Below are 125,073 nucleotides of genomic sequence, written 5' to 3'. Positions count from 1 at the left end.
ATACACACAGAGAGGGGGGGATACACAGAGAGAGAGAGGGGGGATACACAGAGAGAGAGGGGGGGGATACACAGAGAGAGGGGGGGATACACAGAGAGAGGGGGGGATACACAGAGAGAGAGGGGGGATACACACAGAGAGGGGGGATACACAGAGAGAGAGGGGGGATACACAGAGAGAGAGGGGGGGATACACACAGAGAGGGGGGATACACAGAGAGAGAGAGGGGGGATACACAGAGAGAGGGGGGGATACACAGAGAGAGAGAGAGGGGGATACACACAGAGAGAGGGGGGGATACAGAGAGAGAGGGGGGGATACACACAGGGGGGGGGATACACAGAGAGAGAGAGGGGGGGATACACAGAGAGAGAGGGGGGATACAGAGAGAGAGAGGGGGGATACAGAGAGAGAGAGAGGGGGGGATACACACAGAGAGGGGGGGATACACAGAGAGAGAGAGGGGGGATACACAGAGAGAGGGGGGGATACACACAGAGAGGGGGGATACACAGAGAGAGAGAGGGGGGATACACAGAGAGAGAGGGGGGGGATACACAGAGAGAGGGGGGGATACACAGAGAGAGGGGGGATACACAGAGAGAGAGGGGGGATACACACAGAGAGGGGGGATACACAGAGAGAGAGGGGGGATACACAGAGAGAGAGAGGGGGGATACACAGAGAGAGGGGGGGGGATACACACAGAGGGGGGGATACACAGAGAGAGAGGGGGGGATACACACAGAGAGGGGGGATACACAGAGAGAGAGAGGGGGGATACACAGAGAGAGGGGGGGGATACACACAGAGGGGGGGGATACACACAGAGGGGGGGGATACACACAGAGGGGGGGGGGATACACAGAGAGAGAGAGGGGGGGATACACAGAGAGAGAGGGGGGATACACAGAGAGAGAGGATACACAGAGAGAGGGGGGATACACAGAGAGAGGGGGGGATACACAGAGAGAGAGAGGGGGGATACACAGAGAGAGGGGGGGGATACACACAGAGGGGGGGGGGGATACACACAGAGGGGGGGATACACACAGAGAGAGGGGGGATACACAGAGAGAGAGGGGGGGATACACACAGAGAGGGGGGGATACACAGAGAGAGAGAGAGGGGGGATACACAGAGAGAGGGGGGGGATACACACAGAGGGGGGGATACACACAGAGGGGGGGGATACACACAGAGGGGGGGATACACAGAGAGAGAGGGGGGGATACACAGAGAGAGAGAAGGGGATACACAGAGAGAGGGGGGGGGATACACACAGAGAGGGGGGGATACACAGAGAGAGAGAGGGGGGGATACACAGAGAGAGAGGGGGGATACACAGAGAGAGAGGATACACAGAGAGAGGGGGGATACACAGAGAGAGGGGGGGATACACAGAGAGAGGGGGGGATACACAGAGAGAGAGGGGGGGATACACAGAGAGAGAGAGGGGGGGATACACAGAGAGAGAGAGGGGGGATACACAGAGAGAGAGGGGGGGATACACACAGAGAGGGGGGGATACACAGAGAGAGAGAGGGGGGATACACAGAGAGAGAGGGGGGGATACACACAGAGAGGGGGGGATACACACAGAGAGGGGGGGATACGCAGAGAGAGAGAGGGGGGATACACAGAGAGAGAGAGGGGGGGATACACAGAGAGAGAGGGGGGGATACACACAGAGAGGGGGGGGATACACAGAGAGAGAGAGAGGGGATACACAGAGAGAGGGGGGGGATACACAGAGAGAGGGGGGGATACACAGAGAGAGGGGGGATACACAGAGAGAGGGGGGATACACAGAAAGGGGGGGATACACAGAGAGAGGGGGGATACACAGAGAGAGAGAGGGGGGATACACAGAGAGCGGGGGATACACAGAGAGAGAGAGAGGGGGGATACAGAGAGAGAGGGGGGATACACAGAGAGAGAGAGGGGGATACACAGAGAGCGGGGGATACACAGAGAGAGAGAGGGGGGGGATACACAGAGAGAGGGGGGATACACAGAGAGAGAGAGGGGGGATACACAGAGAGCGGGGGATACACAGAGAGGGGGGGGATACACAGAGCGAGGGGGGATACACAGAGAGAGAGAGGGGGGATACACAGAGAGCGGGGGATACACAGAGAGAGAGAGAGGGGGGATACACAGAGAGAGAGAGAGGGGGATACACAGAGAGAGAGAGGGGGGGATACACAGAGAGAGAGGGGGGATACACAGAGAGAGAGAGAGGGGGGGATACACAGAGCGAGGGGGGATACACAGAGAGAGAGAGGGGGGGATACACAGAGAGCGGGGGATACACAGAGAGAGAGAGAGGGGGGATACACAGAGAGAGAGAGAGGGGGATACACAGAGAGAGAGAGGGGGGGATACACAGAGAGAGAGGGGGGATACACAGAGAGAGAGAGAGGGCGGGATACACAGAGAGGGGGGGGATACACAGAGAGAGAGAGAGAGAGAGGGGGGATACACAGAGAGAGAGAGGGGGGATCCACACACAGAGAGAGAGGGGGATACACACAGAGAGAGAGAGAGGGGGGATACACAGAGAGAGAGAGAGGGGGGATACACAGAGAGAGGGGGGGATACACAGAGAGAGAGGGGGGATACACAGAGAGAGAGAGGGGGGATACACAGAGAGAGGGGGGGATACACACAGAGGGGGGGATACACACAGAGGGGGGGGATACACACAGAGGGGGGGGATACACAGAGAGAGAGAGAGAGAGGGGGGATACACAGAGAGAGAGAGGGGGGGGATCCACACACAGAGAGAGAGGGGGATACACACAGAGAGAGAGAGAGGGGGGATACACAGAGAGAGAGAGAGGGGGGATACACAGAGAGAGAGGGGGGGATACACACAGAGAGGGGGGATACACAGAGAGAGAGAGGGGGGATACACAGAGAGAGGGGGGGGATACACACAGAGGGGGGGGATACACACAGAGGGGGGGATACACAGAGAGAGAGAGGGGGGGATACACAGAGAGAGGGGGGGATACACAGAGAGAGAGGGGGGGATACACAGAGAGAGAGAGGGGGGGATACACAGAGAGAGGGGGGATACACAGAGAGAGGGGGGGATACACAGAGAGAGAGGGGGGATACACAGAGAGAGAGGATACACAGAGAGAGGGGGAGGATACACAGAGAGAGGGGGGGATACACAGAGAGAGAGGGGGGGATACACAGAGAGAGAGAGGGGGGATACACAGAGAGAGAGAGGGGGGATACACAGAGAGAGAGGGGGGGATACACACAGAGAGGGGGGGATACACACAGAGAGGGGGGGATACACAGAGAGAGAGAGGGGGGATACACAGAGAGAGAGAGGGGGGGATACACACAGAGAGAGGGGGGGATACACACAGAGAGGGGGGGGATACACAGAGAGAGAGAGAGGGGATACACAGAGAGAGGGGGGGATACACAGAGAGAGGGGGGGATACACAGAGAGCGGGGGATACACAGAAAGGGGGGGATACACAGAGAGAGGGGGGATACACAGAGAGAGAGAGGGGGGATACACAGAGAGCGGGGGATACACAGAGAGAGAGAGAGGGGGGATACAGAGAGAGAGAGAGGGGGGATACACAGAGAGAGGGGGGATACACAGAGAGAGGGGGGATACACAGAGAGAGAGAGGGGGATACACAGAGAGCGGGGGATACACAGAGAGAGGGGGGATACACAGAGAGAGGGGGGATACACAGAGAGAGAGAGGGGGATACACAGAGAGCGGGGGATACACAGAGAGAGAGAGAGGGGGGATACACAGAGAGAGGGGGGATACACAGAGAGAGAGAGGGGGGATACACAGAGCGAGGGGGGATACACAGAGAGAGAGAGGGGGGATACACAGAGAGCGGGGGATACACAGAGAGAGAGAGGGGGGATACACAGAGAGAGAGAGAGGGGGATACACAGAGAGAGAGAGGGGGGGATACACAGAGAGAGAGGGGGGATACACAGAGAGAGAGAGGGGGGGATACACAGAGCGAGGGGGGATACACAGAGAGAGAGAGGGGGGATACACAGAGAGCGGGGGATACACAGAGAGAGAGAGAGGGGGGATACACAGAGAGAGAGAGAGGGGGATACACAGAGAGAGAGAGGGGGGGATACACAGAGAGAGAGGGGGGATACACAGAGAGAGAGAGAGGGCGGGATACACAGAGAGGGGGGGGATACACAGAGAGAGAGAGAGAGAGAGAGAGGGGGGATACACAGAGAGAGAGAGGGGGGATCCACACAGAGAGAGAGAGGGGGATACACAGAGAGAGAGAGAGGGGGGATACACAGAGAGAGAGAGAGAGAGAGGGGGGATACACAGAGAGAGGGGGGGATACACAGAGAGAGGGGGGATACACAGAGAGAGGGGGATACACAGAGAGAGAGGGGGATACACAGAGAGAGAGGGGGGATACACAGAGAGAGAGAGAGGGGGGATCCACACACAGAGAGAGAGAGAGAGGGGGGATACACAGAGAGAGAGAGGGGGGATCCACACACAGAGAGAGAGAGGGGGGGATACACAGAGAGAGAGAGAGGGGGGATACACAGAGAGAGAGAGGGGGATACACAGAGAGCGGGGGATACACAGAGAGAGAGAGAGGGGGGATACACAGAGAGAGAGAGGGGGGATACACAGAGAGCGGGGGATACACAGAGAGAGAGGGGGGGATACACAGAGCGAGGGGGGATACACAGAGAGAGAGAGGGGGGATACACAGAGAGCGGGGGATACACAGAGAGAGAGAGGGGGGATACACAGAGAGAGAGAGAGGGGGATACACAGAGAGAGAGAGGGGGGGATACACAGAGAGAGAGGGGGGATACACAGAGCGAGGGGGGATACACAGAGAGAGAGAGGGGGGATACACAGAGAGCGGGGGATACACAGAGAGAGAGAGAGGGGGGATACACAGAGAGAGAGAGAGGGGGATACACAGAGAGAGAGAGGGGGGATACACAGAGAGAGAGGGGGGATACACAGAGAGGGGGGGGGGATACACAGAGAGAGAGAGAGAGAGAGAGGGGGGATACACAGAGAGAGAGAGGGGGGATACACACACAGAGAGAGAGGGGGATACACAGAGAGAGAGAGAGGGGGGATACACAGAGAGAGAGAGAGGGGGGATACACAGAGAGAGGGGGGGATACACAGAGAGAGGGGGGATACACAGAGAGAGAGGGGGGATACACAGAGAGAGAGAGAGGGGGGATACACAGAGAGAGAGAGGGGGGATCCACACACAGAGAGAGAGAGGGGGGGATACACAGAGAGAGAGAGAGGGGGGATACACAGAGAGAGAGGGGGGATACACACAGAGAGAGAGAGGGGGGATACACACACACAGAGAGAGAGGGGGGATACACAGAGAGAGAGAGGGGGGATACACAGAGAGAGAGAGGGGGGATACACAGAGAGAGAGAGAGGGGGGATACACAGAGAGAGAGAGAGGGGGGATCCACACACACAGAGAGAGAGGGGGGGGATACACAGAGAGAGAGGGGGGATACACAGAGAGAGAGAGAGGGGGGATCCAAACCTCCCCTGTTTACGCACTTCCTGTTTCCTGAGTTGTTCGCGCCGAGTCCTTTTTCCCGCGAGTGCCGGCGTTAATTACTAATCCTTTTTTAACTTTTTTTCTATAAATAAATTTCCAGTATCGTCTTCATTTTTATTATACTGTCGCTTTCATTTTTGTACTTTTCACTTTCGCTTTCCTTTTTCCGTTTTTTTTTTTTTTTCCGTTTTTTTCTCTTTCTTTTTTCGGAAGAACGCCGAGACCGGAAGCTTTCTTTTTTTCTCCTCCTGTGTAAAGTCCACAAGCGGAGGCCATCTGATCTGCTTTAATATCAACAGATCTTCATTTAAGGTACGTGAATCTTTTCATCATGGCACACCTTCAGCCTGTTCAGTGTGCTGAGTGCAGGATGTTTAGTCATTCTTCCTCCGTCACTAGCGATAGCTCTATTAGCTTTACTTGTGATAAGTGCAGATTAGTTAGCTCTCTGACGGAGAAGATTTCAGTGCTAGAAGCGCGTGTCCAGGCTTTAGAGCAGGTTAGTGAGCGTGAGAACAGTGTAGTTTCTGTTAGGGAAAGTCTGGACGCCCTAGGTGGAGTTAGCAATCCCCCAACTCCGGCATTAGAGCCCTTGCAGCGGGGCGAATGGGTGACGGCTCGGCGGCATAAGCGTAGAGCCAAAGCTACCGCTGAGGCTCGCCCACGGGAGCACCACTCCTCTCCGCGTCACGTGTCGAACAGGTTTGCTCTCCTTAGTGATGCTTCCACTGAGAAACCTGAAAGAGCTCTGGTTATAGGGGACTCTATCATACGGCACGTGAAATTAGCTCAGCCTTTAGGGGCACCAGCAGCTTTAGTCAGGTGTATACCGGGAGCCAGGGCGCCGGACATAGCAGGTAATCTTAGGGTCCTAGGCAAGCACAGGTTCTCAAAGATAGTTATCCATGCAGGAGCTAATGATATACGCCTTCGTCAGTCTGAGGTTACTAAGAGTAACTTTGTAGAGGTGTTTAAATTAGCGAAGGCGAGGTCCGATGCTGTAGTATGCTCTGGCCCCATCCCAATGCGGCGTGGCGATGTAGCTTACAGCAGGTTATGGTCGTTGAACTGCTGGCTGTCCAGGTGGTGCTCTGAAAACAGTGTGGGCTTTATAGATAATTGGGCTAATTTTGAGGGCACTGCTGGCCTGTTAGGGCGGGACGGTATCCATCCCACTCGGGAAGGTGCTGCTCTCATTTCCTGCAGCATAGGTCATAGTCTCAGAACAGGCCTAGTTAATTTCTGACAATCCAGAGCCAAGGCCAGGGAGCAGACGAACAGGCTAAACCGACTGTCTGCTAGCTGCACAGAGTCGTCACTCAGGGCCCACTACATCGAGACTGTGTCTGTTCCCCGAGCTCAACAAAAAGGTAGAAATTTTCAGAGAGTTTGTTCCAGTAACCTAATCAATATAAAATTAGATCAGACTGACTGTACTGCTGCTGCCAGCACCTTTGATCTAAAGGTGGGGCTATTAAATATTAGATCTCTTACATCTAAAGCGCTAATGGTTAATGAACTCATTACTGATCAGGAGTTTAATGTACTGTGTTTAACAGAAACATGGATTAAGCCAAATGAATATATAGCATTAAATGAAGCGAGTCCTCCTGGATACAGTTATATACACCAGCCTCGTCTAACTGGCAGAGGAGGAGGCGTCGCGGTTATTTATAACGATTATCTAGGTGTAACACACAAACCTGGTTATAAATTTAATACATTTGAAGTTCTTCATACTCATATAATGTATGTAGCCTCGAAAAATAAGTCTACCCAGTTAATTCCATTGCTTATTATTTACAGGCCCCCGGGGCCATATTCTGAGTTTCTTTCTGAATTTGCAGATTTTATCTCAGATTTGGTTATTTCCTTAGACAAAGCTTTAGTTGTCGGAGATTTTAATATTCACTTCGATAACCCAGAAGACCCTTTAAAAACAGCGTTTGTGTCCTTAGATTCAGTCGGGATTAAGCAGAATGTCATAGGACCGACCCATAATGGTGGTCACACCCTTGATCTAATACTAACATTCAGATTAAACGTAGACAATATAGTCATACTTCCACAGTCTGAAGTTATCTCAGATCATTGTCTCATCTCATTCAAAATATGTCTGAGTAATAATATATGCACCTCACCACGCTACTGTATTAAACGTACTTTCACGTCAACTACTGCACAGAGCTTTATAAATGATCTCCCAGAGTTGTCAACTTTGATTGGGTCACTGTCAGCCCCTGCAGAACTCGATCAGGCAACTGAATGCTTAGAGTCAACATTCCGCCATACTTTAGATAATGTAGCTCCTCTAAAAAGGAAAATGGTCAGAGACAAAAAATTAGCACCCTGGTATAATGATGACACTCGCACATTAAAACAGACCACTCGAAAATTGGAACGTAAATGGCGTCAAACAAAATTGGTAGTGTTCAAATTGGCGTGGAAGGAGAGCTTCCTGAAGTACAGAAAAGCTCTTAGTGCTGCGAGATCAACATATCTCTCCTCCCTAATAGAAGATAACAAAAATAATCCTAGATTCCTATTTAATACTGTAGCAAAATTAACCAGGAATAAGTCCACTATCAACACATGCACACCTGCAGTATGTAGTAGCAACGACTTCATGAATTTTTTTAATGACAAAATTGAGAATATCCGACAAAAAATTCAAACTACTAATTTAAGGTTAGACAATGAAAGTGACCTTGTAGTTAACAATATAACTGTATCAGATCATCAGTTAGAATGTTTTACTCCCCTAAAAGAAACTGAATTACTTTCATTAATCTCTACATCAAAAGCCTCAACTTGCGTACTAGATCCCTTACCGACACATCTATTCAAACAGATAATGCCTGGAGTAATTGAACCGCTTCTAAAAATAATAAATTCTTCTCTTATGATTGGCTATGTACCCAAATCCTTTAAACTAGCAGTTATCAAACCCCTGATTAAAAAACCTGACCTTGATCCCTGTCAGCTGTCCAATTATCGGCCAATATCAAACCTCCCCTTTATCTCCAAGATCCTTGAAAAAGCTGTGGCACAAAAGTTATGCTCATATTTACATAGGAATAACATCCATGAAATGTATCAATCAGGATTTAGACCTCATCATAGCACAGAGACAGCACTGGTTAAAGTAGTAAACGACCTACTGTTGGCGTCTGATCAGGGCTGTGTCTCGCTACTTGTGTTGCTTGACCTTAGTGCAGCATTTGATACCATTGATCATTCCATTCTTCTGGATAGACTAGAAAATGTTGTGGGAGTTAAGGGAATGGCCCTCTCCTGGCTCAGGTCTTATCTAACTGATCGTTATCAGTATGTTGATATAAATGGTGATATTTCTAGACGTACCGAGGTAAAGTTTGGTGTTCCACAAGGTTCTGTCTTGGGTCCACTGCTTTTTTCTCTATATATGTTACCTCTGGGCGATATTATTCGTAAACATTGTATTAGTTTCCACTGTTATGCTGATGACACACAGTTGTATGTCTCTGCAAAACCTGATGAGACACACCAGCTTAATAAAATTGAGGAATGTGTTAAGGACATTAGACACTGGATGCTTATTAACTTCCTTCTGCTGAACTCTGACAAGACTGAAGTACTTGTGCTAGGACCACATACAGCTAGAAGTAAGTTTTCTGATTCCACAGTAACTCTGGATGGCCTTTCTGTTTCTTCATGTGCAGCAGTAAAAGACCTCGGAGTGATTATTGACCCCAGTCTTTCATTCGAAACTCACATTGATAACATCACCCGGATAGCTTTCTTTCATCTCAGAAATATTGCAAAGATAAGAAATTTAATGTCATTGCATGATGCAGAAAAACTAGTCCATGCTTTCGTTCCCTCCAGGTTGGATTATTGTAATGCCTTACTGTCTGGATGTTCCAATAAGTGCATAAACAAGCTCCAGTTAGTTCAAAATGCCGCAGCAAGAGTCCTTACTAGAACTAGAAAATATGACCACATCACGCCTGTCTTATCCACACTGCATTGGCTCCCAATCAAATTTCGTATTGATTATAAAATACTACTATTGACCTTTAAAGCACTAAATGGTCTCGCACCACAGTACCTGAGTGAACTTCTGCTCCTCTATGACCCGCCACGCCTACTTAGATCAAAAGGTGCAGGCTATCTGCTGGTACCTCGTATAGTGAAGGCTACATCAGGGGGCAGAGCCTTTTCTTACAAAGCCCCACTGTTATGGAACAGCCTTCCAAGTAATGTTCGGGAATCAGACACAGTCTCAGCATTTAAGTCTAGGCTGAAAACATATCTGTTTAGTCAAGCCTTTTGTTAATGGTGTTTATGAGGTAAAGGAGTAGATCTGGAGGGTCCTCAGACATAGAGTGTTTTGGTAAACTGGGATGTATGGATGCTGTCAGTCCCCACTCACTTGCTCACTCGAGTTTGTTGACGGTGCAGTGGCTGGCTGCTTTATGTCCCGGGGCCCCTCATGCCTGTGTTACCTTCTGGCTCTCTCCTTTTAGTTATGCTGTCATAGTTAGTTGCCGGAGTCCCTGCTTGTACTCGGTGCAATATGTATACTGTTCCTACTTATTCAGGTGACATTGGGCATACCTAACCACCTGTGTTTTCTTTCTCTCCCCCCCCCCACTCCAAATCTGTCCCTCTGAGTTACATGGAGTCAACAGGAAATCTTTTGGTGGAGACGGTGGGGACCTCGACTGGCTATCGTAGCCTGCAGGGAATCGGCCGTCAGACATTCTGTCGCATGTCCCAGACCCGGTGAAATGTAACTGAATTGTCTTGGCCAGGCCTAAGGGTCCCATCTGCATCTCATCATTGCTGAGGAGTGTGCTCCCATCACCCAATCAAGCATCCAGCCAGAGCAGGTCATGATATATTCTTTTACCATATTAACATGCCATTGTGTGTCATGCCTGATGTAAAGACTCTTGTCTCTGCGAGCCTACCACACAGATTTAATACTTGTCATTTTTAGGGCATACCTAACAACATGTTTTCTTTCTCTCTCTCTCTCCCCCCCCCCCCCCCAATCTGTCCCTCTGAGTTACATGTTGATCCTGGGATTGAGATGCTGGCCTCTTCTGCCCCTCGGACCTGCTTGATCCATCCTGGTGCCCTGTGTCTGGTCGGAGTTTTATCGCCCCACTCCAGTGAAGGACGGCCCCATGAGGACAGTTGAGGGTTATACCTGTTAAAACTGTTAATATTATAGTCAGGCTGTCTGTTGTTGCCCAAATGAGGATGGGTGCCCTTTTGAGTCTGGTTCCTCTCGAGGTTTCTTCCTCATGTCGTCTGAGGGAGTTTTTCCTTGCCACCGTCGCCACAGGCTTGCTCATTGGGGATAGATTAGGGATAAAATTAGCTCATGTTTTAAGTCGTTCAAATTCTGTAAAGCTGCTTTGCGACAATGTTTATTGTTAAAAGCGCTGTACAAATAAACTTGATTGATTGATTGATACACAGAGAGAGAGAGAGGGGGGATCCACACACACAGAGAGAGAGGGGGGGATACACAGAGAGAGAGGGGGGGGATCCACACACAGAGAGAGAGGGGGATACACACAGAGAGAGAGAGAGAGGGGGGATACACAGAGAGAGGGGGGGATACACACACAGAGAGAGAGAGAGGGGGGATACACACAGAGAGAGAGAGAGGGGGGATACACAGAGAGAGGGGGGGATACACACAGAGAGAGAGAGAGAGGGGGGATACACAGAGAGAGGGGGGGATACACACAGAGAGAGAGAGAGGGGGGATACACAGAGAGAGGGGGGGATACACACAGAGAGAGAGAGAGGGGGGATACACAGAGAGAGGGGGGGGATACACACAGAGAGAGAGAGAGGGGGGATACACAGAGAGAGGGGGGGATACACACAGAGAGAGAGAGAGGGGGGATACACAGAGAGAGGGGGGGATACACACAGAGAGGGGGGGATACACAGAGAGAGAGGGGGGATACACAGAGAGAGAGAGAGAGAGAGAGAGAGAGAGAGAGAGAGAGAGAGAGAGAGAGAGAGCCCTTAGCAAAAAGAAGTTTAATCAAGTGTGCTACAAGTATACTTATTTTATACTAAAATCGAGGAAGTGTACTTGAAGTTTACTTCTTATAAACTAATTCTTGATACACTTACAACATAGTACAGGGAAGTATACTTGGTTTATACTGAACCAAGTATAAAAAAGTATAAGTAGACCTATATCAATACTAAGACTTACACTTATACATTAATACTAAAACTTATACTTGGACCTAAGTATACTTTGTAAATCTTTTTGCCACAAAATAGGAATGCTTAGCATATATCTTGCTTCAAGAGCACAATAAGGTCAACTCATTAATTGACTCAACGTTTAATTTATATATTTATACTATATGTATATATTATATTTATAATTTATATTACATTATATTTTATATATATATTATATTTATAATTTATATTACATTAGCTGAGCTATACAGCTGGTAAGTGATTAGGGAATCCAACCTGATCAGAGGGCCCCTCGCACCCCCTCCATCACTCCTTCCAACTGCTCCCATCAGGCTGGCGCTACAATGTACCACTATAAACAAAAAGTCCTTCATCCCCTCTGCAGCAGCCTTACTCAACAGCACATGATGAACATTACCAGCCAACCCAACCGTCAACATGCATGTCTTGTTTAATGTCTTATTATAATTCTGGAGATTAACACTTAGTCATTATGTGTACTGAATTGCATTATCTTCATGTACCTTACACTTCCTCATACACAAAAACAGGAAAACAAAAAAAAGTTTGGCTTGACTTTATTTATTTAACTAGTCCCTTTCAAAAGGGTTTGGCAATGGTGTTATGTACAGTGTGTCAGCTGTTTCAACAAGGACACATTTTGTTTTGATCATGTCAGGCGAGACAGCATGAACAGTTTCAGTTTTTTGAACATCATGTACAAAATGACTTTGTACATTTATTTGCGAATCTTTACATACAGGCCTGCCTGATTTACTAAGTACGTCAACTAAAACACAACATAGTTTGCGACATGGACAAAAAGCAGAGATTTCATGTGAACAAATTTGTTTAAAAACAACCAATTCTATAATACAACAAAATGTACCATCTTTCAAGTATGCAGCACTGTTGAATCTCTTCTTTAGTCTGTCATAGGTTTTACTGTGGTACGTAACTCCATCAACCAAAAAACGGTTGTAAGACCAAAAGCAGTTACTTAGTTTCCCACACAACTTTTCAATGGCAAGCCTATATGACATTTTTATACTGGTTTCCCTTAGCAAAAAGTAGTATACTTAAAGTTCATTTTGTAAAGTATTCTGAAGTGTAAGTATAAGTATATCAAGTGTACTACAGGCCATGTACTTCAAGTGTACTAGAAAGCATACTAATTTAATACTTCTTCGGACTAAATTGGAACATTTTAAGTTTATAAAAGTATACTTTCAAGTCCGTTTTAAGTTTACAAAAGTACACTTTCAAGTATACTCATTTATATACTATCAATGCACTTGGTATATCCCTATTGTGTACTTGAAGTATATCATAAGTACACTTATTTATGTACTGCCATTGTACTAGTTATATACTGTAAGTATATTCATTTATATACTATCAATGTACTTGGTATATCCTTATTGTGTACTTGAAGTATATCATAAGTACACTTATTTATGTACTGCCATTGTACTAGTTATATACTGTAAGTATACAAGAGGGATATACCAAGTACATTTACAGTATAGATATAGTATAGATGAGAGTACTTAAAGAGTACTTTTGCTAACTTCAAAGTAACTTTGAAGTATACTTTTATAAACTTAAAATGTTCCAATTTAGTCCGAAGAAGTATTAAATTAGTATGCTTTCTAGTACACTTGAAGTACATGGCCTGTAGTACACTTGATATACTTATACTTACACTTCAGAATACTTTACAAAATGAACTTTAAGTATACTACTTTTTGCTAAGGGAAACCAGTATAAAAATGTCATATAGGCTTGCCATTGAAAAGTTGTGTGGGAAACTAAGTAACTGCTTTTGGTCTTACAACCGTTTTTTGGTTGCTGGAGTTACGTATCACAGTAAAACCTATGACAGACTAAAGAAGAGATTCAACAGTGCTGCATACTTGAAAGATGGTACATTTTGTTGTATTATAGAATTGGTTGTTTTTAAACAAATTTGTTCACATGAAATCTCTGCTTTTTGTCCATGTCGCAAACTATGTTGTGTTTTAGTTGACGTACTTAGTAAATCAGGCAGGCCTGTATGTAAAGATTCGCAAATAAATGTACAAAGTCATTTTGTACATGATGTTCAAAAAACTGAAACTGTTCATGCTGTCTCGCCTGACATGATCAAAACAAAATGTGTCCTTGTTGAAACAGCTGACACACTGTACATAACACCATTGCCAAACCCTTTTGAAAGGGACTAGTTAAATAAATAAAGTCAAGCCAAACTTTTTTTTGTTTTCCTGTTTTTGTGTATGAGGAAGTGTAAGGTACATGAAGATAATGCAATTCAGTACACATAATGACTAAGTGTTAATCTCCAGAATTATAATAAGACATTAAACAAGACATGCATGTTGCCGGTTGGGTTGGCTGGTAATGTTCATCATGTGCTGTTGAGTAAGGCTGCTGCAGAGGGGATGAAGGACTTTTTGTTTATAGTGGTACATTGTAGCGCCAGCCTGATGGGAGCAGTTGGAAGGAGTGATGGAGGGGGTGCGAGGGGCCCTCTGATCAGGTTGGATTCCCTAATCACTTACCAGCTGTATAGCTCAGCTAATGTAATATAAATTATAAATATAATATATATATAAAATATAATGTAATATAAATTATAAATATAATATATACATATAGTATAAATATATAAATTAAACGTTGAGTCAATTAATGAGTTGACCTTATTGTGCTCTTGAAGCAAGATATATGCTAAGCATTCCTATTTTGTGGCAAAAAGATTTACAAAGTATACTTAGGTCCAAGTATAAGTTTTAGTATTAATGTATAAATGTAAGTCTTAGTATTGATATAGGTCTACTTATACTTTTTTATACTTGGTTCAGTATAAACCAAGTATACTTCCCTGTACTATGTTGTAAGTGTATCAAGAATTAGTTTATAAGAAGTAAACTTCAAGTACACTTCCTCGATTTTAGTATAAAATAAGTATACTTGTAGCACACTTGATTAAACTTCTTTTTGCTAAGGGAATACATCATCTCCAGGTTGATTCTCGATTTTGTTTTTTCTACTGACATAAATAGACATTTTTGTTTCACCCAGAATAAAATTCAACAGTTTGCACTCATTTTGTCTTCTTTTCTTATATCTAAATCCAAGGATGAAAGTCTCTGAGGAAAACTCCTCATTAAAACAATTAAACAAGCATCTCAAAATTGTAAACAAAGGCAAGAGCCTTGTACAGTGCAAAAAAGCATGAAAAACAGTGTTCCCTCTGAACACAGAAAGGACAATCTTGACTAACAGCTGGATTTAAGACAGTGACAAAGGTATTAACAGTAACCACCCCATGAAGGAGCCTCCACTGTAGATCTCCCACTCTTTTAGGCAATGGTGGTTTGTAAAGTGCTCTCCATTCTGGTTTTACGCTTACACTTAACTTTAAAACAGTACACCAAGGCATTTCAGCCCTGCTCAGTAAACATTTCTTATTAAATACTTTTACACAAGCATGATAAAACTGGTGGCGGCACGGTGGTGTAGTGGTTAGCGCTGTCGCCTCACAGCAAGAAGGTCCGGGTTCGAGCCCCGTGGCCGGCGAGGGCCTTTCTGTGCGGAGTTTGCATGTTCTCCCCGTGTCCGCGTGGGTTTCCTCCGGGTGCTCCGGTTTCCCCCACAGTCCAAAGATATGCAGGTTAGGTTAACTGGTGACTCTAAATTGACCGTAGGCGTGAATGTGAGTGTGAATGGTTGTCTGTGTCTATGTGTCAGCCCTGTGATGACCTGGCGACTTGTCCAGGGTGAACCCCGCCTTTCACCCGTAGTCAGCTGGGATAGGCTCCAGCTTGCCTGCGACCCTGTAGAACAGGATAAAGCGGCTAGAGATAATGAGAGATGAGATGATAAAACTGTTTCCCAGTAGAAACACTCAACCCAACTGTGGTTATGCCTGATATAAGTAGGTTGGCACCCTCATCCAAGATGGGTGAGAGCTCCAGTCCAGGGAAGTCATCATACATATCTGGATGCACCACTCCTGAACAATAGCGCCCAAGCAGCGCGGATTCATCTACAGTGCAGGTGGTGCGCCACTTATCCAGCAGCTGTTTGGCCACACGAAGAGACTTTAGCCCCATGGAGACAGCAAACTTATTTGCGTTTTGAAAGTCTGACCCTGCCAGGTCTACTACATCCTTCAGTGTGATAATCCTTGACTCAAGACACCTCCTCTGGAGCAAAGGGAAATCGGGTGAGGAAATGTCCATTCTTGCACCACCAATAACAGGTTCTTGTAGGAGCCAGTGTAAGGAAGTATGTGCCCCCTGCCTTTGCACATTAAACATGCTCCAAACTTTTAGAAGAGAATGATAAAAAGGAGGTAACCTTTAGCCATCGATCCTATGCGGTGCTGTCAAAAAAAGTGACTTATCAATCCCCAAACTCCCACAAGTTCTTAAAATCGTGCAGCTCAGAAGCTTCCAGGCCACAACTGTGGGCCCAGTAAGAAGTCTTTTCACAAACTGCAACCTAAAGGCAGAAGTTCTGCTTTGGAAATGTATAAGGCCATGCCCCCCCTCATCTTTAGGCAAGAACAAAACAGACTGTGGTACCCAATGTAATTTATCCCAAAAAAAGTTCCCAACAACAGATTGCAGTTTATTCAAAAGGTCTGGTGGGGGATCCACACAAGCCAGGCGATGCCAAAAAGATGAGGCCACCAAATTATTTATAATAAGCACACACCCCCTGTAAGACATTTTCGGTAGCAGCGACTTCCACCTTTCAAGCCGCCCATGAACACTTTCCACTGCACCCTCCCAATTTTTCTTCAGGACTGTGTCATTCCCCAGAAAAACACCCAAATACTTGAAACTATCTTTTTTCCACCCCAGACCATCAGGGAGCCTTGGCACCCCTTCTTCCCACTGGCCAAGCAATAGAGCCTCACTTTTAGACCAGTTAACCCTGGCTGATGAAACTGACCCAAAATCACCAAGTATATTAACAATTACCTCTATATCCCTTTTCCCTCTAACTAGCAGGACTATGTCATCAGCGTAGGCTGATAGACGAACAGGAAGGAAAAAGCCAGGTAATGACACAACTCAAGGCCCCTCTTAACCTATGTAGGAGAGGCTCTATTGCTAGAGAATACAGCATTCCAGACTTATGGCCCTTTTCCACTACCCTTTTTCAGCTCACTTCAGCTCGCTTCAGCTCACTTCAGCCCGACACGGCTCGCGTTTCAACTATCTCAAAACAGCACGACTCAGCTCGCTTCAGCCCTGCTTAGCACCCAAAACTCGCACGGTTTTGGAGTGGGGCTGAAGCGAGCCAAACCGAGCTGAGTGAGGCTGGGGGCTTGAGCAGACACTCCCCTGTGCACTGATTGGTGAGGAGGAGTGTCCTCACATGCCCACACACGCCCTGCGAGCACGCTGGGATCTGTAAACACCGTAAACCCGGAAGAAGAAGAATTACGAATTACGAGAATTTCTGGAGCCTTATGTGCCTCGCCTCATCTATACGCTCTTGCCAGTATCTGTTGGCGTTGTCGATGACAACAAGCCACAGCACCAAGACCAGCAACACTAACGACTCCATGTCCTCCATGTTTATTGTTTACTATCCGGGTTGTGAGACTACCGCTTAAAAGGTCACTGATGTCACTGTTTGCGCCGCTTAACGACATCACGTGACGTCCACCCACTTTCGCTAACTCCACCCAATGTGTCCACCCACTTCCAGCCAGCACGGTTCAGCACGGTGGTAGTCGAAATGCAACTCCAATAGCCCCGCTCAGCTCGACTCAGCCCAACTCAGCACGGCACGGCTCAGCCCGACTCAGCCGCGTTTGTAGTGGAAAAGCGGCAAAAGAGCAACCCTGTCTTACACCCCTCCCAACTTTGAAGGGAGCACTTAAACCACCATTGACTTTGAGGATGCTCTCCACATCACTGTACAAAACCCTGATCTTTCTTACAAAGCCTTCACTAAAACCGAAGGCAAGTAGAACGTCCCATAGATACCTATGCTCCACCCTGTCAAAAGCTTTTTCTTGATCTAGTGAAACCAGCCCCACATCAATTCCAAGAAGTTTGGAAACATGAATAACATCACGAATCAAAGATACATTATCGAAAATGGATCTACTGGGAACACAATATGTTTGGTCCGGATGGATGACCTGGTCCATTACCTTGGACAGCCTATTGGCCAAGACCTTAGACAGTACCTTATAGTCACTACACAGGAGCGACACAGGTCTCCAATGCCTAATATCAGTAAGATCGCCTTTTTTAGGGAGAAGGGTGAGGACTGCCCTGCGACAGCTCACCGGCAGGCGTCCTCCAGCAAGACTATCGTTGAGCACGGCAAGCAAGTCGTCACCTATCTCCGACCAGAAACACTTATAAAAATCCACAGGAATGCCATCTAGGCCTGGAGCTTTGCCACATTCCATACTCTGAAGGGCTCTCTCCAGTTCCTCCAGCGTCAGTGCAGCATCAAGCTCGGCATAAGATTCAATTGAAATTTGAGGCAGATCACTCAGAAAAGATTTATCAGACCCTCCCTCCTTGAGTTCGCTCCTGTATAGATCCTGATAAAAATGAGTAGCTCTGTTCCGAATCTCCCAATCATCAGTCAATAAAGTTCCAGACTCAGATTTTAAAGAATGAATCAATCTTTTCTGGCCATTTTTCTTCTCTAGACGAAAAAAGAACTTTGAAGGAACATCCATCTGCTCCACGCTACGAAAACATGAATGGACCAAAGCACCCTTAGCATTAATCCCTAGCAACTCAGCTAATGCATTCCTTTTTACTTCCATATTTTCAATTTCAATATGACTCCCAGTAGAGTAAGCCAAATTTTGAATTTCTTTTAGCTCCTCTTCCAAAATTTCAATAGTTCTGTCTCTTGTGATGTTTTGAGTATATTACTTACACAACTGCTGAATTTGTATTTTAACAAAATCCCACCATTGTTGCAATGAAGCAAAAGATGCTTTGCTTCCCCTGAAACCAGCCCAGAAAGTCTTAAAAACATCACTAAAGTATTTGTCCTGAGTAAGAGCTACATTGAAGTGCCAGTAAGCACTTTTTGGCTTCACAGAGCTCAAAACGACCCCACAGATAACCAGCCCATGATCAGAGAAAGCCACAGGGGAAATTTCACAATTTCTAAAAATATTTAAATGGTGTTTGAAAGTATAAAACCTATCAAGCCTGGCCAAGGAGATCATGTTATCATAAACATGAGTCCAAGTATACTGCCTGTGCTCCTTATGAAAAGTCCTCCACACATCACTCAGATCATGCATGTGTATACACTGACTAAGTTTTCTACGTGAAAGCATGTGTGGCTCTATATGGTTCCTGTCTAGGTCATGTTCTGTGCAATTAAAGTCTCCACCCACAAACAAATACTCATCATTGTTACACCCAGCTATGGTAGTAGATAAAGTATCCAGGAAAGACACTCTATCCGCTGTTTTTGTGGGGGCATATATACAAATGAAAATGAAAACATGATTTTCAAAAAGTGCCCTGACTTTAAATAGTCTGCCTTGCACAACCTCCTCAACCTCATGGGAAATCAGAATAAAATTATTTGCAAATAAAATTGCAAAACCACCACTGACAGAAGTGTTGTGACTTAAAAGAGAGAGCCCACTCCACTCTAAAGCCCAGTCTGCTGCATTCGCAGTATTGTTATGTGTCTCCTGCAAGAGAACGACATCTAAGCGCTTTACACTGAACAGTTCATAAAGCTCCGCCCTCTTCAAGGGGTCTCTTGCTCATGTTCAGGGAAGCAATTCGAACCATACTCATAAATAAAAGCAAAAAGCAAAAAAGAACACCAGGTATATGTGGCAGCGGGGGCGTGGTCAAGCGCCGGTCTGTGACAGGAGGGCGGAGTCAGGGAAGGTGAGTGGCAGAATCACTACACCTGACGGCAATTAACCTGTGTTTGTGTGTCTTCCCAGTAACCGCGCCCTATTTAAGGAGGCAGAGGGAGAGCAGAGGGAGAGCTTCCCCGGACAAGACTACAGTGTGTGTGTTTGTCTCTGTCTCCTGTTTGAAATTGTCTACTGAAAAGTGTGGCAATAAAGCCTGAGTTGAATCCTGATCTCTGTCCTGCCGTCCTCTGTGCTCCACCCACCCATAGGGAACTTACTACAGTGGTGCCGGAACCCGGGACAGTGGAGCACCAACCCAGCAGCCCCATGGATTCCTCCCCGTTTGCCGACCTGGTCCACGCCCTCGCCATGGCTCAGCAAAGCCAGCACCAGGCGCTTGTCACACTCCGAAAGGAACAAGAGTGGCACTTCGAAGCCCTGGTGCTGGCCCAGCAGGAAGATCGCGAGGCGTTCCGGCATCTCCTCGCGTCGGCGGGGTCCACCAGCGCTCCGGACGTGGGCCCGTCTCCCCTCACTGTCACCAAGATGGGCCCGCAGGACGACCCCGAGGTGTTCCTCACATTGTTCGAACAGGTCGCCGAAGCCTCGGGGTGGCCGATGGAGCAGCGCGCGGCGCGTCTCCTCCCCCTGCTAACGGGAGAGGCACAGCTGGCCGCGCTACAGCTCCCCGCCGACCGCCGGCTGGCCTACGTGGACCTCCGCCGGGCCGTCCTCCAGCGCGTGGGGCGCACACCGGAACAACAGCACCAGCGCTTCCGCGCGCTGTGATTGGAGGAAGTCAGCCGGCCGTTCGCGTTCGGCCAGCAGCTCTGGGACACCTGCTGGCGGTGGTTGAGGGAAAACGATCGCGACGCCGAGGGAATCGTCGACCAGGTGGTACTGGAACAGTTCATTGCCCGCTTACCAGCCGGAACCGCGGAGTGGGTCCAGTGCCACCGCCCGGCGTCGCTGGATCAGGCAGTCAAGCTGGCGGAGGATCATCTGGCGGCTGTCCCGGCGGCAGGACAGCAGATGGCATCTTCTCTTCTCTTCTCTTCTCTTCTCTTCTCTTCTCTTCTCTTCTCTCTTTCTCTCTCCCCCTCCTCCTGTGTCCCGTCCTCGCCCCATTCCCCCACCGCGGAGGCGGGGACCGGCACCACCCCAGCCAGCCCGCCGCACCCGCGGTGCCCTCCCGTTTCTCCCTTCTGTGTCTGTCTCTCCCCCACCTCAGGTGAGTGAGCCCCAGATCACCAGTGCAGAGGGAAAGCCCGGGCTGGTTTGCTGGCGCTGCAGGGAGCCGGGCCACCTTCAACAGCAGTGCACAGCAATGGAAGTGGGCGCAGTGGTTCGGATCCCCGACGCGCCAGAGGCCGCCCTCGATCGGGCCGGAGCGTATCGCATACCGGTGAGTATCCAAGGGGCTACATATCAGGCGTTGGTGGATTCTGGTTGTAATCAGACCTCAATTCGCCAAAGCCTGGTTCAAAACGAGGCATTGGGGGGAGCACAAGGGGTGAAGGTGTTGTGTGTGCACAGGGATGTTCACCGCTACCCTTTGGTGTCGGTCCACATTATTTTCAGAGGGGAAAAATTTATAGTGAAGGCGGCGGTTAATCCTCGCCTTACCCACTCTTTAATTTTGGGGACTGATTGGCCGGGATTTCGGGGTTTAATGACGCGCCTAGTAGAGAGTGGGTCCTGCCATTTGACAGGGGGACGTCCCGGTGTCGCTTTGGCGGGAGCAGCTGTCGCAGAGCCGTCTACGTCATCTCTGCGTCAGAGTGAGGAGCCGCCGGCTCCTCCTCTCTCTATTGGGGAATCCCTCGCGGATTTCGCATTAGAGCAGTCGCGAGATGAGACTCTGCGGCATGCGTTTGACCAAGTGAGAGTAATCGATGGTCAAATGCTCCAGCCGAACGCCACCCTGTCCTTCCCCTACTTCGCGATTATGAAGGATAGATTATACCGAGTGACGCAGGACACTCAAACTAAAGAGCGAGTCACGCAGCTTTTAATTCCGAAGAACCGCCGGGAATTGGTATTCCAGGCGGCTCACTTCAATCCCATGGCTGGACACTTGGGGCAGGATAAAACACTAGCCCGAATAATGGCCCGATTCTATTGGCCGGGGATTCGCAGCGATGTCCGTAGGTGGTGTACGGCATGCCGCGAATGCCAGTTAGTAAATCCAGCGGCCATTCCAAAAGCGCCTTTGCGCCCTCTACCGTTAATCGAGACCCTGTTTTAGAGAATTGGGATGGCTCTCGTCGGGCCATTAGATCGGTCAGCACGAGGGTACTGCTTTATATTAGTTCTGGTGGACTTTGCAACGCGATACCCGGAAGCAGTGCCTCTGCACAATATCTCAGCACGCAGTATTGCAGAGGCACTCTTCCGCGTCATCTCCCGAGTTGGAATCCCGAAAGAGATTCTGACTGATCAAGGCACCTCGTTTATGTCACGTACACTGAACGAACTGTATGGGTTGTTGGGGATTAAGCCGATCCGCACCAGTGTGTATCACCCATAAACGGACGGTTTAGTAGAAAGGTTCAACCGCACCCTCAAAAATATTATAAAAAAATTTGTGAGTGAGGACGCACGTAATTGGGATAAGTGGCTCGAACCCTTGCTGTTCTCAGTGCGAGAGGTCCCCCAAGCCTCCACGGGGTTCTCCCCATTCGAATTATTATATGGGCGTAAGCCGCGCGGCATCCTAGATGTGCTGCGGGAAAATTGGGAGGAGGGACCTTCACAAAGTAAAAACGAAATTCAGTACGTTATGGACCTGCGCGCAAAACTCCACACGCTCACCCATCTAACTCAGGAGAATTTGTGGCAGGCCCAGGAACGGCAAGCCCGCCTGTACAACAAGGGTACGCACCTTAGAGAGTTCACTCCAGGAGATAAGGTACTCGTACTGTTGCCCACGTCGAGCTCCAAATTGATCGCCAAGTGGCAAGGACCCTTTGAGGTCACACGGCGAGTCGGGGACGTCGACTATGAGGTGAGGCGAACGGACAGGGGTGGAGCGCTACAGATTTACCACCTCAATCTGCTTAAGCTCTGGAACAAGGAGGTCCCCGTGGCGTTGGTGTCGGTAGTTCTGGAGAAGGCAGAGCTGGGGCCGGAGGTTCAAAAAGGGACATTGACATCACGTACCTCTCCGGTCCCCTGTGGAAACCACCTCTCCCCGACCCAACTCATGGAGGTCGCCCAGTTGCAGACCGAGTTTTCGGATGTGTTCTCGCCCCTGCCCGGTCGCACTAACCTCATAGAGCACCACATAGAGACGCCCCCGGGGGTGGTAGTGCGTAGCCGCCCTTACAGACTACCCGAACACAAAAAAAAGGTGGTTCGGGAAGAACTTCAGACCATGCTCGAAATGGGCATCGTCGAGGAGTCCCACAGTGACTGGAGCAGCCCGGTGGTCTTGGTACCCAAGGCCAACGGGTTGGTCCAGTTCTGTGTGGACTATAGAAAAGTCAACGCGGTGTCTAAATTCGACGCGTACCCAATGCTTCGTATTGATGAGCTGCTCGATCGCTTTTATTCGACACTGGATTTGACGAAGGGATATTGGCAGATCCCCTTGACTCCATTATCCCGGGAAAAAACGGCCTTTTCCACACCGTTCGGCTTGCACCAATTCGTCACACTTCCTTTTGGGCTGTTTGGGGCGCCTGCTACGTTTCAGCGGCTGATGGACAGGGTCCTCCGCCCCCAAGCTACCTATGCGGCCGCATACCTGGATGATATAATCATTTATAGTAACGACTGGCAGCGGCACTTACAACACCTGAGGGCCGTCCTTAGGTCGCTGAGGCGAGCAGGTCTCACTGCCAACCCAAAGAAGTGTGCGATTGGGCGGGTGGAAGTATGGTATCTGGGCTTCCACTTGGGCAATGGGCAGGTGCGTCCCCAAATTGACAAGACAGCAGCAATTGCGGCCTGCCCGAGGCCCAAGACCAAAAAGGGGGTGAGACAGTTCCTGGGGCTGGCTGGCTACTATCGTAGGTTTATACCTAATTATTCGGACGTCACCAGCCCACTGACTGATCTCACTAAAAAGGGGGCACCAGATCCGGTCCAGTGGACGGAGCAGTGCCAGCGGGCTTTCTCTGAGGTAAAGGCTGCACTGTGTGGGGGGCCACTATTACACTCCCCTGACTTTTCTCTCCCTTTTGTGTTGCAGACCGACGCGTCGGACAGAGGGCTGGGGGCGGTGTTGTCCCAGGAGGTGGAGGGGGAGGACCGCCCCATCCTGTACATCAGCAGGAAGCTGTCGGTGCGTGAGGGGTGACAGACAGAGAGGGGGGATACAGACAGAGAGAGAGGGAGATGCAGACAGAGAGAGAGGGGGATACAGACAGAGAGAGGGGGGATACAGACAGAGGGGGGGATACAGACAGAGAGAGGGGGATACAGACAGAGAGGGGGATACAGACAGAGAGGAGGGATACAGACAGAGAGAGGGGGGATACAGACAGAGAGAGGGGGGATACAGACAGAGAGAGGGGGATACAGACAGAGAGAGGGGGGATACAGACAGAGAGAGGGGGGATACAGACAGAGAGAGAGATGGGGAGAGGGATACAGAGACAGAGAGAGAGATGGGGAGAGGGATACAGAGAGAGAGATACAGACAGAGAGAGAGATGGGGAGAGGGATACAGAAACAGAGAGAGATAGGGGAGAGGGATACAAAGAGAGAGAGAGATACAGACAGAGAGAGAGATGGGGAGAGGGATACAGAGAGAGAGAGAGAGATACAGACAGAGAGAGATATGGGGAGAGGGATACAGAGAGAGAGAGAGAGAGATACAGACAGAGAGAGATATGGGGAGAGGGATACAGAGAGAGAGAGAGAGAGATACAGACAGAGAGAGACAGACAGAGAGAGATGGGGAGAGGGATACAGAGACAGAGAGAGATAGGGGAGAGGGATACAGAGAGAGAGAGATACAGACAGAGAGAGAAATGGGGAGAGAGATACAGACAGAGAGAGAGATGGGGAGAGGGATACAGAGACAGAGAGAGATGGGGAGAGGGATACAGACAGAGAGAGAGATGGGGAGAGAGATACAGACAGAGAGAGAGATGGGGAGAGGGATACAGAGACAGAGAGAGATGGGGAGAGGGATACAGACAGAGAGAGAGATGGGGAGAGAGATACAGACAGAGAGAGATATGGGGAGAGGGATACAGAGAGAGATACAGACAGAGAGAGAGATGGGGAAAGGGATACAGAGACAGAGAGAGATGGGGAGAGGGATACAGAGAGAGAGAGAGAGAGAGAGAGATACAGACAGAGAGAGAGATGGGGAGAGGGATACAGAGAGAGAGAGAGAGAGAGAGATACAGACAGAGAGAGATATGGGGAGAGGGATACAGAGAGAGAGAGATACAGACAGAGAGAGATATGGGGAGAGGGATACAGAGAGAGAGAGAGAGAGAGAGAGAGAGATGGGGAGAGGGATACAGAGAGAGATGGGGAGAGGGATACAGAGACAGATACAGACAGAGAGAGAGATGGGGAGAGGGATACAGAGAGAAAGAAAGAGATACAGACAGAGAGAGATATGGGGAGAGGGATACAGAGAGAGAGAGAGAGACAGAGAGAGAGATGGGGAGAGGGATACAGAGAGAGATGGGGAGAGGGATACAGAGACAGATACAGACAGAGAGAGAGATGGGGAGAGGGATACAGAGAGAAAGAAAGAGATACAGACAGAGAGAGAGAGATGGGGAGAGGGCTACAAAAACAGAGAGATGGGGAGAGGGATACAGAGAGAGAGAGAGAGAGAGAGAGATACAGACAGAGAGAGCATACATGTCAACCTATACGGAATGTCCGTATTTTATACGGATTTGATTCAATAAACGTAGTATACGGGCGTATAAATAAAGTTATACTGATTCTTTAAAAAAAAAGTTCAATATTTATTTAGAGCGTTAATCAATTCCCACGATGATAAAAGAACGCATAACATTTACAAACGTACTGTACACCACAGACAGCCAGTAAAGAGTCTTATGAAATCGCGCGTTATCTTGTGGTAGCGAGACTTCGTTCCACTTTTGATCATGCGCACACCGCATTGCGAGAATCCCGCCAACCGTGAAGTCATAGACATATAAACATATACGCCGCCTTCTGCGTAGAATCATACGTCATCCTCGCCGCCATATTGGATGTGGCAAAGTGGAGATTCTTCAACCGTCTCTGGTATAGCGTCTAGACAGTAGCCGAGAATAAAGATGCCTCATTCATGTGCTGCGTTTAACTGTACCAACAGGTTTACCGTCCAAACGAGATCACATGGGATTACCTTTCACAGGTGAGACTGGAAAAATACTTTTCATTGTATTTGGTCATTATAACGTAATTTTACGAACAGATTTTCCTGACTTTGTGGCTAATATGAAGTCTCGTGCATAATAGCCGCTCGGTGAAACCTGTCTCCAAACAACGAAGTATTTCCTTCGTAACAACACTTTGTGTTTTTGTCAAACATTGGAGCTTTGTATTCATTCTGAAGGTTTATTGTTATTAATATTGAATAAAAAGTAACTGGGATATATCATTGTTAATTATCATTCAAATTTTAGGTAAATTATTTTAATTTGCATCTCATACGGATTTTATAAGGGAAATACGGATTTTGGAGGTTGGTTATACAGGTTTGATTGACCAAAGGTTGACATGTATGAGAGAGAGATGGGGAGAGGGATACAGAGAGAGAGAGAGAGATACAGACAGAGAGAGATGGGGGAGAGGGATACAGTGAGAGAGAGATGGGCAGAGAGAGACAGACAGAGAGATAGAGAGACGGGGAGAGGGATACAGAGACAGAGAGAGAGATGGGGAGAGGGATTCAGAGAGAGACAGAGAGAGATACAGACAGAGAGAGAGAGATACAGACAGAGAGAGAGATGGGGAGAGGGATACAGAGAGAGAGAGAGAGATACAGACAGAGAGAGAGAGATGGGGGAGAGGGATACAGAGAGAGAGAGAGATACAGACAGAGAGAGAGATGGGGAGAGGGATACAGAGAGAGAGAGATACAGACAGAGAGAGAGAGATACAGACAGAGAGAGAGAGATACAGACAGAGAGAGAGATGGGAAGAGGGACACAGAGAGAGAGAGAGATACAGACAGAGAGAGAGAGATGGGGGAGAGGGATACAGAGAGAGAGAGAGATACAGACAGAGAGAGAGATGGGGAGAGGGATACAGAGAGAGAGAGATACAGACAGAGAGAGAGATGGGAAGAGGGACAGAGAGAGAGATACAGACAGAGAGAGAGAGATGGGGGAGAGGGATACAGAGAGAGAGAAAGAGATTCAGAGAGAGAGATGGGGAGAGGGATACAGAGACAGAGAGAGATGGGGAGAGAGATACAGAGAGAGAGAGATACAGACAGAGAAAGAGATGGGGAGAGGGATACAGAGAGAGATACTGACAGAGAGAGAGAGATGGGGAGAGAGATACAGACAGAGAGAGAGAGATACAGACAGAGAGAGAGATGGGGAGAGGGATACAGAGAGAGAGATACAGACAGAGAGAGAGATGGGGAGAGGGATACAGAGAGAGAGAGATACAGACAGAGAGAGAGATGGGAAGAGGGACACAGAGAGAGAGAGAGAGAGAGAGAGAGAGATACAGACAGAGAGAGAGAGATGGGGGAGAGGGATACAGAGAGAGAGAAAGAGATTCAGAGAGAGAGATGGGGAGAGGGATACAGAGACAGAGAGAGATGGGGAGAGAGATACACAGAGAGAGAGAGATACAGACAGAGAAAGAGATGGGGAGAGGGATACAGAGAGAGATACTGACAGAGACAGAGAGATGGGGAGAGAGATACAGACAGAGAGATGTGGGGAGAGGGATAGACAGAGAGAGAGATATGGGGAGAGGGATACAGCGAGAGAGAGAGAGAGATACAGACAGAGAGAGAGAGAGAGAGATGGGGAGAGGGATACAGAGAATTTGAGAATTTAACAGCGCTTTATTTTAAAACATTAGACAGGTAACACTGATCCATTGAACCAAAAATAAACAAATAAATAGATGAGTAAATAAATAAAAAGTACAATCAGTTGTTCTTTTGAGACATTAGACAGGTAACACTGATCCATTAAACCAAAAATAAATAAATAAATAGATGAGTAAATAAATAAAAAGTATAATCAGTTGTTCAAGAGAGGTGTAAACAAAATATTATCATCATCCGTTACAGAGCAAAAAGAACCCTCACAGCACCATTTGTCCTTGAAGTAGTCGATCGCCCTTGTCAGCTTTGCAAAACAAAAATCAGTCATAACTCTGGACTTAATCAAATTCTTTAACAATGCAACAACATCGTCCCCAGCCTTCCCCCCCATCTTGTTCTTCCGGCTCAAGTAGACTGCTAACTTGGCCTCCCCAACAACAAAACTAATCAGCTCGCACTTTACACTGTTCTGTTTGTTGTAGAAAAAACCCAGTATGAAACCCTTTGGAGAAAAGGTCACACCAAATGATAGGAGCAGGAAGCTCAAAAAACAAAATAAAGGAACAAGTCTGCCACACTCCAAGAAGCAATGGTATATCGTCTCCCTACTGGTACAAAATGGACAGGTATTGGACAGCTCAGGGTTAATCACAGACCTCAAGGCATTCACGCCAATGGCCCCATGCAGCACCCGCCACTGAAGATCACCTGTTCTCTTCGCAGAGGGGGCCTTGTATAGCACCCTCCATACAGGTTTCACCTCATCAGTAGTCCCCAACTTCTCTCTCCACACATTATCTGGTCTGCCCTTCAGGCTCCCTCTATGCAGTATCTTCACTACATTTCTGTACAGCATCTTCCCACTTGCTGAGTACAAGTATATGCCATCACGATCATTAAAGTGCAACAGAGGACTGGCATAACTACATTCCTTTAAGTCTGGCAAAAGGTGTATTTCAGGAAACATATCGCTGCTGTCACAGTGAAGCGTCCCACCACCATAATCCTGAAGTAGGCGAGCCTCCTGAGAGCTCAAGGCTCCCCTGAGTTTCCCAAGAAACCTCCCCACATATCTCATGGACCTTAGACCCAAAAAGGAGGCCATTGCCTGAACATTCTGCAAGTCACATCCCGCCTTATCAACAACATCACGTAGGCGCAGAATATGTTTATCACACAACATGGATACAAGACCAGGCAATTCATCACATGACACATCAAAACGTGACCCCAGTACAACAGGCTCCTCAAGCAGCCAGTGAATTGATGAGAGCCCCCCCACCCACTGATGCCTGAACAGGCCCCAAACACTGAATAAGCTCTTATAAAATAAAGGAAGTCCATCAAGACAAAGCCGTTTAGGGTCCATTTGAAACAATGCAGCATCCAGGCCCAGACCACCGGCCCCACGCAAGACGCTACGGGCCAATAGTCCCCAGGCCTGTGTGTCAGAAGCTGTAAGCAGCCTTTGAACAAACTGCAGTCTGTAAGTGTCTTTTCTGCTCGTGAGGTTTATAAGTCCTTGTCCTCCATCATCCTTTGGTAAGAAGAGCACTGCTTGAGGCACCCAGTGCAATCTGTCCCAGAAAAAGTCGACCATGTCCTTTTGGATGCTGCTTAGCAGCGCTTTCGGGGGCTCAACACAGGCGAGCTTGTGCCACAGTGCAGAGGCCGCCAGATTGTTCACAATAAGTACCCGCCCCCTATAGGACAGTTGAGGGAGCAGCCACCTCCACTTGTCCAGACGGCTTTTCACCCTCTCACGCACTCCATCCCAGTTCTTTTGGACATAAGCATCATTCCCCAAATAAACACCAAGATATTTTAGGCCCTCTTTCCCCCATAACAGCCCACCAGGTAGGCCAGGGCACCTCATTTCCCACTCCCCCATCCAAACAGCATTACTCTTACCCCAGTTTACAGTTGCAGATGAAACCATATGAAAATCAATAACAATTTTTTTTAAAATGTTGACATCATCTTCCCCATTGACAAAAACAGTTATATCATCAGCATAGGCAGACAAATAAAAACATTCATTAAAAAAAGGTACAGAAACACCCCTCAACTCAGTTCACAACCTGTGTAACAGAGGTTCGATTGCAATAGAATACAACATTCCAGACATGAGACACCCCTGCCTGACCCCCCGTCTGACGCTGAATGGAGCACTCAGGCCCCCATTAATTTTCAAGACACCTTCAATGTTGCAGTACAAAACCTTCACCATATTAATAAACTGTGAGCTAAACCCAAAACATTCCATGGTTGACCATACAGGTGTTCCACGCGATCGAAAGCTTTCTGCTGGTCGAGGGCGATCAGTCCCAAATTAAGACCCAGTTTTTCAGACACAGTCCATAGGTCTCTCACAACAGCTATGTTGTCAAATATGGACCGGCCTGGAACACAATATGACTGATCAGGGTGCACCACCTGAGCTATCACCTTCTTCAGCCTGGATGCCAGAGCTTTAGCCAGTATCTTTGTATCTGAACACAGCAGAGAAAGAGGTCGCCAATTGCCTAAGTTCTGTAAATCGCCCTTCTTTGGCAGGAGTGTCACAACTGCTCTGCGACAGCTTAGGGGAAGGCAGCCCTCCTCCAAGCATTCGCGAAGCACTGCTAAGAGGTCCTCCCCCACACAATCCCAGAACACTTTGTAAAACTCCACAGGCAAGCCATCTATTCCAGGAGACTTGCCATTCTCCATACTCATGAGTGCATTTTCAATCTCAAGAAGAGTTAGAGGACCATCAGTGTCAGAATAGCTCTCCTCAGGCACCCTGGGTAAGCCAGTGAAAAAAACACTGGACTCCAGACTGCCTGGTAGAAGTTCACTATCAAACAGGTTGGAATAAAACATTCTCGCATAACTGCGCATCTGTACCGAATCGGAGAGCTCCTGACCAGACTCAGTCTTTAGAGTGTGCATCAACCTGCTCTGGCCATTTTTCCTTTCCAAGTTGAAAAAGAACTTTGAGGGGGCATCCATTAAGGTGACACTCTGGAACCTGGAGCGCACCAGTGCTCCCTGAGCCCTAACTCCCAAGAGCTCAGCAAGAGCACTTTTCCTCCCCTCCAGAAAGTCCCCACACCCCACACCCACTGATAAGGACCTTTGAAGCTCCATAATATCCCTCTCAAGCATTCTAAGTGAGGAAATAATGTTTTTAGTGACATGGGAGGTAAACTGTTGACACAGCATCTTAATTTGAGTCTTCCCATACTCCCACCAGTCTCGTAGAGAAGAAAACAAACCCTTTTGCCCCCTAAAAATACCCCAAAAGTACACAAAAGTGTCCCTAAAATGCTCATCTTCTAAAAGCGATGTGTTGAGGCACCAGTAGGCACTTCTAGGTTTGAAAGCCTTGATAGACACACTACAAAATACAGCACAATGATCAGAAAAGCCAGTAGGCACGATAGTACAAGACCTAACTATATTTAGTTGAAGCCTTGGAATATATATCCTATCCAAGCGTGCAAATGAAATGTAGTTGCCCCTGCTATGAGACCAAGTGTATTGTCTGACCCCATGAAACCTCGCCCTCCAAGCGTCGAGTAGGTCATGAGTCTGGACCAGCTGAACTACAGCCCTCTGCGATGGAATGTGGGGCTCTATGTGATTCCTGTCCACCTTATCGTCCTCGGTGCAATTGAAATCCCCCCCAATAAAGAGAAGAGGCTCTGAGCCAAGACTTTTCAGCACCTCGTCGACCTTACCAAGGAAGGCCACCCTTTCAGCACCATTAGTTGGAGCATACACATTAAGGAAAACAATCACATTACTATCAAAATGTGCTGTCACCATGAGAAGTCTCCCCCTCACTAACTCCTGTGCTTGACAGGAGTGTGGGAGAGCATCCCCGGAAAACATTATTGCCACACCCCCTATTGCAGATGAACTATGAATAAAAAAAATCTTTCCATTCCATTCTTTTCTCCACTCTACTTCAATGGCATCATCGCTATGCGTTTCCTGAACCATAGCAACGTTTATGCGCTTTAAAGTAATAAAATCAATTAACATAAGTCTCTTCCTTTTGTCCCTTGCACCATTCAAGTTCAGAGTTGCAATACTGAGTGAATTTATCATAGTAGCTATAGTAAAGGGGGGAGTGATGTTTCTTCACACACCTTTTTTCTGAGTTTAACCAATAATTTGCGGAGACATGCTGTCTCCATAGAGGTAAACGCTTGTTCTTTTATCAAACAGGCGGCGTCATTGATAAATTGGCATCGATCTGGGAAATATTTTTCCACTTTGACACCACGCTGCCCCTTTGTTTCATTCAGGAAGCGGCTTATCTCTTCCACTTTATAATGAACCACTATTTCTCCACTGGACCCAATAAGATCGGCCAGTGAAGTATCTGATGCTGTAGAACACACCGAGTCATCATCGCTATCACAATGGATGCTTGTGGTACCGACTCTCTTAGGTCTAGTGGGATTGCAATCAGGATCGGCCGTCTCAACCTTCCTTTTAGGCGCCTTAAACCCATCTGCGTCCATATCAACACCACTGTCTGGCACCGCATTAAGACCTGACTCACCGCTAATGCTTGAGGCAAAACCAGTTGCAGCCTCGCTCAAGGCAGCAAGCTCCTTCGAAGTCATATTATTGACGGCAGCGTCATTCAGAACAGGCTCCGCAGAGGGCAACTTAACGCTACTGTCAGTGCCCATAGTGCCACTGCCCGCAGAGAGGCTAACCAGCTCAGCCTCGGAGCAGACAGCATCTACTGGTACCTTTTTCCTATCGTCAGGCGTAGACGCACTGACACTTGATGGCTGTAGATCACTTGGGGCCACTGAGGCCACTGAGGCCAAGGACTCGGACGGGGGGGCCTAGGAAGACCCACCTAGCAGGGCTGATGAAGCACTGTCAGTAGAGGTGCCTGCAGTAGGTGGCTCACTTCCCTTCTGCTCCGCTACGCTGGAGGACGGCCCTGCCCTGCCTTGCCCCGCCTCGCCCTGCCTTTTGCGCACACAGTCACGGACTACATGACCCATCATATTACAAAAAAAGCACACTAGAGAAGTGTTAGATGTTGCATAGATCGTATATTCGAACCCACTAACTTTCAGTTTTATGGCCAAGTCAAGAGAACCGTCATCCTTATCCAAAACCATGTACACCTGCCTTCTGAAAGACACAACATGTTGTAGCAGGGGCGATTTGCACCCTAGGGGAATCTTCCTCATTGGGGAGACAATCTTGCCATACTGCCTAAGGTGGCTCGCTATCAACTCATCACCGACAAAAGGGGGGACATTGGAAATGATAATTTTCGTCGCGGGGGTACTGAGAGGTAGAACAGGCGTAAGAGTACCATTAATGACAATGCCCGAGGCAATTACCTCCCGAGCCTTATCTACCGAACCAAGAAAGACCACGACAGCATTGTTCTTGCGTGAGGCCGACTTAATGTGAGCATGGCCGACAGCATCGCCAATGGCCAAGCTACACTCTTCAACACTAAGAGAACATTGAACTTTGACGCCGTGGCGTCTTGTAAGCTCCTCAAAATCCATTCTCCCTGCGGTGGCCACGCTGCGGACTCCGCGGGACAAACAATCCAAACTGCTAACGCGAACTAGAAACTATCCGCAGCGTCTGCAGAGAATCTATAAGCTAAACAAAGCAACAAAAACACTCAAAAGACACACAAAAAGGTAGAAAGTTTGAAAAAGCCAAAGAGGCTTCACTCACGTTCAGAGTCTGCACTCACTCCGCACATGCGCAACGAGAGAGAGAGAGAGAGATACAGCGAGAGAGAGAGAGAGATACAGACAGAGAGAGAGAGATGGGGAGAGGGATACAGAGAGAGAGAGAGAGAGAGATGGGGAGAGGGATACAGCGAGAGAGAGAGAGAGATGGGGAGAGGGATACAGACAGAGAGAGAGAGATGGGGAGAGGGATACAGCGAGAGAGAGAGACCGAGAGAGAGAAAGAGAGAGAGGGGGATACAGACAGACAGAGAGAGAAGGAGAGAGATTGATTTTAATGTTATTCAGTTCAGATTTGTACACAGTCACACAATCAACAGCAAGAAATGTCGATGGAAAATGTAAAGTGTGTAATGCACAAGTTTATTTCTCACACAAAAAATGAGAGTTTCATCTGAGAAAAATGATGAAGTGTAAAAGTCATCATGAAGCGAATGAGTCTCCTTACATTCAAAATTCTTAACTTACATTTCAAATATATACATGTAACTCCCTTTATATAAATGTTTCCACTAAAGACTTGTGTTTTTATAAAATGGATATTCCACAGGCGGCATGGTGGTGTAGTGGTTAGCCCTGTGACCTCACAGCAAGAAGGTCCGGGTTCGAGCCCCGTGTCCGGCGAGGGCCTTTCTGTGTGGAGTTTGCATGTTCTCCCCGTGTCCGCGTGGGTTTCCTCCGGGTGCTCCGGTTTCCCCCACAGTCCAAAGACATGCAGGTTAGGTTAACTGGTGACTCTAAATTGAGCGTAGGTGTGAATGTGAGTGTGAATGGTTGTCTGTGTCTATCAGAGGTGGGACAAAGTCACTAATGTGCAAGTCACAAGTAAGTCTCAAGTCCTACCACTCAAGTCCGAGTCAAGTCACAAGTCAAGGCACTTTTGACCAAGTCAAGTCCAAGTCCAAGTCCTACCCAAGCCAAGTCGAGTCCAAGTCCAAGTCTCATTTTTTTCCAAGTCCCTAACAAGTCACCATTTATTCTACAGGCAATCAACACATTTTTGATCACAAATGTATTACCTCTCCACACTGCAGTGTATGTCCTCCTTTGCCAGTCACCTTGGATAAAAATGTCTGCTAAATGTAATGTAATGTCAATGATTCATAGAGGCAGCACAAGTAACTACAGTACACCCATTCTTTTCCATTTTAAAATGTTTTAGAGCTTGTGCCCCAAGACAATCAAAGAATCTCAGAGGAGACAATGATTAGTTAGTTAACGTTAGTAAAGCATCCTAAATTTTCAGTGAGTTTAGTTTGAGTGAGTCAGTGTACATCTGAGGCTAAGGGTGTGAGAATGAGTGAAAGTATGACCATTTCCTTAAATTTTTTATTGGAAAATTAGTGAGAAATTAAAACAAAATTCTAAACAAAACTAGTACTGGTACTGTGTAACAAAAATCATTTTCTTTTCATTTCATTCATGTCATTTTTCACATAAAAATGCTTTTCATGTGCATTTTAAGACATGAAACTCAAAGTCCAAGCTAACAGATGATCTGTGTACTTTTAGAATCAAAGAATGGTTTTCCTTCTGAAGTTAGGCACTGTCCCAACATACAACATGACATGCCTTTAACACAATACAACGTGACTTGAGTACGTTTGTGTGTGTGAGAGACCAACTAACTGACAAATTCCGGAAATATCTGTTCTCCACTACTGAGAGAGGGATGTTGCATCCAATGACCAAATTTGTTAGTATTGAATTTGTGATGGCTTTTTGTTGTGGGTGGGTAGCATTGTACTGTGTATCTTTTGCAGTAAGGAATCCAGAAATGGACGGCTGCTCTGTCTCACTTGGGATGATCTTGTTCTTCAGATATTCTGCAAATCTAAACAAGGAAAAAAAATGTAAAATTAGTAGGCCTACTTGTTTTCTGTTTTTAATCATGTAGACATTAACATGTTTTTATCATTTTCAATATCAAAGTCTGAGTTCATTTAATCCAAACATATTTGTTTATACACAGTATAATGTTTAATACAACCCAGCCAGGATGTTCCCTTAAGCAGTTTAGCTAGACCACAATGCATTCACTAAACACTCGCTAAAATACCGGTAGCCTCAGTAAACACAGAACGTTGTGACGATGTAGCCAGAATCAGAGTCCTCTAGGGCTCTGGCCAGAATGTGAGAATGAAGCCCTGGCAACATTCTAGAGAGCCGTATAATAAAGTAGAATAAACAGTTGTTGTGAATTTCAGAATGTTCAGCGGAATCCTCCAGATCCAAGTTGCGTGCTTTTGGCGAATTTGGTTTCTCGCCAGAGACTAATAAATGCACTGGTAAAGCCACGCTATGTAGAGGCATTGTGTGCCCTGTCATTTGGGTAAGACTGTGGGATAATGCTTCGCGTCGGAGTAGGCTACACTCCAATCTGTCGGGATGTACTGCGCTATAAAACGTCAGCTGAGCTTACATTTTACATACTGTAGCCCAAATGGCCCATTATTCACATTGCCTACATGACACCAGAGAGAGGAAGAGAATAGAATTGAATGTCTCTGATGACGTGTAATCCCAGCACTAATAACACACATCGCACAGCGTCCACGACTTGGTGCAGTACGTAGCAAACAGTTAAATGCCTGGTTTAACTTGCATTGCTAGTCATCTCGTCTCAGTGGTTTAAATGCCTTTCATGACGAGCACTGACTTTCCCATTGCAAAGAGCGAACTTCTGTTTTACATACTTAGTTTGCAGCCTGGGTAACTGTTTATTTGATTTAAGTTTTATCCTTTGCTGTCCGGTTCTTATCATAAGTCTGTGTCGTTCTGACCAGAGCCTTTATAACAATCTTGTAAACGTTCTCTGCTCTGACCAAATCACCACCTTCTGGCTATGCCTTCCCAATGTGTGTTAACTGGTAGTCTAGCCCACATAATCTAACACTAGACTGAACACAAAAGCAATCCAATAAAAAAAAAAAATCTACTTCACTATTTTATATTCAGCAAAGCAAAACAAATCCTTGACAGCGTTAATACATTAACACATTCCACTTCTAGCCACCAACTAGCCTGTACAGATTCTTGCTACCTGGCTTTGTTACTTACTTGTCCTTATGCAGCCTCAGGTGACGAGCGAAGTTTGATGTGGTTGACTGGCTGTCCGAAATTGTGGCTCCACATGTTCTGCACGTAGCAATGCGTTTGCCATCTGTATTGGAGTGTTCTTTAAATCCAAAGGAAATTACGCGGGGAATCATGTTTTTATCCGTCCGTGATTCAGCGTCCTCGTTGCCCATCACCGTTTGGTTTTTCATTTGAACCAGTTGAAGTGCTTGAGCAGGGCCGGAGTGGGCCCTGTTTTCACTCCGGGAGTTTAATTCACATTCAGGCCACTTTGAAATGGAGGAAGAATTTGAGTACATTAAAAAAGATAAAACAAATAACTGTTCTTTCACAATGCTTTTTATTTGGTTTAAATTCAGGTAGTGACAATGTATGTTGTTCGTCGTTCTCTGCATTACTTTAGGGTTAATAAAACTTCCATTACGCGGTAGTTTAATGACCACAAACGTAATGCAGAGACCGACGAACGATTTCATCTACACTCTAAAAAATAATGGGGCCAGTACTGGTTCTTCAGGGCGATGCCATAGAAGAACCTTTTTCAGGGCTTCAAAGAACCGTTCATGCAACAGTTCTTTAAAGAACCATTTAAACCATTTGTTTGAGCAGTGAAGACAGATTTGTGTAAACATAGCCTATGTGCATTGACCAGCAAATGGTAAGAGAATGCCAGGCTCTGAAGAACCATTTCCAATGTGAAGAACCTTTCGTATAATGTAATGGTTCATCACAGAGTTTTGACTCTCCATGGAACCATCCAGAGATTTGAAGAACCACTGAAGCACCTTTATTTTTTAGAGTGTAGTATGAGACGGGGCTCCACTTAAAATTGAATGGTGTGTGGCCGCGTGTCTAATCCGCATATACATTTATCTGTGTCACCAACATGTCCCAAAGTTCCTTAGTGAAAATATTTGAAAACACATCCAAAGGACATGCATCTTCAGAAATCGGCATCTTCGGCCCGGGTGTGGGAATGAACTTTTCTGTCGGGGGCGAAATCCAGCTGACTGCCACTCCAAATAGCAAAGCAGCGAGTATGGCTGATTGTTTCGCGTTATTTAAGACGAATTACACAACACATTTTTAGTCACATAGTCTTAAAATAACGAAAGCACCCATCTCGCGTGCATTTGAACCAATGCTTGTGCATTACATGCTGCATACGCCTCAAAAATAATGGCAAATCAGCAATGCTGGGTACTCAGCAACCGGCAGATAAAGCGTGAGGGCGCATTAGGCAACTCAAAAATGCTTAAATGAAATGTAGGCTAAAGCAAGTGTTCGATTCTGCTTAGAATATTGGCATACGCATACACCTCTTCTAAGTTATATATTTAACAACAATTATTTAACATCAAATATGACTTCTAGGCCTATGTGTTCCTAACCACAATGTGCGCACGCTGTGGAAATGCACGGTGTGACAGCGAGATGAAATAGGCTGGATGAGGAAATAACGCGCAACAGCACATTTGGGACCTGTTCATCTAAAATTGTTAATAACTGGGATGTAAAGCAATGTCCGGTTCTTCTTAGAATTAAGACATACACCACATCTATACCGTGTAAATTGCGAGATTTCACATGACATCAAAAAGCTGAATTGACATCGCAAACTATCGACACATTATAGGCCTAGCATAGACTGATAAAATCGACAAACAGGGTTATCATACTCCATATCTTTCGTAACCTACCAGCTGGTCTTGAGAACATATCTGTCAATTTGGCACATTTTGCTGCCACCTTTTTTAAGCTCCGCCCTTTCGGTTCCACCTGGCCTCTTTCTGCCCTCCATCACTGACGCGCGCTGTTTCGCGCCAATGTTGTTCCCCGCAATACAGAGGAGGAGTCTTGGACCAAACCAACTGCAATAGAGGGGAGGGGAGAATTTCCTTATTTGGTAGCGCCTATTTAATCTGCTGCGATGCTGTCGGCGTCTGGGCTGCCATGTGAAAATGCAGAGCGCAGTTGAATTGATGATTAATGCAAGAATAAGATCAGTGACCAAAATTAGTGAAAATTAATTTTCCCCATGCTCCAAGCAGGCCACCATTGATGGTTTGGGCCGGGGATGGTCCCGGCTAAATATAGGGCCACCCCGGCATTGTGCTTGAGTGACACCTAGTGCTAGTGGATTGAGCTGCTGTAGCCTAGGACAAGGAGCTACACCGCATTCAAATAATAACGAGTGTACTTGGATTCAAAATCGGGGGGGGGGGGGGGGGGGGAAGAATATTTATACCTGATACGCCAAGTCATTGCAAGCTAAAACTGTCAAGTCCAAGTCAAGTCTCGAGTCAACAGCGTGCAAGTCCGAGTCGAGTTGCAAGTCATTCCTCATCTAGGGATTTCAAGTCTCAAGTCATCAAAATGGTGACTCGAGTCTGACTCGAGTCCAAGTCACATGACTCGAGTCCACATGTCTGGTGTCTATGTGCAGCCCTGTGATGACCTGGCGACTTGTCCAGGGTGAACCCCGCCTTTCGCCCGTAGTCAGCTGGAATAGGCTCCAGCTCGCCTGCGACCCTGTAGAACATCATGTTGTCTTCGCAACCCGGAAGTAACCTTAGCTTGTGTGAGGGTAGCGTATTAGCGGGACGAAATGTGAACAAAGGTATATTTAGTTAACGAGAATTATATTTATATAGATTTACTTTAAGTCTAGGATAGATTATAAAATATTCTCTGAACGCCCGAGTCATCTAACGGACACAGGAAGTTCAGGGCAGGAAGTTAAAGCTGCAGTTAATTTGTCAGCATAGCAATGTTTAGCTAAAGCTCAGAGCTCATGCTGTGATCATGGGATTTTATGAAGTGTATTCTCACCCGGTTTTAATCCGGTATAAAGCCAGAGTGTGTTCCCGGGCTAGTGTGTTTGTGCTGGTGGTGTATCTGCTCACTTACATCCCTCCTCTACTCATCACCTACAGGAGCCAAGGTAAAGAACTCATACCCCCTCTGAGTTTAACAACAGCAGTGTACAGGAGATTAAAGCAGGAAAGAAATATACAGAGGGTCAACTAGTAGTTTCTGTGTGTGTGTGTTACAGGGTTCTGGCTGAAACAGAGCTCCTATGAAGAGCAGCCTGTGGTACAGTTCCAGTATGAGATGCTGATGATGGGTGTGACGAGTGTTAGTGGAGAATACGTCGCATGGAGCACCTTCTCCAACTTCAACACCCTGCTGGAGGACAAACTGCGCATTCCCACTGTGTCTGTGAGTCTGTCTGTGTATCTGTCTGTTATTTTATATCCCCTGTCTGTCCTTTTGTCTATCTGTCTATCTGTGTGCCGGGTTGCAGGTGCAAGAGAGCGACAGGAATGGCGATGGGAAAGCAGACCGTCTGTCTCTGCAGATGTCTGTCCCTCTGACCAGTGAAGAGCAGATCTACAGCATCCAACTCCTGCTCACCTTCTCCTACCAACTCCGCGTACAGCTTTATACTCCATAACATTCATCATAACGGACAGTGAACAGAACTCGGATACTACAGACATTTCTTCTACAGATTCTGTATAACGAATCTCTCTGTCTCACGCTCTGTCCCCTCCTGTCTCTCTGTAGCGGATGTCGGTGGTGGTGATGCAGTCGATGGTGTTGGTCCAGGCCTCGTCCCCTGTCCCTGTGTCTCAGCTCTTCATCAGTGGCGATCTGAAGCTGCAGCAGAAGGAGCCTCTCTCTCACCGCGGTGTACACACTCACTATAACGTGAGTGGAAACTGTTCAGCTCTGAGTGGGGACACACACACACACACACACACACACACACACATACTGCTGCTCAGTTCAATGACCTCCCCTCAACCTCAACTAGGACCCTGTAGAACAGGATAAAGCAGCTAGAGATAATGAGATGAGATGAGGGATATTCCACAGTTGCGCGAAGATATGAAGTTTATCTCCGAGTGGTGAATGTATAGATCACAAATGAGTGAAAATATTTTCAACACGAGAAGATAAACGTCATATCTTCTCCCCACAGTGTAATGTTCTTTATATTATATGGACACACCCACACACAAAAAAAGCAAATTAATCAAAAGCATTTTAATTTTGAACCGGTTCACCATTTTGACAACGTGCGTCTAGTCAGTGGGAAAACACTGGGAGTGACGTCATCGGAGTGAAATATCAGGAATTATTATCCGTACAGGAGACTTTTTCAATGGAATAAAAACGTGTTCTATTCCCTTCTAGCAGGTTTCATTCATTTGGTTTGATAGCATGCAATATTGTTCGCATATCGCTTATCCTACATGCATTACGTCACTCTACCCAATGGAGAATGAGTGTTGAGTATGGTTTATGATATCGCATGGTTGTCAAGACAACATGATGTCACACGTCGGAGATGTAAAACTTATGCACTAGTGAGCGACTGTGACAATTTGTAAACAAACATGGCTGCCAGGTTTGCTTCATTAAATGTGGAAGATTTGAGAGAATTTTGAAAAAGACGTGTTGAATACCCGAAAGGAATGTATAATAATAATAATAATAATAATAATAATAATATCGGCTGGCTTTTTTCGTGGTCTATCAGATATATTCCATTCAGCTACTCATCCTCGACTCGTTCAGTATCATGCTCACTGAATGGAATATATCTGATAGACCACGAAAAAAAGCCAGACAATATTATTTAAATATGTCACTCAGATCTGCGATGGATTTCGTATGAAAAATGTGAGTTTTTCAACACGAGAAGATAAACTTCATATCTTCAAGCCAGTGTGTGATTTTCTTTTTATTATATCGACACATTCACAAACAAAAAGTCCCCAAATTTATCGAAACAATTCATCGATTTCCTCACGAGGGACAGATAGAGATTTATGTCCTGGTTTTGGTTCTCCATGTCCCGGATGGAGCTCAGATGAAAAATACCAGTGGTGTATTTCACAATAAAACACTCGTGTCTGTGTAATATAACCAGTTATAATATATTTTTGTAGCACGTTTCTGGTTTTAGCTTAGCGACTAACTGTTTCAAGTCTGTGGTGAAAATTTGTCTGCAAAAACACACTTGTTTATTGAAATTCTATTCCAGAACTCATTTGTGTATCATGTTAAAATGGAAATAGAATCAAAGATCTAAAAATAAAGTAGCAATAGAGTATCATTACATTGGAAGTCATCTTTGTCATGACTGATCTCGGTTCCCTGAATGTATTATCATACTGTCATATTTGTTGTATTTTCTTATTGTTTTATTTGTTATACTGTTGTCATGTTGTCGTATTGCCCTATTCTCGTTGTTGATGCACTCAGGTGTCAAATGTTCCTTTCTCGTCACTGCCTATTCCAGAGTTCACAGAGTTACACTCCAGTATTTCAGGTTCATCCATCCATTATTTGTCTCATTTACCCTTCACGGATGTGGGTGAAGATGGATTCAATCCTAGTTGACTTCAGGTGAAAGGCGGGGTTCAGCCTGAGCAGGTCACCAATCAATCACAGGGTCACACAGAGATGCACAACTCTCACACTCACACTCACGTCTGGGGGATTTAGAGGACCAAACCCACAAGTCTTTGGACTGTGGGAGGAAACCGGAGGACATGGAGGAAACACATACAGGCACAAGGAGAACATGCAAACTCCACACAGGAAGACCCCAATCAGCCATGGGGTTCAAACCCAGAACCTTCTTGCTGTGAGGTGACAGTGATAATAAGGGCAGCACGATGCTATTTCAGATTCGTGTAAATATAAATGTAGACACCTGAAAACAAGAAAAGCCACACCTCCCTCAAATTCTTAACTTGTTTAACTTGTGTAGAGGGTGTAGTAAAATCTTCCCCTGCCACCATTAACCAGCTCACTGGATTACGTTGTTGTTACTGAGCTACAACACAATGCCAGTGACCCCGAATAATTTTGTTTTACTAATATAAGTAATGACTTTATAACTACCAGAACCTGGACTTTTCATAACAATGTCGTGTCATGGTAATGTGAATCTGTAACGAGCCATATTGTGGCAAATCATGAAAGCAATAAAACACTCAGCATCATACTGTTATAAGATTACAACAAAAATAATCATGCTGCAGTGGATTATTTTCCTCTAACAGCACGTCCCCATGTGTTTTACTTCTCTTATACCACAGCAATTGACCAACGTTTACAATTTTTTGTAATTACCGAATGAAATTAGTACCCTGTTCTCACTTATATGACAATATCAATTATTTTATAATGAAGTGATGTACAGCTATAAGCTAGATAATTATGTAAATTGATGAGATGTTCGAAGTGTAAATTAATCTTAAATTAATGTTATGTTAAATTATGTACATTTTTGTTTTTAATGTTCACGTTTATATTTTTAATAAAGTATTATTATTATTTACTTTGTGTAATAGTGCATATTTTATTTAATATTAATTATTCTATCTGATATTCATGATATAAAAAGTATTTAAATGCAGCTATAAAGTGCTGCATTTTTAAAGGAGTTGTTGTGGGCGGGGTTTTGGGTTGTCACGGTGGTGACGTGGTCATGGTAACGCCACGACGCTTCGCAACCCGGAAGTAACCTTAGCTTGTGTGAGGGTAGCGTATTAGCGGGACGAAATGTGAACAAAGGTATATTTAGTTAACGAGAATTATATTTATATAGATTTACTTTAAGTCTAGGATAGATTATAAAATATTCTCTGAACGCGCGAGTCATCTAACGGACACAGGAAGTTCAGGGCAGGAAGTTAAAGCTGCAGTTAATTTGTCAGCATAGCAATGTTTAGCTAAAGCTCAGAGCTCATGCTGTGATCATGGGATTTTATGAAGTGTATTCTCACCCGGTTTTAATCCGGTATAAAGCCAGAGTGTGTTCCCGGGCTAGTGTGTTTGTGCTGGTGGTGTATCTGCTCACTTACATCCCTCCTCTACTCATCACCTACAGGAGCCAAGGTAAAGAACTCATACCCCCTCTGAGTTTAACAACAGCAGTGTACAGGAGATTAAAGCAGGAAAGAAATATACAGAGGGTCAACTAGTAGTTTCTGTGTGTGTGTGTGTTACAGGGTTCTGGCTGAAACAGAGCTCCTATGAAGAGCAGCCTGTGGTACAGTTCCAGTATGAGATGCTGATGATGGGTGTGACGAGTGTTAGTGGAGAATACGTCGCATGGAGCACCTTCTCCAACTTCAACGCCCTGCTGGGGGACAAACTGCGCATTCCCACTGTGTCTGTGAGTCTGTCTGTGTATCTGTCTGTTATTTTATATCCCCTGTCTGTCCTTTTGTCTATCTGTCTATCTGTGTGCCGGGTTGCAGGTGCAAGAGAGCGACAGGAATGGCGATGGGAAAGCAGACCGTCTGTCTCTGCAGATGTCTGTCCCTCTGACCAGTGAAGAGCAGATCTACAGCATCCAACTCCTGCTCACCTTCTCCTACCAACTCCGCGTACAGCTTTATACTCCATAACATTCATCATAACGGACAGTGAACAGAACTCGGATACTACAGACATTTCTTCTACAGATTCTGTATAACGAATCTCTCTGTCTCACGCTCTGTCCCCTCCTGTCTCTCTGTAGCGGATGTCGGTGGTGGTGATGCAGTCGATGGTGTTGGTCCAGGCCTCGTCCCCTGTCCCTGTGTCTCAGCTCTTCATCAGTGGCGATCTGAAGCTGCAGCAGAAGGAGCCTCTCTCTCACCGCGGTGTACACACTCACTATAACGTGAGTGGAAACTGTTCAGCTCTGAGTGGGGACACACACACATACTGCTGCTCAGTTGAATGACCTCCCCTCAACCTCAACTAGGAAGTGAAATCAGTTTAATAAATTCAGGATAAACTGTCAGTGACGCCCATGTTCTTGTAATACAATAAGTTTAACTTTTAGAAAATCATTAAACTCTGTGTGTGTGCATGTGTGTGTGTGTGTGTGTGTGTGTGTACTGATTTCTCCTTTTTTTGCTGTTGACATTTTTTGCTGAGCTCCTCCTGTGTTTGTTCTTCAGGTGTCTGTGATCAACTTGGCGAGTCCTTTCGCAAGCTCCTACGACCTCAGCACCATCATCAGGAACTATCAGGAGAGAAACTGTGTGTGTGTGTGTGTGTGTGTGTGTGTGTGTGTGTGTGTACACAGCACTGAAGTATTGCAAAAGCATTTTATAGTCACGGTCTCTTTCTTTCTTTCTTTCTTTCTTTCTTTCTTTCTTTCTTTCTTTCTTTCTTTGTGTGTGTGTCTGTCTCTCTCTCTCTCTCTCTCTCTCTCTCTGTTTCTCTCTCTCTCTCTCTCTCTCTCTCTCTCTCTCTCTCACAGTAACCACGTATCTGTCGTGTCCTGTCCCAGTGTGGACCGTCGGTCGAGCAGCGAATGCTCCATTTGAGATTAAAGCAGAAATCCGTTACCCAGTGGAGACAGTGACATATCCTTTACACACGGTGTGTGTGTTTTATTTTTAAAACTCTACACTCATATCATCTTTTTTCATTTTAATCCATTTACGAATTTCTTGTGAGGAAACCTGAGTGACTGCAGATGTGAGTTAGCTCTTCATGTCTGACTTTTCCTACTTCAATACGTTTACAAGTCGAGCTGGACGTCTCGTATAAAAAGAGGAAACGTGATTTATTCTTGAATTAGTGTGTGGTGTGACAAACCCAGTGCCAAGCAGCCTGAAGTGAAGGGTGTTTTCTCACTTGGGCTGTTTCAGTGCTCATCCGGAACGTTATGTAGCGCTCTTGCTTCTTAATTTAATAATAAGAACAATATGAACAACCACATCAGCTAGGTTCGAAGAGCTGGTAATGAGTTATTATAAATCATACAAATGAATTGGAGAGTTTGGTACAATTGAACAGGTGACAATTTTATTGTCCTCAAAACAGAGCACTATAAAGTGCAAGCAGTAATATAAAATTAAACCACCCAAAGAGCTCTTCCCCAAATTGAAATAAATTAAATGTGTGTATGTAGAAAAGTTCTTGAGTGTGTGAATGTCTTTTCCAATGTTCACAATATTACTACGTTGCTACCCGGGTAGGCTTTAAAGATCTTATCTGGAATCTGGTTGAGATTTGATTGGTCAGTCGGTCAGTCAGTCAACTCAATCTGTAGGCAAATCCTTGCTCGCCGGCTGGCCACACCGGTGGGTAGGAGTCTGTCCACAGTCCTCAGATCTCAGATGGCTCGCCACTGAACCGCACTCACGGTTCAGAATCAGTTCTGTCTGGAATCATAAAAACCAATCGGAGTTTCGTGGTGAAAAATACAACAGACTGGAACGCTGTTCACGTTGGCTTTCACTTCTTGGATAGATCTTTTCCTTTCGGACGTTAGGCTCGGTGTACTCTTAGTGTCAAGGTGGAACGACGAACTAATGTGGTTGGCATAACAACCGCTGAATATGGTGCCCGTGTGCCACCCTGAGGTCAAACTGTGCTATAACATTTTACTGTTAATAATAGCTAAATGGTAACCATTTCCTATGGGTTACACCCTCCCGCCTTGAATCAGCCTGAGTCTCTTCAGGAGCTAGTCTGAAGCTCAAATAGGATAACTATCATAGTTATAGATCTGCTATTTTTTCAATTGCCTGGTCAAAGCTTTCCAAGAAACTCTGGGCAAACGAGATAAAGGGCTTTCCCCACTGGGAGTATCGGAAGCGTTCAGGAGGTTGTCGAGCTCTTTCAGATCTGCAAGTGGAATTGTTACTTTCCTTTTCCTCGTCGGGAGTGCAAGAGATGGGTACCTCAATGGACTCCGCATCCTGGCGAACTGTCACAGGTCCTCCATCTCCAGAGTCCATTTCTCCATTTGCAGTCTCCTCCAATCCTTCATCTGTAGTGTTTCCAGTAAAGGGCTGCTCAGCCACAATCTCAGTCTGAGGTTCAGGACATGCAGAGCTGACATCATGCTCAAACTGGGGCTGAGAAGTTGAGGGGTTCACAGACGAGGATGGTAAGCAGTCGCCTTGAGCTGGAGGTGCACTCTGTTGTTTTCTCACTGGGGTGTCACACACTTTCCTGCTTCTCTCCTCAGGTAAGACAGATGACGGGGTTGTACAGGTAGGTAGGTCATCGCCATCCTGGGGCTGAGAAGTTAAGGGATTCACCAATGAGGATGGTAAGTACTCATCTTGAGCTGGAGGTGCACTCTGTTGTCTTTTCCTTGGAATGTCACACACTTTCACAATTCTTCCCTCAGGTAAGACAGATGACAGGATCGGACAGGTAAGTAGGTCATCATCAGACTCTGTAAGTATGTCATTCTCAGACTCTGAGGGGTCATGTGAGAGTTGGGGGTGACTTTCCCGGGTTCTTGGGCGATGAACTTTGGGTTTGGTGGGTCTTTCTTCCCCTTCTTCAGTTAGGTCACCGCAGGGAAGTAAGAGATCTCTATGCAGGGTTCGGACAGGACCATCTCCACTGACAGGCTGGACTTTGTAGACAGGAAGGTCTCCCATCCTTTCTAGAACTTTGTACATGGTGGACTCCCACTTGTCAGCGAGTTTATGCTTATTCCGCAGTCGCATGTTCCTCACCAACACTTGATCCCCTTCCTCCAGTGTTGATTCTCTAACAGCTTTATCGAAATGACGCTTGTTCCGAGCAGCAACCTTTTGTGAGTTTTCCTTGGCGATCTGATAACTCTCTTGAAGCCTCGCTTTCAGTTTCTTGACATATTTGGAATAGGACTTTGGAGAACCATGCTTTGCAGGTAGACGGAAGGCAATATCTACTGGTAGACGGGGTTGCCACCCGAACAATAGCTCATATGGGCTGAAACCAGTGACATCATTCTTTGTACAGTAATAGGCATGGGTAAGTGGTTTGACATAGTCACGCCAGTGACTTCTCTGTTTATCTTTCAAGGTTCCCAACATGCCTAAAAGAGTTCTATTGAACCTTTCCACTGGGTTTCCTCTTGGGTGATATGGGCTTGTGCGCACTTTAGTGATGCCTGTGAGAGCACACAGTTCTTTTATGAGCTGGTACTCAAAATCCCGGCCCTGATCACTCAGCAGTCGCTCTGGAAACCCGTAATAGACCAAGAACTGTTCCCGCAGAGCCTTTGCAACAGTAATGGCCTTTTGATCCTTTGTGGGTATGGCCACGGCATACTTGGGAAAATGGTCTGTTATGACCAAGATGTCTTTGGTATTGTGATTGTCAGGCTCCAAGGACAGGTAATCCATGCATACCAGCTCCATAGGACGCGTTGTTTGGATGCTTACAAGAGGTGCTGACTTTTCAGGTGGCGTCTTCCTTCTGACACAACATCCACATGATTTGATTTTCAGCTCCACGTCTGCAGCCAATCTAGGCCAATAGAATCTTGACCTGACCAAGTCGAGAGTCTGTTCCAAACCCATATGCCCCATATCGTCGTGCAGGCATGTGAGAATGGTGGGTCTCAAAGACTTGGGAGCCACAAACTGGTAAGTTGTGTCGCTTTCTAATTGACGAGTTCGGTAGAGAAGACCATCTCTCAACTCCAACTTCTTCCATTCCTTTAGCAGTAGCTTGAATTCCGGAGAGTCAGGAACAAGATCGAGGTTGGCCTCACCTCCAGCCTCCAGGGCCGTGATGACCTGCCCAATCACAGGGTCGGACCTCTGATACTGTTGGAGTTCCACCTGGCTATACGAAGGTATGCTGTAATAGCCCAGGGATTCTTCTTCTCCAAAGACATCTGGCACTGCATCAGGGTAAAGAGCCAGGGATTCTACTAGGGTGATGGAAGGTAAGTTGTCGTCGCTTTCAGATAGGAGATGGCGTTGACATAAGACAGCAACTGTGTTAGCTGGAAGGCTTTGTTGGTTGGGAGATGAAGAAAGATGGTGTGAAGTGAACTGTTTGATCCGTTCTCTGTCCTCCAGAGATGCGTCGTCATCAGCCAGAGGATCATGAGGCTGCCTGGAAAGACCATCCGCATCCTGGTTGCTCCTTCCAGCCCGGTACTTTATGTTGAAGTCAAAAGTGGAAAGCCAACGGTAGCTGGCAGCATCCAGTTTAGCAGACTTCAGGACGTACATCAGCGGGTTGTTATCAGTTACAACCGTGAATGGATTCCCATAGAGGTAGTCCTGGAACTTTTCCACAATGGACCACTTCAGAGCCAGAAATTCTAATTTATGGGCTGGATATCTCTTTTCACTTGATGAAAGTCCCCTACTTGCATAAGCACTGACTCTCATTTCACCTTCTTGTTCTTGATAAAGGGCAGCCCCCAGGCCTGAAGTGCTTGCGTCTGTGTGGAGCACATATGGGCATTTTGGATCAGCGAAACCGAGGACAGGCGCAGAGGTAAGTTTCTCTATGATTGTCTCGAACGCTGTTTGACAAGGAGTTGTCCAACGCTCATTAAATGGCTCTTTGGGGTTGTAGTATCTTCCCTGACCAGAGGTTCTCTGGACCTTCTTGTGAGGTGGGTAGCCCCCGGTGAGGTCATTTAGGGATCTGACTATTTTTGAATAGTCTCTGATGAAGCGGCGGTAATACCCTGCAAACCCGAGGAAGGACTTGAGCTCACTGAGGGTCTGGGGTCTTGGCCAGGTGTGGAGGGCACTGACTTTGTCAGGGTCAGTCTCGACTCCTCTACTTGAAACAATGTGGCCTAAATAGCGCACTGAGCTTTGGAAGAAATGGCATTTCTTGGGAGATAGTTTTAGGCCGTTGTCTCTCAGTTGTTGAAGGACATGCTTCAGCTTGGTCTCATGTTCTTCCAGTGTGCTTGAAAACATGATGATGTCATCGAGGAACACCAACACTTCCTTCAGATTGATGCTGCCCATCACTTTCTCCATGAGACGCTGGAAAGTGCTAGGTGCATTAGTTATGCCTTGGGGCATGCGGTTGAACTCATAGAACCCCAAGGGGCAGACAAAGGCGGTCTTGGGCTTATCACATTCCTCCATCTCGATCTGGTAATATCCGGATTTTAGATCCATCACGGAAAACCATTTTGATCCAGCAAGGGCTGAGAAGGCTTCCTCGAGGTTGGGAAGTGCATAAGCGTCTTTGATGGTAAGCATGTTGAGCTTGCGGTAGTCAACACAAAGACGGACCTCTCCACTTTTCTTCTTCACAACGACGATGGGTGAAGCATATGGCGACTCTGATTCACGGATCACTCCTGCATCAAGGAGGGTTTGAAGATGCTTTCTCACAGCCTCATAGTCGTTTGGGTGGATTGGTCGGGATCTTTGCTTGAATGGTGTGTCATCTTTCAGGTTGATATGGTGTCTCACTTTGGACGCATGTCCAAAATCCAGGTCGCTTTGAGCGAAGACATCACTGTAATCACTGAGACTCTTTATCCTGTCTTTCCATTTCTCCGGAAGAGGTGAATCATGGAAGTCAAAGATGAGTTCAATTTTGGCAGGTTCCTTTCCTGTGTCTGGAGAGATTGCACAACATGCCGCGGTCCCTTTGTTGGAGTCTGGTGGGCTGACGTGAATCGCTTCAGGAGTGTGCAGCTCAGCGATGACGCAATTGGAAGGAAGGGTCACAGCATGCTCATTCTCATTCCTGACCCACACAGATAGTTTGCAGGGTCGGTGCCTGGGCAGAGTGACAAGACAACTCTCTACAAAGATGCCTCCCGGCAAGGTGGATGATTCTGGTTGTTCAATTACAGCATACTGACTAGTGGTGTTTGTTCTCATAGATCCTTCAAGGCAGACCCTCTCTCGAACAGGGATAACTTGCTGCCCTTTGTTTTTGAGCATTGTTAAGCCTATCAACCCTGAAGAGTTCTCTCCGTTTCTGAGCTTAAGTACACGGATAATCTGTCTATAACCATAGACAGAGGATAGTTTGTTTGGATTTCTATCATTACAGTGTTCTTCATACAAAATGTCAAGTGCATTTGTCCCAATAAGTATGGGTGAGTCGAGATTACTACGGATGTCTGGAACAATTAATGCTAAAGCAGAGATTTCAGGTTCCGTTTCAACAAATTCTTTTGGGAATTTAAGACTAATGGGAACATAGCCTAAGTACGGGACATTCTGACCATTTGCACCCTCAACATCTAGGGTTGTGAGGGGTTGGATGGGAAGTTCTGAGAGATGTTTGTTGTAGAAGGAGATAGATATTGTGGTAACTTGAGACCCTGAGTCGAGAAGGCAATTACAATCAATCCCTGACACAACAACATTAGCTACACATTTCTGTCCTACAAGTCTCTGAGGTAGTCTAGTTTGGGTGTCTGCTTTGTGGGAGTGGATGGAGACTCTAGATTTTGGTTTGGGACATTTTTCATTTACAGCTCCTGATAGTCCCTCAACAGGAACTGACTCTAGTTTAAATTTTCCCAAGCTGCCTGCTTTTGTTTCAGCTCTTTATTTTTCTGCTCAACCAATTCACGGTTTGGCTCACTAGTGCAAGATGGCTTGATATGGCCGTTCTCGCCACAATTGAAGCAATACCATGGTCAAGATTTCCTTTTGTGGTTAGATTCTGCAGAACTTGGGGGGTTGTCCTCAGTGGATGGTTTGGTTTGGGACTTCGGTTTCTTCTTGGACTGGCCTTGCTTTGCGGTCAAAGATGCTTTCAGAGAGGCTATCTGCGCTTGCAGCGCTTCCATCTGCTTTTCAAGCTTTTGAGTGTGACTGGGGAATGCCTCATTTGAAGATGCTACTGCACTGATGTCGGGGACATATTCATTTGAGGTGAGAGAGTTCAACTGGGCTTTAGCTTTGTTGAGGCCCAAATGCTGTCTCATTCGGTTGGATTTAGCAGCTTGGCGGTCCTCCTTGGTACGTAGCAGGAGAAGCAGCTCAGAGAAGGAAGGCGGTTTTGTTTTCTTTTGCTCTAGCTGCAGACTGGTTATCAGAGCATTGTCCCAGCAGCCCCGGCAGAACTGTTTGAGCAGCTGGCTATCTGTTTCACTAGCAGCTAGGCCACCCTTCTTGACGACTTTGTTCAATGTGGCCTGCAAGCATTGCACATAGATAGATGGCTTCTCTCCAGAGTCCTGGTTGGTGGTCAAGAACTTGGCAAAAAGTTCATCTCCGTCCTTGACAATGCCATATGCAGAGTCGAGCAGGGCAAGATACTCATGTGGGGTGGAACTAGGACCTAGATGCTTGACAAAGTTGGCAGCAGGCAGAAGAAGGCTCTCAATGATTTTCCTGGTGGTGTGTTTGTCAGATACAGTGGGGTCTCCAAGTTGGAACTCTACATTGCTGTGCCATGTCTCATAGTCAGACTCTGCAGTTGGGCATGGTGTCTTCCCAGAGAAGGGTCTGATTCTGGTGTTTCTATAATACTGAGGTGATACATCAGCATTCCTAATGACATGCTCAACCACTACTTTTTGCACTTCAGGGGGGGTCAAGCAATCAGGGGGTATGTATAGGGGTTTGTTCTGAGGCAAAGGGAATGCATGTGTGCCTGATTCAGGTGAGGGTGTGTCATGTTTGCAGGAGCAGGCTCTAACGCTAACATTAAGAGCTGGATCATAGTCATTAGTGGGCAGGACCTCTTCATTTAATTTTGACGTGTCTGGTTCAGTTAACTGCATCTGGGTAGATTTTTGAATCCTGGCTAACTCGTCCAATAAAACTTTTTCAAAATTTGTCCCACTAAGTTTGGCAACATTCTGTAGTTCGGCTAGATAGGTCTGGGTTAAGGAAAACCCTTGCTCGGCAGTATACAGATCAGACAGAAGCTGAATGTGATATGTATCCTCAGGCTTACTAGTGGGCCTGTTACATGGTAAGATATCCTTCAAAAGCTCTATAGATTCACCCGAACTAAATTCTACTATGGATGAGTCTCAGAACTTAGCTGCAGTGCTATGTACCTCAATAATTCTTTCAATCTTACCATACTGTTCTAAATACTGGAAGGCTTCATCAGTGGGTTCACCAGCTAGACCACTAACTAGAACTGCATTGGGAACTTTTATGTTTTCATTCCTAACCACATCCATGCTTGCAGTGTTACCAAGGACTGTCTGTAAATAAATTATCTTAAAATTTAAAAAATGAAAAATAAAAATGTCAAGCTGTTCAATTTTTATATAAACCAACTCCTGGCTGGCTCGCCAAGTGTTATGTAGCGCTCTTGCTTCTTAATTTAATAATAAGAACAATATGAACAACCACATCAGCTAGGTTCGAAGAGCTGGTAATGAGTTATTATAAATCATACAAATGAATTGGAGAGTTGGGTACAATTGAACAGGTGACAATTTTATTGTCCTCAAAACAGAGCACTATAAAGTGCAAGCAGTAATATAAAATTAAACCACCCAAAGAGCTCTTCCCCAAATTGAAATAAATTAAATGTGTGTATGTAGAAAAGTTCTTGAGTGTGTGAATGTCTTTTCCAATGTTCACAATATTACTATGTTGCTACCCGGGTAGGCTTTAAAGATCTTATCTGGAATCTGGTTGAGATTTGATTGGTCAGTCGGTCAGTCAACTCAATCTGTAGGCAAATCCTCGCTCGTCGGCTGGCCACACCGGTGGGTAGCCATTTCCTATGTGTTACATTTGCATATAATCTTTGTGCAAATGCAAATACAACTAACGAACTCGGACCTCTCTAAAGCGACCCACGAGTGAACCATACGTACCTCTGAAGGTAGTCTGATTACAGCTCAGTCATTTGTGGATCGTTTCCTGGGCCGCTTGATTTGTTCAGTGTGAAAATGAAGATAGCGTCGCTCCGGGAATCGGTCACCAAACAGAAAAACAACTCGTCTGGCTTAATAGAAAAAAAACCCCAAGAATTTCATGCACAAAGTTTTAATTTATTTTCTGAAATCAACACAGGGTCAAAAATTATAACCCCCCATCCACTGAGATTAATTCAGTGGAGCTGAAAATTCAGAAAGGTCTTTTAACTTGTCAAGGCCAAAACCTCTTAACTTCCTGTTAATAATTGACACTCATTAGATTGGCCAACACATAGTACAGTGGGAAAGTCCCAGGAGCTCAGGGCAGATGTAAGAACGAGGATCAGAGATTTACACTCAGGAACGTCTCTTGGATTCATCTCTAAACAACTGCAGATTCCAACATCATCAGTATAACTTATTGGGAGATGAAGCCACTTTGCTGGAAGAAGAAACTGATTCCGCTGGTCAGGAACAACCCAGGAACCACCAAGGCACAGACTTGCCATGAACTGGAAGCTTCTGGAACACTGACTACAGTCCAGAGAGTTTTACATCACCATGGACTGAGAGGCTGCTGTTCAAGAAAGAAGCTCCTGCTCCAAAAGCCACACCTTCAAACTCCAATAAAGTTTACAACTGATCACATGGAGAAAGAAAAACATTCTAGAGGAAAGTAGATCACACAGTATGACAGTCAGTATCTCTATGACATAAAACATGAGTTGATTTTGATGGTTAAAGCATATCCGCAGAGCCATGGCCTCACTTTCGTTTATAAATGCCTTGAGACTTCAAGAATGGCACAGGAATGGTTTTAAGCGTTAACAATAAGTCTAATATAGTAATTTTTACGATTAAAGTGATTTATATAGATAGCGGTCTGAGTGAACGACCTTGATGTCCGTGACGTCACAGCAGGAAGTCTATCGGTCTCATCGCCATTTCCGCTATACTAAAACACAGCTGACTGCAACTCCGATCCTCCATTTTGAGCTAATTTATCGCCATGCCATGTAGATGTGTTGTTGGCGGGTGCAGCAACACGACAGAAGGTGGATTTACGTTGCGTTCACGGCCCAAGAATGTTCAAATTGCAAAGATCTGGGCGTGTTTTACGAGAAGTTCACGGGCACATTGGGTGCCTACGAAGTGGTCTCTCCTCTGCTCTGCACATTTTACTGAAGACTCGTACGAGACCTCTGATCTGTTGAGGAGCGTTGGCTATAAGCCTAGATTGATACCAACAATTAAAGGAAAAGAAAATTACAAGAAAAGGAAAGTCATCTCATCTCATTTAGGGTGTTCACACGGCACATATTTGCATCGATGCTGCACCGATGTATTTTGTTGCGATATATCTTACACCGGTGTAAATTTTGTGCAGCGTTCACACGTCACAACCCTGCTTACTAGAGAGAAGCGTGTTAGCACCGGTGCAGCCCCACTTGCGGTCACACGGCAGTTTCTGCGACCGTGCAATAGTAGCAAAAACTTTATTACTATCATTTCCTTTGATAGTAATAAAGTTTTGATATCATTTCCTTTTATTACTATCATTTCCTATCATTATTACTATCATTTCCGATAGTAATAATGCGGAAATGAAATATGCGCATGCGTGAAAATGTACTTCCTTTTCCCGGTTGTCATGGCGTCACCAAGCGCCGGGAAAACAACGTGGATGAAGACACCCGTGTTGCCAGATATTGCTGACGTTTTCCATTCCAAAATATGTTCAAATCCGCTAAAATGCACTTAAAATCCCAATCTGGCAACACTGGAAGACCCGCAGTTCTATTGTTGATATTCGCCATTTTGGAAGCGCAAAATAGACTACCAGGATGTAAATTATGCAATGCCCGTATGTAATCAACTCTCCTCACGCGTAGCGAGTCTACCCCTGTAGCGTTCAGACGGCCCATTTTATATCGGTGCTGCCCCGCAAACTAGCATTTACTCTGGAGTAAATTTCTTAAACCACCTCCCGAGCAGGGTTAGATTTGCACCGGTTTAAGCAGCTTTCAGGGGCGACACCGGTATAACTTGTACCGTGTGAACGCTCTACCGGGGCAGCCCCGGTGCTACACCGGAGTAAAAGTTGCCGTGTGAACACCCCTTTTATCTCTAGCCGCTTTGTCCTTCTACAGGGTCGCAGGCAAGCTGGAGCCTATCCCAGCTGACTACGGGCGAAAGGCGGGGTACACCCTGGACAAGTCGCCAGGTCATCACAGGGCTGACACATAGACACAGACAACCATTCACACTCACGGTCAATTTAGAGTCACCAGTTAACCTAGCCTGCATGTCTTTGGACTGTGGGGGAAACTGGAGCACCCGGAGGAAACCCACGCGGACACGGGGAGAACATGCAAACTCCACACAGAAAGGCCCTCGCCGGCCCCGGGGCTCGAACCCAGGACCTTCTTGCTGTGAGGCGACAGCGCTAACCACTGCACCACCGTGCCGCCCAGAAAAGGAAAGTATTTATTTATTTAAAAAGGAAAGTGAGTTCAGTTGCACCAGTTCTCCCGGAGTGAGCCGAGGGTTGTTGCTAAAACCCGGGATGGAACGGGACAGGACATATCGCTCGGGCAGTGACCTCCCTGCAGTTGTTGCTAAAACCGGTGATGTCTCGTTCCGTCCCGGGTTTTAGTAATTGCCTGAGCCGAGCAGTAATGGCGGAATGCACAGTGTGGAGAAAAGTGAATGAGTGGAGCAGCCGTCTGATTTCTAAACTGAATATCACTGCCATCTCGCCCTGATGTGGAAGAAGCGAATGAATAGGGAGGGAAAGTAATCTCATCGCTCTCTACTGGATGCGTTCCAACCTCTATGACAAAATGAATGGGAATATCTTTTCAAAAAATTACATTTCGGGTTACACTTCAAAGTTAAGACAATGGCTTCCATATGTTGTGCATGTCAGGCAGCTCTATCGATCCTGGTGATCATACTTTATTTTTTCCACCGATTTGAATTGTTTTGAATGTTTTTTTAATAAGCTGATCAAAGACTACATGGACCCGACGTCGCATATGTGACGTCACCGCAAGTCTAGCACCTTTCCAAATCTGTAGCAGGTAGCGGCGGCGAGTAGCCTACATCAACATGCCGATTTGTATAGCGTGGTTGGCGGAGTATTTCTGTACCAATAAGAAATGCATCCCTCGTGGGGATAACCATTACACATCAGGGCATGTAGTCAACTGCCGCTATTCACAGGGAGAGCTGTCAGCACTCGTAAGGGCTAATATGAAGAACAAAACTTATCAAGCCTACTGCTGACGTAACATGAGCGACTCTGACTAGACAGTTTGGTTGTAGTCCGTTTCTGACAGGTTAGGCGCAATTTCGATCTTTTAAAAGACAGCGAAATTTCACCTGATACTTTCACAGTTAGTAGATAATCCCAACATATACAACATATTTTTTGGGGGTGTACAAGTTCCACGTCCTAACCTCGTGGGATTTTTTTTTTTTTAAATCGGGTCTATGGGATTTTCAATAGTATGGCTCTCGTCTTAGGAACGCTACCACTAGGAGCGCTGTGTTTCACTTTCCCTCCCTATGGAGAACTGAACGAACAACTGAAAGTCAGATTGTTTCAAAAACAATCGGCCACAAGATCGGCCTTCAAGAAGCGAGAGCACAGACGGGTAAGCGCCGACTCTCATTTGGATAAAAAAAACACCACGTTGTTTCCCTGCATTTAGATTAATCCATGTAATTTGTATTGTGTGTTTAAGTTAGCGGTATGAGATTATTTAATTTGCTTCAGAATGTGATTGTCTCAGTTCATCTGATTATTTAATGAGCCTTTTACGTTTTATCAGTGAAAATGCATGCATGTACATGTGTGTTGCATAAGTTATAGCACCCATCCTGTTTTAATGAGAGTCAACCCACAATCAGTGAAGTCAAATCGGTCTTAGTTGAGCGAGTCGGTAACGGGATTTCTTACTTTCACCATAAATGTTTATTTATATGACTCTGGTCTATAGCTGTAAAAGGCCTCGGCCTTAAAACCGGTGACCACTGTGACGTCACGCTCTCAGGACTGGCTGGCTCAGCGGGGCAGCGCCAATCACAACTTTGCCGTTGATTTTAACTCTCAAAAATATTAGGGATGAGCGAGTACAGCATTATCTGTATCTGTTAACCATATGAATTATCCGTATCCGTGCTCGGAGTGGGCGGGGCCTAACCCGGAAGTGGGTCTGGTTGTCTTGAAATGGGCGGGGCTTTAACCAGTATGTTATTTTAAGCATGCAGTTGATATGGGTTGATCAGAAATTGTTATATTTATTGCTGATTAGAAAACTATTTACAGGACAGCATCAGCATTGAGCTTCAGATCACTGGTTTTGATCACGATAGCAAACGAACTATTTACAGAACAAGTTTTGCAACAATGAATACAACACATGCGGTTGCAATTATGAAATGAAATGTAATGAACAAGAGTTTTCATACTCAACATAACTTTCTTTTTTTAACTTTGAATTTTTTTATGATCAGTGTGATTTTTTTTTTTTTTGGTTCTTTTTTTATTTTTTTTATTTCTACACCAGGTGTGTGTGTGTGTGTATATCTTCTCGTCTCGTCTTCTTCCGCTTATCCAGGACCGGGTCGCGGAGGCAGCAGTCTAAGCATGGAAGCCCAAACTTCCCTTTCCCCAGACACCTCGGCCAGCTCCTCGGGAAGAACACCGAGGCGTTCCCAGGCCAGCCGAGAGACATAGTCCCTCCAGCGTGTCCTGGGTCTTCCCCGGGGCCTCCTCCCGGGGGGACATGCCTGGAACACCTCCCCAGGGAGGCGTCCAGGAGGCATCCGAAAAAGATGCCCGAGCCACCTCAGCTGGTTCCTCTCGATGTGGAGGAGCAGCGGCTCTACTCCGAGCTCCTCCCGAGTGACTGTGCTTCTCACCCTATCTCTAAGGGAGCGCCCAGCCACCCTGCGAAGGAAACTCATTTCAGCCGCTTGTATCCGCGATCTTGTTCTTTCTGTCATTACCCAAAGCTCATGACCATAGGTGAGAGTCGGAACGTAGATCGACCGGTAAATTGAGAGCTTCGCCTTTTGGCTCAGCTCCTTCTTCACCACGACGGACCGGTAAAGCGACCGCATCACTGCGGAGGCTGCACCGATCCGCCTGTCGATCTCACGCTCCATCCTTCCCTCACTCGTGAACAAGATCCCGAGATACTTAAACTCCTCCACTTGAGGCAGGACTTCTCCACCAACCTGGAGAGGGCAAGCCACCCTTTTCCGGTCGAGAACCATGGCCTCGGACTTGGAGGTGCTGATTCTCATCCCAGCCGCTTCACACTCGACTGCAAACCGCCCCAGTGCATGCTGAAGGTCCTGGTTTGAAGAAGCCAACAGGACAACATCATCTGCAAAAAGCAGAGATGAAATCCTGTGGTTCCCAAACAGGATTCCTTCCGGCCCCTGGCTGCACCTAGAAATTCTGTCCATAAAAATTATGAACAGAACCGGTGACAAAGGGCAGCCCTGACGGAGTCCAACATGCACTGGGAACAGGTCTGACTTACTGCCGGCAATGCGAACCAGACTCCTGCTCCGTTCGTACAGGGACCGGACAGCCCTTAGCAAAGAGCCCCGAACCCCATACTCCCGAAGCACCCCCCACAGAATACCACGGGGGACACGGTCGAATGCCTTCTCCAGATCCACAAAGCACATGTGGACTGGTTGGGCAAACTCCCATGAACCCTCGAGCACCCTATGAAGGGTATAGAGCTGGTCCAGTGTTCCGCGACCAGGACTAAAAACCGCATTGTTCCTCCTGGATCCGAGGTTCGACTATTGGTCGAATTCTCCTCTCCAGTACCCTGGAGTAAACTTTCCCTGGGAGGCTGAGAAGTGTGATTCCCCTATAATTGGAGCACACTCTCCGGTCCCCTTTCTTAAAAAGAGGGACCACCACCCCAGTCTGTCACTCCAGAGGCACTGTCCCCGACCGCCACGCGATGTTGCAGAGGCGTGTCAACCAAGACAGCCCCACAACATCCAGAGAATTGAGATACTCAGGGCGGATCTCATCTACCCCCGGTGCCTTGCCACCGAGGAGCTTGCAAACCACCTCAGTGACTTCGGCTTGGGTAATGGACGAGTCCACCTCTGAGTCATCAGCCTCAGTCTCCTCAGTGGAAGACATGACGGTGGGATTGAGGAGATCCTCAAAGTATTCCTTCCACCGCCCGACAATGTCCCCAGTCGAGGTCAACAGCTCCCCACCCGCACTGTAAACAGTGTTGGCAGAGTACTGCTTCCCCCTCCTGAGGCGCCGGACGGTTTGCCAGAATTTCTTCGAGGCCGACCGATAGTCCTTCTCCATGGCCTCCCCGAACTCCTCCCAGTTCCGAGTTTTTGCCTCCGCAACTGCCCGAGCTGCCGCACGCCTGGCCTGCCGATACCCGTTGGCTGCCTCAGGAGTCCCGGAGGTCAACATGGCCCGATAGGACTCCTTCTTCAGCTTGACGGCATCCCTTACTTCCGGTGTCCACCACCGGGTTCGGGGATTGCCGCCACGACAGGCACCGGAGACCTTGCGGCCACAGCTCCGAACAGCTGCATCCACAATGGAGGTAGAGAACATGGTCCACTCAGACTCAATGTCCCCCGCCTCCCTCGGAAGCTGGGAAAAGCTCTCCCGGAGGTGGGAGTTAAAGACCTCCCCAACAGAGTGCTCGGCCAGACGTTCCCAGCAGACCCTCACCATACGTTTGGGCCTGCCAGGTCTGTCCAGCTTCCTCCTCCGCCAGCGGATCCAACTCACCACCAGGTGGTGATCAGTTGACAACTCAGCCCCTCTCTTCACCCGAGTGTCCAAGACATAGGGTCGGAGATCAGATGACACGACTACAAAGTCGATCATCGACCTCCGACCTAAGGTGTCCTGGTGCCACGTGCACTTATGGACACCCCTATGCTCGAACATGGTGTTCGTTATGGACAAACTGTGACTAGCACAGAAGTCCAATAACAAAACACCACTTGGGTTCAGATCGGGGAGGCCGTTCCTCCCAACCACGCCCCTCCAGGTGTCACTGTCATCGCCCACGTGAGCATTGAAGTCCCCCAGTAGCACAATGGAGTCCCCAGTCTGAGCACCCCTCAGTACCTCTCCCAGGGACTCCAAGAAGGCTGGATACTCTATACTGCTATTTGGCCCGTAGGCACAAACAACAGCAAGAGCCCTCTTCCCAATCCGAAGGCGCAGAGAGGCGACCCTCTCGTTCACTGGGGTAAACTCCAACACATGGCGGCTGAGCTGGGGAGCTATAAGGAAGCCCACACCAGCCCGCCGCCGCTCACCACAGGCGACTCCAGAGAAGTGGAAAGTCCAGCCCCTCTCGAGGAGCTGGGTTCCAGAGCCCAAGCTGTGCGTGGAGGTGAGCCCGACTATCTCTAGCCGGTACCTCTCAACCTCCCGCACAAGCTCAGGCTCCTTCCCCCCCAGTGAAGTGACATTCCATGTCCCAACAGCCAGCCGCTGTGTCCGGGGATCAGGTCGTCGAGGCCCCTGCCTTCGACTGCCACCCAATCCACACTGCACCAAACCCCTACTGCTACCTCTGTGGGTGGTGAACCCACAGGAGGTCGGGCCCACGTCACCTCTTCGGGCTGAGCCCGGCCGGGCCCCATGGGCAAAGGCCCGGCCACCAAGCGCTCGCATACGAGCCCCAACCCCGGGCCTGGCTCCAGGGTGGGGCCCCGGCTGCGTCCTACCGGGCGACGTCACGGTCCTGGATTTTTTCTCCATAGGGGTTTTTTGGTGAACTGCTCTTGGTCTGGCCTGTCACCTAGGACCTGTCTGCCTTGGGAAACCCTAACAGGGGCATAATGCCCCCGACAACATAGCTCCTAGGATCATTCAAGCACACAAACCCCTCCACCACAATAAGGTGGCAGTTCTAGGAGGGGTGTGTATATCTTAATTTATAATATTATTTATACCACTACTACCTAGAAAGTGTCAGACACTCAGTGCGTGAAGTAAAATAAAACTGGTTAGAGCCAACTGACGTTTTTTTAAAAAAAAACTCCGATGACTTGCAGAGAGAGAGAGAGCGCTGTTCTCTGTGTGAGTGAGCAGAGCGGTGTGTGTAGGGGAGGGGCGCTGTGTGTAGGGGAGGGGCGCTGTGACGCTGTGTGAGGATTTTCATTCAGTCCGAGCACAGATATTGACTCGTATTACTCGTATAATACTCGTCTCTCATCTCATCTCATTATCTGTAGCCGCTTTATCCTGTTCTACAGGGTCGCAGGCAAGCTGGAGCCTATCCCAGCTGACTACGGGCGAAAGGCGGGGTACACCCTGGACAAGTCGCCAGGTCATCACAAGGCTGACACATAGACACAGACAACCATTCACACTCACATTCACACCTACGCTCAATTTAGAGTCACCAGTTAACCTAACCTGCATGTCTTTGGACTGTGGGGGAAACCGGAGCACCCGGAGGAAACCCACGCGGACACGGGGAGAACATGCAAACTCCGCACAGAAAGGCCCTCGCCGGCCACGGGGCTCGAACCTGGACCTTCTTGCTGTGAGGTGACAGTGCTAACCACTACACCACCGTGCCGCCCATATAATACTCGTACTCGGCAAAAGTGCTTTATCCGTACTGGATACTCGTTTCAGCCGAGTATCCGGCTCAACTCTAAAAAATATATATATTTTTTATTCCCGATTTTGCAGCAGGGCGGCACGGTGGTGTAGTGGTTAGCGCTGTCGCCTCACAGCAAGAAGGTCCTGGGTTCGAGCCCCGGGGCCGGCGAGGGCCTTTCTGTGTGGAGTTTGCATGTTCTCCCCGTGTCCGCGTGGGTTTCCTCCGGGTGCTCCGGTTTCCCCCACAGTCCAAAGACATGCAGGTTAGGTTAACTGGTGACTCTAAATTGAGCGTAGGTGTGAATGTGAGTGTGAATGGTTGTCTGTGTCTATGTGTCAGCCCTGTGATGACCTGGCGACTTGTCCAGGGTGTACCCCGCCTTTCGCCCGTAGTCAGCTGGGATAGGCTCCAGCTTGCCTGCGACCCTGTAGAAGGATAAAGCGGCTAGAGATAATGAGATGAGATGAGATGAGATTTTGCAGCATACAAGAGTCAAGGATGGAGATACTATCCACTCAGAAATGTATTTAAAAATAAAGGTTCTGCGTATACAGTATCTGCTTTAATAGAATAGAATAGAATAAATCTTTATTGTCCACCAAGGTGGAAAATTATCTTTGGCTCACCATCACATATAACATGCAAACAACACACATTTCAACAACACAACTTGACAAACAGCAACACAACCAACAAACACAAAGGGTTATGCAAAATAGAATAAAATAAAAAAACAAATAGCAGTTATCATTGTCTGTAGATCACTCACTTTGTTGAGTTAAGAATGCTAATGGCATTTGGAATAAAAGATTTTTTAAACAATGTCTCCAGGGCCACCGCCGCTGTTTCCCAAACGCAGGAAATTCCAATCTTGGACACCGCTACTCTCAACCAATCAAAAAGAACAAAACAACAATCTCTTTCCTCTGGTCAAATCTGGTGGGCATTTGAACTGTTGAAGATGGAGATGGGGGGTTGGAGACGCTCGACACACCATTTGAAAGTTGGGAGCAGTTCAAAGGGGTTTTTTAGTGTGTGGTGCAAAACAAATGGTCGCCTTTTTACTGTGAAGAATTCCAGAACCGTTGAAAAAGCTAATAAGAACATCAGGCCTGGACAGCCACTGTACGATGCCAAGTTTAAGTACTCCTTACCCTAGGGTTAGGGTTAGGGGGCCACAAGTAAGATATTTATTTTAGGGAAACAGCGGCGGTGTCCTTAGCCTCAACCTTTTTTAAATACACTTTTAGCCAGAGGGGCCCTATAGCGCCTCCCAGACTTCAGAAGCTCAAATTGGCTAAAAAAAGGATGGAAACAGTCCGCCACTATTCTTGTAGATTTCCTCCTCAGCCTTTCGGTGTAGAGGTTAGCTAGATGTTTTTGGGGTTTTCCCACTATTTTGCTTACCACTGACACAATCCTATTTAATTTATTTTTGCACTTACAACTTAAGTGTCCGAACCAAGCAGGGAGACGGAATGTTAAGATACTCTCAATATGTGTTGTGTACACAAGCTCTAGAATCTGAGGGCTAACCCCAAAACAGCTCAATCTTCTGAGAAGGTTGAGTCTCTGAGAACATTTCTTAAAAATATAATCTGTGTTCTCAGTGAAACACAGCTGACAGTCAAGAAATGTGCCAAGATATTTAAAAGTTTGCACAGTTTCAACACATTGACCGTTGAGTGAGACTGGCTCTGTTGCCAGGCCTTGCTTCATACAGAAGAGTAGCTCCTTTGTTTTTGTCACATTTATTTCTAACTGGCTGTTATTACGCCATGCTTCCAGCGCCTTCACATGGGCGGAGTAGGTGGCCTCACCAGAGGGATCATTTTTCTGAAACAGGCCAACTAAGGCCATGTCATCCGCATATTTAATCAATTTAACAGTGTCATTATTAAGAACAAAATCATTTGTAAATAAAGAAAAAACAAGGGTGATAAAACACTGCCTTGTGGACAGCCTGTGCTTATAGTAAGCGCTCCTGATTGAGTGTCACCAACTGATGCCCTCTGAGGGCGGCAGGAAAGGAAATCTCTGATCCAGAGAATCAGGCCCCTGTCGACATTAAGATTGGCCAACCTTCTCAGAAGAATTTATAACTTTATAGAATTGAAAGCTGCACTAAAATCTACAAATAGGACCCTGGCATAGCCCTTAGTAAGTGTGAGCTGCTTTGAAACAGAGTCTAACAGAACCAACACAGCATCATCAGTACCTCTGTTACTCTTGTAGGCGAACTGAAGCGGATCTAACACACTGGCATCTGTAGTTGTCAAAAGGTCTACCAAAACTCTTTCCATAGTTTTACAGAGTTTCATGTATAAAAGTGACTCAATCTAAAAAGCCCCACACCATCACGCAGAACCTCGTCCGCCCAGGAGCTACAGCAACACCGGGAGCATCACACGGTGAGGAAATGGCTCACATACTCAAGACTATTCTGCTGTCAAATGATGCAATGGAGCGGTGTACTAATGCAGGGTTCGTGCAGGATTTTTGTGAAGACATTCAAGGACATTTCAAGGACCAAAATCAAAATTTTCAAGGACCACATCACGATGGGTACAATCAGGATAATGAACATTTGATTGAACTTTTGAATGAGGAAAACTGGTGTTTTGGGTTGCAAAAACCTTTCCAAAATACTCCACAACCAGTTTCACAACCATGATATTGACATAGTTTGTGTTTATATTTAGTATTCTTTGCTTTTTGAGGTGTTTTGGAGTTTACAATTGTTAAAGTAGCTCATGTGTAAAATGAGTGTTCATTTTAAATGACAATCGTGTCATCATTTTTCTACATTGATTTTGCTTCATTTCTCTAATTTTTCCTTTTTAATTATTACACCTAAATACACGGGAAGAATTTTAAGTATTTTTTTCAAGGAGTATTTATGATTTTTCAAGGAATTTTTCCTATTTTCAAGGAGTTTCAAGTGCCCTTGAAATGAGTTTCCAAATTCCAGCACTTTTCAAGGAGTTCAAGGACCTGCACGAGCCCTGTACTGACACAGCAAGCAACATTAAAAACCAGCTCACAGACAGAGCAAAGAACAATGAAAGATTTTCCAGTTTTCAACATGCTTCAGGAATGTGATTGTGTACATCTCGCCATTGTTCTTTTTTTTTTTTAGCACACAATCACTGACAGTGCAGTTAGGTAAATACATTTAAAAACACGTCAGAGTGTCACGTGGGATCACCGAGGAAGATGGCAGCATAGTTTCGTTGCTCCAGTGACCCACCAATTTAATCATATTATCCGTGCTTATTTACTCCTTATTCTGAACAGAATCCGAGTCAAGGTTTAAAATATTTAGTTGTGGGGGTGTCATGGCTCAGGTGGATAAGGCGCCATACCATAAATCTGGGGGCCTGGGTTTGATTCCGACCTGAGGTCATTTCCCAATCCCTCCCCGTTTCTCTCTCTCTCCCACTCATTTCCTGTCTCTATACTGTCCTATCCAATAAAGGTGAAAAAAGCCAAAAAAAAATCTTTAAAAAAAACAATTGGTTTCGTTCTTTTAACCACAGCCTTATATTTAGGCAAGAGATGGACAACGTTATGGTCAGATTTTCCGAGGGGCGGACTGCATACTGCTTTGTATGCCTCCAAAATATTACCATAACAAATTCTAAAATAGGGCGGCACGGTGGTGTAGTGGTTAGCGCTGTCGCCTCACAGCAAGAAGGTCCTGGGTTCGAGCCCCGGGGCCGGCGAGGGCCTTTCTGTGTGGAGTTTGCATGTTCTCCCCGTGTCCGCGTGGGTTTCCTCCGGGTGCTCCGGTTTCCCCCACAGTCCAAAGACATGCAGGTTAGGTTAACTGGTGACTCTAAATTGACCGTAGGTGTGAATGTGAGTGTGAATGGTTGTCTGTGTCTATGTGTCAGCCCTGTGATGACCTGGCGACTTGTCCAGGGTGTACCCCGCCTTTCGCCCATAGTCAGTTGGGATAGGCTCCAGCTTGCCTGCGACCCTGTAGAAGGATAAAGCGGCTAGAGATAATGAGATGAGATGAGAATTCTAAAATACCCCGACCACCCACTTTTTGGGGAATTTAGTTTGCTCCCTTCAGGCCGCCGTTTTAGAATTCCTGCTGTAAGGACAAGGCGTGCCAGAGATTCTTTTATTTTAGTGGCTATTAGGACCCTTAATTCATTAACTGACACCTAATTTTTTTTCCTTCTATTTTTTTCTGTAGTTACTGTTATTGTCATTGTTTAGTGGCAATAACTAACAGTGACAGTTATGGGTTGGGTGGGTTGGTGGGTATATCTATTTGAGTAATGTGTCTCATCTCATCTCATTATCTGTAGCCGCTTTATCCTGTTCTACAGGGTCGCAGGCGAGCTGGATCCTATCCCAGCTGACTACAGGCGAAAGGCGGGGTTCACCCTGGACAAGTCGCCAGGTCATCACAGGGCTGACACATAGACACAGACAACCATTCACACTCACATTCACACCTACGCTCAATTTAGAGTCACCAGTTAACCTAACCTGCATGTCTTTGGACTGTGGGGGAAACCGGAGCACCCGGAGGAAACCCACGCGGACACGGGGAGAACATGCAAACTCCGCACAGAAAGGCCCTCGCCGGCCACGGGGCTCGAACCCGGACCTTCTTACTGTGAGGCGACAGCGCTAACCACTACACCACCGTGCCGCCTTGAGTAATGTGTTTGTGTGTAAATATATTTATGAATGTGTCTGTGTAGTCCATGTCTGTTTTCTTAACTCATGTTCTCTGAATACCTGCTGTACACCAAATTTCCTTTTTAAAGGATAATAAATCTGAGCCTTGAACCTTGATAACACTGATCAAGCATCCGATTTAAACGTGTGGGACAGTCCACATATTGCTGAACAGTAGGCAGGTGTTCAGACAAGTTACAGGAGTTAAAGTCCTCAAGAACAATGACGGGCTGGTCTGCAGAACGAGCGAGCGTGTTATTGTAGCTCTCTGCTATTCTTTCCCCAGCTACATCATCATTAGACCCAGGCACATAAACAAGAATGACTGTGATCTGCCCAAACTCCCGTGGAAGGTAGAATGGTCTGAAAGAAACAGTCAATATCTCATAGTCTGGTGTGCACACTTGCTCGTGTATGCAATACCGAGTGGCCCAGCTGTTATCCATGAATAAGCACAGTCCACCACCGATGGACTTGCGTGAAGTGCGCGCATTCCTATCAGCTCTTAAAGTGGTATACCCTGGCAATCTTGGAGTTTCGTGATAGTCTTTAAGCCATGTTTCTGTCAAACACACAAGATTGCTTAGTCTGAATGTGTTGTCATGCTCGGCTCTTAACGCAAGTTCATCAAGTTTGTTGCTTACCGAGCGAACGTTGGACAAAGTGATGGCAGGCAGTGGAAATCTGCTGCAGCGTCTCCAGAGACGGTGCCTTAGGCCTCCCTTTGAGCCGTGGTTTTTCCCAACTTTCCTCCTCTCTGGCCATTTACCAGACTGTCAGATTTCCGCACAGTCCGCAGGTAGAATCGCGGGTGGGACTCCAACTGAGCGGAGGGAAAGCAGTTGTTCTCGGGTGTAGGTCAGATAGTCTTGTCGGCCTTTTAGGTAGCACCCCCCGGACACAACAGCCAACAGGCAAAATAATGTCCATAGGAAGGCGATTTTCATCATGATAGTAAAGTGCCGAGTGCAATAGCATTTCCAACAAGTGATAATCACCCTAGACAAATAAACTCTGATAACTACATTAAAACAAGTCTAAAAACACAAACAAACAGTGAGCACAGGGTCAGCGGATGGCCGCGCCCCCGGAAGTTAAGTTAAAATGGCTTCCTACTCTGTTTAAGCATCAAACATGCTTCTGGTGTTTCACTTAAATTTTGCTGCTCTGTTTTTCTTGATCATCAAAAAGCTGTGTGTTTTTCTTCTCCTTAACCGTGTGTGTTACGTATCGGCCGGGTTTCTGGGAGACGCTGAAGTTTGCCTGGGTTCAGTACGTCAGCGTGTTGCTCATCTTCCTCTGGATCTTCCAGCGCATCCAAACCTTCGTCTTCCACAACCGTGTCCTGCCCACTGTACCTGTCTCACTGCACAAGCCTCACTACTCCTAACCTGTTTGTGTGTTGTTTGAATGTGAATGATGTGTATAGTTTTATAAATTAGCATCTCTGTAGTTTTATAAACAAGTGTATAATCATTTTTGTACCTCAGTCAATAAACATGTTTGTTCAGACCTGTCTGTCTCTCAGTGTGTGATATAGAAATAGGAAGGGGGTGTATCGATGGACAAACACACTGTAAACACACTGTCTCACTGCCTGAGGAGTCATTTACTGATTTAATTGAAACACTCGACTGCTAGCTCACTTGTGTTTGCTCCATCTATTCTGTAAGTAACGCTAACGCCAGGATCAGACGACATGATGGGTTTGTCTTTCTCGATGGTCATCATGTCAGATCCCGACCATGTCTTGGTTGGGAGGCCATGGCCTAATGGTTAGAGAAGCAGCTTTAGGACCAAAAGGTTGGTGGTTTGAGTCTCATAAACGACAACATGTGTTCTTTTTGAGCAAGCTCTCTCACAGAACTCAACCAAAATGTCAGACTCTGTAGATGATTTACTGGAATTTTTTAATTTAAATATGACCCAAATTATGGATAATATTGCTCCATTCAAAATAAAAAGAGTCAATGATAAGCAGAAAGCACCATGGAAGCAGTACCCGGCTGTTAAACTGCTAAAGAGAGAATGTAGAAAGACTGAAAGAAAATGGCGCAAATCTAAACTTCACATCCATTATCAAATCCATAAAGAGATGCTTTGTAATTATAATTATGAAATTCGTAAAGCAAGACAGTCTTTTTTCTCCAACATCATCAGCAGGAATATGAACAATGCCCGTGTGCTATTTTCAACAGTAGAGAAGCTAACTAATGCCCCACCACAATTAGCACCTGAACTTCTATCAGTTAATAAATGCAATGAGTTTGCATCTTTTTTCAAAGGTAAAATTGATAAAATAAGGCAGAATATTTCTCATAATATATCTCAGTTGCAAAAAATTGAAAAACTGCAATCACCAATGACACAGATAGATAACTTCAACACAATGTCAGAATTTTGTTTAATTGATTATGAGACTCTTGAAAAAACTGTACAAAATCTCAGTTCTTCAACATCTGAACTGGACATTCTGCCCACCAACTTTTTTAAGTCTGTTCTTCATCTTATAATTACAGATGTGCTTCAAATTATAAATACATCCCTGGAGACTGGCATTGTTCCTGTGTCCCTAAAAAAAGCTGTTGTAAAGCCCTTTCTTAAAAAAAATAATCTGGATCCTTCAGTGTTAAATAACTACAGGCCAATATCAAATCTACCATTCATTGGGAAAATCCTGGAAAAAATTGTCTTCAATCAATTAACTGCCTTCTTGATATCAAACAGCCGTTTTGATAATTTTCAGTCAGGATTTCGTGCCAATCATAGCACTGAAACAGCGCTGATTAAAGTTATAAATGACCTATGTCTTAATACTGATGCAGGCAGAACATCGGTCCTGGTATTACTGGACCTCAGTGCAGCTTTTGATACTGTTGATCACAACATACTGCTATATCGACTTGAACACTGGGTTGGATTGACTGGTAAAGTTATCAATTGGTTAAAATCATACTTAAAAGATAGAAGCTTCTTTGTTACCCTGGGAAATTGTTCCTCAACGTCAATGCCCTTGACCTGTGGTGTCCCCCAGGGGTCGATTCTTGGACCATTACTTTTCAACCTTTATATGCTCCCACTTGGGCAAATTATCAATAAAAATTCAATTTTGTATCACTGCTATGCAGATGATACCCAAATTTATTTTGCTCTATCACCAAATGACTATGCCCCCCTTGAATGTCTCTACCAGTGCATCGATCAAATCAATAGCTGGATGTCATAAAATTTTCTCCAGTTGAACACAGATAAAACAGAAGTAATTCTATTTGGAAAAAAGATGAAAGACTCAGGATTACCACTATTCTTGACACAAAAGGGATTAAAACTAAAGAAATGGTTAAAAATCTTGGTGTTTTCATTGACAGCGAGCTAAACTTTGACAGTCACATGAAAGCAATCACTAAAACGGCATTTTATCACCTAAAAAACATTTCCAAACTAAGAGGACTTATGTCAAAAAATGATCTGGAAAAACTAATACATGCCTTCATCTCTAGTAGGGTTGATTACTGCAATGGCCTTTTCACAGGCCTGCCAAAAAAGACCATCAAACGACTTCAGCTGGTTCAAAATGCAGCGGTGAGGGTTCTCACACGAACAAAAAGAACAGAGCGCATTACCCCAATTCTAAGGTCCCTTCACTGGCTTCCAGTAAGCTACAGAATTGACTTTAAAGTATTGCTGCTGGTGTACAAATCTCTAAATGGTACAGGGCCCAATTACCTCTCTGATATGTTGCAGCGGCCTAACCCAATCAGATCTACCAGATCGCAGCAGAAAAATTTACTATTAAAACCAGTTGTTAAAACAAAGTGTGGTGAAGCAGCTTTTAGCTACTATGCAGTACAGCTATGGAACCAACTGCCAGAGGACATTAAAAATGCTCCTGCTGTTGGCAGCTTCAAATCTAGGTTAAAGACCAAGCTGTTCTCAGATGCTTTCTGTTAAATAATTAATGTTTTTACATTTTTTATAATCTTTACTTTCTCTGCATGTTTTAAATTTACTTTAATTTTATTCTATTTTATTCCGCTGGTTTCTTTTTCTTTTTCTCCTTTTTTCTTTTTGGCATTTTATTATTTTATTTCTACTATTGTTTAATTCTTATTATTTTCTTTTAATTCTTTTAATTAATTGTTTTAGATTAAAAATAAAATTATTTTATGTAATTTTATTTCTCTGTTGTTTACTGTTTTTGTTTTTGCTTCTGTAAAGTACATTGAACTGCCATTGTGTATGAAATGTGCTATATAAATAAACTTGCCTTGCCTTGCCTGGACCAGCAGGATTGGCTGAAGTGCCCTTGAAGGCACCAAACCCCAGGCTGCTTTGGGTGTGTTGTACGTCGCCCTGGATAAAAGTGTCTGCTGTAAATGTAATGAGACTGGTGACACTATGAGTCTGACGTCAGCCACTTGTTGTTTACGTCACAATTAGGAGGGTCAATTGAGGAAAATGGTGTAGGAATGGTGAGAAAACTCAGACATGCTAGATTTTTATCAAGATACTGGGGGCATCCCAAATGTGGTCACTGGCCCGTGTTTAAAACCTGACTGACAGGAATGTTTTTCATGGCTTTATTCTCAGATATGCTGCTGTACTAACGTGAGACAGTGAACACCTCGTGATCTTCATGCTGATTGTTTTGTATGAATGTGTGAGGGAGGAAAGGAGAACTTGATTTCCAACAGTGTGACAGTGGTATGCAAACTCATAACATCCTACTGGTGGATTTTAGATGACGGTTCAGCTGCATTCACACAATGAGCACTAAATTTAGCGGAGGCACTAAATCAGATGCAGGTGAGCATCATGTTATGACATGAGTTGACATCATGCCACCAATGTGTGTTTATTATCTCAGGGTGTGTTTGTTATATTGTCTTCCTCGTACATGTTCCCACCCAGTGTCTCTCTGTGGTCTTGTCCATTGTGCACTTTCAGATGTTCGACTGCATTCTGTAACGGAACCCCATTTTATTCTCCTTTTTACTTGTTTAATGCTGGAATGACAGTAAAGCACTCATATTTCTAATCTAATCTCATTTAAAGCACTGCTTTGTCTAAATCAGAAATCAGGTTGCTGCACATCATCAGGATGTACCCTCAGATCATTTCAGGAACTCAGGGATTTGGTTTTGTTAGGATAAAAGAAGGCTTTTCATTCCAAGAAATGTTTTATGGGGTGGTGGTGTTGTCTCAGGTTCTGGGTTTGATCTTGGGCTCGGGTTGCTGTCTGTGTGGAGCTTCTGTGCATGTTCTCCCCATGTCCATGTGGGTTTCCTCCCTAAAACATGCCAGAAACATATTGGATATGATAAATTACCAGGTGTGTGTGTGTTGGCTCTGTAATGCACTGTTGTCTAATCCAGAGCAGAGGTGGACAAAGTACCCAACTTCATTACTTAAGTCAAAGTACAGATCCCGCTGGTCAAATACAAGTGAAAGTTGTGCAGTCAAATTTTTACTTAAGTTAAAGTACTGAAGTACTTGCTTTTAAAAATACTTAAGTACATTTTCTGTCAACACATTGTTGTATTATTGCCATAACACTTACAAAACCAAATGCCTCTGAAGCAACCGACTGGATTTACTGACTAACCTGTAGAATAAACACCTGGTAGAACGTTACAAAATGAAACACAACTGAACTGAAAAAGAACCGTTGTCTTTTCATATTTTTTTTAAATTGTCACACTCCTCCCCACCCACACAAAGCAGCATGGTAGTGTTCTGACCCGGCTCTGGTAGTGTGTGCACACGTGTGTATGTTAATCAGGAAGACAGTGGAATAGCTGTAAATGCAGCTTGCTCAGAAAATAAAAAGGACAATCCAACCTGATTAAAACCCAGATCCACACCTCGAGCTTAATAACGGCCCAACAGCAACACTGCTTTAAACAAGACAAAAGACCATCATCTGAAATCAAAACAAAAAATTCCAGCAACTTGTTGTGACTGACTAGTACAATACTGTCCATCTCACAGGTCTCACATGCACAAGTGTCTGTATTCATGCACGTATGAATCTGCCTGTGGAATCATGGTGGTTTAACGTTAAGCTAGCTAGTCAATGAAGCTCCACCTGACATGCTAGCAAAATCTTTTCAAACTCAAAATCATATTGGGTAGCTAACGTTACTAGAAAAGAGAGATTTCTACATTTTGTTTATTTGGCAAGATTATGCTAAAACATTTCTGAAAGGACTTCAGATAAGTTAATGTTATTCATGTTGGTGTAACTCCATTTTTACATGCTAACTAACAGTGTCCAAGTTAACTGTGTTAATGTGTTAAGGTTAGCCGTGGACACGGTGATGGCAACTTGGTGGGCAAGTCCATGGAAAGTCATGTGACTAACCAGACTGCACAGCTACTGCAACATTATCGCTAGCTCTAAAAGCACAGACAACTTCATTGCAAGCTTTCTCTTGGGATAAAATGTTTATATCCCTCAATATGCTTCCGCAGGTTGGACGGCGAGTTTTTGTAGGCCGTGATGTGCTCCGTTTTCGGCAAACAAAGCAAATGTTTAAGACTAAACAAATCTTTAATCCTTTCAGAAAACTGAAACATGGGTTCTAGCTATAGCCATGAGTGCGTGCGTTCCCCAGAAGAACCGCCTCCTTTCATTCTGCCATCAACTGATTGTGTTAAAGAATCCTGCGGAGAAATCACTGAACTTGATTTTATACAGTCTATGGCCGTGACGTGACCCGAGTGATTACTGATAGACTGTCTCAGTGTCACCTGCGAAAAAAACCAATCACAATTTAGAAAAGAAAAGAAAAAAAACATCTACTTTCTAAGCTGCTTCATAGTAACGAGTAATGAAGACCTTGATAGAAACGTAGTGGAGTGAAAAGTACGATATTTGCCTTTCAAATGTAGTGAAGTTAAAGTCATAAGTTTCCAAAAAATATAATACTCAAGTGAAGTACAGATACTCAGTGTACTTAAGTACAGTACTCGAGTAAAGGTACTTCGTTACTGTCCACCTCTGATCCTGGGTGTATCTGCATGGATCAGGATTAAGTGCTGAATGAAAGTGTGAGAAGAATCACACTGTATTCCATAATGATTCCTGGAGTGAGAACACAGACAAGAAACCTGTCCAGGAAACTCTCTGTCTGTCTGTCTGTCTGTCTGTCTGTCTCTCTCTCTCTCTGTCCGTGTGTGTGTGTACATACATGTTAATAGTTTGTTCTATTTGCTGCACTATTTGTTTTTCCAATCCGTTTCACACACACACACACACACACACACACACACACACACACACACACACACACACACATTCTAGGCTCAGAGTTATTCTGTGTTTTCTAGAACATGATCTCATGAAGTGACTTCACTGTTCCCTCCCTATAAAGTGAACAGTGTCTCTAATGTGCCCTTCAACACTCTCTCTCTCTCTCTCTCTCTCTGTCACACACGCGCGCACACAGGACATAAGGCTGCATGGACAGGATGCACACACACTTTCCTCTTACAGCTGGAAATGTTTTGTGTGTGTTTTCCTCAGTTGCCCAGTTCTTTTGTTTTTGCCATGTGTTTTATGTATTTTGTTGTTCTCTCATTATAATTACAGTTAAAATTGTATAACTCTAGAGTTAATAATTAAAACATCTTTTAAAAATCTGCTGTTTTTAGTTTTGTGCTGAATGCAGGAACTTTGTCATTGCTAAAACGGAAACTGTGGGTTGGAATGACCTGTGGGAGGGTTTTTTGGGTGGATTTGTTGACAGTATATACAGAAAGTAAAACACACTTTTTCTTCTCAAACCATAATCACACTAATATCAATAATATATTTATGAAATTAGCCCCTAATCCACACTGTATTTGTTGTGCAAATGCAATCCCAAAAATACTTTCCCAAATCTTCAGGAGACATGAGTTATCTTTCAGTCAGCTTCATGTGTACACTGTGTGCACAATTATTAGGCAAGTTGTATTCCTGATGATTAATTTTATCGTTGAACAAATACAGTGCTCTCAGTCAATCCAAATTGTTAATAAACCTAAAACCAGAATGATTAACAAAGGAAAGGGGAGTTTAGGCCTTCTCAGGGGAATATACAAGTGTGCAGAATTATTAGGCAACATTTAGTGTGCAGAATTATTATGCAACTAAATGAAAAGCTTAAAGTTTCCCATCTCACTTGTTTATTTTAATTTTCAGTGTAACAAATAAACAACTCAGAATTAACAAATAAACACTTCTAGCATTTCAAAAATATTCAGTGACCAATATAGCCACCCTTCTTTTCAATAACTGCCATGAGCCTTCCATCCAGTCTGTTAGTTTTTTGATTTGTTGACGATCAACTTTTTGTGCAGGAGCAACCACGGCCTCCCAAATGCTATTCAGAGTGGTGTATTGTCTTCCCTCGCTGTAAATCTCATGCTTAAGAAGGGGCCACAACTACTCAATAGGGTTTAAGTCAGGTGAGGAAGGGGGCCATGTCATTACTTTGTCATCTTTAAGGCCTTTGCGGGCTCGCCAAGCAGTGGAGTACTTGGGTGCATGTGATGGTGCATTGTTCTGCATAACAATCATGGCCTTCTTGAATGATGCAGACTTCTTCCCATACCACTGCTTGAAGAATGTATCTTTTAGAAACTGGCAGTAGGTTTGGGAGTTGATGTTAAGTCCATCTTCAACCTGAAATGGTCAAACTAGCTCATCCTTAATAATAGCAGCCCATGCCATTACCCCTCCACCACCTTGCTGGTGTCTGAGGCTACATCCACACGACAACGGCAACAAGATGTTATTTAAAAATATATCGCGTCTAAATGGGCAACAATCAGTAAAATATCAGGTCCATATGGCAACGCAACGCTTGCTGAAAACGATGCAATACACATGCCACACCTCTAGGGGCGCTGTAAGACGGTCCCTTCGGAGACACCAGAACAATAGAAGAAGGACGCATGCGCATAATGCACGAGACTTCATATTAGCCACAAAGTCAGGAAAATCTGTTTGTAAAGTTACATTATAATGACCAAATACAATGAAAAGTATTTTTCCAGTCTCACCTGTGAAAGGTAATCCCATGTGATCTCGTTTGGACGGTAAACCTGTTGGTACAGTTAAACGCAGCTAATCTTTATTCTCCGCTTTGACCTCTCCAATATGGTGGCGAGGATGACGTATGATTCTACGCGGAAGGCGGCGTCTTTAATGGTCCGGAATAAATTGAATACTACACGTTGATGGATTAATTTGTTTCTCACCTGTGAAAGGTAATTCCATGTGATCTCGTTTGGACGGTAAACCTGTTGGTACAGTTAAAGGCAGCACATGAATCTTTATTCTCCGCTTTGACCTATCCAATATGGCGGCGAGGATGACGTATGATTCTACGCGGAAGGCGGCGTCTTTAATGGTCCGGAATAAATTGGATTAATTTGCTCCTCTACGCCCTTTTTGAGGAATGTATTGTCGGACTTAAATCAACATCTGAAGAGGTGAGATCGCTCCTTTTTTTCCCTATTTTTGCTGGCGGGATTGCACCATTACACAATAAATATTCACAGTGAAAATATTTTGTAAGCGCGTTTCATGAACCAAGTTATAGGATTTGTTGACAACTCGCATCGCAATGAGAAGATCATTGGCACTACTGGTGTTAAGAATCAGACCATTTCATAAATGAATATTTTGCTGTAGAGCTGCAGTGTTTGTACAATTGCATGTTTTTGCTTCACTATTACTGTCACTATTCTGCTTCTTGCATTACTACTGTGAACTAACACTCAACATAATAATAATAATAATAATAATAATAATAATATCCAAGCTCGTGTTTCACTCTCACTAGTGCTCTGTAAGGCTTTTTCCTGGTGATATCCTGGTGATATTCGTTACACCTCTACCTGGCGTGAAGCACTCACAGTCATGTGGTTGTGACGTCATCGTAAACAAATCCGTTCTACTCATCCAGACGACTTCACAACGGCAACGTTGCCAGATCTTTCCACTCTGGAACCCGTTCTCAAAAAGGTTGCGTTTTGGGCACCCAAAACGCCGGTGCCGTGTGGACGCCAGGCCTAAACGATAAGCAATTGTATCGGAGTCACCTGAATCCGTTGCCGTGTGGACAGGGCCTGAGTCAAAGTGCCCTGTGTCCATTAGTTATCCAGCTATGGGCCCATCCATCTGGTCTATCCAGAGTCACTCTCATTTCATCCGTCCATAAAACCTTTGGAAAATCTGTCTTCAGATATTTCTTGGCCCAATCTTGACATTTCAACTTGTGAGTTTTGTTTAGTGGTGGTCGTGTTTCAGCCTTCCTTACCTTGGCCATGTCTCTGAGCACCGAACACCTTGTCCTTCTGGACACTCCAGGTCGGTTGCAGTTCTAGAATATTGTGGCACTGGAGGATAATGGGTTCCTGGTAGCTTCATGTTTAATCCTTCTCAAGTCTTTTGCGGTTAATTTGTGTCTTTTCTTCTCCACACATTTTTTGCGACCCTGTTGACTATTTGCAACAAAACGTTTGATTGTTCTGTGCTCACATTTCTATAGCTTAGCTATTTCAAGAGTGCTGCATCCCTCTGATAGGCATTTTACAATTTTAGTCTTTTCAGTGTCTGTTAAATCTCTTTTTTGGCCCATTTTGCCTGAGATAAAGAAGCTGCCTAATAATTATGCACACCTTAATATAGGGTATTAATGACTTTAGGTCACACCCTCCCTCATTACACAAATAAATACAACCTGAGAATGCTTAAATCCAATTAGCATTCAAGTGTATCTAGCTTGCGGTTAGAAAACATGCATAGAAATAATGGTAGGGTCAGAGTACTCACTTGCCTAATAATTGTGCACACAGTGTATAATGTCATGGAGAGAATGAGATATTAAACGCCTCCTAATGAGAATTAATGTCATGAAAATGGCTGCTGGAGAAAAGGCACTCCACTGTAAATGTTGTGATTCTCTTTATCTGTCTTTTCAAATCATTCCTGGAACTTCGCTTTGCACCAAAACTGAAATAAAAGCCGGCGTCTCCACTTGACTCGACTCAAACATCTCTTCATCTGCTCGGATGCCATGTTGTGAGTGGAGCGTGATCATATGACCACCTGACAGAGATGTGAGTTTGTAGAAAATACAACCCACTCCATCCAACGCCACCTCCTGATAAACTAATCCCACCTGAGTAGAGCTGAGGACGAGAGCACCTTTTAACATGCTGTTGTCTCTGATGGATACATCTCGGGTTTACTGAGATACAGAGTGTGTTTTTAAACAATGCACATCCAGATGGAGATTTATATTTAGATTCCTAAAGAACAGTCCAGGAGCAGACGCCATGTGAACAGAACTCCTCTGTGTGACACCGGATAGTCCACTTATACATCATCATAGATCACAGTGCACAGGTGCAGAAGAGTGATAATAAACAGTAGTGAGTGTGTTAATAGGATGTCCAGCATGAGCAGCTTGGGAAACCAAGTCCCGGGAGGAGTGCACAACAGTGTTTACGACACAAGAATCCCAGTCAGGTTAAACACTGAAGTAGGGATGAGAACAAACTGTTTCTGGAAAAAATGGAGCCGTCCACAATAAATCCACTTGCACCAAAAGTGAAATGTTCTTCATCTCATCTCATTATCTCTAGCCGCTTTAATTGTATTGTTTTAAATTTAATGGTGCAACACAACACAACATATATAAACAAATCCTTCATCATCTCTAATCTCTTTAAATGAGTTATATTTATATGATAGGATATTTATAACTTATTTATTATTTAAAACAGGAGCTGTAGTTAGATTGAAATTGAAGGTAATGTAAATAATAAAAAAAATTAGTTCCCAAGGCTTTAAAATAATCAATCTACAGTATTTTTGCCTGAAATGAAATCATATCATATTAGAAGTTATGCCAGGCGCAAAGCAACACACATATTATACAGACAGTGAATGTACACTCACCAGCCACTTTATTAGGAACACCCCTACATCCACCTGCAGCTGTTTTCTGTAATCTGCCGATTCCTCCACAGCAGCACGACGCATCAAATCACGCAGATACAAATCAGGAGCTTCAGTTAATGTTCACAATGTTCAAACATCAGAACGGGAAAAACTGTGATCTCACAGTGTGACTTTCTCTCACTGTGGTCTGGGTGTTGGTTTGATCCAGATGGACTGGTTTGAGTATTTCAGAAGCTGCTGATCTCCTGGGGTTTTCACACACAACAGTCTCTAGAGTTACACAGAATGGTGCAGAAAACAAAAAACACTGAGTGAGTGAGCGACAGTTCTGTGGGTGGAAACAAACGCCTTGTTGATAAGAGAGGGTCAGAGGGAAATGGACAGATTGGAAGGATATAGTAACTCATATAATCACTCTTTACAACCGCGGTGAGCAGAAAAGCATCTCAGCATGCAACAGCAGAAGAACAAATTGGGTTCCACTCCTGTAGCCAAGAACAGGGATCTTACAATCAAGAACAAGTTTCTATTAAAGTGGCCAGTGAATATATATATATATATATATATATATATATATATATATATATATATATATATATATATATATATATATATATATATCCATCCATCATCTGTAGCCACTTATCCTGTCCTACAGGGTTGCAGGTGAGCTGGAGCCTATCCCAGCTGACTATGGGTGAGAGGCGGGGTTCACTGTGGACAAGTCGCCAGATTATCACAGGGTGACACACAGAGACACACAACCATTCACACCTACAGTCAATTTAGAGCCACCAATTATCCTAACCTGCATGTCTTTGGAGGAAACCGGAGCGCCCGGAGGAAACCCACGCAGACACGGGGAGAACATGCAAACTCCACACAGAAAGGCCCTCGCCGGCCGCTGGGCTCAAACCCGGACCTTCTTGCTGTGAGGCGACAGCGCTAACCACTACACCACCGTGCAGCCCATATATACAGTTAGGTCCATAAATATTTGGACAGAGACAACATTTTTCTAATTTTGGTTCTGTACATTACCACAATGAATTGTGAACAAAACAATTCAGATGCAGTTGAAGTTCAGACTTTCAGCTTTAATTCAGTGGGTTGAACAAAATGATTGCATAAAAATGTGAGGAACTAAAGCATTTTTTAAACACAATCCCTTCATTTCAGGGGCTCAAAAGTAATTAGACAAATTAAATAATTGTAAATAAAATGTTCATTTCTAATACTTGGTTGAAAACCCTTTGTTGGCAATGACTGCCTGAAGTCTTGAACTCATGGACATCACCAGACGCTGTGTTTCCTCCTTTTTAATGCTCTTCCAGGCCTTTACTGCAGCGGTTTGCAGTTGCTGTTTGTTTGTGGGCCTTTCTGTCTGAAGTTTAGTCTTTAACAAGTGAAATGCTGCTCAATTGGGTTGAGATCAGGTGACTGACTTGGCCATTCAAGAATATTCCACTTCTTTGCTTTAATAAACTCCTGGGTTGCTTTGGCTTTATGTTTTGGGTCATTGTCCATCTGTATTATGAAACGCCGACCAATCAGTTTGGCTGGATTTGGCTGGATTTGAGCACACAGTATGTCTCTGAATACCTCAGAATTCATCCGGCTGCTTCTGTCCTGTGTCACATCATCAATAAACACTAGTGACCCAGTGCCACTGGCAGCCATGCATGCCCAAGCCATCACACTGCCTCCGTCGTGTTTTACAGATGATGTGGTATGCTTTGGATCATGAGCTGTACCACGCCTTCACCATACTTTTTTCTTGCCATCATCCTGGTAGAGGTTGATCTTGGTTTCATCTGTCCAAAGAATGTTCTTCCAGAACTGTGCTGGCTTTTTTAGATATTTTTTAGCAAAGTCCAATCTAGCCTTTTTATTCTTGAGGCTTATGAGTGGCTTGCACCATGCAGTGAACCCTCTGTATTTACTTTCATGCAGTCTTCTCTTTATGGTAGATTTGGATATTGATACGCCTACCTCCTGGAGAGTGTTGTTCACTTGGCTGGCTGTTGTGAAGGGGTTTCTCTTAACCATGGAAATTATTCTGCGATCATCCACCACTGTTGTCTTCTGTGGGCGTTCAGGTCTTTTTGCATTGATGAGTTCACCAGTGCTTTCTTTCTTGCTTTCTCAGGATGTACCAAACTGTAGATTTTGCCACTCCTAATATTGTAGCAATTTCTCGGATGGGTTTTTTCTGTTTTCGCAGTTTAAGGATGGCTTGTTTCACCTGCATGGAGAGCTCCTTTGACCGCATGTTTTCTTCACAGCAAAATCTTCCAAATGCAAGCACCACACCTCAAATCAACTCCAGGCCTTTTATCTGCTTAATTGAGAATGACATAACGAAGGAATTGCCCACACCTGCCCATGTAATAGCCTTTGAGTCAATTGTCCAATTACTTTTGGTCCCTTTAAAAACAGGGTGGCACATGTTAAGGAGCTGAAACTCCTAAACCCTTCATCCAATTTTAATGTGGATCCCCTCAAATGAAAGCTGAAAGTCTGGACTTTATGCCCATGTCCATTATATAACTATAACTTGAATATGTTTCAGTAAACAGGTAAAAAAACAAAATTTGTGTCAGTGTCCAAATGGACCTAACTGTATATATATATATATATATATATATATATATATATATATATATATATATACACACACACACACACCATTCAATTGTCTGTGCTGGAATTCCAACACAAACACACCTCATTTTACTGAATGAGGTACTGATGAGGTGATCACCTGAACCAAATCTTATTTTACGAGGAAAAATATAAAAACCATTGTTGTGTTCATCACTACCCTCTTGCAATAGGACCAGTTTGGATGGCAAAAACAGTGTTCAAAGTACCTTAAATTTAACTGAAATACAAAAATATATGGGCGGCACGGTGGTGTAGTGGTTAGCGCTGTCGCCTCACAGCAAGAAGGTCCTGGGTTCGAGCCCCGGGGCCGGCGAGGGCCTTTCTGTGTGGAGTTTGCATGTTCTCCCCGTGTCCGCGTGGGTTTCCTCCAGGTGCTCCGGTTTCCCCCACAGTCCAAAGACATGCAGGTTAGGTTAACTGGTGACTCTAAATTGAGCGTAGGTGTGAATGTGAGTGTGAATGGTTGTCTGTGTCTATGTGTCAGCCCTGTGATGACCTGGCGACTTGTCCAGGGTGAACCCCGCCTTTCACCCGTAGTCAGCTGGGATAGGCTCCAGCTTGCCTGCGACCCTGTAGAAGGATAAAGCGGCTAGAGATAATGAGATGAGATGAGACAAAAATATATTCATGAAAATTCATCTGTGTTGGTAAAATACATAAATGATGGTTTCTTTAAACTTTTGATCTCAACACAAAGAAATGAAATCTGACTTGGGAATTTTCGGATCCAGCTGGATCCTTCTTCAGCCGTAATGAACCGTGGCTAAGAAGTGATGTCAGAGCACACATGCGCTCTGACAAGCTTTGTGTAGATCTCTGGAAGTTGGTATTTCCCCCTGTCTCTGTTGAGGGTCGGCTGCTCTGACGTCACTTCTTAGCCACAGTTCATCACGGCTGAAGAAGGATCCAGCTGGATCCGAAAATTCCCAAGTGAGATTTCATTTCTTTGTGTTGAGATCAAAAGTTTAAAGAAACCAACAAAAATATATTTTCTTCATGCCAAAAGAGTTAAAAAGAAATGTTTTGAGTGAGAAAAAGAAGGGTTCGATTCTGGCTTAACTGAAAGAGGGATACGGTGAGCGTCAGGTTGTTTCCATCCTCAAAATTTCAAAGACGGCAGTTTATAAGAACAAGGTCAAGCAGCAGACACTGGGGACAACAAAGTTACAGACTGACAGAGGGTGAAAGCGACTCTCCACTGACCGGGAAGATCTTCAACTCCTTCGAATGTCACTCAACAAGCGTAGGATGATATCAAGTGACCTACAAAAAGAATGACAAATGGCAGTTGGGGCTAAGTGCACGGCAAGGACAGTTCAAAACAAGTAGGATTAAAGTCATGCAAAGCTAGAATAAAGCCCTTTATCAATGAGATGCAAAGAAGAACCAGGCTGAAGTGTGCTAAAGACCATAAGGATGGGACTGTAGAGGACTGGAGTAAGGTCATCTTCTCTAATGAGTCCAATTTTCAGCTTTTCCCATCACCTGGTTATCTAATGGTTAGACAGAGACCTGGAGAGGCCTACTAGCCACAGTGTCTCACACCCATTGTGAAATTTGGTGGAGGATCGGTGATGATCTGGGGGTGCTTCAGCAAGGCTGGAATGGGGCAGACTTTTGTTTGTGAAGGACACATGAATCAAGCCATGTAGAAGGCTATGCTGGAAGAAAACTTGCTTCCTTCTGCTCTGATTATGTTCCCTAACTCTCTCTGAGGATTGGGTTTTCCAGCAGGACAATGCTCCATGCCACACAACCAGGTCAATCAAGGTGTGGATGGAGGCCCACAAGATCAAAACCCTGTCATGGCCAGCCCAATCTCCAGACCTGAACCCCACTGAAAACCTCTGGAATGTTCTCAAGAGGAAGATGGATGGTCACAAGCCATCAAACAAAGCTGAGCTGATTGAATTTTTGTGCCACAAGGGCATAAAGTCACCCAAGAGCAACGTGAAAGGCTGGTGGAGAGCATGGCATGATGCATGAAAGCTGTGATTAAATGTCAGGGTTATTCCACCAAACTTTAAATGTTTCTCTGTACCATTGTGTAACTGAGGGAGGTTTCCCCTGAATCCACTGGAACAGAATACGTCACCGAGCTAAAAGCAGAAGTTTACACATTAAAGTCAGCTGTGCAGTGGATAAACAGAGCTGTCCCGAAGGTATGGACCCTTTTCACGTGACGTCACGACAAACGCGGCCGCCATTTTGGACGTGTACTACCAGTAGTTTACCACAGCCAACATTGAGGAACGGCAGCAAAGAAAGTGTTTATTTTCAGCAAGACTTCCATCATGCCACTATATTGTTGTGCACCTGGATGTAGTAACCATCAACAAACAAGGCAAGGTTTATCATTTTATCGGATCCCGGTAGATGCTGACCGACGGAGAAGATGGATAGCGGCATACCAACGCTTGTGTAGTGACCACTTTGTTGGAGGTAAGACGAATAAAATTAGCCAGAAAAGGCATTACATTGCTGTTAATATTCTGTGGCGGCGAGTGTGTAACCAAATAGGCTAAAATAACCCATTGTAACCTCTGTTCTTCTGTAGTAGCTATTAGCTAATGACATTAGCTAGCGTTGTGTTCCTTTGCTGTTGGTAGACTGTAGGACAGATCAGAGGCAGTGTCCTACAAACAGCGCTTAATTTGAGGGGGAGCAAGCCGGAGCGCGCTCCGGAACCTCGGGCGTTGGCTCCGGCAGCTATTTACACTGGATCCGGTGATCCGACACCTCTTTTGACTATGTAACAAAAATAATAATAATAATAATAATAATAATTAAATAAAAAAATGCAAGTTTATTTAGTGTTAATGTCTGATTTTGATATCTGTCTTGTTGGTGATTTCTCTCATGAAACGACATCCACAAAATATCTGCAGATGAACTTAATTTGCAGTGTTATTACAAACATGCCCAGAAGCGCAGCGCAGAGCCCCCCTCCCCTCTCCTCTCCTCTCCTCTTTTTTTCCGCACCGGAGCCGCTCATCCTCTGCGCTCCGGACCTCCCACTTTACAAATTAAGCACTGCCTACAAATAAGTGTTCAAAACAAGAGGAACATGTATTTGTCTCTTAAATCCAGGCCGTTCCCTGTAATCTGTCACAACGGTTGGAGAAAGTAATGGCAAATAGTGAGTGCACAAACCATAGAAGGTAAACTGTACACAGCGCCAGGGCAGTGTGATGGTATGTCTACTTTTAGATTGTGTTAGCTTATCAATGAACACACTCGTCACTCGACGAGTTTCACGTCTTTACGACGGATACTTAAATGTGTGTTAGGTATTATTGTTGCAGTCTAAGCAGTCATTGTAGCAGCTAGATGAGCAAGAACCGAAAGGGTCTGTGCCATAAACCGTTATTTCTGTACGGCGTTGCTAATGTGTCGTTACTGTTGTTATTTCTCCCTCTGCTCGCCCTGTAAATGCCCTACGTCGCTGGATAGCGAAGGTGTTTTCTGCATCTCGCTCCTTTTTCTTGTATGTTCTCCGTTTGTCGCCTTCCTCGCATTCAAACCAATTCGAGCCGAAGTCCGCTACATGTCCAAAATGGTGGTCGCGTTTACGAAGGTCACGTGACTGAAAAGGGTCTATACCCCAAAGAAACAATGCTGGGTCTAAAGCCAACATTTTGTGGAAAATTGAGCTAAGCTCCTTCACAATATTTCTCCAATATCTGGAGATTCAAGTTTACTTCAAGTTTATTTTTATCGCGCTTTTAACAATAGACATTGTCGCAAAGCAGCTTTACAGAATTTGAATGACTTTAAACATGAGCTAATTTTATCCCTAATCTATCCCCAATGATGAAGCCTGTGGCGACAGTGGTGAGAAAAAACTCCCTCAGACGACATGAGGAAGAAACCTCGAGAGGAACCAGACTCAAAAGGGAACCCATCCTCATTTGGGTGATAACAGACAACGTGATTATAACATTTTTAACAGTTTTAACATGAAGTCAGTGTCGTTGATGTTATAAATTCTTCATTGATGGAAACTTGAGTGCAAAACTGTTCATGACAACTGCAGTCCTAAAGTTAGCAAGTCAACTGTAGTCCTCAGCCATAAAAGCATTACTGTAAGAGTCCAGAGCGTCCTCCAGGTGTGACTTTTGACTGTCCATATGGGGCCGTCCTCCACAGGAGCAATGTGATGAGACTTCAGCTAGACGTAGGGCATCAGGATGGATCAGGCAGGTCCGAGGAGCAGAAGAGGTTCAGCATCTCGATCTCAGGATGGGCATGTAACTCAGAGGGACAGAAAACTCAGAGGGATATTAATGGACATTGCCAGATACAGTAATAGTAGGTTCCCACTTCTTTTTTACTCTTCATACAAAGCAAGATATGATTTAACAAAATGCCTCACTTGGAGAAAACCAAAAAAGTGGTTATTTGGTATTTTGTACTTCTTCTGAATTTGTCTGAATGACATAAAATTACCATTTTCAAATAAATCAGAAACAGATCTTAGTTCCTTGGAATACCAGTCACTGAAAATACTAATTCCTATGCCTGAAGGGAAAGCTTTATTTTTAATTTGAGGTTGTAATGCTGATGAAAACTCTCTCCGGCCAGTGTATTTAGTGATATCACGCCAGATCCTGAGTGTGCTAGCCATAATAGAGTTGTTTTCAACCTCCGCTGGGAGTTCTCCGATGTTGGACGAAATGAGGCTGGAAAGGGATAAAGGAGTGCAACACCATGCATCCACAGGGGGCACGCCTCGATGTAGAAAGCATTTAAACCAGTTTGATATTATTTGGGCATTACAAGCCCAATTGTAATAAAGGAAATTGGGAAGTGCCTGACCCCCACTATCATCTGGCAACTGTAAAGTCTTTATCCTTATCCAAGGTTTCTTTCTGTGCCATATGAATTTTCACAGTGGCTCCAGGCTCCGGTGAACCCGGTCAATTTTAATACGGTTTTTAACATGAGGACTCACTTCTAGGCCAAGCACAGCGGGCAGCCAAGTCTCAAAGAAATGGACAGGGCATTTTCCTTCCATGCCTTCTTTCAGACTGAGAACATGAATGTTATCCCGCCTGTTCCGGTTCTCCAAATCATCTATGTTAGCAGCCATTACCTTTATTTTCTTCTCTGCTTTGGCAAGTCTCCCCTCCAGACCGGTCACCACGTCCTCCACATCCCAGACTCTCTGTTCTGCCTCGATAATGCGTTTCGACTGGCTTTCTGATGTCGTGGATATTTTTTCTAGAGTCTCTGTGAACTTGGAGAGCTTCGCTTCTATTATGTCACTAAAGTTTTGAGTCATCTTGCGAATCAGAGCCGCGGTGTTCTCCGCTGGCGAGGCCTCACCTCCTGTTGATGGCGAAGCTGCAGTTTGGCTAGTATTAGCAGTTGTCATTCTTCGTGAGTTAATTTTCTCCTGTTTCAACATCACTCGTTATCAGAAGGGCAGCTTTTCTTCTTGCCGCAGATTCTTATGCCACTTAATCAATATAATAAGCCCAAGTGATAATAATAACTTACCTTAAATATGATTAAAGATGAGTAGGAGCAGGAGCTCTGTGCAAACACGTCTTCTAGCCAGCCATTGTCACGTGGTCCTTCCGGCTTCCCCCGTTTATGTTCATGCTCCTCAAACACATACCTATAAATAGTAAAACCAGAGAAACTAACCATTATTGCAGTGCTCTCTTAATTTTTTTCCAGAGCTGCATATAGAGGATATTACACAGTGGTGTGAAGATATGAAGTTTATCTTTGAGTAGTGAATATATATTTCATGAGTGAGTGAAGTGAATGAGTGAGAAAGTTTTCACCATGAGAAGATAAACTTCATATCTTCAAGCCAATGTGTGATTTTCTTTTTATTCTATAAAGGGTCAAAAGGGTCAAAGGTAACTTTATTGTCCCCAAAGGGTAATTATTTGTGCAGCCAGCAGACAGGACAAGACACACAAAAATACAGCAAAAACATAAAATACCCACAATACTAAAACACAGTAATTAATAAAACTAAAAAAAAATACATTTAAAATAATTCAGACAAATTATTTAAAATGGAGATGGAAGATGGGATAAAAGAATTCCTGAGTCTATTTGACCTACATCTGGGCATGGAGTACCTGCGGCCTGAGGGGAGTAGCTTGAACTGGCAAGACAAGGGGTGGCTAGAATCAGCTGCAATAGATTGGGCCTTCTTTGCCACTCTGTTTGAATAGATGTGGGAGAGAGTGGGGAAGTTGAGGCCAGCAATCTTGCTACATGTCTTGACAATGCTCTCTAGTCTGTTTTTGTTTCTCATAGACAAACAACCAAACCAGCAGATAAAACAGAAGGTTAAAACAGACTCAATAAAACAGGAATAAAACATTCTCATAAAAGTGGGATCAATGTTAAAATTTCTCAATTTGCGATAAAAGTACATGTGCTGATGGGCTTTGGCACATACAGCCTCAGAGTGTGATTCAAAACATAACTTGCTGTCAATTATTGTGCCAAGGTACTTGTACTCTTGTACTATCTCAACAAGTTGACCATCTATGGTAGTAGACGGAAGAGGGGGGCACTTTTTCCTAAAATCAATGACTAATTCTTTGGTCTTGGAGACATTTATGTTTAAAAAGGAGCACTTACACCAATCGCTGAAATCCTTCACTACTGGTCCATGTTCAATCACACTTTCATCCAGAAGAGAGACAATAACAGAGTCATCCGCAAATTTAAAAATCTGACTTCCATCATATTGGGAACGGCATTCATTTGTATATAAAACAAAGAGGAGAGGGGAGAGGACACATCCTTGGGGGGAGCCAGTAGAGGATAAGAGATTACCAGATAGGACACCATTTACTTTAACCCTTTGGGATCTGGAGGTTAAAAAGTCAACTAGCCAGGCTATAAGCCCTGGGTTAATGTTGTGTGTCTTTAAAAGTCTGTCTGCTAAAATGTGAGGTTGAATACAATTAAAAGCTGATGAAAAATCAATAAACAATAAACGTGCAAATTTCTTTGCACCTTCCATGTGGTTAAGAACTGTATTAAGCAGGCTACCTGTAGCGTCCTCAACCCCCCTATAGACACATTCACAAACAAAAAGTCCCAAAAATTATCAGAACAATTCTTAAATTTCCTCACAAGTGACATCTAGAATTATTATCCATACAGGACACTTTTTCAATGAAATAAAAACGTATTCTATTCCCTTCTAGTGGGTTTCATTCATTTGGTTTGATAGCATGCAATATTGTTAGCATATCGCTTATCCTATGTGTATTACATCACTCTACCCAATAATAATGAGCGTTGAATATGGTTTACGATATCGCATGGTTGTCAAGACAACATGCCGTCACACGTCAGAGATGTAAAACTTCCATGCTAGCAAGCAACTGTGACAATTTGTAAACAAACATGGCCGCCAGGTTTGCTTCGTTAAATACAGAAGATTTTGAGATAATTTTGAAAGAGAAAGACGTGTCAAACACCCGAAAGGAATGTATAATAATAACAACTAGACCGGACAATTCCCTGGGGGAAATTGTGAGAGGATGCAGTGCGCGAAGCAATTCGGTCACGCATGTTTGCTGGCCGGGAATGTGTGACCTGCAATGATGTTTCAATGCAATGATTATGTGTGTGCTTGAGACAGCAGCCGTCATGAAGAAGAGCTATTCAAGAGCATTAACAAAGTGACTACAGGCGGAAATTAGCATGTACTGCTATAACCTGGGACAGACATCTGTCCTTACCACAAGGATAATGTTTAATTTGTGCACTGTCCCTTTTAAAAATAAAATAAACTCTAAACTCTAAGAAGAGTGTTTGTATGTACGAACAGAAGTGTTCCTAATAAAGTGGGCGGCTAAGGTGAAGTGTCATGCCGACCGGGGCTGTTTTTTTTTTCCCACAATAAAAAGAAATTCACAAAATTCTTTCACAGTGAGCGCTAGAAGGGTCTCCTGAATAGACTGATGTAATTTTTTTGTCTGTAGTGTTAAAAATTAGAGACTTTTCTGTCACTTTTATAATGGGTGTCAGTGAGCTAAGACACGCAAGGTCTTGAATTTTGTGCTGTGTTTTACTACGGACCAGGCCTCGAACAATGACAAATAACTCGACAACGGAAGCAGCTATTCACAAAATTCTTTCACAGTGAGCGCTAGAAGGGTCTCCTGAATAAAATGATGTATTTTTTTTGTCTGTAGTGTTAAAAATAAGGACACTAGAGCGATTTAAAAATGATTGACTTTTCTGTCACGTTTATAATGGGTGTCAATGAGCTAAGACACACAAGGTCTTGAATTTTGTGCTGTTTTACGAAGGACCAGGCCTCGAACAATGACAAATAACTCGACAACGGAAGCAGCTATTCACAAAATTCTTTCACAGTGAGCGCTAGAAGGGTCTCCTGAATAAAATTATGTATTTTTTGTCTGTAGTGTTAAAAATAACGACACTAGAGCGATTTAAAAACGAGTGACTTTTCTCTCACATTTATAATGGGTGTCAATGAGGCCTGTCAGCTGCCCTGTCCTCAGTTTGACGCTTGTCATTCAAAAACTGTAAATCCTATCATTGAGGTAGACACATTGTGTGAATCAGGACAAGTTTTACTACTACTTTTGTGAAAATCATGTCTGTAGAGTGAAATTTGTGGCTGAAAACACAGTTTAAGCGAGAAAGTTTGAGCTTTATTTTCAACCTCTCTCCACTCCAAGTTAACGAGCTTCACTGGTGTGTAACGCAATAGACACCCATTCAAAAGCCGGATTTTCTCCCAGAACCCACATGGCGGTTGAGCCGGGACTGATCCGAAAGTGTAGAACCTAGCAGGAAAGTTGAATGCCAGATCCACAGAGGAGAAGTTTTCCTACGTTTTAGAGTTTGAATCACGTCTCTAGTTTAAAGCATGCCAGAGCAGTGGACGTTTGAAAAACGTTGAAAAAGTGCTTTTTTTCAATTAATTCCATAGAAATGAATGGGGTTTTTTTCGACGATTTTTTCGCGACTACGTCGCGAAAAAATCGTAATCTGTAGAGAAAAGTAATAGCATAGCGAGTCCGATCGAGCCGCACGTTTTGATGTATTGTTTGTCTGTGTGCTACGTACGGTTATTGAGTTATTTGAAATCAAAAATTGCGTAGGAATAATAACTAGACCGGACAATTCCCCGGGGGAAATTGTGAGAGGATGCAGTGCGCGAAGCAATTCGGTCACGCATGTTTGCTGGCCATGAATGTGTGACCCGCAATGATGTTTCAATGCAATGATTGTGTGTGTGCTTGAGACAGCAGCCGTCATGAAGAAGAGCTATTCAAGAGTATAACCAAAGTGACTACAGGCGGAAATTAGCATGTACTGCTATAACCTGGGACAGACATCTGTCCTTACCACAAGGATAATGTTTAATTTGTGCACTGTCCCTTTTAAAAATAAAATAAACTCTAAACTCTAAGAAGAGTGTTTGTAGTTTGTATGTACGAACAGAAGTGTTCCTAATAAAGTGGGCGGCTAAGGTGAGGCTAAGACACACAAGGGCTGGAGTTTTCTACTGTTTTTTTTATGAAGGACCAGGCCTTGAACAATGACAAATAACTCGACAACGGAAGCAGCTATTCACAAAATTCTTTCACACTGAGCGCTAGAAGGGTCTCCTGAATAAAATGATGTATTTTTTTGTTTGTACTCTTTAAAATAACGACACTAGAGCGATTTAAAAACGAGTGACTTTTCACTCACGTTTATAATGTGTGTCAATGAGCTAAGACACACAAGGTCTTGAATATTGTGCTGTGTTTTACTACGGACCAGACCTCGAACAATGACAAATAACTCAACAACGGAAGCAGCTATTCACAAAATTCTTTCACAGTGAGCGCTAGAAGGGTCTCCTGAATAAAATTATGTATTTTTTTGTTTGTACTCTTTAAAATAACGACACTAGAGCGATTTAAAAACGAGTGACTTTTCTCTCACGTTTACAATGGGTTTCAATGAAGCCTGTCAGCTGCCCTGTCCTGAGTTTGACGCTTGTCATTCAAAAACCGTAAATCCTATCGTTTAGGTAGACACATTGTATGAATCAGGACAAGTTTTCCTACTACTTTTGAGAAAATCATGTCTGTAGAGTGAAATTTGTGGCTGAAAACACAGTTTAAGCGAGAAAGTTTGACCTTTTTTTTTAACCTCTCTCCACTCTGAGCTTAACGAGGTCCACTGGTGTGTAACGCAATAGACACCCATTCAAAAGCCGGATTTTCTCCCAGAACCCACATGGCGTTTGAGCTGGGACTGATCCGAAAGTGTAGAACCTAGCAGAAAAGTTGAATGCCAGATCCACAGAGGAGAAGTTTTCCTACGTTTTAGAGTTTGAATCACGTCTCTAGGTGAAAGCATGCCAGAGCAGCGGACGTTTGAAAAACGTTGAAAAAGTGCTTTTTTTTCAATTAATTCCATAGAAATGAATGGGGTTTTTTTGGACGAATAAGAAGAAGAAGAAGAAAAAAAAAATACGTAGAAGAACAATAGTTGCAGTGCTTTGCACTGCAACCTATGGGCTCCCCTAGGGGAGCCCATAGGTTGCTGTGCTGCAGCACTGCATCCTAATATAAGAAGAAGAAGAAACACGTAGAAGAACAATAGTTGCAGTGCTTTGCACTGCAACCTATGGGCTCCCCTAGGGGAGCCCATAGGTTGCTGTGCTGCAGCACTGCATCCTAATAATAATATCGGCTGGCTTTTTTCATGGTCTATCAGATATATTCCATTCAGCTACTTGCCTTCGACTCGTTCAGTATCATGCTCGCTGAATGGAATATATCTGATAGACCACGGAAAAAAGCCAGACAATATTATTTAAGTTTGTTCCTCCATGTCCCGGATGGAGCTCGTATGAAAAATATGAGCGGTGTATCTCCCAGTAAAACACTTGTGTCCATATATATCTAGTTGTAAATATTCTGGTTGGACTGGGTGATGAGCAGGGCCATGTGGGATTGGATCAGTAGTCAGTGCAGTGAGCTGGGACCTCCTTCTCCAGGTGAAGATGTGCTGCTGCTTGGTGAACCTTCAGGATCTCAGATCTCCAGCTCTCTCACACTGCTGCTCTCAGAGTTCTCACTTCCTGGAGCTTGGAGTTTTCCTTCCCAGCACGTGCTGTTTATGAGTTAATTACGTTCCACCCTCCTCATCACCGTTAGTGTGCGCGCGCGCGACCCAGCTCCAAATCCCCGCCCCTCACCGTCACTGCGTTAATGGCCACGCCTCAAATCCACTTAGTGCACAAAGTGTGCCTTATACACACACACTCTCTCCAGCGCGCGCAGTCTCACACACACTCTCTCCAGCGCGCGCACTCTCTCTCTCTCTCACACACACACTCTCCAGCGCGCGCACTCACTCTCACTCACACACACACACTCTCCAGCGCGCGCACTCACTCAGACACACACACTCTCTCCAGCGCATGCACTCACTCTCTCACACACACACACACACACACTCTCCAGCGCGCACTCTCACACACACACACACTCTCCAGCGCGCGCACTCACTCTCTCACACACAAACACACACTCTCCAGCGCGCGCACTCACTCTCTCACACACACACACACACACACACTCTCCAGCGCGCACTCTCACACACACACACTCTCCAGCGCGCACTCTCTCACACACACACACACTCTCTCCAGTGCGCGCGCTCTCTGTCTCTGAGCGGACTCGGGTCGGGGAGCGCTGGTCTTGCGCGCGCAGTTCTCCGTTCTCGCGGTAAGACTCCTTTCATCTTCTGTTTTAATTGGATTGATGTCGCCGCTTCCGGCAGTGTGATGATGTGAAACACTTAAAGGGGGAGTTTTGCGACATTTTTGCTGACCGCGGGCTGGAGACCGCACAGTGTGTGTGTAATGTGAGCTATGGAAACCTTTTTGTGTGTGTACAGTGTGTAATGTGTGTGTGTGTGTGTGTGTGTGTGTTCCAGGGAACTGAAAACAGAAGCAACAAAACAAAACCCCTCACGCAGGTTTGTCTCTGTCCTTGTGAGGACTTTCCACTGACTTAATTAATTAATGCTGAACCTAAACTTAGTCATGAAAAGGAAACTTTTTGGCTTTATTTATTCATTTAATTAAATTTAAGTTAAAGAAAAAAAGCAACAATTTTTTTGTGGACCATCCAACAGTGCCTACAAGGTCGAAATAGTCAGATTATACTATCTTTGTGGGGACGTTTTGTCCTCAGTAGTGTGTGTACACACACGTTCTTTGCTTCCGTTTTTGTTGCTAAAATTTATTATGATTATTATGTTAATTGTCGAACACAAGCTTGTGTGCCTTGGTGGGAAGTGAGGTTGTGTGCGCGCGCGCGCGTGCACGCACTCTGTGTTTTCACTGTGTAGGTGTAATTAATGATTATGGATATGTAGATTGGTATCAAATGATCAATCTTTAATAATTAAATGAAATCAGTCTCATTAAATTTGAAGGTTAATAGTTAAAATGAATCAATCCTATTGAATCGTTTAATTTGACTCATTTGAATTGAATCATACCATAGAATCAGTCTCATTTGAATTGGTTGAAGTGAATCATTCAGTGAATCAAATCAGTGAATCATTTAGTGAATCAATTGAAGAATCGTTTAAAATTTGATAATTCAAAGTTTATCACTTACCAAATTGCATCTAATTAATTATTCATACACCTTAAGAATTCTTTGACGATGTGTGCGACTTCAGAGGTATTGGAAACAGGCAATGACACACTTTCAATAATAGAGTTTATTATTAAAAAGATAAAAAGGGAAATCAATAAAAGGAAAGTAAGAATTTAATGAATGAATGGCAACAGAATGAAATCTTTATAACAGAGTAGGTCTCTGTGTGTGTGTGTGTGTGTGTGTGTAAGCAGTTTTAACTTGTGAGCTATGTTATCTGCAATCTTGATGTGTGTGTATCCATCCGTGCCAGGGCGGACCAGGGTGTCTTATCTGCAATCTTGGAGGAGGGGATCCTCAAAGTTTAATGAGCACGTGTGTGTATAGCCCAGTGATTAGCTAGGTATGCTAACTAGACAAAGAAAGGCTAGCTACACCATGTGCTTTCTTCAGGCCTAGTAAACTGTGTGTCAAAAACCAGAAATTAATGGTTAAAATACATTCAAACAGTCATCTGTAGTTTATATGGCTTTAAATGTAAACAGGAGAATTGCTATCAAGTTTGAATTAAACTTAGAACTTATTTAATTCTAATCTGAGATACAGGACCTCTTGGAACAAAGGGGAAGGAGGAGGGGCTCTTCCTAAGCATGCAAAGGCCCTTTTTAGAGACAAAACATTCTGGAATCTTAATGAGGTCACAATATGAGTTGGATGAAATCAGAATGTTAGGAGAGAGAGAGAAAGTGCAAGACTTATTGATTAACCAAATTAAAATCAATAGTACCAAATAATAGAAAATCAATAATACACAGTGTGCACACTTTTATTCCTGACTCTAACTTCACACTTGGGCTACGTTTACATTAGACCGTATCTGTCTCGTTTTCTTCGCGGATGCACTGTCCGTTTACATTAAACCGCCTGGAAACGCCAGGAAACAGGAATCCGCCAGCGTCCACGTATTCAACCCAGATCGTATCTGGTCCGGTTCTGTGTAAACATTGAGAATACGCGGATACGCTGTGCTGAGCTCTAGCTGGCGTCTCATTGGACAATGTCACTGTGACATCCACCTTCCTGATTCGCTGGTGTTGGTCATGTGACGCGACTGCTGAAAAATGGCGCGGACTTCCGCCTTGTATCACCTTTCATTAAAGAGTATAAAAGTATGAAAATACTGCAAATACTGATGCAAATACTGCCCATTGTGTAGTTATGATTGTCTTTAGGCTTGCCATCCTTCCACTTGCAAGTGGTAAGTGACCTGCGCTGGGATCACACACAGCGGCTCAGTCCCGAATCACAGTTTGTGCACTTCACTCGCGTGCTCTGTGAGCTGCGCAGGGCCAGAGTGCGCACCCTCCAGAGGGCACTCGCTGTTCAGGGCGGAGTGATTTGGAGCGCAGGATGCCTGCGGAGCCGAGCGTATCCGTGTATTGGTGTTGCTGTGTGCACGCGAATCGTGTATTGGTGTTGCTGTGTGCACACTAATCGTTTTAAAAACGTTAATCTGATGATCCGCTGATACGGTCTAATGTAAACATGGGCTTAGTGAATTAATTACTAAGACTAATATTTCCCAGTGCCTTTTCTTACTGCAAAAAGTCTCGCCTTTGTCTGCAGGAATTCGAGGCTTAAGGTTGCGCTTCGGTGAGGGAGAGTGTCTGACGAATCAGATGTTCACTGGAGCTTGGAGAGGTTCTTTGGAGAAGCTTCGCAGTTGATAAGACAAAGTCTTTGTTCAACACCGTGCACGGATTTAAAAGAAAGAAAAGAGAAGAGCTCTTTAGAAAACTGCCTTTTGCTCACAGCCGTGTACGCGTTAAAAGACAAGTGATCCTTGCGAGCTGGTTAATAACTCGCTTGAGTTGATGATCGCGTGTTTCTGAAATCTAACTTAATCAGAGTTAGATAAAGGAGGAAACGCACGGTTCAGACGTCTGATGGTGAGTGTCTCTTCTTAGGTCTGTTCCGTTCGGGATCAGAACTTAGAGACAAAGAAAAATGAAGTTTTCCAAGTCTCTTATGTGAAACCTGAGGAATGTGATGCGTGTGGTCCCGCCCATGCATGACATAGTCAACGCAGAAGTTGGCTGGTAGTTGTAGTTCTTGGACCAAGATGGCGGCATGATACCTACAACTGTTTAACTTTTGAAATTATTTGTCTTTAATGGAGAAAATTTTGTATAAAATTTAAGGTTATTTCACTACACACTGTAAATGATGTCTGGAGAGAGACGATGTGTTTCTTACGTCTGTGTTCTTAATTTTAATTTCACCAAACAGTCACGGTCAAATATTAATACAGAAATGTTAGTTTGTTTAACACAATCAAATTCACTTTATTTTACATGCAGTATTTTTATTTTCACACTGTGTTTTATGATAACTTTTATCATTTATACTAGACAGACCTGGAACCCCCCCCCCCCCCCCCCCAACACACACACACACTGGAACGTTGGTGTGATAGTCAGGTTACTGTAACCACCCTGCCATTGACTTATAGAAACAACAAAAAGCAATTTGAACCACAAAGAAACTCCCTCCTCTGTCCTGAAGATATCGGAGAAGTTTTAATTTTATCTCTGACTGTTACGAAACGCTGACACTGGAGACTCCTTCCAGAAAATTTTTTTAAAGATTTATTTTTGTTGCAGAGATACAGCATAAACACTGATACAGCTCACTTTTTTTAATGTAAAAAAAAACACCCCCAAGATGTAAATGTCGGAATAGAAAAGAACCAAAAGACCTGAGGGCGCACACAGTAATAAAATTCTGTTGTCTCATACCATGCATTTTTAAGAAGTCATCAGGTCTTTTATCCACTGGGAAACACGTGGACTCCCAGTAGATGTCTAGTTTAAACGTTTTGTGTTTGGCTCCCATGGATGTGAAAGCTCATCTGTTTCTGTCGTGTTCAGGGAAAATTGTGTTACTTGAGATCTGAAAAAATAGCAATCAACAGGCAGAGGGCTGTTAAAATCTCCTGTCCTGATATACTGTCAGGCGTTTCATATCCAGATAGCGATACATATCACAATATTACACACTTCCTGTACATTCAAATATCAAATTTAATAAAAATTATTTAATTTCAGGAATATAGCATTTTCAGATTGGCGCAATCATCAGAAAAGAGTAAAATGATTAGAATTAAAGTATAAACCTGGTATCGGTGCATATTTCCATAAAGTTGTTGTTGATATGGTGGTAAAATTGTTAGCGTTAACCATCCCACATTGGGGGCGGGAACACACCTAGTTCCAAAAACATTTTGATCCAAAAATAATAATACTAATAACGAGAGCCTTAACTGCACACACATCCTGGTCTTAATGATAATTTAATTTAATTTCAGGAATTAATAAACAATGTGTTTACCTGTAATTCAGCTTGGGAGGGGGAAGTTGACCTTTAATCTGCAGCTAATAACCAGGTCTGTGCTAACGAGGGCTTCGGAACAACAGTGGCGTTCGCATCCCAACCACACTGTTTACATGAAGAAAAACATTACTGTAAAAAGCATTAAATAAACAATAGCACAATATGAAACAATGCACATTTTTCTATCATCATGTATATTATAGCCGTATCACAGTCCTATTTAACATAAAAGGTAAATCTAGATGTTGTGGAAGTTTGGGGCAGAGATGAAAAAACAAAGAACTTTTGTGTTGACATCTTTTGTTTCTGGGTCTGTCTCAGAAAACCTGGACGTTCAGAGATGTGTGTTCTGTGTAACACCTTCAGATGAATCAGGAACATGTGTACGTGAAGCGCATAGCGTTCATGTGGTGTCATTGTGAGAACACTGTTGCTGGGCAGTGGTAGCGTCAAGTGCAACATGGCCATCCAAAGACTCCTTATTCGGGCTAACGTTAAAAATTTAGCAAGCTAACGCGCAGGTAACATAATGTAAGCAACGCAAAGGCGTAATGAAAAGATGAGGCTGTTTGGAACATCATTTTTCAATAGATGTTATCAAATTACGAAGAAACTTTTAGATGACTGAAATGACATGAACTTATCAACTTGTAATCCACTGAAAAATGTAGTTCCATGGCCTCTGCGCTTTGTGAAAACATCAGCAAACCTGTCAGGTCTTGTGACTCGGAGCTTTCAGAAAATTTCTGCTTCTGAACTTGTGAATACCACAAGAGGGCGCTGTTTATACGAACTCTTCTGGTGATCACGAGCCCATTTGAAGGCCCTATGATAGAAGGCATGAGAGATCTATATTTTAGGAATTGATTGTTTTTGGTTTGGATTTAAAGAGAGCAGGTGGTTCTCAAAGTTTTGGAGTCGTGACCCCTCCAGAATAATCATGTTGGTGGTCATGATCCCTCCCCATACTCCGCCCACCACCACCACTGCCCCCTGCACTTTTTGTCCACAGACAGAAGAAAAATTCCATTCTGACATGTTTTTTAAATGTATTTACATAACTGCACTGTCAGTGATTGTGTGCTTTAGTCCTAAAAAAAAAAAGAACAATGGCGAGATGTACACGATCACATTCCTGAAGCATGTTGAAAACTGGAAAATCTTTCATTGTTTGCTCTGTCTGTGAGCTGGGTTTTAATGTTGCTTGCTGTGTCAGTACAGGGCTCGTGCAGGTCCTTGAACTCCTTGAAAAGTGCTGGAATTTAAAAACTCATTTCAAGAGCACTTGAAACTCCTTGAAAATAGGAAAAATTCCTTGAAAAATCGTAAACACTCCTTGAAAAAAATACTTTTTTATTCTTCCTGTGTATTTAGGTGTAATAATTAAAAAGGAAAAATTAGAGAAATGAAGCGAAATCAATATAGAAAAATGATACGATTGTCATTTAAAATGAACACTCTGGGCTTCCTGTGTTTTCGCACATGCGCTTTGGTTCTTTGGCGCCATATTGAATTCTCCTGTTGGGCGTGCAGGTGTGCACAAGGAGAGGGAGAAAGAGCGCATGAACAAGGATGTCCGTGATGACATTTTCGCAATGCAAACAAGGAGACGTATACTAGAAGATTCATCTCAACTGAGTGTGTTGACAAGCTGATGGAACTAGCAGAACAAGAACGCAAGATGGTGCATGTCACGAAAGCTAACAGCTTCAAGAGGACAATAAAGGATATGGAACTCGAGGCTAATGAGCTAATTGACAAAATTGAGGGGCTAAAGAAGCAGCTCAAGCGTTAACGTTTTTAATTTTGAGTGAACCAAATCGCTTAGCCGCGATGGTTACATTGCTATAATATAGAGGCAGTTTGTTGCAAACAAATTCTGCCGTATACAGTTTTTTAGAAAGTTTTCTATGTTTAAATTTGTTGTTGAAATGTAACAGATTTCAATTATATCAGTGACAGTGTTTCAAACGATTGTTTTCAAAATCTGTTTTAAAATATAACAAACGAAAATAAGAAACGAATAAAATGTAACACCCGTGCAAAGGCCACGCTTTTTTCTAATAACAAACGAAACAAAAGGCTCGGCTACCAAGCTTCGAACCATGAGCTACTTTAACGATTGTAAACTCCAAAACTAGACACCTCAAAAAGCAAAGAATACTAAATATAAACACAAACTATGTCGATATCATGGTTGTGAAACTGGTTGTGGAGTATTTTGGAAAGGTTTTTGCAACCCAAAACACCAGTTTTCCTCATTCAAAAGTTCAATCAAATGTTCATCAGGGTTTTTTCTAGAAAAATTTAGTATGAGGGCGCTCACCACGGCGAGGGAGCGAAGCGGGGGGGGGAGATGGTGCCGGTTGTCCCCCCCACCATGCAAAGCCTTTGAAAAATGCTCCAATGGGACATTCTGAGGCTATCTGAGAGGGAAATTGTAACAAATTGTCTGTCAACATTGAAAAAGAAAAGTAATCCTCTTCTGCCCCGGACAGTCTTTGGCTTTCTTCCGCTTCGTGCCGCGGGATGGCATCTTTAAATACCCAAGTGTCAACAAAAACAACTCGGGAACTACTTCTGTCAAAAGCTCCCGCGCCGGTGGGTGAAAGGTCATTCAGTCTCGAGAAATCTCGCTCTACAAGTCAGCTGACCTTGCATGTAACCCATGTCAAATCTCGCGAGAGCAGCCGCAACAAGTAAACAACTAAACAACATGGTGCCTCAGTCTGGAAAACGCCAATTCGGATTGTTTTTGCACCATCTGGCGGTGTATCTACTATGATTGGAATATTTTTGGAGCAATTATAACGTATTTGATGATCAGACACATTGTCACGTAGTGTTGCTGGGATGTTTTCACGGAGTCGGTAAGGGGGCGCACGCCGAGAGTAAGAGGGCGCAGCGCCCCTGTTCCCCCGTTTAGACGAAAGCCTGGTTCATTATCCTGATTGTACCCATCGTGATGTGGTCCTTGAAAATTTTGATTTTGGTCCTTTACTCCTTGAAATGTCCTTGAATGTCTGAAATAGACATGGCATATGTTTAGAAAATCAGCAATTTAACCACCATAACCCTTTGAAAAACTCTCTAAATATCAGCTAAAACTATCAAAGTTCTTAAATAATATTTAGGATGGCTATTGTTTTGCTGTTTTGTGGATTTTAGCATACATTTCTGTGGCTTGTGGCAATAATATAGAATTGTACATGATCAAAGTTGATTTTAGCTTGGGTTTTACATTATAAGAAAGAAAGACTGACAGTGACATATTAGGTTGGTTACAAATTGGTTCAACTTATTCACATCTGTAAAATACAGGCCTAGGTGATATCTCTGGGAGTGGTTTTGATGCATTACATGTTGCTTTATTTTTGCATGGTGAGGTTGACATTTACATGGAATTGCCCTTCACAAAAATCCTGCACGAACCCTGCATTAGTACACCGCTCCATTGCATCATTTGACAGCAGAATAGTCTTGAGTATGTGAGCCATTTCCTCACCGTGTGATGCTCTCGGTGTTGCTGTACTGTAGCTCCTGGGCGGACGAGGTTCTGCGTGATGGTGTGGGGCTTTTTAGATTGAGTCACCAGATGTACCATTTTTATATATGAAACTGCCAGGGTCTGAGCAGTGACTGTAACACACACACACACACTCGCGCGCACACACACATTACTACTGTCCTTTGGTTCCATAGTTCTGTCCTTGAGTTGGGGGGGGGACACCTCTGAGGGTTTGTTGGTGCGAGTGCTGTTTGTTTCTAAATGTCACTTACGTTTGGCTGGTTTTAAGCTTTCGTGTGCAAGCAAGCCTCAGTGCCAGGCATTGCCTGATTTTCCCAACCAAGATGTTCGAGCGGAATTATTTTAGTAAGTTAGGCTCGTTCACACACCTGAACACCTTTTTAATTTCCCTGAGGGAACCCGCCCAAAGGATCAATAAAATTGTCTGTCCTATGGTCGGCTTCTTTAAGCACAAAAATTATTTCCGAGGGAGTACGTTACGCAAAAAAAAGGAAAAAAAGATGTATTACCCAGCATCCTCGCCTCCCATGATTGCTGTTTTGTTTTTTTCCTCCCGATTTGTAACAGCAATTCTGACATGCGCCTGAAGTGAGCCAGTGTGCATTTGTGCTTTTCATCACGGAGTGGTCGCTGGAGCCCTCTCTATTTTCCCGGGTTGACTTCAGGACGGGGCGGCATGGTGGTGTAGTGGTTAGCACTGTCGCCTCACAGCAAGAAGGTCCGGGTTCGAGCCCCGTGGCCGGCGAGGGCCTTTCTGTGTGGAGTTTGCATGTTCTCCCCGTGTCCGCGTGGGTTTCCTCCGGGTGCTCCGGTTTCCCCCACAGTCCAAAGACATGCAGGTTAGGTTAACTGGTGACTCTAAATTGAGCGTAGGTGTGAATGTGAGTGTGAATGGTTGTCTGTGTCTATGTGTCAGCCCTGTGATGACCTGGCGACTTGTCCAGGGTGAACCCCGCCTTTCACCCGTAGTCAGCTGGGATAGGCTCCAGCTCGCCTGCGACCCTGTAGAACAGGATAAAGCGGCTACAGATAATGAGATGAGATGAGACTTCAGGACGTCCACATTATAGACCCCTTGCACTGACGTCACATTTACCTTAGCAACCGTCACTACCCTACACCTGGGGGACAGGCAAACTTTATTCACATACTGAAGCCAAGTGAAGATGTCTGGCATCTGTTGCTGTTGTCTGAAGAAAACTACAGCTAAAAAAGCTCGACTACTGGATTACTTGGGTAATCTTAGTCAGAAAGAAGCGCAGGATAGATATACATGGAAATTATAGTTTATTAGCGGTTATAATCTGTACAAAATTCCTCAAAACAACTGGAGTGACGGTGCAGATTTGTGACCTAGCATTAGCTACACATTGGAATAAAGCTTCTTTTTCCTGAAGAGGCCCAAAATGGAAGAACAGCTTTTAAAAACAAAAACAAACTTTTGTGTAAAGACTTTTTTCCCCCAACATCAGCTTTTGGGAACAGAATGCTGTGAAAGCCAAAGCATTTACTCTCAAAGGACCCGTACTGGGTAATTTTACACTTTACTGTACCGCGCATTCAGAAATGTCACGCGGTATATGAACCACTTCTCTTTGTATTCATGCGCAGACATTCCCTCGATTTGAACAACTCACTCGATAAAGCCCAAGTTAATTCACTTAGTGTAACGCGACCTACCTTTTATATATCTAATCAAAAAATTCAGGAGACTGGGGACTGCTGGCTGTGTGCTGAACGCCTGTCGTTTCTGTGATGGCGGCTCAGGAGTCTCCCTTGATTTTAAGATGAGTTGGAGACAATCCTTAGTTCCCTTTGAACAAATTGTTCTGAACAGTGGTATACCCAATATGTAAGCTTTACAATCTGCACAATATCCAGGTGAGAACCAGCTTCCTTCACGAATTGACACTTTGTGATGGCAGGCACCACACTCGGCCGTCCTTCTGGGTAACTTCTGTATTTGATTGATTAGACGCAAACTTTTTGCTCCAAACTTGCTACAAACATCACCATAAAAGTCCCCCAGTAATCCTTTATCTCTTAACCATCCGTGTAATCTTTCCTGAGTAGAACAAACTTGGAAAATACCGTAAATCAAGGGAGACTCCTGAGTCGCCATCACAGAAACGACAGGTGCCGAGTACACAGGGAGTGCGTGGACACATTCTACACATTTGGAAAAGTAGTTTGGCACAAGGTGGGCGGCACGGTGGTGTAGTGGTTAGCGCTGTCGCCTCACAGCAAGAAGGTCCGGGTTCGAGTCCCGTGGCCGGCGAGGGCCTTTCTGTGTGGAGTTTGCATGTTCTCCCCGTGTCCGCGTGGGTTTCCTCCGGGTGCTCCGGTTTCCCCCACAGTCCAAAGACATGCAGGTTAGGTTAACTGGTGACTCTAAATTGAGCGTAGGTGTGAATGTGAGTGTGAATGGTTGTCTGTGTCTATGTGTCAGCCCTGTGATGACCTGGCGACTTGTCCAGGGTGTACCCCGCCTTTCGCCCGTAGTCAGCTGGGATAGGCTCCAGCTCGCCTGCGACCCTGTAGAAGGATAAAGCGGCTAGAGATAATGAGATGAGTTTGGCACAAGTGAAATAGTTCCAGCGAGCGGTACAGTAAACTGTAAATTACCCCTCCTACCTGAACTGTGGGCTAGATCTTATTCCCACCCCTCCATGTCTAAGCATCCCCAAGGACATGTAGTTGCACAGCTATCTGCACCGTCACTTATACACTGATGTTTATTATTCTTTCAATTACGTTCATTATGTCTTATATTAAATAGTTAGTTTTTTGTTTCTTTTTTTTTATCAGACATCTAGTTTTTGGGTTTGTTTACCTGACATGTTTCCACGTACGACTGTTGTCTTCCTCAGAGTGTCACTGGATGTTATTGGTGACGCATCTTTTATCAGCTGATGATTCTGAAGGCGTGGCCTTCCTGTCTGGATTGACAGGTCGGTCACGCCTTCTACTGTCAGTTCGTCCCCTGCAAGATGGCACTCCAGGTATGGGAGAGCATGTATGCTCCCTCATCTCGGTTGATGGTCCTCGGGCTTCGCTTACGGATCTCTATGGCCTCCCTGATCCAGCGCTGATGTTTATTATCTTCTGTGCGGATGACTCTGGCATTCCCCCAGTCCATAATATGATTTTCCCTTTTGCAATGATCTGTTATGGCTGGCTTATTTTCCTGTTGTGCCTTTTTTTTATTGTTCGGGTTTGTCTTGTAGCTGTCTCCTTTTCACACTCTTTCTTATGTTCATTTTTTTTCTTGTGTTGAAACTCCTTCCTGTCTCCCCGATGTAAGTTTTATTGCATAATTGGCATGGAATCTCATATATGGTGTTGCATCTGTTGTACGGATGTATACTGTCTTTGGGATGAACCAGGATCTGACGGAGTGTTGTGTGTGGTTTGACAGGTGTGTTAATGTTGTGTTTCCTCATTACTCTTTGAATGCGTTCCGTTATTCCCCTGATGTATGGTAATGTAACTACTCCCCTGTGTTCTTGTTTGTTAGTTTGTTTTTTCTCTTTCTTCTGTGTTTTGTTGTTCTTAACCTGTTCCGCCCCTTTGGATATTGCCCATTGTGGATATTGACATGCCTTCAGTGCGTGTTGTATATGTTGTTCCTCCTGTTCTTTGTCCTGTGGATCTGTAATTATTGCTGTGCATTCATGTAATGTTCTGACTACTGATATTTTGTACATTATGGGGTGTTCGGAAGTCCAGTTTAAATATTGGTCGGTGTGTGTGTGGGGGGGTTTTCTGTGTACTTTTATTTTGATGTCCCCATCTTCTGTGTGATGTATTTTTAAATCCAAAAATGCTATTGACTGCTCCGTTTCTTCATGTGTGAATTTTATATTGCCGGTATTGTCTATGGTGTTGAGATGGTCGGCGAGTTGTTGAGTGTGTCCCCTCTTTACTTTTTCTAATATGTCATCCATGTAACGTTTCCAGAGTGTTGGTCTGTATTCTGCTGGTATTGTAGTGAGTGCTATCTGTTCCAGATCTTCCATGAAAAAGCCGCACATGATGGCTGATAGTGGGTCTCCCATGGCAAAACCTTCCTTCTGTCTGTAAATTGTATTCCTGAACTGAAAGTATGTGGATGTGGCGATGAATTGAAGGAGCTGAGTGATGTCTTGTACAGTGAGGTTTGTGCGTTTCTTGAGCATCCTGTCTGTTTTTTAATTTTTCTTGTACTATCTGTATGGTGGCTTCCGTGGGTGTTCTGGTGAACAGAGATATGACGTCGTGTGATATGAAAACTTCGTCTTGCTGCATTTTGATGTTTTAGTTCTTCTGCCAGTTGTTTTGAGTTTTTGCAGTGTTGGTCTGTGAGTCCTAGTAATGGTTTAATTATTTCGGTGAGTGCTTTTGATAAGTTGTATGTGACTGAACCAATGCTGTCTACTATGGGGCGTAATGGTGTTCCTGGTTTGTGTATTTTTGGTGTACCGTAAATCCTGGGGATGACGTTGGCTGTGGGTGCTAAATGATTGTATGCCTGCTTATCTATTTTATTTTCATCGAGTAGTGGTTTGAGTAGTGCTTTAAGTTTCTTTTTCTTGTCTTCTGTTGGGTCTTTTTTTTAATATTTCAAATGCGTTGTCACTGAGTAATTCCATCATTTTGTGTTCATATTCATCAGTGTGCATAATCACTGTTGTTCTGCCTTTATCTGCTGGGAGGATTGTGATATCTTTATTTTTAGCTAATGTTCTCATGGCTTTGGCTTCCTGTTTGGTGATGTTACTGGGTGGTGGTTTGGCCGTTTTCAATATACCAGCTATTGCGTTTCTTAGTGCTGCTTTTTGTCCCTGATCCTGTATTTTCTCACATGCTAATTCAGTTGCCAGAATGAATTCATCGTGAGGTATATTGTTCGGTGTGACAGCGTAGTTGAGTCCTTTTGCTAATATACTGCGTTCTGCTTGTGAGAGTTTGTACCTTGATATATTATGAATCCATTTGTCGTTGATGTGTGCGTGCTCCGGTTCTGCCTTCTTTTTCTGTGCGATGAGTCTGTCCAGTTTTCGTATTTGTTGGGTTTTTGTCTTGGTGAATTCCTGTTCGTGTATGTCTGCCAAGTGTCCGTGTAATGCTAATTCCATTTCCTTGTTTTGGGGAAACCGGCGTTTGAAAGTTTCCATCTCCCTATGTAGTTCGCTGTTGATATTTAGTTTGTCCGTTGTGCACCGTATCCGTTCTTTTACCAGAGTCATCCGCACTTTCCTGATCATCTTTTCCGCGTTTCTGGTTGGAATTGGGTTCTTGATGTTCAGGCTGGCCGGTACGACTTCCTCATCCCGGCAGCGCAGATTGAATCTCAGGTGGTTCCTGTAGCGTGCCCGTTTCCGTGTCAGTCTCTATGCGGCGAAACTCCTTGATGCTTTCGTCTCCGTAACTTATTCTTAATCTTTCGATTACATTCATTATGTCTTATATTAAATATAGTTAGTTTTTTGTTTCTTTTTTATCAGACATCTAGTTTTTAGGTTTGTTTACCTGACATGTTTCGACGTACGACTGTCGTCTTCCTCAGTGTCACCGGATGTTATTGGTGATGCATCTTTTATCAGCTGATGATTCCGAAGGCGTGGCCTTCCTGTCTGGATTGACAGGTCGGTCACGCCTTCTACTGACAGTAGAATCCAGACAGGAAGGCCACGCCTTCGGAATCATCAGTTGATAAAAGATGCGTCACCAATAACATCCGGTGACACTCTGAGGAAGACGACAGTCGTACGTCGAAACATGTCAGGTAAACAAACCCAAAAACTAGATGTCTGATAAAAAAGAAACAAAAAACTAACGATGTTTATTATTGTTAAAACAATATCTGAAGTGTTATTTGTAAAATAACAAAATATCTTGCTCTAGACTTCCAACAATGTTGTAAGATTTTATTTAAATTTTATCTAATAGTGGATGGAACAGTAATTACAAACACTAACAGAATCAGCACTATAGTTCCAGTTGTAACTATAGTAACTATAACTGCCCTGTAATAATAAAAGCTAGTAGTAAAAACATTGTGACTGGAAAGACTTGCTTTTGTGTCTCAAATAGTAAACCACACCCTCTACAGTAAATAAAATTTGCATAGTGAATTATCCCATAGATAAGTATATCTTATCAATTTCGTTGACGATGCATGTGTAGCTCAGGACGACAGGTTGTTTAATGATCTTGTGATAGAGTTCTGTTTCATGTTTTCAGGGCTTGTCTTCTGTTGCAGAAATAAATGTCTTTAAAAATAAATGTTCTTTAAAAAACATACTTTTGTCTAAACTCAGTTATACTCCTAGAAAACATATCAGTATTGCCTTGAACCATGTACTTGAAAACTTGCTGAAATACCACAACATTTTAGAGCAAAAGGAAATTCAAGGGGGGCAAAACGTTTTTGAAGCCATTTAAGGTGTCAAAAGTTAACGTTGAGGCCTGGCAAGTGATTCTGAACAGATCACACACTGTGGGTTATCTGTGTTAGGTTTCTTTCTGTGTGTAAAACCATGTTCCAGGAAGTCTGGCTGATATTTCCGGATCTTGTTGTGAGCCCAGGGCCCTGTTGGAGTCTCGGTTTCACAGTTCATGGTGCCAGTGTCGTTTCAAGTGACCCTTCTTGAGGCACCTTTTGTTCTTGAGGAATTTTGGTCAGCTATCTGTGAGTAGTGGTTTGCAATAGCTAGTATCTAGCAAAACTGGTTTTAGACATGTGCAATCCTGCATGTGTAGATGAGGAGGACAGGTTGTTTAAGTCCCTCCTAAATGCAACGGCAAACTGAATAAGATGCTACTGCAGTACAGACTCCGGTTTATAATGTTTTTAGTTTTATAATTCATCTTGGTTAAAACAATCTTTGAAACAAAACATCATTGCAACGTATGCTTATCAGATAATATAAGCATGTGCTGTGCAGAGTGCAAAAGTGCGTGCATGCGTGTCCGATCAACACTCAAGTGCAGGCACAGTCTGGATATCACACTCTCAATATAATTATGGCAGCAGAATGTAGTTAAAGTTTCTAGTCTAAAATGGTGTTTCTTTCACTCACACTCTCTCTCTCTCTCTCTCTCTCTCTCTCTCTCTCTCTCTCTCTCTCTACCATCTCATGACCCCTGCAGGCTGAGAAGCACTGGCTTAGAGGACAGTGAAGAGAAACCGAGGAGAGGAGTGACTAATCTGAAGGTATCCTTATAAAAAAAAAGTGTATTCCGTTTGGATATTCCAAGCTTGACGTTTTCCGATTTAAGACCTGTAGGATGTGCCGATGATATTCGTGTTTTAGGAGCGTGCTCTGGACGTGTACATGACACATTCAGAAAACTGGGGTTTTACAGTGGTTTACGACATGCGACCTCCTGGTCCACTCTGAGCGTTGGACACAAAGTGGTGGGACAATCGGAGTTCACATGGCTGCGTGTAAACGGGAATGTTAGTGAAATATTAATATTCATTATCCATGTAAACAGTTTAGTAGGAATATTGTCTCTTTCTGAATAAGATTTAAAAAAGTGGAATGTTTTATGCGTGTAAACACAGATTGTTCCATAAACGTATTTCTCTTTACAGAGATCACTGTATCAACTGTCACACACACCTTTCATTCTTTCTTAAATGAGTTTTTTTTATTTGATTTATTTGCCAATAAAAGTACATATACAGTGGTGCTTGAAAGTTTGTGAACCCTTTAGAATTTTCTATATTTCTGCATAAATATGACCTAAAACATCATCAGATTTTCACACAAGTCCTAAAAGTAGATAAAGAGAACCCAGTTAAACAAATGAGACAAAAATATTATACTTGGTCATTTATTTATTGAGAAAAATGATCCAATATTACATATCTGTGAGTGGCAAAAGTATGTGAACCTTTGCTTTCAGTATCTGGTGTGACCCCCTTGTGCAGCAATAACTGCAACTAAACGTTTGCGGTAACTGTTGATCAGTCCTGCACACCGGCTTGGAGGAATTTTAGCCCGTTCCTCCGTACAGAACAGCTTCAACTCTGGGATGTTGGTGGGTTTCCTCACATGAACTGCTCGCTTCAGGTCCTTCCACAACATTTCCATTGGATTAAGGTCAGGACTTTGACTTGGCCATTCCAAAACATTAACTTTATTCTTCTTTAACCATTCTTTGGTAGAGCGACTTGTGTGCTTAGGGTCGTTGTCTTGCTGCATGACCCACCTTCTCTTGAGATTCAGTTCATGGACAGATGTCCTGACATTTTCCTTTAGAATTCGCTGGTATAATTCAGAATAGGAAGAAACCTTTATTCGTCACATGCACACTTCGAGTACAGTGAAATTCATCCTTTGCATTTAACCCATCTGAAGCAGTGAACACACACACACACACACCAGAGCGCCCAGGGAGCAGTCAGGGGTTTGGTACCTCGCTCAAGGCCACCTCAGCCCAAGGCCGCCCCACATCAACCTAACTGCATGTCTTTGGACTGTTGGGGAAACCGGAGCACCCGGAGGAAACCCACGCAGACACGGATGATGAGCATCAACAACGCTTTTTCTGAGGTCCTCAGAAATCTCCTTTGTTCGTGCCATGATACACTTCCACAAACATGTGTTGTGAAGATCAGACTTTGATAGATCCCTGTTCTTTAAATAAAACAGGGTGCCCACTCACACCTGATTGTCATCCCATTGATTGAAAACACCTGACTCTAATTTCACCTTCAAATTAACTGCTAATCCTAGAGGTTCACATACTTTTGCCACTCACCGATATGTAATATTGGATCATTTTCCTCAATAAATAAATGACCAAGTATAATGTTTTTGTCTCATTTGTTTAACTGGGTTCTCTTTATCTACTTTTAGGACTTGTGTGAAAATCTGATGTTTTCGGTCATATTTATGCAGAAATATAGAAAGTTCTAAAGGTTTCACAAACTTTCAAGCACCACTGTATATAAAAAATACATAAAAGCAATACTTTGCTGAGGATAACACACACAAAAAAGCAATAAACGTATTTCCCTTGTGGTCCTCTGAAAAGAAAAAAGGAAGAGACAACGGCCAAAGCCACATTAACAAAGTACATTAATGACCAAAACGGTCTGATCACATGCACAGTAACTGGAAAGATGAGAACATGAGTAATACTAATAATACATAAAATCATCTCTGTTGTGGTTTAACAATTATGATATAAAATGTTCTTTAACAGTTTTCTTAATTATCTTTTACTCCTTACCATTTTAACAGAAACCTGTAGGTCATTCCATAACTTAACCCCAGTATGGCAGAAACTATTTTCACTAAAAGAACCAATGTGATTTACAGTAAATGAACCAAAACTCTTTCTAGTATGATTTCTGTAGACAGCTGGGAGTTAGAGTTCAGATACTCCGGAGCGTTATTGTACACATCGTTTAATCTAAGTTGTTTAACACAGTACTCAGTAGGTTGCAGGTCGTTCCTTATGAGCGTTAGATGGTGTGGACGCTCGGTCACTCTAAGTGCAGGTGAGTGGCGCACCTGAGAGACGGAGACGGGTCGCTCCGACCGACCCAGAGGATCCTAGAGAGGAACATGGGTTCTACAGGTTCCTCCAGATGGAAAATGATAGAACCTGTACACCTTTACTGTTTGCCTCAGAGATAAATTTCGTGTGTGTTTGGCCTTTGCTCTTTGTCCATGTGGGGAATGTGAGCTCGATCAGTTGGGGGGAGAAACGGCTGTTTGCCTGCACACACTTTCACAGTGGTGTGTGTGTGTGTGTGTGTGTGTGTGTTCTCTCTTTGTGCACTATATACATACACATGGACTTGCATTTATTTCAAGTTGTGAAGATTATTGTAACAAAACTCAAACTTGTGATGTTGGTGACATCATCCCTCAGGGAGAACTGCTGATTCTGATTGGTTGACTTATGGAGCGAGACGATCATGCTGGGTGGACTCTCTCTCTCTCGCGTGAGCACAGACAGAGCTGGTCACTCAGGGGTTCAGGTGTAGTAAAGTGGGGAGGAGAAAGGGAGAAATAATTTATGGAGAGATGATGGACAGACAGGTGTGTACTGTGTATAGAGGTGGACAGACGGGTATATAAATGGAGAGACACACAGATGTGCACGTCTCTCTTCAGCAGTTTAGTACAGAAATATATTCTGGTATAGAATAAATCTTAATTTTCCACCAAGGTGGACAATAATCTTTGGCTCACCATCACACATCATGCAAACACTCATTTCAACAACACAACTTGACAAACAGCAACACAGACAACAAACACAGAGGGTTGTGCAAAATAGAATAAAACAAAGTAAAAAGACAAATAGCAGTTATCAGTGTCTGTGGGTCACTCACTTTTGTTGAGTTAAGAATGCTAATGGCATTTGGAATAAAACATTTTTTAAATACGCTTTTAGCCAGAGGGGCCCTATAGCGCCTCCCAGACTTCAGAAGCTCAAATTGGCTTTAAAAAAGGATGGAAACAGTCCGCCACTATTCTTGTAGATTTCCTCCTCAGCCTTTCAGTGTAGAGGTTAGCTAGATGTTTTTGGGGTTTTCCCACTATTTTGCTTACCATTTGACACAATCCTATTTAATTTATTTTGCACTTACAACTTAAGTGTCGGGTGGTGTAGTGGTTAGCGCTGTCGCCTCACAGAAGGTCTGGGTTCGAGCCCCGGGGCCGGCGAGGGCCTTTCTGTGTGGAGTTTGCATGTTCTCCCCGTGTCCGCGTGGGTTTCCTCCGGGTGCTCCGGTTTCCACCACAGTCCAAAGACATGCAGGTTAGGTTAACTGGTGACTCTAAATTGAGCGTAGGTGTGAATGTGAGTGTGAATGGTTGTCTGTGTCTATGTGTCAGCCCTGTGATGACCTGGCGACTTGTCCAGGGTGAACCCCGCCTTTCACCCGTAGTCAGCTGGGATAGGATCCAGCTTGCCTGCGACCCTGTAGAACAGGATAAAGCAGCTAGAGATAATGAGATGAGATAAACTTAAGTGTCCAAACCAAGCAGGGAGATGGAATGTTAAGGTACTCTCAATATGTGTTGTATACACAAGCTCTAGAATCTGAGGGCTAACCCAGAGTAGCTCCTTCTGTTTTTGTCACATTTATTTCTAACTGGCTGTTATTACACCATAACATTTATTTGATCTAAATGTCACTTCCTGGAAAATGAGTGTGTGTGAGTGAGAGAGAGAGCGAGAGAAAGACGCTTCTCTCAGACACTTGAACCTCGTCCTCTACTGAGGTCCTGGTTTATCTGAAGAACATTCGCTCTTCTGTTTGATATTAAATCACATTCATGTACAAGCATCTCTCTCTCTCTCTCTCTCTCTCTCTCTCTCTCTCGTGCATGCACGCACAGCTTGTGAAATTTCCATTTCAGCTAGTTCAGTGAGATTTACACTTCAGGGCTCTGAATAATTAGCAGGTGTGAGTTCTGAACCCAGTGGTTGTGATGAGGGCGAGTGGAAGGTGATGTACAATGTCATGATCAGCGTCTCTGTTTTATTTACAGGTGATCAATGTGTGAAATTGCACATGTGCTCAAGTACAAATCTATGACCTCACCTGAGTAAAAGTCACCAACTCTAAAACCCCATGTGTGAGTTTCACCTGTGAACCAACGCTTTTTTGAAGTGAAAATCTGCAGAGAACTACTTGTTTAAAAAAAGAAAATAAACTTTCCTGTGAAATTTAACATGCAGTTACTTTATAATCTGATCAATGTATAACAAAGCGTAATTAAATAGCAATTGTGTGCATGCAAAAGTTTTGACACCCTTAACCTTGGCTGTAATATCTCTGAACCTAATTAAGACCCTAATTAACTCATCAGGACTCATTTCTCAGGTCAACAAATAAATTCTCCAACTCGTTAAACCTTGTGCTAACACTCGACAACCATGAGATCTGAACATGAATTTAATCGATGCCTGTAAAGGAGAGAGAGGCTTAAAACGTATCGGAGCTCATAATTTCATTCAGAAAGGTTAAGATGTGGAAGAGCAAGAAAAAAACACCACCACCAAATGATACAAAGGACCTGCAGGACGTTTTAAGTGCTGCAGGAGTTCTGGTTCTACTGTTCTACTTTTCCATGCAGATGTTGTTTGTATGAGTCATCAGAAGGAACCATAACCTGCACCATGGTCACAAAATCAATATGATAAATCAACATCCAGGGCACTTTGGAAGCTGTGCTGGGGATCAATTGATTAAAAAAATTGAATGCAATCAAAGTATATTTGTGGTGGTGGTGGTGATCCAACCTGCAAAGTGAAATTGATCTGGCTCCTTGACCTAAAATATCAAAATTGTCAAATGTACAATTTTTAATCTTGGAGTTTTTTCTCATAATATCCCCCGACTCCTTAAGGCCTTCATGCACAATCGTTCAAAAAATGACCAGATTTATCAACTTTGGGGGGGGAATAAAAAGACACTGGTAAGGGAACAAATGTTTATAGCTGCTATAACACAAGTGACAACAGGAACTAACTTGTTAAATGTAACTGTAAATGGATAAAACGTCTTGGCTGGTGGTTTTTCAAAATGAGCTAGTAGTTCTTGCCTGTGAACCTGATTTCCTCTGAATGGCCCAGTGGAGAGTTGAGTGGACGCACGTGATGTGTTTTCATTGTGTTCTGTCAAAATGATGCAAATCGCTCCCCGCGTCTCCTCAGTGACGTAGACTCAGCCCTAGTGGAAGTCTCGATAAGGTGTGCTGATTAGATTAGATAAAACTTTATTAATTCCTTTGGGTGGGCTCCCTCAGGGAAATTAAGATTACAGCAGCGTCATTACAGATAAACAGAGAAAAGAAATGGAGAAAAACTTCTAGATTTTATATATATATATATATATATATATATATATATATATATATATATATATATATATATATATATATATATATATAATGTGTGTGTGTGTGTGTGAGATTCCACGCTTATGGGTACTGAAATGGGGACATGAACTTATTTTTAAAAATTCACCTAAAACCATTTCTTTTTTTACCATCAGGTCACAAAACGTGTAATCTTTTTAATGAATGATATATTAAAAGATAACTTTAATTTTCTGAGATGTAATAACATTTATATGCCAAAGTCAAGCCTATGAGTTCCAAAATGATGTCTGTTACATTACTTCTGTTACAATTGTCCATCTCGCGTCTGTTACAAATTAATTACAATCTAGCTATATACCATGTTAATCTTATTGAAAGAATGTGTATGTTTATTCTACTACACATGTTTATTAATTATATTTGCTAAAACATCACCTTCCTATGTTTCAAAAAGTAATTCTACATTGTTAAAATTGAGAATATATATGTCCACAACACTTCTGTTACGTTCTGACTTTGGCATATAAATATGTTTTTATTACATCTCAGAAAATTAAAGTTATCTTGTAACATATCATTCATTAAAGATTACATGTTTTGTGACCTGATGGTAAAAAAAGAAATGGTTTTAGGTGAATTTTTATCAGTACCCATAAGCGTGGAATCACATATTTTTTATATATATATATATATATATAAATAAAAAAAAAAATAAGATATGGGGAAGGGGGTGGCGGTAGGAGAGATATTGCACAAGGTCCAGTATTGCTTATTGTCAGGCTAGGCTGCTGCTCCTTCCCGTCCTCTGTCCTCCTGTTCCCCCTCCTCCCCCCCAGAGAGGAGTTGTACAGTCTGATGGCGTGAGGGACAAAGGAGTTTTTGAGTCTGTTCGTCCTGCACTTGGGAAGGAGCATTCTGTCACTGAACAGGCTCCTCTGGTTGCTGATGACGGTGTGCAGAGGGTGACTGGCGTCGTCCATGATGTTCAGTAGTTTGTCCATAGTCCTCTTCTCTGCCAACATCACCAGAGTCTCCAGCTTCACGCCGACCACAGTGCCGGCCCGCCTGATCAGTTTGTCCAGCCTGGATGTGTCCTCCTTGGATGTGCTGCCCCCCCAGCACACCACGGTGTAAAACAGGACACTGGCGACCACAGACTGATAGAACATCCACAGGAGTTTCCTGCAGATGTTAAAGGACCGCAGCCTCCTCAGGAAGTACAGCCTGCTCTGTCCCTTCCTGTATAAGTGGTTGGTGTTGCAAGTCCAGTCCAGCCACAGACCGAGGTACTTGTAGGAATCCACAGCCTCCACCTCGACTCCCTCGATCAGAACTGGTCGTGACCTTGGTCTGGACCTCCCAAAGTCAATGACCAGCTCCTTGGTCTTTGAGGTGTTGAGCTGCAGATGGTTCCTGTTGCACCACACAGCAAAGTTCCTCACCAGGATTGCGAGGTCCTGTATATTCAAAACTCCCAGGTGAGTGGGGGAGGGGATTCCCCACCCTGCCGAGGCTGCGCGCAGTGTGTTGGCGTGAGCATGTAGCCTACGGGAAAGGAACAGTGTGTTGGATTAGCACTAATCCCATGTTTTGGAAAATCGAAAATGTTGTCTTGGGGCCCCTCTGGGGTGTCACCAATCCATGTGCAAAGTATGGAGTATGTGCGTCCAGCCGTGTCGATTTGCACAGGTGAACAGCCAGGCGAACGGACAGATAGCCTTTAGTAGTATAGATATTTCCTCAGATTAGGTGGCAGATTGCTGTGGTCTTCAAGGGACTTTATTTTCATCCCAGTCACCTGCAGGTATCCGTAACAATCATAGTAACGCTGCTCATGGATTAGTTTCCTCTATCAGCACACCCCAGAGTGTGTGTGTTTACTGCCGCCAGCTGTGTTGGAGGATGTTACGTTTTTCGCCTTGGTTTGTTTCTGTTCTCAACGTAACTCAAATAGTGAACGGATTTTGATGAAATTTTGAGGAAAGGTGAGCCATGGGCCGAGGAACAATTGATGAGATTTTGATGGGACTCTGAACACGTAGCTTGGTGGAGAGATGAGCTGCACCGAGAGATCTTCTAGTTCCAGATATAAAGGATTACACAGCTCGAATCGATTTGTTGTTGAGATGTTGATGTTCAGTGTTTTATCATGAGCAGGTGATGAATCACACTGATGTGAGTAAACAAACACTAAAGCTGCTGACACACACACACCCACACACCGTGTACAGGACAGTGTCAGTCCTCCGTGTTCCTGACACCCATTAGCGTGGGGCGCTGTAATATTTGAGCAAACACTCCATTACAAATCCATCAGTGTAAAAATAAAGTAAGTCACAGATCCACATCGTCACTACAGACTGTTTCCACACTGACTCCTCCCACCCAAGATCTAACACCTTCACCTCCACAGTGTCCTGTAGCTCTGCCCACCCGCCTCTTCCACTCTGTTCTGTGCTCACACACTCGCTAGTTCATGACTCCTGCATTCTGTCTGCTCAGAACACACAGTAATCTGCACTCAACCGAGTGTGACCGTTAGCCTCCAGGTGTAAAAATGACTCAAATGTAAAAGTATTGGCACCCATCTACCCTGCCCTTCACTTCAAAGGAAACCAAAACAGCGCAGATGTTCCTGTGGTGGATGATTTATGGATCGTGTAAACCTGCAGTAGGCATTAACTGGCTGTTCAGAACCTACAGGGGTTTCTACGCGAGAGCTGCTGAGTTCTGGACTCTGATTGGTCAGGTGGTGTTGATTTAATTCTCTATAACAGGAGGTCTGACAGGAGCGCAGGTTTATATTAATGCGATTGTGCTCATTAATGCGTTATCATTTCTATAGTGACGGATCATTCACAGGGATGTGAACACACACACACACACACACACACACACACACACACACATACATAGACGGTCATTATTGTGAACACAGCCTGAGGACGTGTTTCATGTTGAAAGGAGGACACCGTGCTGCTCACTAGGTAGCTTTTCAGTTGACCTATAAATTAATTAATAATTAAAGTGAAATGAACTTTAGTGTGAAATGTGAGGGTTTGCAATTGTGTGTTAATGATTATTTTGAATAATTGTGGTGTTTAATCGTGTGTGTGTGTGTGTGTGTGTTTTGTCAGGTTGTGATGCTGCGTTTCCGTATTCCCACCCCAGCTGTGTTGCTGCTGCTGCTCTTTCAGGTTGTTGTCGTGGTGCTGTTTGTTGGCTGGCAGGGCCATGTAACCCCACCCCCTTCTGACCTCAGCACTGCATCTGGGGGCAAAGTGCATGTGCTGCTGCTGTCGTCATGGCGATCAGGTTCATCGTTCATGGGCCAGGTGTTCAACAATCATCCGTCTGTGTTTTACCTGATGGAGCCGGCGTGGCATGTGTGGGTGCGGCTTCAGCGCCCGGGCGCGAGCAGCCTGCGCATGGCCGTGAGGGACCTGCTGCACCGCGTCTTCCTGTGTGACCTCAGCGTACTGGATGCCTACATGCCTGTCCACTACAACATCTCACAAGTGTTCATGTGGAGCCAGAGCCGGGCACTGTGTTCCCCGCCAGCGTGCCCCTCCCTGTCCCACCAGAACACCACGACACAGATCCCCAATTGTAAGAAGCACTGCGACGTGGTGGGGTTGGAGCGGGCGGAGAAGGCGTGTCACACCTACAGCCACGTGGTGCTGAAGGAAGTGCGTGTCTTTGAGCTGGAGTCTCTGTACTCGCTGCTGCGTGACCCGTCGCTCGATCTCCGCATCCTGCACCTGGTGCGTGACCCCCGCGCTGTGTTCCAGTCCCGCCAGCTGGCGGCCGCGGCGCTACAGAAGGACAGCAGCATCGTCCTGGACTGGAAAGCAGCGACACCTGACTCCATGCTAAACGTCATGAAGGAGATCTGCAGGAGCCACGTTCGGATCTACGATACTGCCGTCCGTAAAGCACCCGACTTCCTGCAAGGACGCTACAAACTCCTGCGCTATGAGGATGTGGTGCGTAACCCACTGGCAGAGGTCCAGCGTGTGTACGACTTTGTGGGGCTCAAGATGACCGAGCCGCTGCGGGAATGGATCCACCACATCACGCATGGCAAGGGCAAGGGGGCACGCAGCGAGGCGTTCGCCATCACCAAGCGCAACGCTACTGAAGTCTCGCAGGCCTGGAGGACGGGTTTAACGCACATAAAGGTCCAGCAGGTCCAGGAGGTGTGCAGGAGCGCCATGTCTCTGCTTGGCTACCGTCTGGTCAACAGCGAGGAAGAACAGAAGCAGCTGGACCTCGACCTCACGCGCCTGGAGGAGTATGGTTTCACGTGGCTTTCGTCAAAATCCCACCAATAACAAACACCTGAGGGATGGTTTGGACGATCTGCGAGAAACTGGGGCTCGTACTGCATCTGAGCTTTTCATTATTACTTATTTATTACAGTTAAAGGGGAAAACGGGCAAAATCACACTTTTTTTTTTTTTTCTCCTTCTTCCCCATTTATACTCTACATGATGACAAAACCCCAAGGTTGCATTGAAGGACGTTTTTCTTCGAGGTGTAAAGACAAACGGCGGAGTGGGTCAGCGTGATGGACGTCTCAGGTGTGGGAGTGTGTTCAGAATCCGTTCCACAGCTGTCCTGAAGTGTGGCATGAAATTCAAATCCTGTAGCTTCTGAACACATCTGTGTTTAATTCAGGATCTGTTGATTAAAGGTGTGAGTGTGTGAGAGAGAATATTTCAGTGCTGCTGTGGTTCTATTATGTTCTATTAGACCCTTAATGCGTGCTTGGTGCACCATGCTAAACTGGGAGGCGACACACTTCCATTAATTGTGAGCTCCATGAGTCTTGAAGCTGTGGTACAGAACTAGAGGAGGAAACATCTTTTGGGGTGAAGTGACGAAGGGCCTGGTGTATCAGGCTATCGACATATTTACATGTAACTCATTTCTACAAGTATATTCACAATTTTTTTTTTTTTTTGTATTTATGAAAATCCTTAAAATTCTGAAAATTGTGGGGTCCCCCCCCCCCCCCCCCCCCGTGTGTGTGTTTACATGGAAAAAGATTCACTAATATAATCCTCCACTGAGCAGATTCACTTTATAATATGCAAGGAGTTACTGTATTTTTATTTATGGATTAGTCAGGTTCAAATCTCTGCTTATATATTACAGTTTTGTGAAGATTATTGTGTAGTAGTGAATGTATAAATAAATGAGTGAAGCAAATGAGATTTTTCAACACAAGAAGATATAAAGTTTATATCATCAAGCCAGCATGTGATTTTTCTTATTATATCGACACATTCACGAACAAAAAGTCCCCAAATTTATCAAAACCATTCTTCGATTTCCTCATGATGAGTAGCGTATTTCACAGTAAACGCTTGCCATATATAATTTATTCTCTCCACATTCACAGGATATGAGCAGTTGTGTGCTCTGATTGGCTACTCTACTACTAGGATATCAGCTCATTATACCTTGAGTAGAGAAAAACAAAATGGTGGAGCGCATCAAGTCAGAAATATCACTTTATCAAGCAATTAGAAGGAACAGAAATGGCGAAAAGAATATAGTCGTGGTGTGGATCCGCCCCTCCAGCCTGTTCCACACTCCAGTCCAGTTGGTGGCGGTAATGCACCTTTTAAGTTGGTTTAGCCAGCCACCAAAAAACCCTAAAGAAGAAAAACAAAAGGGCAGAGTGTGTTGCTGAACCAACCAATGACGAAATAAAAACTCTACTTGAAAACAGAACCCCAAAAAATACAAAAAAAAGCGCAACGAAATATGGAACAAAAGTATTTGAGCTTTATTTTTCAAGAATTCTCACATTTTTCACAAATTGCTCCTGTCATTTCACCAGTTTGTTTACATTCTAAGCGGAAATGATTCAGACATTTTGTATAAAGTTTTTATTTATCAAATTTGCAAAAAATAAATGCTCTTTCTCAAAATCCAGTGAATGTGGATAGAATAAGTTATTCCACTCAATCTCGTCGTACAGGGACTATAGACAACTTGATGCTACACGACTCGTTGGCGTTCAGCTCATGTACGATTTGATTTCATGGAATTCATTATAACCGCACACAGCAGGGTCCAAAAGCCTGAGGGCACGAGTGAAAATGTTTGGGATCTTTTTCAGTATAGGTGATTTATGATCAGAAGCAGCTCGAGTGAAATATAATGAAAGAGTTTATGATGTGGTTCGTCTCCTCCTCCTCGCACCCCTTTTTGATGCCTTTGCCACTGAGTGATGGAGGCGTGTTTCCAAGATGTTGATCTAAACAGCGGTCTGAGATTCTCCTTCGTGTTCTGTCTCATGAGTAAGTGCCTGAGTGTTTTAGAGGGACTTGTCCTTATGACCAGCAGGTGACCTGAGGACATTTTGGAGTTGGTCCAAACACCCTCAGTCACAGCAAGGTCACATGTCTGAAATAGTGTTTCTTCAGTATGTTCCTTCCTGTCTGAAGTTTATTTTAAAATTATTTCAGCTGAATATGTTCGTAAGAAGAACTTGACTGTGGCAGTGGTGGAGAGGTTAGCGTCCGCTACCTTCTAAACCCACAATCAAAAATGGAATTAAAGTAGAAAATCAGATTCTTTTTTTTATCCAAAATTTATAGGCTTTATTTTGTGTGTGTGTGTGTGGGGTAATGATGTTAAATCAGCTGTGATGGCTCACTGATTGAATGAAGGATGCTGTAAATGTGATAATTTATGACTGAGTGATTTGTGTTTGATTTATTGGGGAGTGTGTGGTTAAGGGTACACAGAGGACTGAAGGAAATAAATAAAATGAATCTCTTTCCGGATTCTAAGGCTCTCACCTGTCTCACCTCCTCCATAAACTTTTTCTGGAGCTTTTATTCTTCTGTAAAACTGGGCCAGGTTTGTTGTTTTTATTGAAATCATGTTTCTGTAATCAGGATTAGGTGATGAAAGGAATTGCTTTGAATATTGATTGATTTTGATTGATTTTGATTGATAATAAAAACAGTGAGGGAGGGATTGGGCTTTGTGTTTAACCTAAAATGTGAAATAAATATTGCAGCCCAGACTTGATCAACCCGGAGGCTGTATTTAGTGGTGTGTAACACAGTTTCCATATGACAGCGAATATAAATACACTTTAGTAATACTGTATAAACTCTCACACACACACAGTTTAGTAATACTGTATAAACACACACACTTTAGTAATACTGTATAAACACACACTTTAGTAATACTGTATAAACTCTCACGCGCGCACACACTTTAGTAATACTGTATAAACTCACACACACTGTAGTAATACTGTATAAACTCACACACACTTTAGTAATACTGTATAAACTCACACACATTAGTAATACTGTATAAACTCACACACATTAGTAATACTGTATAAACTCACACACTTTAGTAATACTGTATAAACTCACACACATTAGTAATACTGTATAAACTCACACACACTTTAGTAATACTCTATAAACTCTCACAGAAACACACACTTTAGTAATACTGTATAAACTCACACACACACACTTTAGTAATATTGTATAAACTCACACACATTAGTAATACTGTATAAACTCTCACACACTGTAGTAATACTATATAAACACACACACACTTTAATACTGGATAAAGACACACACACTTTAGTAATACTGTATAAACTCTCTCACAGACACTTTAGTAATACTCTATAAACTCTCACACAAACACACACTTTAGTAATACTGTATAAACTCACACACACTTTAGTAATACTGTATAAACACACACTTTAGTAATACTGTATAAACACACACTAGTAATACTGTATAAACACACTGTATAAACACACACTTTAGTAATACTGTATAAACACACACACACTTTAGTAATACTGTATAAACACACACACACTTTAGTAATACTGTATAACCTCTCACACACACACACTTTAGTAATACTGTATAAACTCACACACACTTTAGTAATACTGTATAAACTCACATTAGTAATACTGTATAAACTCACACACTTTAGTAATACTGTATAAACTCACACACTTTAGTAATACTCTAAAAACTCTCACAGAAACACACACTTTAGTAATACTGTATAAACTCACACACACTTTAGTAATACTGTGTAAACTCACACACATTAGTAATACTGTATAAACTCACACACATTAGTAATACTGTATAAACTCACACACACACTTTAGTAATACTCTATAAACTCTCACAGAAACACACACTTTAGTAATACTGTATAAACTCAAACACTTTAGTAATACTGTATAACCTCTTACACACACACACTTTAGTAATACTGTATAAACTCACACACACTTTAGTAATACTGTATAAACTCATACACACTTTAGTAATACTGTATAAACACACACACTTTAGTAATACTGTATAAACTCACACACACACTTTAGTAATACTGTATAAACTCACACACGCACACACACACATTAGTAATACTGTATAAACTCACACACACACTTTAGTAGTACTGTATAAACACACACACTTTAGTAATACTGTATAAACACACACACTTTAATACTGTATAAAGACACACTTTAGTAATACTGTATAAACTCTCACACACACTTTAGTAATATTGTATAAACTCACACACACTTTAGTAATACTGTATAACCTCTCACACACACACTTTAGTAATATTGTATAAACTCACACACACTTTAGTAATACTGTATAACCTCTCACACACACACTTTAGTAATATTGTATAAACTCACACACACTAGTAATACTCTGTAAACTCTCACACAAACACACACTTTAGTAATACTGTATAAACTCACACACACTTTAGTAATACTGTATAAACACACACTTTAGTAATACTGTATAAACACACACACACACACTTTAGTAAAACTGTATAACCTCTCACACACACACTTTAGTAATATTGTATAAACTCACGCACATTAGTAATACTGTATAAACTCACACACACACTTTAGTAATACTGTATAACCTCTCACACACACTGTAGTAATACTGTATAAACTCACACACACACTTTAGTAATACTGTATAACCTCTCACACACACTTTAGTAATACTGTATAAACACACACACACACACACACACACACACACTTTAGTAAAACTGTATAACCTCTCACACACACACTTTAGTAATATTGTATAAACTCACGCACATTAGTAATACTGTATAAACTCACACACACACTTTAGTAATACTGTATAACCTCTCACACACACTTTAGTAATACTGTATAAACACACACACACACACACACACACACACTTTAGTAAAACTGTATAACCTCTCACACACACACTTTAGTAATATTGTATAAACTCACGCACATTAGTAATACTGTATAAACTCACACACACACTTTAGTAATAATGTATAAACTCACACACACACTTTAGTAATACTGTATAAACTCTCTCACACACACTGTAGTAATACTATATAAACGCACACACACTTTAATACTGTATAAAGACACACACACTTTAGTAATACTGTATAAACTCTCACACACACACTGTAGTAATACTATATAAACGCACACACACTTTAATACTGTATAAAGACACACACACTTTAGTAATACTGTATAAACTCTCTCACAGACACTTTAGTAAAACTCTATAAACTCTCACACAAACACACACTTTAGTAATACTGTATAAACTCACACACACTTTAGTAATACTGTATAAACTCACACACACTTTAGTAATACTGTATAAACTCACACACACTTTAGTAATACTGTATAAACTCACACACACTTTAGTAATACTGTATAAACACACTTTAGTAATACTCTATAAACTCTCACACAAACACACACTTTAGTAATACTGTATAAACTCACACACACTTTAGTAATACTGTATAAACTCACACACACTTTAGTAATACTGTATAAACACACACTTTAGTAATACTGTATAAACACACACTGTATAAACACACACTTTAGTAATACTGTATAAACACACACACACACACACACACACACACACACACACACACTTTAGTAATACTGTATAAACTCACACACATTAGTAATACTGTATAAACTCACACACACACTTTAGTAATACTGTATAAACTCTCTCACACACTGTAGTAATACTATATAAACACACACTTTAATACTGTATAAAGACACACACTTTAGTAATACTGTATAACACACACACACACACACACACACACACACACACACACACTTTAGTAATACTGTATAACTGTATAACCTCTCACACACTTTAGTAATATTGTATAAACTCACACACACACACACACACACACTTTAGTAATACTGTATAAACACACACACACACACACTTTAGTAATACTGTATAACCCCCCTCCCACACACACACACTTTAGTAATACTGTATAAACACACACACACTTTAGTAATACTGTATAAACACACACACACACACACACACACACACACACACACACACACACACACACTTTAGTAATACTGTATAAACACACACACACTTTAGTAATACTGTATAAACACACACACACACACACACACACACACACACACACACACACACTTTAGTAATACTGTATAAACACACACACACTTTAGTAATACTGTATAAACACACACACACACACACACACACACATACACTTTAGTAGTACTGTATAAACACACAGACACACACACACACACTTTAGTAATACTGTATAAACTCACACACACACTAGTAATACTGTATAAACTCACACACAGACTTTAGTAATACTGTATAAACTCACACACACACTTTAGTAATACTGTATAAACTCACACACACACTTTAGTAATACTGTATAAACTCACACACACACTTTAGTAATACTGTATAAACACACACACACTTTAGTAATACTGTATAAACTCACACACACTTTAGTAATACTGTATAAACACACACACTTTAGTAATACTGTATAAACTCACACACACACTTTAGTAATACTGTATAAACTCACACACGCACACACACACATTAGTAATACTGTATAAACTCACACACACACTTTAGTAGTACTGTATAAACACACACACTTTAGTAATACTGTATAAAGACACACTTTAGTAATACTGTATAAACTCTCACACACACTTTAGTAATATTGTATAAACTCACACACACTTTAGTAATACTGTATAAACTCACACACACTTTAGTAATATTGTATAAACTCACACACACTAGTAATACTCTGTAAACTCTCACACAAACACACACTTTAGTAATACTGTATAAACTCACACACACTTTAGTAATACTGTATAAACACACACTTTAGTAATACTGTATAAACACACACACACACAAACACACACACTTTAGTAAAACTGTATAACCTCTCACACACACACTTTAGTAATATTGTATAAACTCACACACATTAGTAATACTGTATAAACTCACACACACACTTTAGTAATACTGTATAAACTCTCTCACACACACTGTAGTAATACTATATAAACGCACACACACTTTAATACTGTATAAAGACACACACACTTTAGTAATACTGTATAAACTCTCACACACACACTGTAGTAATACT

At 43.9% G+C, this 125,073-nt stretch overlaps 3 protein-coding genes across 13 annotated transcripts; all 3 read left to right on the top strand.

The window, feature by feature from the left end:
• Positions 1-38,903: 38,903 nt before the first annotated feature.
• LOC132890308 (transmembrane protein 231-like) lies at positions 38,904-42,681 on the top strand. 2 transcript variants are annotated; one of them, XM_060927118.1, is made up of 5 exons: positions 38,942-39,451; positions 39,563-39,729; positions 39,815-39,943; positions 40,078-40,221; positions 41,822-42,681. In XM_060927118.1, exons 1-5 carry the CDS (start codon positions 39,313-39,315, stop codon positions 41,930-41,932), a joined length of 690 nt encoding a protein of 229 aa, XP_060783101.1. In that variant the 5' UTR covers positions 38,942-39,312; the 3' UTR covers positions 41,933-42,681. The 2 variants fall into 2 exon arrangements, with proteins under 2 accessions (XP_060783102.1, XP_060783101.1); XM_060927119.1 differs by lacking the exon at positions 39,815-39,943 and having other exon boundaries at positions 38,904-39,451.
• Positions 42,682-43,032: 351 nt separating this feature from the next.
• LOC132891049 (transmembrane protein 231-like) lies at positions 43,033-67,959 on the top strand. Of its 3 annotated transcripts, XM_060928514.1 has the most exons (7): positions 43,033-43,428; positions 43,542-43,708; positions 43,794-43,922; positions 44,057-44,200; positions 44,484-44,565; positions 44,789-44,894; positions 67,675-67,959. In XM_060928514.1, exons 1-7 carry the CDS (start codon positions 43,290-43,292, stop codon positions 67,835-67,837), a joined length of 930 nt encoding a protein of 309 aa, XP_060784497.1. In that variant the 5' UTR covers positions 43,033-43,289; the 3' UTR covers positions 67,838-67,959. The 3 variants fall into 3 exon arrangements, with proteins under 3 accessions (XP_060784497.1, XP_060784496.1, XP_060784498.1); XM_060928513.1 differs by lacking the exon at positions 67,675-67,959 and having other exon boundaries at positions 44,484-44,882; XM_060928515.1 differs by lacking the exons at positions 43,794-43,922; positions 67,675-67,959 and having other exon boundaries at positions 44,484-44,882.
• On the top strand, positions 44,905-120,532 carry chst6 (carbohydrate sulfotransferase 6). 8 transcript variants are annotated; one of them, XM_060928504.1, is made up of 5 exons: positions 44,905-46,594; positions 46,676-48,551; positions 48,693-48,777; positions 107,768-107,831; positions 116,613-120,532. In XM_060928504.1, exons 2-5 carry the CDS (start codon positions 48,536-48,538, stop codon positions 117,807-117,809), a joined length of 1,362 nt encoding a protein of 453 aa, XP_060784487.1. In that variant the 5' UTR covers positions 44,905-46,594; positions 46,676-48,535; the 3' UTR covers positions 117,810-120,532. The 8 variants fall into 8 exon arrangements, with proteins under 8 accessions (XP_060784487.1, XP_060784491.1, XP_060784490.1 ...); XM_060928508.1 differs by lacking the exons at positions 44,905-46,594; positions 46,676-48,551; positions 48,693-48,777 and adding exons at positions 92,385-92,826; positions 93,038-93,079; positions 95,338-95,660; XM_060928507.1 differs by lacking the exons at positions 44,905-46,594; positions 46,676-48,551; positions 48,693-48,777 and adding exons at positions 92,385-92,826; positions 93,038-93,079.
• Positions 120,533-125,073: the final 4,541 nt, after the last annotated feature.

This window comes from Neoarius graeffei, chromosome 8 (genome assembly GCF_027579695.1).
Source record: "Neoarius graeffei isolate fNeoGra1 chromosome 8, fNeoGra1.pri, whole genome shotgun sequence".
Lineage (NCBI taxonomy): Eukaryota > Metazoa > Chordata > Actinopteri > Siluriformes > Ariidae > Neoarius > Neoarius graeffei.
The sequence above is the reverse complement of the archived record's forward strand: the minus strand, read 5'-3'. Positions and strand labels throughout refer to the sequence as shown.

Excerpts from the sequence above, each read along its gene's own strand:
- LOC132891049 (XM_060928513.1), top strand. The coding sequence starts at position 43,290 with ATGGGATTTTATGAAGTGTATTCTCACCCGGTTTTAATCCGGTATAAA. Across the intron at positions 43,429-43,541 it reads CATCACCTACAGGAGCCAAG|GGTTCTGGCTGAAACAGAGC; the intron begins GTAAAGAACTCA and ends TGTGTGTTACAG. Across the intron at positions 43,709-43,793 it reads TGCGCATTCCCACTGTGTCT|GTGCAAGAGAGCGACAGGAA; the intron begins GTGAGTCTGTCT and ends GCCGGGTTGCAG.
- LOC132890308 (XM_060927118.1), top strand. The coding sequence starts at position 39,313 with ATGGGATTTTATGAAGTGTATTCTCACCCGGTTTTAATCCGGTATAAA. Across the intron at positions 39,730-39,814 it reads TGCGCATTCCCACTGTGTCT|GTGCAAGAGAGCGACAGGAA; the intron begins GTGAGTCTGTCT and ends GCCGGGTTGCAG. Across the intron at positions 39,944-40,077 it reads CCTTCTCCTACCAACTCCGC|CGGATGTCGGTGGTGGTGAT; the intron begins GTACAGCTTTAT and ends GTCTCTCTGTAG.
- chst6 (XM_060928504.1), top strand. Across the intron at positions 48,778-107,767 it reads AACCGAGGACAGGCGCAGAG|GCTGAGAAGCACTGGCTTAG; the intron begins GTAAGTTTCTCT and ends TGACCCCTGCAG. Across the intron at positions 107,832-116,612 it reads GAGGAGTGACTAATCTGAAG|GTTGTGATGCTGCGTTTCCG; the intron begins GTATCCTTATAA and ends GTGTTTTGTCAG.